The sequence below is a fragment of the Hyaena hyaena genome, unplaced genomic scaffold (genome assembly GCF_003009895.1).
Source record: "Hyaena hyaena isolate Hyena2069 unplaced genomic scaffold, ASM300989v1 scaffold_92, whole genome shotgun sequence".
Classification (NCBI taxonomy): Eukaryota; Metazoa; Chordata; class Mammalia; order Carnivora; family Hyaenidae; genus Hyaena; species Hyaena hyaena.
In genome coordinates, this window is record NW_024080723.1 from 1,241,605 (window position 1) to 1,384,845 (window position 143,241).

Consider the following 143,241-nt stretch of genomic DNA (forward strand, 5'->3'; position numbering starts at 1 on the left):
TTGACTTATTCTGAAATATTTTTCTCTTATTTCTTTTTCTTTTTTAAAGATTTTATTTTTAAGTAATTCTGTATCCAATGTGGGGCTCAAACTCACAACCCCGAGATCAAGAGTCACGTGCTCTTCTGGCTGAGACAGCCAGGCGCCTCTATTCTGAAATCTTAATACTTAATCGTTCTGGAGCCAAAACTGTAAGCAACATGTGAGAAACAAAATCAGAAATGAAACAAATACATATAAAGGAGTCTTTTGTTAATGTTATATTAACACTGGTTTCTTCAAGTGTTTTATCTCGCAAGCTTTGGTTTTTCGCATTCCAATCACAACATTCCCAATTGGTGGTGTCATGCGGTGAGAGGAGAGCTTCACACTTGAACCATTTCCTGGAAACGGGTATATACAAAGCTGAAGAAATAGGATTTGATTGTTGGCAAAGATCAGTCTTTAAGCTTTTTCATTTGTTTCCTTCTTTTGAGTGTCAAGGGTTTATCCTGTCATTCAGCAGAATATGGAGACTTCATCTAAAGTTGGAAAATGGAAATGATTTTTGAGGAAACTATTAGTTTTGCAAATAAGTCATAATTTCTTAGGTAAACATCCTCTTATCTACTATATACATCACATATTTTTACCAATTAACTAGTAAGTATTCACAAATTTCATTTCATGAAGAAATGCATGCAAAATAGAATGAAGAAATGCTTGCAAAGTGTAGCAAAAGTTCTCTTATAACTAAATGATTTAAGACAACTAACATTGAAATAGGCTGTCAATAGGGAATGTGGATTTTCCATCCCTGGAAATCTTCAAGAGAAGAACTAAAACTCACTTGATTTATAATCAAAATTTTCCACTCTAAAATATATATTTTTAGCATGTGAATTATTTTAGGCTGATTATTTTTAAGAAACAAAAGGCTCAGGAAGAAACTTTGACTTTTCCCCCTAACTGTCTGAAAGCATTTAGATAGAGGACCTGCTCCAGGAAGGGCATGATCACCATAGGTAACTGCAGTGTAATATGAACTACGTATGGTAGACAGGGAGGAACCAACAGTCTGTTTGTTTAAATTCTCTCCCATCATTTCCGTATGGCCCAGCAAACATTTGTTTATGAAATGTTTACTCTTTTTCATCTTGCTGTGAATTGTCTTCATTTCCTTTGAAGTCCCATACTCCTAGCCCCTTTTCTGTAGCTCAGAATGGCATATAAGCCTCAGCTGCCTGACTGTGGACCTCATGGGCCTGTGTGCCTGACTAATGGCCTCCCTCTTAGCACTTCATTTGGTTAGTAATTATTTGATTTTCTCCTATTCATCTCATGTCAATTTAATTCTTAGATAAGCCAGAAGAATCTTGAAGGGTAAAGTAAAAATTTTTCTCCCCAACATCAGATAGAAATCCCTTGGGGCTCAGGGTCCTTCCAAGATTCTGTTATTCTAGTATGTTCATCTGTATGTAAATTTGGGGTTTGAACCACCTGACTGTATTGAGGAATGATAATAAAATGCATCCTAAATCACATTTTGCATTTAAGATTGTGACTCACTTCTCAGGAGAGTACTCTTATGCTGTTATTGACTGTAATTCATATATTACTTGAAGAAGCTCCTGGGACAGGACTAATCATACAAGAGACAATTAATCAAGAAAAACTGGAATTTGTGATGCTTGAGCTAAAATAAATATTGACCAATGGCCAATGGTGAAAGTAGAGACAAAGAGAACATGAGTGAGGTACAGAAATACTTTGCCCTTTGATGGCTTTTGATGGAAAGAAAGCAGTTAAAATGAATGAAACTGTCTCCTTTGGATGCCTATAATATCAGTGACCCACAGCAACATATAGACACACCCAGTGTTATGCACATGGATTTGTTCCAACACATGTGTTTTCTCACTTCTCAGGCAGAACTTCTGCCCTTTTGATTAACAGGTACCACATTTGCTTCATTAGGAGTGCCCTTGACCAGCAATGGAAAAGAAAGGAAACATACTGCAGTTTCAATTGTTGTGGGGCTCAGGTTTTCTCTCAGCACTGCATATACACTTGGAGACATGGGAAGAAGATCTGATGGAGAATGTGGCTCAGTTGAATCACTTCGGCTTAAAGAGATAAGAAAGTACATATTGAAAAGGATTAAATGGAACTCATTTCTAGGGCTTCATCTATTTGTGACACTGAGATGCCTAGTTCATTGTTTGAAATCAGAGCACTCAGCCTGTTATGGAATATATAACATATAAAAGGGCAACTTAATAATTCCAGGTATGGTAGACTATGGAGCATTCTGAAGGCTAGCTTTATGTATTAAAGAAAATAGGATATTGAGCATTTAAATACTTTATTGTCATGTGTATGTAGTCTGCTCTATCCTTAAATTTCCTGTAGAAAAGCTTATTTATTTAAAAAATAAATTCAAAATAGATATTTTACATGTGGCTAAGGTTACTTACATTGTTGAAATGGGGATAAAGACAGATGGAACATAACCTTTGTCCCCCCTTTCTGTTGGTCTTGAGACTAGAAAAGAAAGGCAGGATAAAATGTTATCAATATGATTGATAAAATTTTTTAAAAGTCTAGAAAAATATAAGTAATGTTAAAAATAAGAGAGATAATATGACTGTTTAGCAATTCACAAAATCACTAAAAAGTATTGTAGGTGGACCTAAAATGTGCCAGAAGAGAAAAACAAATCTCTTGACAGGCCTAATCTGACTTTGCATATTATTGTCTCCAAAATTCATGGGAAAAATTGAGAGTGAATTATATTAACTATCTTCTATCTTCTATGTTATGTTTAAGTTGGTTATAAAGACTGATTTATTTGTGTTTTGGAGGGATTTAGAGTAACTCTAGGGCAGCAGCACGTCACCATCCATGAGTAAACAATTGTAGGATATTCCAACAGATGGTGCTCATAGATGGAGTGGCTATAGATGAACACTGTAGTGGATTGTATACACTTTTATTAGAGACAAAGAATGGTAAACTTACATTACAATTACATGGCTAATTTTACTTATGTTCTGTCATGTATTTAACAAATATTTACCAAATGTTTCATTTGGTCAGGTATTATTTTAGCCCCTTAGGATACAACCAGGAAAGGCAGGCATGTCAAGAATTGTTATTGGCAGGCTCGCAGTAGCGGGGCATGACATTGCACGGACCCTCTTGTGCCCTCCCTGCCAAATAACCATACAGTCTGAGTTGTGCGATGACAGTAGGTAAAAAGTATAAAGCTTATAAACCCCGGGCTTCTTTTGCAGGAAACAAACTTGCCTAACTTGTGACAGCTTTCTAATCATTACTTCCACTTTATTTTTCTTCTCCCACAGTCATAGAGTTGAAGTCAGTACTACTTCTATTTTAGAAAGGAGAAAACCCAAACTCTACAAGTGGCTGTAAGAGGCCGCCATGGCCATGGTTAAGTCCAGTCACAGCTATTGATTACTAACTACCCTGCTGGAGTTGGACAGCCCCAGCCATCCCTCCTCAGGAACTGTTTGACACACTACTTCATTTCTAAGGCTTTGACCTCATGTACCCCCTAGGTCTTATGATGATCAAAGGATAAAAAGAGGAACTTTGTTTACTCCAATATGAGGTCATTTTCCAAAATCTGGACAAAACAAGCAAACAGAAAGAACCTAACCTTCGCATGGCTGGGAGCTGTAGTGTTTACCGAAGGCTTTGTCTTTGGGAATGTCAGGATAAAGGAACTTCAGAGGGTTTTCAGGAATGTTTTCAGCCATAATAACCTTGTAGTCTCGAAGGATGTCAGCAAATGGCAGAGCAGACAACCGGCCTTTATTGTAGGGTTCTACAGAGTGGAATCTCACTTCTCCTGGAAAAACAGAAAGGATGAGGGGCTGCTGAGTGGCTCAGTTGGTTAAATGTCCGGCTCTTGGTTTGGGGTCAGGTCATGATCTCACAGTTTGTGAGATCAAGCCCTGTGTCAGGCTCTGTGCTGATAGTGTGAAACCTGCTTGGGATTCTCACATGCTCCTTCTCTTTCTGTATCTCCCACATTCTCTCTCTCTCTCTCTCCCTTTCAAAATAAATAAACTTTAAAAAAAGGGGGGGATGAGGGGAGGAATATTCAGGTTCCTGCAGGCATTCTTTGTGGGCATTCTTTCTGCCCACGTTATCTTTATGTCACTGGCTATAGAACAATGCCAGCCCTTTTCTGCATTGTGGACGGTACATATGGCCATGTGACAGAGGACACCCACACAGGCTCTGAGAAATTCATGGTTCTCTCTTCTGGGACAACTGTAACAGCTAATGTTTAAACCCACTGAACACATGAGAAACAGAACACCACACTACACACTTCTGAAAACTGAAACACCAATAGCCAAACTCCATACTAACTTCGCATGAATAAACAAAAGCGAGCATGTACCATTTTCAGAATGGTCTACCCAGGTGAAAGTTATTCCTCCAAGGTGGCTTTCACTGAATCTTAACAAAAAGGTTCCAGGCATTTTATCCTTTAGCAAGAGGCGTTCTTTCTCTTTGCTAACAAAGCCCATGACATACCTAAAAATAGAACAATGCATAATTTAATCTGAACAAACACTAATTTATCACACTTGCATTTATTTCATTCACAAAGAACAGATTTGTACTGAGTGTAATAAAAAGTCAATGAAATAGTCTTCTAAGATTAAAGTAAAAATAAGTGCTCCATTAAGAATGTAGGAAAGCGAACTATTCCCACCCCCTTTGACACTAAACATGTTTAAAAAGAAAAGAAAAAGAAGGGCAAAAAACTGCATAAAAATAAGAACCTAATGAACTCTTATGGAAAATATAGTCTGTAACTCACCCATCAATCCAAAGGGGAAGAATGTGTTTCTTAATTAGATCTAATATTGCTTCAAGCCATGTCCAAAAGGTAAATGATTTACCAGGTAAGTGTTCCTATTGGAATAAACAAACATATTAGGACAATCACTATTTCAATAGTAATAATTGAATATTATTTCAAATACTATTTATAGTAATTGATATAATAATCATCAAGTTCCATTTTTCAATGAAATATTTCCTTTAAGAGAGACAATAGAGTTAAAAAAAATAACTGCATCCAGGAAAACCTTAAAACTCCAGATTATAATATGGAGGCTTAAATAGAAGCACTACTAAAAAAAATGATCTAAATGATATTCTTGTTCCCCTGTTTGTACCTTGCAGAACTTGGCCCAGGTGAGATGACCATCATTGTAGCTAGACTGGACTAAAATGAAAGAAAAGGATGAGATTTTTATTAAACAATAAAACTCTTCAATTTGGTGCTCAATTTTAATTTTCCCCAGCCCCTTTCAAGAATTTCTTAAGCATCTGCTATGGGTTTATGTGTGCTTAATGCTAGGAACAGTAAAGATGTAAGATATGAAATTTATTATCTAAGAAAAATTCTTTTCAGTGGAGGAGCTAAGATAGTTTTAGGAAAAGGGTGAGTGTCTAAGACCAGGTCCCCATGAATGAATAGGATATAAGTTATTAGAGGAGGAGGAATAAACCACTCCCAGTAGTAAGAATAATGCAGGATGAGGCTTAGTGGACATGAACATGGCTTATGTAGGAGGCAGTAAGAGCTGCCTAATGTCGGTAAATAAACACAAAATAAATTTATGTAAGTTAGATATAGCCAGACTACCAGGAGTCCTGATTATTACCATGAAAAGAATGAACTAATAACCCATTAGGTAATAAGGAGGCATTGACTACTTTGATCCAGAGCAATGAAAGGATACAAAAGTTTCTACCTAAATTTTTAAGGAAATTATAACCCATAAGGATAATTTGATAAGGATCTGAAAGGGCATGGCCACTACCTGTACTATGTATTTAAAAACTTTATTCACTCAAACAAATATTTACTGAATGCCTACTATTGCAGTTTATAAACTAAATAAAGTTCAAAAAGTATATTTACATTAATTAAATTTTTTAATATTCCCCAAAGTTCTGATTTATTTAAATACCTATTGATCACACAGTAGGTACAAGTGGCAACCCAGCATCGCTTGTCAAATCACACACGATTTCACTGCTATTGCTCAAGTCCATCTTTGGCCCTACATTAGTTAGAAATGTATACAAGTCCAATCTTAACTCTTTTTTTCATGCTAAATGTGTTCACCTAGACTCGTCAAAACATAGATAATCTTTTGAAATTCTTTTAGAAAAATCTTACACTATAGTCACTGTATGAAGTACCAATGACTATTTTGCAAATTTTAAAATCATTAGTCAAAACTGAAATTTTCTTGATACGGAGGATTCAGAATTGCATGGATGGCTTTGAATTTCTAGTAAATTCCCTGGTCCTGGAATCAGCTATCGTCCGGTTGGTTAGTGACCATTGTGATATTAACACGAAAGATCAAAGCACCATTCAGGCTTCACATTGCACTCAGTGGGAATGGCACAAAAACACCCTGGAGAATGGAGAGTGGAATGGAAAGGAAGGGGCTTTGGAACTGGACAGACCTGGCCTGTGTCTTGGCTCAGCTATGTACTAGCCATGCTGCCATGGCAAGTCACTTAACCTCTGAACCTAAGTATCCGCATCTATAAATTGTAAAAACCAATGAGTTATCCATTCTGAATAAAGAAAACATAACATTTAGTTTTATGCCTGACAATATAGTAGACATTCAATAAGTTGTGACTATCATTATTATTATTGATAGTAGTAATATCACCTTGTTCTTTAAAATACTTGAGTACCCCAAACAGAGGCAAGCCTTCCACATCTAACAGCTCTCACCTGTCAGCTTCTCCGCCAACATATTGAGTTGATCTGAGTTAAGGCCACGGCCTACATATGATGAAAACTGCCAACTCATCACTTCCAGGAGTTGACTCAAAGTGGCAGATGGAGGATTATTAAAGAAAACCAAGTTCTGAAATAGAATTGTTAATGATGATTATATTCATTAATTACACTGAACACATTATAATCTGATATATAAAGTCCCTGTTTTAAACTCTTTATGCCAATCTAAGTTAATAAAGAATATAGACTCATCTCTCTTGTGCTTTTTATTTTTATTTATGTGTTTTTTTAAAAGTTGGGCTGTTTGAACTGCTTTTTATTAAGATTTATTTTATCTTTATATATAGAGAGAACATTAGTAGTGGAGAGAAGCAGAGGGACAGAGAGAGAGAGAGAGATAGAGAGAGAGAGAATTCCAAGCAGACTCCATGCTCAGCATGGAGCCCAACGCAGGACTCAATCCCACAACCCTGAGATCAGGACTTGAACTGACATCAAGAGTCAGGGGCTAAACCAACTGAGCCACCCAGGCATACCTCTGTTGTGCTTTTTAATTGTACTGATTTTGTCTTTTCCTAAAGAGTTCCTTAATCCTTGAGTCCAATAAAATATATGGCCCCATCTTATCCTTGAAAGAATTGTTGGGCATCTTTTAAATTTCCTTAGACTATGAGCTATCAATCAACTCATATAAATACTTAACACTGTCAACAAATCATTGGACAAATACTCTTTTCTTAACTAATAATCGTAAACAAAACCTATATCAAGTTATTTAATTAGTTTATCATGGGTTGGTAACAAGTTATACCTTGAACAAACAAAGCATCCCACAGCACAAAAAAGGTTGTCTCGGGCTAAAGAAAGTGGCCCTACAATATGAATTCATAAATTCACCTGAGTCCTATTTTATGGATAATATAGTAGTCTTCTGTGTGATTAACTGCAAACAAGATTGCTTGTACCAGGAACTGGGTCAACAATAGTGAAAGACAAGACTTTATCTCAGATTACTGGAAAGCAGAAGGTGTGAAAGCCAGGAAAGATGTTCTAAGGAGAGAAGGAGGGGAGGAATTAAGTAATCTAGTGCAGTACAGGGAGAAGGTCTTTGGCGAGCGTGAACTAAGCTGGGCAGTGAGAAAAGGAATGAATCCAAGAGATTTCAGAAAGTGGGACTGAAAGAGGACACAGCATCCAACACCAACAAGGAGTGGGAGATAGGAAGGGGAGGAATGGAGAGAAAGAGTTTCTAGAGAGGCAGTTTCCCCTGAATCAGAATTGTGTCTGGATAAATGACCAAAGAGCATAGAATATAATCAAGGTCTAGGAGCTTAGGTTTTGAAGCAGAATAAAGAAGAAAAACAGAGTTCATTGTTATGCTGAACTCTGTAAGTGGCTGTGCATCTGCGTTTTAGGAACTATATATGATCTGCATCTCCAGATTTCTCATCCAGGAATAGAGTAGAATCTAGGATGGTTCGTATGACAACTTTCATGGCTTTCTTACAGAAGAAGGATGCTGAGGAAATCTTCGTGCAACAGTACTGTACTGAGGACAGAGAAGTGACCCATCTTTCCTCCTACATCCTGGATTTGAATGAAAAGCTCTGAATATGTGTAGCTCCCAACAGGAAATGGCATTTAATTCCAGGGGTGTAGACTCTTCTTGGCTTTAAAGACCAGGTGACTTTTCTAGTGAGTCCTATTCTCACTATTATCCTGAGAGGAAGGGAGGTACCATGTACCCTGTGCAGCCTTCTTCTGTATAGTTAATCTGTTTCAGATGCCAGGGAAGCAGAGGATCAGAAGGAATAGGGCTGAGTCATTTTCCATGTTGTTTCCTTATCAGGCACATTTTTACAAAAGGGAAAGAACACTTAGAGCCAACTCATCATGTCTGTTCTTATTGTTAGAGCCCAAGGTAAAAAAAATTCTTCCCTTAAGAGGGAATCTTTGCTTTGAATTAGGAAGAAATGTTATTTACATTTGACCTATTTTCTCTAGACCTTGGTGGTTTCCAGGACAACACAACTGAGGTTTTGTAAGAGGGAACAAGGGGAAGGGTTGACTCATCTTTTTTGCCACTCCCTTCTCTCCTTGTCTTTTAAGAAGAGCATCTGTTTGGGGCTTGCTTTGTTAACTTGAGGCCAATTTTTAATCTATTTCTCAAATAACCACCAGATGGCAGTAAAACCCAACTTGCACCTAGAATGGATTAAATCTATAATCAACTTGAAAATATGTATAATCAGGGGGCAGTTAGGCATTAGGGCATTAGTCAATGTTCTAGTGACTTATTTGGAAACCAATTTTCTACCTTTGTAGAAAAGTCTGTTTGGAGGTGTGGCCAAAAGTAAGGGGGGTAAACAAAGCAGATATTCAATTCCAGACCAAGAAGCCTCTCCAAGTACAATTAACAGAGCCATAGGATGGAGTTAGAACTCTCTGGGATGCACACAGTTGGAAGCTGACCAGACCCTCAGAAGTAACAAATACTTTTCTGTCAGTTTTGCTAGTCGGAACCCTCCCAGTGTCCAAGCACATCAGAACATATTACTTTAAATATAACATAAGAGAGAGGATTAATACAACTAAATATATGTATCTTATATCTATCTATCTATCCATCTATCTATCAATCATATAGATATATTTTATATCTATGTATAGATATCTTTTGATTCATATGGGTTTTATTAACAATAAAGCAAATCAAATATCAAATAGGCTTAAAGGAGGAGAAATAAGATTAGAGACTCTACCTGGGAATCGTTGGTTGACACATTGTACCAAATGATGGACGCCCAAGCATTAGGTAACTGGCTGACATTGGAAATCATCACCACAGGTAATGAGCTGGTCTGGTTTAAAAAAAAAAAAAAAAAAGCACTGTTATTACAGGTAGTTGTACCTTGCACTGATTTTATATTTGACCCTGTACCCTGAAGGGCTATCTCGAGCCAGCTCCACTACTTTAATCCCAGTTATCTACACTGCCCTACATACTAAAATGACTTGTGAAGGTATGGGAACTTTCTGAGCATGTATGAGTCAAAGTACAGATTTGAAAGGAGCCATAAAAACAGGGATTCTTTCAGACTGCTTGGTCAGTTAGGTTCTCTAGTATCTTCCCTTGACATCATACAAATATTTATACTTTCTCATATCATGTATAGCCTAAAATGCAACTAGAGGTTGTATTAATTTTGCAACTGTCCTCTTAATAAGTTACTTTAAGGAATTTAATTTTAAATTTATCTCTGAAATACATCAATATATTCAAGTTATGATCTGACAGTCTAATTAGTGTCAGTATTAAACATGGGCATTTTAACCACAGAAGATGGAGAGGTGAGCAATTCTGGAGAAACATAGCTGCCCGGTCTGCTGTGGAAGTCACCTGTAGTACTGACACAGTAGTTTTCAACCTCATGGAATAAACAGACTTTCCCAGATAGTGTGCAAAACCAATCAACCTGCATTAGTTCCTTCCCCATAACAGAAGTTAGATTTCTGTAGACAGTAAAATACCCAGCTTAAGAGGTCACAGAAATAGAAGTTTAAGGAAAAGAAATGAGGAAGGCATTTATGGAAAAATTTTACACATTTATATTCAGTAAGACTAAAAAAGAAAGGCAGGACTCTAAAACCATACATCTGACAAATAAGATCATATCTGGGGTGTGTAAAACCATGTTTGTTCATTCATGAACTCTTTCATTCATTTATTCGACTAGTGTTGCACATCTACTACATGCTAGGCATTGAGTGAGTCACTGGTAATGGAATGACAAAGCCATGATGTCCTGCCTTCAAGTAGCTCAAAGTCAGTCATGTTCAATTTAATCCTCAAAATTTCTTTATTCCTTTCTTGAGCAAAATGGTGAGTGTTACAAGAGAATCAAAACAATGCACTGTTAATGTTCCTATCATTTGTCTTTACTCATTACATTAGAAAAGCCTTCATTCTGAGAGATTTTATGTACTGTGTGACATAGTTTAAGGCTTTCCACTGAGTATTCATGACTCAGAAGAGTCTGGAAAAAGAACCAACAAACATGCAACCTGGGTAAGAAAGTATTCCATCTATATTGAATTGATAATGCCCATGAGATTTTATTATGTATATTTAACCAGAATAGTATACATTCTAATAGTAGAATGTTGACTAATTAGTAACTGACATACTGATTTTTCCATAGTAAAACAACAACAACAAAAATAGAGAATGCACTAAAACCTAGAAAAGGCTTAGCTTTCGTCTACAAATGACAGCAAATTACTGAAAATATTATTAGTAAATAGTTGATTGACACCTACCTCCAAATCTATGGTCAGGCCATAGAGGCAGATCTGTGATTCAAAGGTTATAGAATGAAGCTCTTCAGTTACCATGTGACAGCCCTAAGGAAGAAAGAAATAAGTTGTTATCTTACAAATGCATTCCTGCAATTTATTAATAGGTCTGCTTCTATACAAATTAACAAATTCTTAAATTAAATGCCCCAAACATTCCCTATTGTGGAACATTTTCTCTTATTATTTGAAGAAGTTATCTAGAGTATATAGAGTGAGAAATCTTCATTTCCACAAACTGAATGATCTTAAGTCTCCAAAACAACATAATTTCTGCTTAAAATTCCAGCATATTTTCATCAGCTTAAATCCAGACAAATAACTCCTTATTTTTAATTTTTAAAAATTAGTCCTTTTGACTTACAAACTATTAATACAAGTGAGGCATATATGTGTAGATATAACAGAAACAAATCTGTATCATAATGAATTTATTTTAAAAGAAAGCAAGATTTCCTTCTGGTTAAACATGGCAGGTGGAAAACATGTATTTTCCTTTGCTCCCTCCAGAAAATTCAGTAAGTTTTGTCAACTTTTTAGTAAAATAAAACTATAACCTAGATGCCTAGATGCCTAGTGAGAGGTGGGGGAGTATGGAGGGAAGGTGACAATAAGGGACAGTGTGTCTCAGAACAAGGGGGTAGGAAGCATTGAGCCCCTGAGGCCAGAGAGTGAAGAGGGCTGAAGAGGGGAGCAATTTTGAGCCCATGCAATGAGTTCCTCAGCCCTACTCAGCCCTGGAGTGGAACAGAAGGTTTACTCTCTAGAGTGGATGAATCAGAGGAACTGGAGAGGCTGTCTGCATTTTGGATCTAAGGCCAAACTGAGGGAAGGGATGAGAGACAATGCAGAAAACAGAAAGATCCTGTAAAAGTCTATGGAGAAGTCTGTGCCCCTTTCTTTGACATCTCCAGGAAAGACATGTGGAAGTGGACAAGATCAAGGAGACAAATTACAGATATTGCCTTTGGGGGTCCCCCAGTAAGACAACCAGGTCCCAATAATCACCCTTAAGTCTACAATTCCCAATATACACATAGAGCTTCCAGACTTTTAGTGCCTTTCTCTTAAACAGCAAACATTTGACAATCACCAAACATGACAAAACCTGTTACAGGAATACAAATACAAAAATCAACAAGAAAGAGCTCAGAAAAAAAAAAAATACTGCAAAAAAGCAAATGAAGAGTTGAAAAAAGTATCAGGCTCAGTTTTATATATTAACTTAACAAATAAATGACCTAAGAATAGGGGCAAATCAACCAATCATAATGGTTGGACATCACTTGGATAATGATTTGCACATACTAACTATAAAAAGATCTTTTTGAGACAATGGAGAAATTTGAACAAATAAGGAATTTTATTAAGGAAAGATTTTAAGAAATTGCTTTGTGTGTGTGTGTGTGTGGTAAGTGTACTGTGATTAAGTTTTAAAAAACCTTTTATCCAGAAGATTTGCCTACCAAAATATCAATGAGTAAGATGCCATACTATCTGGAATTTTAGTGCTCCAGAAAAAAAAAAGTGTGTTTATAGGGGGAAAACAGATGAAATAAGATAGGCAAATGTTAATCATTGTTGAAGCTGGGTGATGCATAAATGGAAGGTTCATTGTATTTCTCTCTCTACTTTTGTGTGTGTTTGTGTATTCACTAAAAAGCTCTTAAAGATGTTTAAAAATATTTATTAATATTCTTAAAGACATAACAAATATATTACATCAGTGAAACAAGACTAAGATGCTATCAAAAGGAATATTCAGAAAATAATTAATAATTAAAAATATAATAGAAATATACAAGTCAGCACGACTGAAAATAAAGTGAAAGAAATGTTCCAGAAAGTGAAACAAGAAAACTGAAGAAACTTTAAAAAATAGGATAGAAAAGATAGTAAAGAATTAATACACAAACTCCAATAAAAAACTAACAGAAATTCTAGAAAAAGAACAGAGAAACTAGAATAGGAAAAAGATCAAAGGCATAACCAAATGATAACTGTCATATACTGCTGATGGGGGTTGGTACCATTAGTTTACATAATAATTTCTCAACATCTAGTAAAGTAGAAAACGCACCTCCTAGGATGATGGCAAAAGTAATTTAAAAAAATAATTGTGCAATAGAATCAGAGGGAAATCAGCCCAAATTAGAGCAAACTATGGAGGGTTCCCAGAAGATGTTGCCAAGAAAAAAGAAAAAAATAAAAACTCAGATTAACTTGTTTTGCCATATTGTAAAAAGTTTTCACATTTTGAAAAAGGGTTTTGGGTTATATTAGTGACAGGTACATAAAATAAAGTGATCAAATAAAAAAATTGAGGCAACTAATAAATCCAGGGAAGATTAAAAGTAATACAAGAATGGAAATACAATTACACTATGATATATGGTCAGCTGTTAATAATTTTTATATACTCATTGTAATGTAAACATTGAGTATATTGACTAAGCTAAAATATATTATACAATGATACTGTGAAGGTGGGGGGAAATTTACATATATGGAGATCTGGTATACAAAAGCCATAGTTTAACCTTTTATAGAAAGAATTCAGGAGTTAAATATATATATGTACATATATATTTATTATATATATATACACATTTATTATATATATATATACACATCATTTCTTTTTAAATCAAGAAATGCTAGGTGCACCTAGGTGGTTAGTCAGCTAAATGTCCTACTCTTGATTTCCCTCAGGTCATGATCTTGCTGTCATGAGATTGAGTCCCGTGTTGGTTTCTGTGGTGGGTGTGGAGCCTGCTTGAGATTGAGATTCTCTCTCTCTCTCTCTCTCTCTCTTTCTCTCTCTCACCCTCCCTTCTTGTGCTCTCTTTCTCTAAAAAAATGCTAGTATGATATTAGCATAATACCTAAGCTCAAAAAATGATCACCTTTGGAAAGTAGATTTAGAGTGGGAAGGAGTGGGACAGAAATTGCTGTTTTTCCTTGATGAAATCTTACAGCACCTTGCTATGTGGCCAAGACCAGCCACACTGTCATCTAAAAGCTTGTTAGGAAAACAGGGTCTCTGATCTCATCCTAAGCCTGCTGAATCAGATTTTACATTTTAAGAAGAACCTCTGGTAGAATTTGTGAGGCAATGAGTCTCAATGTGCTGCATCCATATTATGTTTAGTCTCAAAAGAGTTGTGGAAAATTTGGAGATGATATAGATGGCTTCAATAATAAAAAAATAAAGCCCATGGGAACCTGTAAACAGAAGTGGAATTACTGAGACCAGAAAGTCAGGGTGGGGTTGGAGGCAGCAGAATCAACTCTGGAAGAAATGGTCTAATATTGAAAATGTATTAATAACAAGTTGGAATCTTCTTGTATTAAGTTTCAAATAGTAAAAATAGTTCTAATATGATGATATGAAGGACAATTACATGAGGAAGACTTTATTGACAATGAGTAATGTTAAACTTAGGATTTGTTCCTGAGAAGGAAGTAGAAAGTTAAAGATGCCTCTCCCTCTTGGGTTAGATCCTTGTGATATCTTACATTGCCTTCAGGTAGTTGGATTCATGGGATTGCTTCTTACTGGGTTAGTAGAAAGTTATGTTAATGGAAATTTTGCTTGAAAATCCCTTAGACCATCCCTAAAATTACTACCAGTACATCCAGCACATGAAACAGCTAGTTTCGCCCCCCCAAACCCCCTCCTGTGTTGAAATAAATAAATTGCTATTTCTTCAGTTGAGCATGAGATGAAGTAGTCAGCTTGTGTTTAGGCATCAAGTTCAACAAAACCCACATTTTTTAAACAACAGAGAATCTCACCGTCCTATATAAGGTGCTTTAACTATGCAAACTCTGACACAAATGAAGAATCCACAATTTCATGTTTGCTAATGGGTGCCTTTCACATCCTCACTAAGTTCAATGGCAGACAGGATGATATGAGCCTGCATAGAACCTTTAAGAGGCTCGGGGCAAGCACAGATGGAGACCTACATACCATATGTCTAAACATTTAACCATTATAAATCAAATTAACAAACTGATATATGATATAGCCTTCTGCCTTGACATCTAAGCTTTCATATTATCTAATTGGCCAGGTTTCACTTCCTCGAAGTTCCGGCCTGGAAAAAGGTGGGCCAATTTGGACCATTGCCCATCTCTCACCTTCCACCTCTGTGAGGAACCTCACCGATTAGTGTGGCTCATTGGCCTCTGCTTGTGCCTAGAAATATTTGCACTGGTGGTGCCATCTGTGCCTGGGACTCTGGGAAAGCACTCTGCCTTGACTCCACAGACATCTTTCTCAGTTGGGGGCGGGGGGAGGGCACAGCTGGAGAACAGCTAAAGGGAGACTTTTTGACTATGATGTCCAATCCTTCCCCATATTAATAGCCTCTATAGTCTATTTTATACAATTAAATGTAAATATGATATAATTATTCATGGTTACAGATGACTTCCTCAGATCTTTGTGTTATGGCACCTGTCTGTTCACAATCCAAAGTGTGAGAAACCAGGACTCCATAGACACAGCAATGACACTCAGAGCTGTCCATTCACGTTGGAAAAAGGCTTCGTGCTTTGGTTATTACTTTACTGAACTGGAATGTAGATGGTGAGAGGTTTCTTCAGTGATTGAAACTAATATCTAATGATTACTTAAAACCTCCAATGCAGTTGTAAGGCACACTGGGAATGAAATCCAAAAACGGAGCAACACACAATCCAATCCACATGACTGAAGAAAAGTGCTCTGACAAAAGGAAGCATTGTTAACTTTCAAAGCTTGCATGGCCATCGGCCACAATCTTTATTACTGTATCAATGCAGCCCAAGCCAGGGGCACTACTCAATTTCACAGTCTCAGGGTCCATTCTTTATAGACTGGGGAAAACATTGTGGAGAAGATGCACCATTAATGGCTGTGTTAAAAGCCATCCTAATGAGCTGAGATGATTATGGATTTAAAATATCCATAATTATGATATTTATATTATATGGCACTGAATAATATAAATGGATTGACTTTATTGTACCTGTAAAGAAAAGCAGACACTGGATAATCTGCTAAGAAACTGGAAAACTGGCAGAACAGCTTGATCAGTCTCCACGTGGGAAAAAACACACTACCCTAGAAAGGTCGGTATAGATGTTGCCATGTTCTTCTTTTCTTTCCTCTGCTCAGTGCCTAATAATACATCCTGGAAGTCTAGACTGTGTTAACAAATAGCTATGGCTTTTGACTTGACAGAAAGCCTCTCTTAAGAAAATGGCTGGGATAAAGGTAATTTTCACCTAAATTCCTTGCTCATCTCTTAACAAGCCATAATCTATGATAATGTTGCACGGGGAAGGCTACGTGGAATAGAAAACAACAATCCATTCACCTAGAGTATATTTGTTGACTACCTATCATGTGCCAGACATTGGCTTTGATGCTCGGAAACAATGATAAAAGGGGAAATGATGGTACAATCACAGGAGATAGAGACCTCAATCACAGAATCAGAGGAAATGGATGGAAAATGACAACTAATTCTCAGCCTGTAAAATAAGGGGACTGTGTGCAGGGTGTCACATCAAAAGTTTACCTTTTAATGTTATCCTTGTATGGACGTCTCTTTTCAAAGTGTTGCAACTTCTTAAATTGTTCAGAAGGAAATCAACTTCCTGTGACAATGTGTGGGCTAGTTCGCGTGTGAGTAGTGGATCTGTGTCTGAAAACACTGAACCTTGAAAGAACATCTGTTTGACTGTTCTGTTCAATGAAACTCAAGTCACCCAGGCTTTACTAATAGCTTCTTTGTGCTTCATGACTTTCCATCACATAAACAAAATTACCCAACACCTCAGTCTGAGGCTAAAACTGTCATTTATCAGTTAAAGCCTACCGACAAAGAGCAAACTCGAGAGACTACAATTCCAGCTTTCCTGTTCGAACAGTTTCCACATTTCAACAATCACTCTCTAGTCAGTTTTTTGCCAGATAAGGACCTATGGGAAAGGCTGCTTCCTGGGAATGTTTATTTTATAGGGACGAACTGATTTCTTCCGAGTTTGGCCACTGGTAGGTGATGAAATTGTTTCTTCACAATGGTTCTTCCAAGGAAAAGAACAAAGGTGAGAGAAAGGAGGAGTAATTGTTAACCTTGATTTTGTGACAGCATGTCTACAAATTTTCCAAAAGATGTTGTGAAATTCCAAAGCAAATTATTAAAATTAAATTCATTTTTTCAAAAAAGTAAAGCTTGTACCCTATGTTGCACTTTTGCAGATTATAGAACCTTAGTCAAAAAAAGCTTCAGAAATTGTCTAAATCCAATGGTTTTCAAATGTTTTTTAACCTTGAAACACATTCTTGAAAAGAAATTTCCCATCTGGGTTCCAATCTGTAAAATATATAAAACAGAGCTATCTTGACTGAAGCTGGGGTGGGGGACCCAGAGCTCCACCTTTCATCACCCCACCCCCAAATCCAGAGGTGACTTCTAAAGCACCTCTTTGGTCCTTCTGGGGCAGTATGGGTCTAATGCAACTTCCTCCCTTCATCCAATCCTATAGCCAGAACCCCTGAACATCCTGACTGCCTCTTTTTGGATATGAGTCAAACAGCCATGGGGTGCTAGGGAGGTTTGGAGTGGCGCCCCTGGGGAAACTACCATTCATGACATCTTGGTTTGTTCTCAATCAATAAGTATACAGCCGAAGTTCTGACAACCACAAAAACAAAACTGAGGGGCTCTGTGTGTGTGTGTGTGTGTGTGTGCACGCACGCCTATCAGACAGGCGGTGGGGACATTTGGGGTGGTAGTAGGAACCTGAGACATGTGATCCTATAAAGATGGCACACATATGTGGTCCTTTGAGGTTTCAGGGACCTGGAGCCAGAGAGGGATGTGCTCAGGGGCCCTAGAAAGGGAACATCTCCAGCCAAGCACTTTGGCAGATGGGCAGAGAAGAATAAGGATCGGTGGTTTGTCCTAAGTCAGGTGTCATCTTTCACTTGTGTAAATGCCTGTTCTTTACAAAGGGAGAGCCTGGAGGGCTGGTCAGGAAAAGCCCCATAGCGGACGTCTATGCGCACAGCACATCACATTGGACCATGCCATTTGTTCCTCTTAACAACCCTATAAGTGCAGATCAACATGATGCCCATTTTACAGATTAGGAATTGGTAATTAGTGAGGATCAGTGGCTTGTGCCAGATCAGTTGCCTCTAAGAGGCAGACCCCAGCATGGTGCTATTTCCCATTCCCTCACTGATGCACGTTAAACATAAAGGGGGATCAAAAACAACATTTTCTGAGAAAGCATTCTTTTAAATTTCTTCTAAACTTTATGAGGATTCTGGTGTGAGGTAGCTATGTGATTTCTGCCTGGGTGGGTACAGTGAGAACGGTAACGGCAGCGGCTGGAGTAGAGGCGAATGGATGAGACGCTCCTCACATACCTGCCAAGATCTCCCGTATTGGAATCCCAGCAAACGGAGGGAGCATGGTGAGATTAGTGGCAGGAGGAAGGCAAAGTTCAGTGCCAACCAACAGCGCTTCTCCTGGGGCGGGTCTTCTGATCCCAGAGGCAGCATGGCCTAGTGGCCAAGAGCATGGAGAGCTGTGTTTTGAATCTTGGCCTGACATTCTGTGCCTCAGTTTCCCTAACTAAAATAAGTACACTAATAGAATCTACTTCATGGTCCTCTGCAAGAATTACATAAATCAATGTCAGTGAAGCTCTCAGCGCCCAGTATATAGTAAATGCCACAGGGAGATTTATCAAATAAATTCTTATCAGGCTGCGAACTGCTGCAGGTGTTCACAGATAAGGAACAACTACTATTTGAAATTTGAAAATGAGGTATAATATCCTACCTTCCTGTTTTCCTGATATTTTGATTACTACAATCTTTGGCACTATGACTTTATGGACTCCATTTTATCATTAGATATTCCCTAGGCCCTTTCCTGACTTTTTTTGATCAGTCCTACTGCCTGGCCAACCCCTTGATTTTTTTTTTTTTTTTTTGCTTATCTTTCTGAGCCCACTTCATATATTTTGTGACTTCTCAGTTATTCCTGTAGTACATAAAACAACTTTCAGGTCTATGATTTATTTTAAATATACCTAGGAGTCATATTACAATTCTATCAACAGGGGGAGCTCAAGGAATAGCATAAAATAAAATGTTTTTTGATCTAGCAAACTTGAGGGGGAAAAAAGGAAGAATAAAATCATTCTGACATGACTGTATGATTAATCAGAAAACAAGAGGAAATAAATACATTCAAAGTAATATAAGTAGACAGTGTTAATAAGACATTGCTTGGCTATTATATAGTAGAAGATGATTTACTTAGACTTCTCTAGGGAAAGCTGAGTAAAGATTTTGATTTTACATTTATAAAGATGACAATGTATTGGAGAGTTGACTATTTAGATTATTTCCATTTGATTTGTTTTACTTTAGAAAGGTTAAGAAGCATTGTGTTTTGTCTATTCAGACTTAGCAAGTAGTATTCAGAGATGTTATGCTGCTTGAAATGTTTGCAACCCTGTCCAGAATTCCAGTGAGATGTGTGAAATGGCTTTTTATTTATAATGTGCTAATGTGTCAATTAGGAAGTTTAGAAAATGCTTATGGATTTCTACAAGGTGGGAACAATAACTCTGCTTATCTGTTTACTAGAATATTCTTAAACTCAAAAGCTCTGCTCCTGTGATATCTGGGCAGTAGACATCCGTTTGTAGCTCTGTCCTGAGACCAGACTCTACCCTGGGAGGAAGGTTTAGTTCATCTTTGGCGTGGCTGTAGTACTGGACAAATGCTCTCTAAGACACAATTAAGAGAATGAAAAATTTTTGGAAGAGAAAAATGTAGAGTATTAAACCTGCTGTGGTCAGTCACTGTGGTTTTGTGGGGAGGGCTAGACTGATTGCAGTTGAAAGTTGGATTTTATAAAGTGCCTTTATCCTTACAAATAATTCAAAGAGATTTCTCATAGAAGCTGTGACTGTAAAGCCAGGAGATTGAATCCATATCAACCACACCAGAGATAAGCCTCACTACTTTATAACTGCATTGTATAGATGATCTTGCATATGCAGCATCTCTGAACAGAGAACGTTGGGCATTATTCCCTGATCTGTAAGAGGAAAACATTTTCTCTATCAGATCATTTGCCAAGGATCACATTTTCAGTCATGGCCAGAAGACACTCAAACCCAGATTTTCTACTTACAAATATGTAAGGCACAGATGTGTGTCCTAGCACCTAGTCCAACGAAACAGATGATCCCCAAGGCTATTTCCAACCCAGGATTTGCCCACTCTATTATTTACTGACTCAGAGGCAAACACTGGGACCGCATTAGTTTGTTCTGTTAATTAATTTCATCCAGTGGAACACCTTAAATATAAGGCAAGGTAACTGATACCATAAAGTAACAGGACCGTTTTCCATGTCTGATTATCATATACTATGTCACGAAGGTTTGAGACTTACCTCTCATCTGTGGAAAAGAAGTGATTTTAGGATGTTTTATAATAATGGAAGATGACTAAAGAAATTATGGCACACCTGTGAAATACAATTCAGTGCGGGCACTTTAAGTGATGTTCTCTAAGAGTATTTAAGGTTATGGAAAGCTGTTCACCTTACACTGTCACGTGGGAAAAAAGCGGGTTATGAAACAATGTGTATATATTTTGTAAAGTGATATACACATAGATAAAGGTCTGGAATGATGTGAACTAAAATGTTAAGTTTTTCTTTTAAAAGGGTGTTATTATATGCAATTTCTATTTTCTCCTCTTTAAGACAAAAATTTTTAGACTGTCTGCACTTACCAAGTTTTACATTTGTAACCGGAGAAACATGAATTTGATTTTACATAAAACTATAAAGGGCAGCTTAAGAGCTTTGTAAAAATAAGATAGAGTTATTTCCTAAAAATAATTATCTTGTAGAAATCATTTTATACCTCATTTCCTTTGCTTCCAGCACTGGACTTCATTTCCTTTGGTTGCTTTGTAAAAAAAGAATAACAGCATTATCAGTTAAATATCAAGTCGGTCATACCTATCAGAGTGATTTTCTGGACCGCAATTTTGCCTTCTAGAACGGTAACCCAGATGTCTTCTAATTGTGGAAACCTGACACAGGTGCCCAGATTCAACAGAAAGAACCTTCCGGTTTCATCTCATGGAATGTCATTTTAGAAACTTTCACTGAGGGAAGTGAGGAAGTTGGCATACTGTGAAGACTATGATTTTCAGTCCACATTTCAGAAAGAAGAAATCACGCTGGGATGTTTTAAAATCTACTCAGCACTCCTTTGTACCTGGAAGGTATCCCCTGAGCTAAGCTGCGATGGTTCTCAATCCCTGAGAAACCAGGTCCAAGACAGAGGAAAAGAAACAAACGTGGGGGTAGGGGGGTTGTGTGCCACGGGCACAGTAAGCTACTACATGGCGTTAGAGACTCAGGGACACAAAAATGTTCACGATCTAGATGACTTCATTTTTAAAAAGGCAGACAATGATTTACATAGTGTATATAGTCTGATCTCACTTAAAAAGCACATACACAAAAATTATAAAAGAATGAAAACAAAAGTAAAGATGTTAATAGTGTTATAAGGTAGTGAGATTATAGGTGATTTTTAATTAAAAAATTTTTGCCTCTGGTTTCCTACATTTAATTTTGTATTAAAAAGCAATTCAAATTATTATGCAGGGTGCCTGAGTGGCTCAGTTGGTTGAGTGTCCGACTTAGGCTCAGGTCATGATCTCACAGTTTGTGAATTCAAGTCCCTCATTGGGTTCGCTGCTGTGGACACAGAGCCCTTTTCAGATCCTCTGTACCCCTCTCTCTGCCCCTCCCCCCCACTCTCAAAAATAATTTTTAAAAATGTTATTATGCAAAAGATAATATGTGTGTGTGTGTGTGTGTGTGTGTGTGTAATGGGTATATATAAATGCTTTGTAGCCAGAAGAGCACTGTAAAAACTAAGATTTTCTTATTTTATATATTACAACTGCTGGAATAAAGACTTAACCTCTTTTTGGTATATTCCTTATCCTTTCCACATGACTTTTTTTGAGAGATAGACATCTCTAAGGTTTTTTTTTTAATGTTTATTTTTTTGAGAGAGAGACAGAGCATGAGCAGGTGAGGGGCAGAGAGAGAGAGAGACAGAATTTGAAGCAGGCTCCAGACTCTGAGCTGTTAGCACAGAGCTTGCTGAGGGGCTGGAACTCACTGACTGAAAGATCATAACCTGAGCTGAAGTTGGACACTTAACCAACTGAGGCACCCAGGTGCCCCTAGACATTTCTAAGTTAATGGTCTTTTACAGCTTTATTTATTAGCAAAGTTGTCCATTACTGAAAATTTCTTAAGGATAGGAATTGAACCTACATGAAAAGAGTGTTAGTTATAAAGATGTAAAATACATGACTCTTTATTACATTTTATTTATTGATCAGTCTCACACTGGAGGGATTCAGTGAAAAAGAAATGTACTCTTTAATACTATAGACCAAAAAAAAAAAAACCAGCATAAATTTGTATATGCAGATATCTATTAATCTAAATTTTATCTTTTATCTTTTAGAAACTAGACCCTTTGAGGCTGACTCAGTGGTGCCCCAACATTTGGGTGAGGTCCTTTCTGAGTGCTAATAAACCACGAGCAGCATGCATCTGGCAGGAAAAGCAGTAGAGTCTTTGGGAATCTAAGAACTATACAAAGAATTAGAAAGAAAGCAGGAAGAGAACTATAGGTTAAGAGGAAGTGGTATGAACAAAAAGCAGCAGGGTGAGGCTGGGTCAGAAGCTTTCTAGACATGCCAAGGCAAACCTTGTGCAACCGTCAGACCCAGGAACATCCTACCTCCCCCCAGGCTACTCCGAAAATGAAAGCACTTTTAGCCAGACATGTTGCTGGATATCATTTATTGGGGAGAGTCAAAAAATGAAACCAGAAATGCCTATCCATTACAAGACCAATTATCTCTGTTATCATGTCCAAACTATATTGACCGATTGCTGTATATACATAGGTACTATCTCACCATTTTTGAGAACTTGGACTTCTGAGTTAAAGTTCCAGTTTCTTTCTAATTTTTAATTCTTCAATAATGGCATGTTTTATTTCTCAGTATGGCCCTTAATCTCACATAAGAAATGCCAGAAACCAAAATACATTGAATTATACGGCCTATTCTTAAGGATATGTCTGATTTGGGGAGGGTGAGAAGCTTGTGTAACTTTACTGTTGAACTCACCAAATGTCGAAATTCTACTGAGAGACTTCCGTTAGAAGATTCTTCAATAGACATGGCTTTGACATGAGTTCCACAAAGGACAAATCTTCGATTGCTAGAGAGAAAATCTTAGCTATTTACATGGTTTCAGGTAAAATACATTTATGGAAACAGCAAAAACGGGATAAAATAAATTTCATACCTTAGAGTTGAAACATTCCTGTAAAATCAAGAAGATTCCTTAAAATGAGCTATTTTATAGATCTAGTATGAACTTTCTTTGATACTTTAGAGGATAGTATAATATAGTCATAAATTTTCATTTCAAGACTTTATAGTAAAATTTTTTAAAGTAAGTGTTCATTGGAGTTCTATTAACTGTTTGAACTTCAAAGTCAAATATTTGAAGTACACTGATAAGTAATGTTAGAGAAATACATTTAAAAGTTTGAAATTATTCTAATGAGGAGAGTTCTTTTTACAAAGTCTCACAATTTCATGTTTCAAAGTGAAATTAGAAACTTACTTGTCAATAGATGCTTTCACCTTTACTTGATAGTTTAGTTCTGGCAATTTTATTAGCAGTCTGGAAAGACAAATAAGAATCAGAGCCAAAAATTAAAAGTGCTAAAAGCCTTTTTATATTTATTTATTTATTTTTAATTTTTAAAATGTTTTTTATTTATTTCTGAGAGAGAGAGAGAGACAGCATGAACAGGAGAGGGTCAGAGAGAGAAGGAGACACAGAATCTGAAACAGGCTCCAAGCTCTGAGCTAGCTGTCAGCACAGAGCCCGATGTGGGGCTCGAACCCACAAACTGTGAGATCATGACCTGAGCTGAAGTTGGCTGCCCAACTGACTGAGCCACCCAGGTGCCTCAGCCTTTTAATATTTAAATATTTAAATATATTTATGTTCTATACATATAAATTGAATTTAGGTTATCTTGAGTTATGTTAGCATGATTCATTGTTGAATCACTATATTGTACATATGAAACTAATATAACATTGTAGGTTAATGATATTATAATTAAAACAAAGTAAAAATAAATAAAAATAAAAATGTCCAATTCCTCTTTAGTTTGTCATGTTACTAATATTGACACCAGCCACTTCATATGTATTAACAAACATTTGGAATGTATTTCCATATTGCTTCAGTTGATGTATGTTGGATAATACATTGGCTAAGTCAGAAAAACAGTCATATATTTTGGCTAAAGCCCAAATTTGGGTTAAGTGTCTAAACATAAGAAAAACTTCTTTTCAAGTGTATCAGTATGGCTCCATTTTATTCCCATATCATAAAAAAAATTATAAGCTTAGTAAAAACCAAATGTTTCAATGATTACTGTTTTATGGTAAAACGTCTGAAAAAAACCAGGTCTCTGGTGGAATCTGAAAAATTCCAATTCAAATGTATTTGCAATATTTAAATACACTATGTAAGTAACAGTAAAAATGTTCATAACTTAAAAAGCTTGAATTCCAAACAAACAAGTGATTAAAGATCAGAGTAAGAATTCCTTTAATTTCCTGTTCTGGTGTCAGATCCTTCTTATTCTTTTGCTTTTCTCAACTCTTTTGAGTCGTGACCTCTAATATACCCTTTCTGTGGGTTCAGTCCAGTTTCAGAGATATTAATTCAATCACCACTCACTCATCCCAATCATGCATTCATCCCAAAACTCATTCATTTACTCAGCATGTTTTGAGCTCCTCCTGTATACCCAGGACAGCCCTAGAAATGTGGACGTGGCTACGTATAAAAGGAAGAAGTCCAGCTAAATATAAAAGATGGAAATATGGAGAACGGAGATGAGCAGTGATTGGCATTAGAGAAATATAATCATAGATGATAGACAGCCCAAACAAAAGTGTGGGTAGAATATGACAAAGGCTCCTTAAAAATCCTGTATGAAACACAGGTTTGGTGTTAGGGTTTGGAATATGATAAGTATGTAGTTGTTAGTAGTGAAGGGTGAGGAGGTCATATGAATTAGGGCAGCAAGTTTTCCCTCTCTACCTTCCTCTCTATCATACCTCAGGAAGGACCTGATCCACTGTTAAGATGCTGATGACTAAAGGGAATCACACGTCATGGCTCATCTTGAAATAAGAGGCTGGAATGCTATGGGAGGGAGGGGTTTTAGGGAAAGTCTTGAATACTAAGTAAAGGATCATCTATCAAGACAGTGGAGAACAGGGTACAGGGAAGGATAGGAACCAACAGTCAGGTGGAAGAGGAAAGCAGGAACACTCCAATCAGGGGCTAATGGTCTGAGTTCCTGGCAATCAGTTCAAACAACATGCAAGGTGATGCCCATTCAGGGGCCTCTTCTACTCTGAACTCTTGGCTGAAAGCATTTCCTACTCATCTCCCTTTTTGTCCCGGAGAGCATTTTAGACTTATGCTATCTCTGGAGGTGTCTCAGGGAAAAGTAGGATGTCCACCACCCCTATTTCCTTTTAGTGTATCCTATTTCCCTTTAGTGTTACTATCTTCTGGGTTATAAAGAAATGTAGGGATGAAGAATGAATGGATAACTTTTGAAAATCATGAAAATTTGAAAGGGAACCTGGCCTCTGCCTTTTGTTCTTGGTTCTTAAGTCTTACTGCAAAATTCACACAAAGGAAATGACTAAGAATTTCAAGTCAGGTTTTTAAAATGCAAACTGAAGAAAAATGCCTTCCCTTTAAAAATAGAGTTCTGGGGTGATAGATGTTAACTAAACTTATTGTAGTATCATTTTGCAGCTTATGTAAGACAAGTTGTTACACTGTACACCTTAAACTTCCATAACATTACATGCCAATTACATCTCAATAAATCTGAAATGAATAAAATGAAACAAAACAAAATAAAATAAAAATAAAGTTCCAATAGTGATGTGTGATCAGGGACCCTATGGTGGGGCCCTAAATCACCATCTACCATGGCATCATCACCTCTCATATACTAGTCAGGGGTGCTTAGCGATTAGGAATAAAAAGCTTGGGGGACCTGGAGATTAATGCATGATGAAAATCTTTTGGCACTTTGAGCTCAAATTCATTATTTTAACTGTCATTTGGGAAACTGATACGTCTTAGTTTCTCATGCTAATGGAAAGGATCAAATGTACAGACAAAGCAACAACAATAACACAAAAGTCATACGTCTTTAGATCAGGTACATAGTAAGGATATACTGAAAATTACAGCATTGAGAGTTTTCGTGGAAAATCCTATAAACTAGTTGCTGGGCAATCACAGAGGAAGAAGGTGCCATCATATTTCATGGGTAAATATTCAAAGCCTTCCATATTCTGTCCTCAATCTGCTCAATTCTACCTCTCCCTGCGTCACATGCTTGCAAAACAGACCCAGAAAGTCAATATTTCTGTCATCTGGCTCTTGTATAATCCCACTCTCCTTCCCGTCCCTGCTCTTCCTGCAAGGTCCTTCCTCAGAGGGACCACAAGTCTTTGCTAGCCTCTCCCAAGTCAACCCTTTTCAGCCATTAATCCCATGATTCCATGCTGTCGTGCTAATATCCCTCATGCCTTCATCTTTATTGTCATCTTCTTTACAAGCTGAATATTAACATCTCTGAGGGTGTCTACCAAAGCTCAGTGCTGGGCATGCTGGAGGTGTTTAATAAAGAAGAGTGAATGAAAGGCACTATGAGAGAAACTGGTAGTAATTAATGCAGTGGCTGTGGCTCCACAAACAAATGAAATGATAGGGCACATTCTGCCTACCTTAGCTTTACAGTGAACTGAATGAGAGTTTTAAGTACCATCGGTCTCTGAGGGTGGGTTGGCATGCATGGCTGTCGTTCAACCACAAATGAGCTAGATTAAAAGGAAATAAAGCACATCTTGAAAACATTGAAAATACTGACAGGCTGAAAACCACAGAGAAACAGGATGCTGTCCTCTTAAAAGATCCAAATTTTCTACACTTAGAAGACATTCAAATGTCCATTAAGTTCAAATCTTTCCAAAGATTTCTCATAAATAATTACCAGGAGATGGAAAAAATGCCTAAAGATGGTCCCTAAATCACCATGGTAAATAATTCTTCATTGTTATACCTGAGTCAAGAACAAAAGTCTATTTTTATCATACTAAACATGAAGTAAAAAGTTAATTTCATGACATCTCTGAAGTGGATATTAGAATTTCTGGATATTAGAATTTTTTTCTTTAGATGAGCTAATAATGCACATAAATGTGGTCTCTATCCTTCATTTCTTGGATATGTACTTAAGAAGAAATCATTTAAATCTTCTTTTCTAAAATGTAAAAAATAAACTTCAGCTGGATGATGTGTTTGGCTCATGGAAAACTGAGTCAGTTCTTGAGAGAAGTGTTGAATAGTGAAGAGCAGAAATCCTTCTGGAATATTCTGGAGCTTTATTACCTTTCTGTAATAGTGTCTGAGGCTCACTGTTTAACACTTGCCTATCCTCCCTCACCTTAACACTAAAACTCCAGCCAGGGTGTCCTTACAACCCCACAACTCGGAGGCTGCCATGAGGCATTTAGATGAATAATACTTTACTTACTTCTTAAAAAGGTTGTAGATCAAGAAGGTGACTCTTTCTAGCAGATGTGCTCTTTGCATGGGGATGGGATCCCCTTCATATGTCATTTTAGTAGACTGCTCCTCTAATTTCTCCAATTGCCTTCTGAGTTGGAATAGACTTTCTGCTAATAGTGTAAAACTATTGAACAACAAATGAAAATCAGCAGATAGTTTACCCACTTAACAATCTACCATTTTAACTCTTAACCACATTAGCAAATAACAAATTATTAAATAATTACTCAATTAGTACAATCATTTACTTAATTGCATTAAAAGTTAGTGACAGTTCTTTATGTTTATTTCCTGAGTCGGTTTTTCCTCTAAGGTGTATCATGCATGGGAAATGTTTTTAACGTTTTCTCATTTATACCTGTAGTTATAGACATCATTTACAAAATTTTGTCAACATCTGGAGCCAAATCTCTTTTAATTTTTCTTTGTTTACAAATCTGTTAAACATACATATGCTAAGGCTATGGTACTCACTAATGGGTAGAGACAGAACAAATTTAAAACTTTAAAAATACATGATATGAAGAGTGTTATGTGTAAGAATACTAAAGAAAAACGACAGTATGAATTGAACTGCCTTCCCTACCGCAATATGTATTACAAATCCCAAGTATTAGCCAAAAATTATCAGCGTATCTATCTGGAGAAAGGTATGCATTTAGAGTTATTCACTATGTGGTGACCTCACCTCAGAAATGGAGGTGGGTGCTTGGGCCTGAAGTTTAGGGAAGAGAGGCTGAAGGCGACACTGAAGGGACTGTCAACTCCCGAGTAGTCAGGACGTCTGGACAGACTTGCTAAATCCTTCTGGCCCTGACAGCAGTTCTTTCTACTTAGAAGTTTATTCCCCACAGAGAGCTGTGAAAAGATCCGGTCAATCCCCCACAGAATTTGGTATAAGCATGGTTATCTGCTAAGTTCTTGATCGCTTCCTTTGTTGTTTATCTTGTTTTCAAAACAAGGGATGACAGTGAGGAAAATCAGTCTGTTTTAAAAAGAGCCCAATTCCTTACTCTTCTTGAGAAGTGGGCCTGGCGGGGTGGAGCTTTTAGTGCAAGTGGCCCCAGTTATGCCATATTTCTGTTGTATTGCACTGTACCCTTTGAAAGCAATTTTAGATCTCAGCTGAACATTTTCCTTCTTTTTAATTATTTTTTCTAAGTGCTCATTTGAACAGATAATTTTATGTGGCACTGATGGAGAAGAAAGCCCTATCAACATTTTTCTTCGAATGCAAAGGATATCTGCATATGATTGCCTATGCATATGGTAGGGGATGGCCTGTTGTATTAGCCATTTGAGATTTTTCATTTAAATACAAAAATAAATCACTATGGAAAACACAAAACTAATGTGGAACTTTGCGTTCTTAAGATGCCCCTTTAAAAACTAGGATATCGTTTTTCAAGCTTTTGAAGTTAGTGCTTCTTTTGTCCTTAGAGAAAGCTGTATTTTTTGCAGGTTTCAAAAATTCACTTGAGTCTTTTAAGATTAATATATTAGATGAGAAAAGTAAGCAATTCTTATGCATTCTATAGACTTCTATTGATGCTTTATTTTTCATTCCAAAGGAATAAAATTAAAAGCACGTAGGGGTGCTTGGGTGACTCAGTCAGTTAAGTGTCCAACTTTGGCTCAGGTCATGATCTCATGGTCTGTGAGTCTGAGCCCTGCATCAGGCTCTGTGATGACAGCTCAGAGCCTGAAGCCTGCTTCACATTCTGTGTCTCCATCTCTCTCTTTCTGCCCCTTCCCCGCTCCCACACTGCCTCTTTCTCAAAAATAAATAAACATTAAAAAAAAAAAAACAAAAAAAAAAGAAAAAAACACATATACACCTCTGGCTCAGCTACACTGAAGCTTTGTACTTCCTGTGGTTTTCACTAGAAACTAAAGTCAATTTGTTTTACCAGTTTTGAAGCTGGTCGAGCCCATTGTGGAGCGGCCCTCCAATGCAGGCAATCTGCTGGCGCCTCTTCCAGTCCTGCAGCTCTTCCATCAGCATGCTGTTCATTAACAAGTCCGTTTCATTGACTATTTGTGTCATTTTACTGAGGACTTCCTAAAAGCAAAGGTGGCTACTGAAACGATTTTGAGGAGACACAACCAAAGTCACTCAATTCAACCTGGAAAACAATTTCTCTGACCTGGAAGATACAGGCTTGGTTACAATTCTCACTAAATACTTTATCAAATACTACCTTCTCGTTATCATAGCACTGCCTTTCAACACTTAAATTATCACAATTAAATAACATCATGAAGAAAGAAGCACGACCACAGTTAACAATCTCATAATGTAAAGTCATTTAGTATAAATATATTGAGTTTGTACTTCCTGTGACAATATTGAATCTTCTAGTCACACAGCCGTATCCCTGTTATTTAAAAAGACGTAGATTAAATTTATATTCTTATAAATATGTTTATGCATTTATTTTTAAGTGTAATGACTAAAATTGGAGATTTTCTGTGTTAGTTTTCACTAGGACTTTATCTGGGTTTAGGGAGAAGTATACCTTTCAAAGGCCTGGGAATTAGAAATTGCAAATTCCTATCCTGGTTCTGTGACAAGCTATGTGAATTTGGATAAGTCACTTAATTTGTTGGAACTTTATATTTTGATCTATACAATCAGGTGAATGGATGGAATTATTTCCAAGGTTCCTTCTGTCCTAAAATTTTATTTTTAAAGTAGAATAAGATGGCATGCATAAAACATACAACATAGATTTATTATTCATGAAAGCATTAAGCTTATCTTGGATTAAATGTTTGATGTTTAAAATCTGATATCTAACTGTTAAAGTTAGATATATTATAAGTTTATAATATAGGGTGAAACTAAATTTTACATTTATTTGTGCTCACACAAATTCCTGTACAAAAAAATGAAACCTAACTTTTAGAAATAAACTCTTGATTTATCAGTAACTGCTCAGGTTTAAACGCACTTATTTTCAAGGAGAGATAGAAAGTTGTAATAGAAATGTTTCCCCTCTTTTTAAAATAATTCACTGAGCCAGAAAAAAGTTCTTCCTCTCCTTGAAAGGAGGTTAGATTGAATATGTTCAGTTGTCAATGAACTATCCTGAAATCTAAGAAATTACTTAGCATGAGGTCATTTTTCAGAGTAGAAACTGGAGCATTGATTTTTCTATTGAAATTTTAGTAGTCATCAAGTAATATTTTAATTATACGTGTGTAGCAGAACCCATAGCAGCATATTAAGTACAGAAACTGAAACAGTCATGTCTGAAATAGCGGCAAATAAAAATTGGGTGAAACATTCACCTTGAAATTAATGGTGGCTAGAGTAAATGTGCAGCATAAGCAAGACAAATAAACTCAAGAGAGGTCCAGCTTTGTACACTTAGCAAGAGAAGCACTCTCCCTAGAAACGCTGCCATTTACTATTCAGCCTAAATAGGACTGAAGGAATTCAAGAGCGTGATTCTTTTCAGTAGGACCAGATATGGGAAAGGGAGAAAAACAGGCAAAAGGCCAAATTAAAGTTTGCTAACCTTTCTCTTGAAGTCGAGACTGTTAAGCATTTCTTGCAGCGTCAAAACTTCCTGATTCATTAGGGCATTGTTCTTGTCCCCCTGATCTGTGAAGGAAAAGAGATGAGATGTGGAGTCCACTCCAAGGCAAAGCCCTCTGTCCTGAAAGCCAAGTCTGCTGCAATTTCCATCCTCAAGTCTCAAGATATAGGAGCCTAGTGTGACCGTTAGAGATGAGCATGAAAGTAAGTCCCTATTTGCCAGGAAGGGTCACCACCAAGCAAGCCAGTGAGGAACTCTCTATCTTACAGACCTTGACTGAAGACGATTCTTCACACCATGTTCCTTTTTGGGACAGAGAGAGAGGTAGAAAAGTTTTTGAAATGTATTTCTTTTTAAGATACCTCTACATTGATAATAGCCCTACCTGGTTGGCGTAGTAAAGAAAGGGGACTGTCTTTGTGCCCATTAATCATATCTGACTCCTCCTGATGCCTTTACCCATTTGCCCCACCCTACTTGATACCCAGGAATTATAGAAAACTGCCTGAAGAGTTGCAGTTTTATCCACTTAGCCTCATGAACTAATAAAGATGAAATCTTTTGCTTTCTTTTGTTTTTCCTTTGCAGAATGGACTTGCCTCACAGTAAAACTAGAAGTAGGAAAGAGTTACAAAAAGTAAGAAAAATCTCAGACTGAAAAAACTCAGGATGGTTTATCCTTTTAAATGGGAGATGTAATAAACATTGTATTATTTAACTCGAACATTAAACTATGGGTATATAGCAAGTGATTATTTATACCCACCACTCTTATTTATAAAAAGTGAAGGGTGGAAATGCCAATCTGACCTGTGTGATTGTAAAAAAAAAAAAGGGGCCCCCACACAACATAGGCCCAATTTCTCTACAAAATAGTACTGACTCCCAGGAAATAATTTTTTGGTTGTATTCACAAATTCACTAACTCTTAGATCCCAAATGTAGAAAAAGTTTGCTTCCACAGCATTTTATTAACTCAAAACTTCATTAGCTAATACTTTTCAGTCTTGACCAGCAAGATGTAACTTGTCTCCCATGTGTCTTTCATTTCATTTTCACAGGGTTCATGGGTGGCTCAATCGGTTAAGGGTCTGACTTCAGCTCAGTCATGATCTTGTGCTTTGTGAGTTCAAATCCCATGTGGGGCTCTGTGCTGACAGCTTGGAGCCTGGAGCCTGCTTTGGATTCTGTGTCTCCCTCTCTGCCCTTCCCCTGCCTGTACTCTGTCTCTCTCTCTCTCTTTCTCTCTCTTTCTCTGTCTCTCTCTCAAAAATAAACATTAAAAAAAACATTTTATTTCACTATAGTCAACAAAATTGTTGATTTAAGTGATAGAATGATCAATTTTATTCTTCGTAATGCTCATGAAACACCTATAATATCAATGTAACTCTAATTGTAATATGTTAAATTCAAAACAATTCTATCATTTAATGTATTTTGTTACATTCTACTTCTTTTTTTAACAAATTTTTTATAAAATTAAGTAGGCTCCATGCCCAGCATGGGGCTTGAACTCATGATCCTGACATCAACAGTTACATGCTCTACTGATTGAGCCACCCAGATGTCCCTACATTCTACTTCTTAAATTGGTGGTTCCCATATGAGATTTGGGATGAGACTGCATTCAATGGACTGTAATGCTTAATTAAATTTACAGTTTTAAACTTTTTTAGGTTCGTGGACCCCTTTAATAATCTGATGAAACCCATGTTTGTGCCATATTTTCTGAAGGGAAAAATTATACATATAAGTAACTATAACTATTTTAAATATCATCTCATAGGCGCCAACACATTCTGAAGATGCCAGGAGAACACGTCACGCCTCACCTATGCCAAACATGATTCCTATCTGAATATCTTTGCTTTTAAATCTTAGATGAAAGTTAAGGTCACAGTCATCCATAAATTCCAGTGACTGCTTTTGGTCACAGTCATCCATAGTTCTTTCCAGATAAATTTTAAGCTAACATCTCAGTAGTTAAAAATGCTTCCGTAAAGAAGAGATTTTTATCTGATTTGTTTTTAAAAATTATTTGAAAACAACTTCAGAATTACAAAAGAGTTGCAACAATAGCACAGAGTTTCCATTCGTTCTTTATCCAGATCCCTCTAATATCTTACGTAAGTGTAGTACAATTACCAGAGCCAGCAAATTGATTGGTACATCCTATTAACTCATCTAGACCTAAATGGAATTTCTCCCATTGTCCCACTAAGAGCAGCATACTTCAAATGATCAATCCATTGTTACTTGTAAATTTTAGACCTTATAAAGATTCTCATTCTTTCATTGCTTTTTTCCCTTTCCACTTTTTAAACAACATCTAATTGCAAACAAACTCAATGTTTAATCACAAAGAGATAATCAAATAATTGCAGTGTCCTTATATTTTGACATTCATACAAGTACTGAAATTATGTCTTCAAAGATTTTTTATGATTTGGGAAGATATTTAAATTAAATCTTTAGTTTAAAATGCAATACACAAAACTATGTAAAGGATTATCTCAAGTCTTTTTCAGATAAATAGATACGTATTTTAATATATAGGGAAGAGGCTGGAAGGAAATGTACTAAAATTTTGACATTGTTTATCTATAGATAGTGGAATTTTGTATGATTTTTAATTTTTTAATGCTTTTGTCTACCTCCCAACTTTCCTACAGTGAATCACATTTATACTTTCAATTAAAAACTATTTTTTTAAAGGAGGCCATATGCGGAGCTTGGATCCACGACCCGGAGGTCAAGAGTCTCACACTGTATTGACTAAGCCACCCTACATTTCTATGTACAACTTAAGAAATTCTATTTAAAAAACCCACCTAGGGATGACATTAACAATTTCCTGATCATGCTAGGGAATTTATTATTTTTCTTAGTTGTGATAATGATATTTTGATTCTGACTTCTCATGAGCTGTATAATTTACTTTGCATTGGTTGATAAAAAATAAAATAAAATAAAATAAAATAAAAAATATATATATATAGAAAGAGAGAGAGAAGAGGAAGCAAAATACTTTCCTGCACTCTCTTTTCAAACACCAAAGCACTTAACTTAGGGAAGTAGATCAATTTATCAATTTTGTCACTAAAGAGGAAATCCTAGTCATGTTGTATTTATGTCCCTGGGTAGAATTATAGACAAAATAAAAACTTACCCATTGTCTGAATTGTTTTATACCTGTAGTCAAATTCATCTTGCAGGTCTTCTAAATACTTGGTGTCTTGTTCTGTCATCTTTTTACAAAAGAAAACATACCCTGTTGTTACATTTAAGCATGCCAGGGAAACATCATCATCAGTATTTCAAAATACACTATTTGGTGCTTTAGTCATGTCCTAGATCAAATTTGTTCAACTACATTTCTAAAGAGCTAATTCCCATGAAGTTTGAACAGCACTGGAAGAAGCAGACAAAATTTTCTCTTCTTTTTTTCTTCCTGATTGGAAATCTCTCAGCAGCCTGCCTCTTATTTCTCAGTTAGCTCCAAATGATGCTGCTAATAACTTTTTTTATTGGAGAATATGGATACCTTTTCCCTTTTAGTTCCATATAGCCTGCATTAATGTACCGATTATCTTTTCACTTAAAGGCTCTATTCTAATCTGCTGTACTTTATGACAATTCAGCCTACATTCCCTCTCTACTTCTTAGAAAAATATCTATGCTTCTATGTCTCCTGTTTATTTCTGCTTCGAGATTTCACTTTGCTTTTCTCCAAACCTGGTGATGTCTTTCTGCTCAGACATAATAGGTAATAAGTGCCAAGATCTGGGCTAAAGGCTTTTCTTATATTATAGTCCTCACAACAATCCCATGGTGGTGGTTATCCTCACTTATACAGATGAAGATGCAGAGATTTACACATGTGAAGGTTTAGAGGCTTAGAGTTTGGTGGGGGGAGCTACGGTCTCCAGTAAACTGAAGTTGAAAAACTTCCCCCAAAGAAATCTTTTCTACTATGAACATAGTGTGTGAGAGATATGTATCTTATTGACAAATTACCCTATGACTTCTGTATGTATTAGCTTTGGGCACATACGAAAAATATGCAGTTAGATGTATGAGGCAACCTGGCTAAGTTTCTATGAGATCACTCACCTGCACACTATTTTTAATGGCAGTTACTTTGTGCTCCACATTCCTCTGCCTTTCTGAAACTGAAGAACTTTGTAAGGATTTCTCCAGAGGTCCCTGTGAAAAGAATGTCTTGAAATTTTAGTGATGGTGATAAAACAAGCTTATGATAAATGTAGCATATGTAACATACTTCGAACTGAGGTTTGGATCAATATGATATGGACCATTCTACAACTATTAAGAACCATGCTTTAGAAAAATATTTAATGACATTTAAAGTAGCATTAAGTTGTTAAGAAACAGAGCAATTTATAAAAACACCGTATGTTTGTGATCTCTATTTCTTATATATATACATATGTAGAAATATATGGGTATATGTATAGACATGTGAACTCAAGTACATATGATTGGAAGAACGTTTTGGTAACCAAAATGTTATCAGAATGTATATAACTGAAGTTACAGATGATTTTATGGCTTAAACTTTTCCCCCTAATGTTCTATAACAGACCTATTGTTACTTTTGAAATTCTATAAAATGAATACATATAATTTAAAATGAGTATAGTGACTACGTTAAGTTGGACTTAAATCCAGAATTAGAGATGTTGAATCCGTTGGGATGAGATTTGCTTTCACACCAGAGCAAAAGGGAGTTCACTAAAGACTACCCGAAAATGTTAGCCTAGTTAAATAGAAAGGTGCTAACCAACTTTTCCAAGCACCATTTCTTGGCTATTCAAATAATCTAACATTGAGTGTTCCTCAGATACAAAGAAATTGAGTGTGTTCCTTAGATATCAAATGAAATAGATAACCAGAGATGAGAATTAGAATATGAACAACCCCTTTACCTTATAGCTGGGTGAGGAACTACGGTTAGAAAGGCTGATGACTTGACCAAGCAAGTCAGGGGTGGAACTTCAAGTAGAACCCATGTAGTTGGCTGTAGGTCAAGTGTTCTTTCAACTACACCACGTTCTTCAGATTGGAAAATATTTATAAAATTCCCTCTGATTTTGTCTTCCATCATTTCTCTCTCTCTCTCCCTCTCTCCACACACACACACACACGTACCCACACACACACATATATCCATCCATATATTTGTATATTGGTTTGAAGATCTGAAATTTACAACAGTGCTTCTTTTATGGTAGTATGTGGTACTGGCAGATTATTTGTAGCTTCTAATTTGACTGATATCTGACATTTGAAGAGACAAACACGCATACACATGCACACACACACACACACACACACACACACTACAATGACTGGAGATAAGAGGGATATAGAAAAGGAGAGTTGAGAATATATGAGAATATCATATAATAGTAGTCATAGAATCTTAATTTGTACCCAATTGTGAATCAAGCTATATTTACTTTAGCAGAACTATACTTTAGATTTTCAATTAAATAAAAATGATACTGCCCTTCTTCATCTAAGAAAGAAGAAATTGTTAAAATTTCATACTTCTCCCCAAACAACCATAACCTGACCATAACTAAATCTAAAAATTCTTAATGGTTCCAAGAAAGATACTTTTCTTGGACCTTTAAAAATAATTATAGTGCTTTGACTTACTAAATTATGGAGCACGTTATTTGGAAAACTGCTTACTTATTCTTTCTTTTGTATAAAGATTAACTGAAAAAGTATTCCCAAGGGCTTCATTGTTTCCTCTATTAGTCTTTGTTGAGGGCTCTGAATTCATTCAGGATAGTGTGATAAAATAGAATTTAAAAAATGGCAGGGCAAAATACATTGAAACAATCAACAAGCAAGTATTTGTGGAGTTTCTATAAGATAAAGTTTTTGCTTGTGGAGTAGTTGTAGACTTGTGAGGTAGGAAATCAGGAGACACAGAAGATTCTGAGCCATATCAATCTCTAAGGATAAATATGCTGAGGGAAGCAAAATCCAAATGGTAATTAGGAATTAAAGTAGGAGGTACTTAACTATAGTCCTCAACTGGTATTTGAAGATCATGAACCAGAGTGTGAACAATGGAAACAGAAAAGAATGTATAAATAGGATTCCAGAAACAAACTCTAGAAAGACCAGGTAATTATCTCAGTATGAAGGCAGGGACAAGGAACTAGTCAAAAATGATCCCAAGACTTTGATTCCAAGTGATTGGAAGGATGGTTGGCACCGTTATCATAGGTAGAAGGAGCTGGATGGGGAAGAAGATAAGAATTTCTGTTTCAGAAAAATTGAGTTTAACAAGATCACAAGTTTGGTAAACATTACCTGAACGGGCATGTTGGCTGCAGCCAATATTCTCCTCTCTTCCCTTAAGCAGTTTGAAATGACCACGGCTACATGCATTGGATTTCCATGAAATTTTCCCTGAAAAAAAGTGAGCAAAAACAACATAAAAGCTTAAATGTATATATCATAAGGAAACATCACTTCTTGCAAATCAAAAATAACCTCTCGTTAAATATATGAAATCATTTGGGTTTTATTTCAACAATCTGCTCTAAAACCACAGAAACTTATATTGTGAATAAAACTCCTTTGTAGCATATTGCTCTGTCTTAAAAAATCATTTTTAATAATTAAAGAGTTCTTGAGCACTTCTGTAGGAAAGGCTCTGAACACACTCAGGGGGTTCGGTTTATTTTACGTTTGGGATAGGTTTTACGTAAAAGAGTTACTTCTTTGTAAATTGTTGTGAACCAGATGGTCCCAGCTGGTCACTTGTTAACTCTGTACTTCGTGGTATGCTTCAAGCATTCTCTGGGTCCCTGGTTTGGTGTTATTCATGTCTACGAGCTTCTAACTATGTGAGTTTACTAGAGTGGAACTATCATGCATTTCAGCAATAATATATATTCTTTTAATATTTATTTGATTTGAGAAAAAGGGAGTACGAGCAGAGGAGGGGCAGAGAGAGAGAGAGAGGGAGAGAGAGCGAGAATCCCAAGCATTGTCATGCTGTCAGAGCAGAGCCCAGTAGGGCTCTGGATCTCAGGAGCTGTAAGATCATCACCTGAGCTGAAACCAAGAGTTGGATGCTTAACCAACTGAGCCACCCAGGCGCCCCTTAGCAATAATATTTTTATAATACATAAGCATTTTTTTAAATCACACCTAATACCTTTTTTATTACCTGTGCAGACATTGGTGCAAACACTGGAAACTGGCAGCCTGTGGGTTTAATTCAGCCACTGGGTATGTTGTGTAAGTTCAAATATTGTAATCCCTTCAGGAGGAGCGTGTGTCACCCACAGTTTCCAGAAGGTCCACCACTGAGAAACCCACACACTAATTTACCTCACCAGCCAGGGCCCTGCAGGTGTCTGAGATGTCTTGGTTTATAGAATGATTTCCAACAACACCATTATTTTAGTAGTGTTAAACTTCTTTCTTATTAGGTCTTTTCCAAGACAGGGTTAACAGGATGCTTAATAAATGTAGGAAATTATTTAGTTTCCCTTCACCCTCCTCTCTGAAGAAGGTGATAATTATCTATGAAACAGTCAAAAGGTCAATAACAGAAAAAAAAAAAAACCCCAGAATAACAAACCATAAAGTGGAAAATTAACAATTAATCAAAAGTAAGATTATACAGATTGATAAGCCAAAGGATCTTTCAAGGAAAGAAATGAGGTTGTAAATATTTTTATGACCTTCACTGCTGCCATAATTTTATGAGGTGATGCACATTAATTGGGACGTCTATTTGTAAAACTAGGGTAAACAGCAAGTTTCTGCGTTCCTGCTCTTCCATATTCTACAGACTGCAAAAACCTTTCTTCTCTTTTAAATTAGAAAGCTCCAAAAGGAAAAAAAAAAAAACAGAAATACACTGACAGCAGCCCATAAGGTAAAGAAATGAAAATAATCCTATTTATTAAGCAGATATACCAAAATTCCCATTTCTGCATGCTGACAATTTCAGATGGTCTCTAGTTAGAATTTGTTCCTGTTGTTAATTTTTCTATTGATTTTCTCCAAATACCTTCTGTTCAACTTCCCAAGAAAGATAATGCTTTCTTATTTTGCCTTTTTATTTTTTAATATTCTGCTTTTAAAAGTAAAGGGCTTCCTCTAGGGCTCATTTGGAGGCTCTGTTATTTACATAAACTTGAAAACTCTTCCCATCCAAAATCGAGTTCCGCTAAGACCCTGAGAATCACCATTATTTGCCTTTGTTTTTCTCACCCTATGGGAGCTTTCCCATGATCATTCAGATACTATCTTTCAACATTTCTCAGCCTTATTGTGTACATTTTCATTTTCCTTTCCTACTTGAATTGTTTACCTTCCCTTTCAGATTCAGCTTCCTCTCACGTCTTATAAGGTTAAACCGTTTATTTTTCTCCCTTACTTAAAGAGAGCACAGCATCACCATTGTTTTCATCTAGCCTATCTTTTCACTTTTCCTTTTGGATTTTTCCTAACTTAGTCCCTCACTTAAATGTATGAGACAAAACATCTTATGGAAAATTGATCACTATAGGTTCAAAACCAAATGAGTGCTTTTTATTTTTGTAAATATCAAAGATATACTCCTGTTCATCTTTCAGTTGCCACGTATATGAACCTTAAAAAAAGTAAAGCAACCAAAACCAAAACCAAACCCAACCAAACCAAAACAAAACAATACCCCTGACTGTGTGTTGTGGGAGGAAGGAAGGAAGATAACGCCAGAGAGAGAAAACTGCCCATTTTCTCTTGGGTGTGTGTCTGTCTTATGTATGGATAGTGCATTATCTTCTGCTCTATGGCTGTGTTTTCACACGTGTCAATGAGTAGAAGCGTTTATTTTAGTGAAATCAAACTTATTAATTCTTTCCTTTATGATTAGTGCGTTTTATGACTTAGGAAATCTTTCCCTAACCTGAAGTCATGGAGGGTTTTCCCCCTATGTTATCTTTTTATCCTGCTGTTTTTCACTGTAATTCCCTTGGAGCTTGTTAATAATGAGGGGTCCGTTTTACATTTTCCTATGTGGATACCCAGTTCTGACAATACTTACTGAAGTTTCCCTCCACCCCCACTGTGCCCTGCTGGGCTGAGTCTGTCATAAATCAAGTGTCCACATGCAGGTGGGTTTGTTTCTGGACTTGATTCCATCTAAGATTCTATCTCTGTTTTATCCACCGACTATTTTAGTTACTAGAGCTTTATAATAAGTTTTGACATCAAGTAAAATAGGTTTCTTTGCACTTCCATATAAAATTTAGAACCAGCTTGCCAGCCTGCACACATGCACATAATCATGTTGAGAATTTGAATGTCACTAAATCTTTTAGATACATTTGGGAGACTTGGCATCTTTATAATTGTGTTCTAATCCATTTATTTAGGTCTTCTTTTATGTCTTTCTATTAAGCATTATAATTATCTATGGAGATCTTACACATTTTTTGTTAGGTTTATTTCCATATAATTGATATTTTTGATAATAGAATAAATGATATCTTTCTTTCCTAATTATTTGTGCTCCTCTGTAGAAATAGATTTGACTTTGTATATTGATTTTGAATCTAGCAACTTTGCAAAACTCTTATTGATTCTAATATGTGGGGTTTTTTTTTAACTTTTAATGTTTACTTTTGAGAGAGAGACAGGCAGGGTGCAAGCAAGGGAGGGGCAGAGAGACAGGGAGACACAGAATCCAAAGCAGGCTCCAGGCTCTGAGCTGTCAGCACAGAGCCAGATGCGGGGCTCAAACTCACAAATCGTGAGATCATGACCTGAACCAAAGTCAGGTACTCAATTGACTTGGTCACCCAGATACCACTCTAATAATATGTTTTGAATATCTCTTAACAATTGCTAGCAATTGATATGTAGACTCTCTTGGATTTTCTACATACACAAATCATATCTTGAGTGAATATTGATAACATTTTTCTCCCTTTTCTATCATCTAACTTCCATCAGAATTTCACCTTCACCCTGTGTCTTATTTAGAAATAAATGTATTGGTTAATTTCCAAACATAGGGGTTTTCTACTTCTATGGGGCTTTTTTCACTGATTTTTTTTACAGGTTGAAAAAATCTAATTAGAGTAGATATTCTGAATGACTTCAACCACCTAAAATTTGCTGAGACTTGCTTTGTGGCCCCCTCCCCCCTGATGGACCGTCTGTAAATGTCCAATATGAGCTTGTGGGGAATGTGAAGTCTGCATTCAGTGCAAATGTCTTTTTTTTTTCTTTAATGTTTTAATGTCTTTATTTATTTGAGAAAAAGAGAGAGAAAGAGACAGCGTGAACAGGGGAGGGGCAGAGAGAGAGGGAGATATAGAATCTGAAGCAGGTGCCAGGTTCTGAGCTAGCTGTCAGCACAGAGCCTGATGTGGGGCTCGAACCCACGAACTGTGAGATCATGACCTGAGCCGGTCAGATGCTTAGCCCACTGAGCCACCCAGGGGCCCCAGTATGTTAATTGTTTTGTTCAAATTTCTGAACCTCCGTTGATTTTTTTTTCCCCCCTGGTTAATTTGATCAGTTACTGAAAGAGCCATGTTAAAATCTATCCTGTGGATTGTATTCCCTAGGATTCTCTCACAGACATTCAGACATTATATTCTAGCGGGTCAATCCTACCATTTCTATGAACTGAACTTTAATGATGCTTTTGGCCTTGAAGCAAAAATATAACCTATGACATGCCTTTTATCTCTTGGAGTTTTTATTTTATCCTTATTGAAAGAACCCTGGATTTATTTCTATAGAGATATAAATATTTAAAATCGCATATCAATACTGTGTGTGTATAAAAAAGGTAAATACATGTGAAGTAATGGTTAATGTATTCTTAAAACTTCTTCACATACTTAGAATTCAAATTTTCTGAATCTCTTTTCAACTTAGACTCATTGGCATTCATAGTATTCCATAGAATACTGTCCTCTGGGACATCAAGAATTTTGGTGATGCAGCATTTCTTTAAAGGGTGCACAGCTACTGACTCCATTCTGTAAGTCTTGATGCTGACACTTTCTTGATCTTACCGGAAGGTCTTAATAGAAAAATTTCAGACAAGAACCAAGACTCACATTCCTTCTGCAAATGGTCCTTAAATGGTTGGTTGACTGAAACACTGAAGGGTTATAGTGGCCTGGTCATGCCATCTTGATTAACAACCATATCACAATGTTTTCAGGTGAAATTATTCTTTCACTGTTCAGAAACATGTCCATAAAATCACTGAAGACAAGAATATATAGTAGGTTCCTGGATGTCTATTCCAGAAGCCCTCTAACCAGCCCTCGATCAGCTCAACTATCATCCATATTCTTTTGGCCCACTCAATAATATCTTATCTTTTTTCTGGCTTATTCCAAGATTTTATTTAAATTCAAGTTAGCTACATATACAGCATATTGGTTTCAGGGGTAAAATTTACAGATTTATCACTAACCTATAACACCCAAGGCTCATCACAAGTGCCCTCCTTAATGCCCATCCCAATAATATCTTTGAAGAAGTTCTTATTCTTAGACATCATTTAAGTTAAATTAAATATGGCGGTAACTTCAGCAATTGGCAGGTATAAGGGTACAGTGACACACTGCTTGTCGTAACCCAAACTCATATGCTTTAAAGATCTTTTTGCACTGACAGTATAATTTTAGGTCTCATCAAAGGAAACAAATTCTCCATCCCAGGCATTACCTATTTGATTAAGCACATATTTAACTTTTTCCTCAATAGCATCATCCTGAAAGTTAAGACTATTCTGTTCCAAATCAGCAGGAAGGTTCTGATAAATAGATACTATACATCTTAAAGGTAGTTCTATGCAATACATGATTTGTTTACTCGAGCTTGCCATTGCACTGATATTTCATTCACCTATTGTGAGGGATTGGCAATTTCTCTTGCCACTGTTGCTTTGTGTATGATAGGCAATCCTTTTGCAGGAATTGCAAAAATAAAATACAACACAACTTCTTCTACCTGTGTGCATCTTCCTTTCTTACATCCTATAAAGCACTTCACTGTTACTTTCCATGAAAATATGGACTTTAGGATCATTCATCTAGTGACACATAATTTGCTTAACAAATATCAAATTTGTACCCTGCTGATTTCTTCCATCCCATTTTGCATAAATGATAGCTATTTGTTTCAATCCTAAATAAGTATTATACTGATGACGCTTTAAACAGCAATTAAACTCAACATATGCTATGCCAACAGTGCACATAATTCAACTGAAGTGACAGCAACACGAATAGCTATGACCAAGTTTCATATCACAGGCAATGACGATGACATTGTGTTTGCCACCTGACAACAGTAATCAAGAGATGCTATTGATTATAAGATGCATTTTTATTTCAGAGATTAAAATGCTGAAAAAAGGTGTTTTAGGATTAATGAATATGCTGTTTTATTCGTTTTGTTACTTTATGCCAAATTCTTTGGCTTTCCTTCAAATTGCTCTTTTCCAGCCCTTCTATTTAATTTCTAATTTTGACTTGTCACATGCTCACTTTGGCAGCACATATACTAATTTTGATTTGTCACTAAAGAGTGACTAGCTCATCTGCTTTTTTTTTCCTCCCAAATGGTCTAAGGAGTACCAGAATCAGAGGCAAAGGATATGAGAAGTCTTGCTTAAAATAATCTCCTCCATTCAGGTGGCACAGAATCTGAGATTTCACAACTAGACATTCATTCACTCCTTTGAGTTCTTTCTCCAAGGATCCCCTTTAAAATGCAAACACATGAGGAAGAGTTAACACTACATTTAATTAATTGCCTCTGCATCGTGAAAGAATTTCAGATGTTGTTTTCTGGCTGCAGTCAATGACTTGGCAACTACACGATGGAAATAATGAGTTTCGGGTCAGATAAAGGGGGAAACTTCGGGTGAGCCTGGAAAGAGGGAGACAGTGGGAACCAAAGGGGATGTGGGATTCTGAGAAAACATGTAATCAACAGCTGTCTGGGCCTGCCTTCCTCCAAAAGCTAACCCTGGATATAAGAATTTTGAGTGCAAAACGTATCATTGGGAGTTGATCCTAAAAAACAGTTATGGGAGAGGGGATAAGCGAGACAAAGAAAAGACATCCAGTAAACCATCAAGCCACTGGCTAAGATGGGTTAGGAGCCAGTGGAGAGCATGTGACAAAGCTCTTTACCCAAGGCCTTTGGGAACTGGAGCTTTTTTATACCAACTCTTATCTTCGTTAGCTCTGAAGACAAAAAAATCTCTATCTCTATCTATACATTTCTATCTCTATCTATCTATCTATCTATCTATCTAAATAATCTCTAGCTAGCACTTATAACTCCACTAGATTGAACTTAAATGATGAGGCCCAAGGGGATATGGCCAAGGCACTCCTTGGTTCTGCTATAGCAGCTCTTCTCTTAACTTCAGTTAGAGAAATTTTGACTTCTCATTGTTTTTAACTACCTATAACCAAACTGCACTCAAATGTGGATATTTCTTCTTTTATGGTATCTCTGGGATGTGAAGCAGTTGTCTCTAATTACGGAGTCAAATATTTTCATGCACATTTTTATTGGCAATCTGCAATCTACTGCACACTTCTGGTTGCCAATGAGCTCTTTCCCCTTTTATCATCCCAAATACTGCTAAGTCTTTTTTTTTTTGCCTCTTACCAGTGCCAAACACAATGGCCTGTTTCTACTTGACAGCATGTTCTCAGCATCAGCTTTTTCCTATTTGCTTCTCTTTGTTCTGGGCACATCATTTTTCTTAATGGCTTCTACCCAGTATTTTCTCACTAGAATCATAAGAACATGTCTACGGTGGAAAAAACACAACCAGTTTCAAGAAGAGTTGACCTAGTTGTCTTAAGGCTGATTTAGATGTAGAAGGATCCATCTAATAGATTTAAAAAGCAACTATCTTTCATGATAATTAAAACAACCATGAGGTATTATTACACAGCTATTGGAAAGGTTAAATCCAAAACACAGAATACACCAAATATTGAAGAGGATGTGGCACAACAGGAACTTTCAAATGGCACAGCTACTGTGGAAGATAGTTTGGCAGTTTCTCACAAAGTCAAACATTCTCCATGTACCCCAATGTTCATAGCAGCACTCTCCACAATAGCTAAAACATGGAAAGAGCCTAAGTGTCCATCAACGGACGAATGGATCAAGAAGATGTGGTTTATCTATACCATGGAATACTACATGGCAATGAGAAACAATGAAATCTGGCCATGTGTAGCAACATGGATGGACCTTGAGGGTGTTATGCTGAGCGAAATAAGTCAGAAGGACAAATATCATGTTTGCACGTATAGGAGGATTAGGAGGAACTTAACTGAGGAACAAGGGGGAGAAGAAGGGGGGAGATGGTGGGGGAAAGGGAGAGAGGCAAACCATGAGGGACTCTTGAATGCTGACAAAAACTGAGGTCTGATGGGCATGGAGGAGGGCACTTGTGGGGATGAGCACTGGGTGTTATGTGGAAACTAATTTGACAATAAATTATTTGTAAAAAAAACAAAAAATGTCAAACATTCTCCATATGATCCAGGAATCATACTCCTATTTACCCAAATGAATTAAAAACTTAGGCTCACACAAAAGCCAGGATACAATGTGGCGCCTTAGTGGCTCAGTTGGTTAAGCCTCCCACTTCAGCTCAGGTCATGATCTCACAGCTCATTGACCAGAGCCCTGTGTCCGGGTCTGTGCAGACAGCTCAAGAGCCTGGAGACTGCCACGGATTCTGTCTCTCTTTCTCTCTCTCTGTCTGTCTCTCTCTCTTCTCCTCCCCCATTTACACTTTGTCTCTGTCTCTCTCTCAAAAATAACCATTAAGAAAATAATTTAAAAAAATTTTTTTAAAAAGCCGGAATACAAATGTTTATAGCAACCTTATTCAAATTATCAAAACTTGGAAACAACTGAGATGTCTTTTAAGAGGTGAATGGATAAACAAAAATGTGGTGTGTCTATACCATAGAATATTATTCAGTGATAAAATGAAATGAGCTATCAAGTTACACAAAGAGAAAACGTAAAGTTGTTGCTGAATGAAATAAGCCAGTATAAAAAGGCTAGGTATTATAGGGGAAAACTACGGAGACAGTAAAAGGATCAGTGTTTACTAGGAGTTGCGGGGGGAGGGAGGGAGGAATGAACAGGTGGAGCACAGGGGATTTTTCAGGGCAGTGAAACTTTTCTGTATGAGATTGTAATGGTGGCTACATGACATTATGTGTTTGTTAAAACCCACAGAACTGTGGAACACAAAGAATGAACCCTAAAGGAAACTACAGACTTTCTTTAATAGGAATGCATTACTGATTCATCAGTTGTAGCAAATGTGCCACACTGAATGCAAGATGCTAATGATAGGGAAACGCACTGGCAGGGGGAGGCAAGGCTAAGGGAGCAGATGGGAACTTTTTGTACTTTCCACTCCGTTTTTCTGTAAACTTAAGACTGCTCTGAAGAATCAAGTCTATTTTTTAAATTGTCTTATTGAAGTCACAGGTCTCACATATCCTTATGCTATTTCTCTTACTGGGAATGAACAAGGTAAAGGAATAGAGTGGCCTGCCTCTCTTGTTCAGTTAGCTTTATTTTTATTTATTTATTTATTCGTTTATTTATTCGTTTATTTATTTTTTGGGTTTACTTATTTATTTTGAGAAATGGGGAGGTACAGAGAGAAAATCCCAAGCAGACTCCCTGCTGTCAGTGCAGAGCCTGACTCTGGGCTTGATCCCACGAACCCCACTGTAAGATCATGACCTGAGCCGAAATCAAGAGTCAAAATCAAGAAATCAAGCCAAAACCAAGATGCTTACCAACTGAGTCACCTAGGCACTCCCTGTTTAGTCAGCTTTAAATCCTCTCATCACCACAAAGAATTTCTTGATAAAAGAAAAGTGAGGTACAGATTCTCCATGGGTGGAAATGATTAATGCCTTAATTCTATTTATGCTGATAATAATGCATCCATTTTAGAACACAGTAGCTTAAAATTAGCTGCAGGTATATATAGCTTGTCTTAGTTTTTTTTATATAAATGAAAAGAAAATATTTCTTAAAGGAATAAAATATGGCTTCTATAAATTCTGAGTATATTTCCTTCATGATGTTCTGTGTCGGTGAAGGGTCAACTTATCCTGGACAACGGGGCTCTGCGAAGCTGCTTGACAGCTCTCTAATAAACTGGGGGAAACTGGGTTTGTGACTGCTTGTGGCTGTGTGACCTTAGGCAAGTCACCTTTTAACCTTTATTACTTTGTCTTATTAGTCAGTTGCCACTCATCATAGTCATGGAGGAACAAGGCAGACATTTGAGAAAGAGTTTTGTAATTTGTAAAACACTCTATAAATATAGGGAGTTTTCTTTATTACCTCATGGGGGTGTTAGTGGAGTTGAAAGCTAACAAATGGTAAGTTACAGAAGATAAAAATCTTCCTATTAATAGGTTTCACAGAAATGAACAAAAAACTATTATAAAGGTAACGAAGACCGAGTTATGTTCTAGGAAATATATTTACATGAATATAAAACTCCAGAAAAAGGAAGACTGTATTTGGGGCTTTCAAAACATCAGACAGTAGGGACTTTCTTGCCGTTTCTTTAGGACTAACTTGTGCATGCATATAAACACTAAAAGCTGCTTTGAATTAAGAAAAAAATTAACCCACAAGCTAGTAATTAGAAATAATAATAATATAGTGCTTTCACCTGAGCATAATTCATATAATCTTTGGAAGAAAATAACTAATATTACACTTTCTATGCATAGAAAAAGCCCCGGAATGAACACCTCAAACTCTCATTAATGATTCTCCTTGGGGAAATGGGATTGGGGGCAATGATGGAAATTTAACTTTTACTCTAATTCTTTGGTATTAAAATTTTTTAAATAATTAAGCATGTGTTACTTTTATGGTTAAAATGAAACATGAAGTGATAAATTACACGTATATACTTCATATCAGATCCTTCTCTTTGCTTGATTTTGGAAAAGGTTTTTGTAAAAGATGAATGTTGGCTTTGAAACTTTGTCATTCCGGTGAAAAGAGGAAGAAAGAATTGGAGTCTAGTTAGATCATTTGGATGACTAAAAATTCACAGCCCTGTAATTAAGAGATAAATGAACTGCTTAATTCAGAATGACAGGAAGAACACAAGGTAAATGTTAACAAACTCTACTTACTATTTATATGTTTGAACATAACAGTAATAGAGCCTGCCACTTACTGAATACCTATTACATGCACGGTGCTTTATATGACTTGTTTTTTAATGTTGACAATAGCCTACGAGGTACATATTAGGAAGCCCAGGGCTTATATTATTTGTGAAAAGTCATGGAATGAGGAAGTTAGAGAGAAGAAACTCTTCAAATCTGAGTGTATTTTATTCTATAAACGATGACCTTTCTAAATCATTACTGTCTTTTAAAAAATGCACTCCTTCTTTAGTTAACCAAACCCTTTGAGCCACAGCTGCATTTAATTTTATTTTCCTTGGAAATAAGAATCGTTTCTTTGATAGATCTGTTTAAGGACTAACCATTCTTCATGGAACGTCAAGATAGCTACCGTGATGAAAACCAACCAACCAACAGAAAATGACCCTGTGTTTGGTTACAAGATTATTGAATCACTTCCTGAGACAACTGAGGTCTTACTAGCTGCAGCAGTTATACTTACTTTTGGTAGAGGCGAACTGCCGTGGACCCTGGGTGTCCCTGCATGATCTGGCTGGATATGACAAGAGTGCAATGTCCTGACCACTCTGCTATTCACCTCATTTTTCAAAGTTGTATTTGCAGCAGGCAACCTTACTGAGGGAAAGGCTCCCCTGCCACCCCCCAACCAAAGAGCAGGTTTGCTTTCTCTACCTATAAAAACAGTGAATTCCTCAAGTTCAATGTTCTTCTCCTGTAACACAATCCACTGAGCATGCAGACAACTATGATGGGTCTGCTGCATCACCCTGGCACCTGGGGCACATGGGAAACCAATGCAAATGGGCATGAAGCTCCGACTACTGCTTCTGTTGTGAGTAATAAAGTTATCTCTGATCCAGAGGCATGGCTTTTTCTAGAACCCATGAAACAATAACAAGCTCATTTGTTAGCTTGGAAGGAAGACAAAATTCCAGATCCTGCACATGTCTTGTGTTATAGAACTTAACACACAGCATTTCCTTTATTTATTTCTATCTCTGATTCCCCATTTAGACGGCATCTTTCAAAAGCAGACTTGGTCATCTTCCTGGCTAATCTTGAAATAGCTGTCACCTTATAGGTACTTCATAAATGCATGTTGAAGGCTCAAATGACAAGGTGGGTAAATTGCAGTAATTTCCTCCTGAGATACTAATAGGAAAGGCATATTATTCAATTTCTGTGTTGATAGAGGCTTCTGTCTTTAAATCCTTCTGGAGTTTTTATAAGTCACATGTCCCTAGTAGCCAGGAAGATGAAGCTAGAGTCTTGAGATTACTTGGGAGAGGACAGTAAAGTACTAAATACTCATGGAGATAGCAACTTTGTTTCTCAAAGGCCTGGGTCCTCACCTGGGTTGAACAGTATCATTGGTAGTGACGCTGCCTTGGGGAGACTTGAACCATGAAAGCAGTCCCCTGAGTGGGTTCGTTCGTACCCAAGCTGAGTCTCCAGCTTTCTGTATGGTGGGACATATCTTTTATTGATGGTAAAGGAATTGGATCCTTTGGTCACCCTTTTACCTCTATTCTTGTGATAACATAACAAGGAGACATCATTATCATAATAAAGAGTATTTAGACAAAAGTATAGATACAGGAAAATGGAGTATTAAATGTAAATCTTGGTAAAGAAGGTATACATATACCTGTCTTACTGATGATATAATTATATGTATAGTAAACAAACAAACAAACAAACAAGGGACTCTAATAAAAAATACTAGAAGGAATAAACAAGATGATATTTTTCCCCCCCACTGGGAATAACCATCTAGAACTGGACATGGGGAAAATGTTACAATCAGAATAATAAGAAAAATATTTTTTAAAGTAGGAATACATTTAACAAGAAAGGTGCAAGTAATATGCAAGTCATTGAACTAAGGCCATATTGAAGACTTTAAACAAGACCTGAGAAGGCATAAACTAAAAACATAACACAGAACAAATGTAACAGAGTTCTAGGATGTGACACACAGTATCATAAAAATTTCAATTGGCCCAAAATGAATACATATATTTAATGCAGTTGAAGTTAGACTCCTAAGAGTTGCTTCCAGAGGGTTTAGGTTGAAGGGAAGAGTCAATGATGTGCATATGAAAGAAATCCTGTACAACAGTTAAGAAATGACAAAGGTTAATTTTTCAGTGCTTAACATATGCCAGGGAATTTTCCAAGTGTTTCATGTTTTGCTTCATTTAATCTTCACAACAACTGTTCATGATAAGTACTATCATCCCAATTTGCAGATAGGTAAACTAAGATAAAGAGATGTTAAGTGACTTGAATCCAGAATTCAATTTGACACAAAAGTGTATGTTTCCAATCAGTTAACCACTAGGTCATTGTCTCCAAGTTGGGGGAGGAGGACTTGTCATACTAGATATCGACATACACTGTGACATGTTGTCTATTCCTAATTTATAAGTTTACATTATAATTGATAATATTGATATATAACTACTCAGCAGAGCATATGAAAGAGAATTATCATATGAGAAAGTTAACATAGAAAGCTGGTATTTCAGTTCAGTAGGATTAGTTAAAAAAAATCTTGCTGGTATACTTGTCCATCAATCCAGAATTTAAAATTAGATCTTCCTAAGAATTCTCTGCAGATGAAAGGCTTAATCTTTTTAAAATGTTCAAATAAAATTTAGGAAAACTTGTATAACTTAAGAGTTGGAAGACTTTTAGCCAATGGCAAGGTCCCCAGAAACTATATGAAAAGGGTGGATTTTTCACTATATTTAAATATTTTCTGTGTGGAAAAAGATATCATAAATCCAAAAGACATATTAGACTAAGGAAAATATCAATAACTCATGTGAAAGAGTTATGCACTATGAAAGATATTTTTAAAAATATTTAAAAATTTTTATTGAGGTATTATTAACAGTGTTACTTTCAGGTATACAGTACAGTGATTCATCAATTCTTTACATTACTCAGCGGTCATCATGATAGGGGTACTCTAATCCCCTTTATTTTAACTCCCCCATGCCTCCTCTTTGTCCACTACCAGTTTATTCTTTGTATTTAAGAATATGTTCTTTTTCTTTGCTTGTTTCTATTTTTCTTTGTTCATTTGTTTTGTTTCTTAAAGTCACATATGAGTAAAATCATACGGTAGTTGTCTTTCTTTGTCTGACTTAGTTCACTTAACATTACACCCTCTAGGTCCATCCATGTTCTTGCAAATGGCAAGAGCTCATTCATTTTTATGGATGAGTAATATTCCATTGTATGTATATATATATATATATATATAACACATCTTTATCCATCCATCTATGGATGGGCACTTGGGTTGTTTCCATATCTTGGTTATTATAAATAATGCTGCAATAAACATAGGGGTGCCTACATCTTTTAGAATTAGTATTTTCATTTTCTTTGGGTAAATGTCCAGTAGTGAAATTACTGGATTATATCACACTTATAGTTTTAATTTTTTGAGGAACCTCCTCACTGCTTTCCATCGTGGCTGCACCAAATAACATTCTCACCAACAGTGCACGAGGGTTCCTTTTTCTACACATCCTCACCAACAGTATGAGGTGATATCTCATTGTGGTTTTGATTTGTATTTCCCTGACAACTAGTTATGTTGAGCATCTTTTCTTGTGTTTATCGGCCATATGCATATTTTCTTTGGAAAAATGTCTATTCAGGTCCTCTGCCCACTTTTAAATTGGATTGTTTGTTTGTTTGGTGTTGAGTTCTGTAAGCTCTTCATCTATTTTGAATATTAATCCCTTATCAGGTTTATCATTTGCAAGTATCTTCTTCCATTCAGTAGGTTGCTTCCTTGGTGTTGAGTTCTGTAAGCTCTTCATCTATTTTGAATATTAATCCCTTATCAGATTTATCATTTGCAAGTATCTTCTTCCATTCAGTAGGTTGCTTCGTTGATGGTTTCCTTTGCTGTGCAAAAGATTTTTATTTTGATGTAATCTTAATAGTTCAGTTTTGCTTTTGTTTTCCCTGCCTCAGGAGACCTATCTAAAAAAATATTTCTACAGCTGATGTCAAAGGAATTACTGCCTATGTTCTCTTCTTGGAATTTTATTGTTTCAGGTCTCACATTTAGGTCTTTATTTTTATTTTTGTGTGTGGTGTAAGAAAGTGGTCCAGTTTCATTCTTTTGCGTGTAGCCATCCAGTTTTCCCAGCACCATTCATTGAAGAGACTATCTTTCCTGTACTCTGTGTTTTTGCCTCTTTTGTCATAGATCAATTGACCATACAAGCATGGGTTTATTTCTAATATATAAAGAATCCTTTTATATTGAAGAGAAATCCCAATAGGAGAAAGTAAATAGGAGATTGACAAAAGAGCACATTCTAATAACCAATAAATGTGAGAAAGGGTCCCAGCCTCAGTCAGAGAAAAGCAAATTTAAGATATAAAGAGAGAGATTGTTCCTCAACAATCAGGTAAGGAAGAATGAAAAGGAATGAAAATACATAGTGCTAATGGAGATATGAGGGAGAGAGTCCTCAGACACTTTAGTGATGAAGATGTACATTCTACAACTTATTTGGAAAGCAACCTGACACTATCTCCTAAAATTTAAAGTACTTATGCCTTTGACTAGTGAGCCCATTTCTAGGAATCGATCCCATAAAAATAAGAGCACTAACCCATAAGAATGTATGTACAAAGTTGTTTGTTACAACACTGTTTATGACAGAGAAAAGTTGGCAGGGTGAAGTGCTTGCCCACCTAGCAGGAATGGCATAATAAAGTGTGCCACATCCACTCCGTGGGCCATTTGCTACCATTAAATTTTAGAGATTTCTGCAATTGAAATTTGGAAAGCCGAAAAACGAGTAATAAAGCTTCATTTTTGTAAAAGACAAAATCTTGACTTCCCCATTTACAAAATTCCACAAGCACAGGTAATACATTGAAGGATAAATGGTACATTTTCCCATTTTATTTAAGTAGTCAGGTATAGGTACGGAAGAGTACACATCGGCTAACAATGATATCTTTGGGGTGATGGCATGGATAGAGATAAGCAGAAAAAGAAAAAGTTTACAATAAAAAAGCAGCATGTATAATACCTAATTTATGGTAAATTATATGAGTGTGTATGCAGTAAAAGCATGAAAAGACAGTGACCAGAATGTTCACGGTGGTTTTGTTATTTTGGTGGAATTTCAGGGGATTTTTAGTTTCTTTTTAGACTTTTCATGATTTGATTTTTACAAAGATTTGTATTATTAAGTAATTGGAAAAACATTTAAAAACCATTTTCATAACAAAGATTCCACTAGTAAAAACTTTTCTTTCATTAATTTACATATTGTGCAAAAATCAGAGAAGTAGAACTCCTAAAGCAAGAAATGGAAAAATTATTCCAATCTGAAGAAACAAAATCATTCTCTGAAGATTGTTGACATTTACAAAGCAACTGTCAAAGTGTCCCTGTACGTTTTCCATTGAACAAAAGTCTGAAATCTATTTTGAAGTGCAACAGAGGTATTAAATAAACTATCAAGCAACTGAGAGAAACAGAAACTGAAAAACTGATAATAGTTCATAAATAGTGGAAAGTGAGTGCCCAAAGGGCCCATCCCTCAACTGCAGCATGAAGCCCGGTCGTAGATTCAGTACTAAAACCATGATTCCTAATGTTGGTTTACAGATACCCAGGGTGACATTTTAGGCTGGCCTAAAGTGCAAATCACACAAACATACTTAAAGGATGTTTTTTTTTTCTCTCTAGGGTACCTCTAGAAAAGATGCTAACTAGGTAAAATTTGTCCCTCGGGTGATAGAGCCTTTGAAACTGACCAACTCTGGCTTCCCATGATTATTTCCACTTTCAGCTTCCCCCAACATGTATTATCTCATTCCCTAAGCTCCTTGCTCATTTAAAGCTAATTATATATTGTCCCCTCTTTCTCCTACTGTCTATCAAGCTGTATGGGTTTATATATTTTATTACCTCAGAGGCTGGATCACTTGACATGCTGAACCAGCAGCATTGAACATGGCCTTTGTGGAGACATGGTTTACCGAGAAGAATGCCCTGGAAAGTCCTCAGGATTTGGAGTCAGAAGTCAGGGTTTTACCCCAGCCCTGCCATTAACTATGACATTAAAAAAAAAAAAAAAAAAAAAAAAAAAAAAAAAAAAAAAAAAAAAAAAAAAAAAAAAAAAAAAAAAAAAAAAGCCATGTTACCTCTCTGAGCTTTGATTTCCTCCCGTATAAAATCTGTACCCTTTCTCTTCTACGTTGTGAGAATCAAGTGGGATATTTGTAAGATCATGGCCAATCATTAAACAAAGGTCAGTTATGTTTTTCTCTAATTGAAGAGGCGAAAATACCCTTTGAAGAAAATTTTAAAGGAAAAATAAGAAAATAAAATCACCCATAATCACAAGATCTGGAGATGACTGATGTTAATATTTTGATGTACCCATTTAGTTTCCTTTCTTTGTATATATATTTACATATGTTTACACACACCTTAAAAAATAAAATTCAGAGCACATGCTGTATATCATTATGTAACTGCTCTTCCATTTAACTGATAATTAAATTATAATGTTATTAAAACATTTACATCATTTTATAGCTGTTCGATGGTTACTCTAGCCCTGGCCTGATTTGTTTAATAAATTCTCCACTGTTGGCATTTAGAATATTTACAATTTTCACCATTAAAATGCTGTGATATATTGTTAAGCCAACTTCATTAAATTATAGTATTTAGATCCTGTTCATTTGTTTTTGCCTCCTTGATAGGTCAGAAACTAAGAAAGGTACGATAAAGTGTCCCACCACTACTCGATTTTTCTCATCCCTTCTTGTGTTTATTACAATTTTTACTTTATATGTTGATTCAGAATGATCTGTTGCATACTGCTCTGTGAATGGTATATGTCCATTTGAAATTGTTTCTTACAGTCATCATATTTATCCTGGTTATTGCTTTTGCGCTGGAATGTGACATTGTCTAACAACCTCATAACCATCATGAGGATTAAATGAGATGTTACATGTCCTTAGTGCTAAATGAATGTCAGCTATTGAAACTCATTTCTATTTTATGATGTAGTGACCGTGCCTTCGTTTTGTCTGCATTCGCCTAATATATCTTTGCCTTGCCTTTTACTTTTAACTTTTCTAGTACTTCATTTTAGGGGTTGCTTGTTAACAGCATGTTGCTGAATTTTGTTTTGATTCTAGGTGAGAATCTTTTTATTTTTATTTATTTTAAAATTTTTAATGTTTATTTTTGAGAGAGACAGAGACAGAACGTGAGTGGGGGAGGCGCAGAGAGCAAGGAAGACACAGAATCTGAAGCAGGCTCTAGGCTCTGAGGTGTCTGCATAGAGACGGACGTGGAGTTAGAACTAACAGACCATGAGGTCATGACCTGAGCTGAAGTTGGACGCTTAACCCCCTGAGCCACCCAGGGGCCTCGAAAATCCTTTTATCTTTAAAGACCGCTTAATCCACTTGCATTCGTGGCCACATTTAAATGCTTTTGTTTTACTTTGTCACCTGATTTTCTACTTCCTTTGCCTGTCTTTTCCTATACAGCCCATCGTTCTTTTCTTTCATCTTCTCCATTACTTGGAAGGTATCCATATAGTTTCATATGCTTCTAGCAATTACCTTTGAGTTTATCAAAAGTATTTTTGCATCTAGTGGTTCTCAGCTGTGTTTTCACCACAGCCACTCGGTGGATGACTTCACGCTAATCCACGCCGCTCTCCCTGCGGACTGCTGCACTGATGGCACGGCTGGGTGATGCACAGTCCCAGTTGTTCCATCTCTCTGTCATTTTCATTTGCACCAATCACAAGACACCGTGGTTGCATGGCATTGTGATTGAAACTTCACTGATAGTGTCTGGAGTGACAGGTAAGCTTTTGAAATTCCATTAAAGAGTAAGGAATGGGGGCGCCTGGGTGGCTTAGTCGGTTAAGGATCCGACTTTCGCTTAGGTCATGATCTCGCGGTTCGTGGGTTCGAGCCCCGCGTCGGGCTCTGTGCTGACTGCCAGCTCAGAGCCTGGAGCCTGTTTCAGTCTGTGACTCCCTCTCTCTCTGACCCTCCCCTCCTCACGCTGTCTCTCTCTCCCTCTCTCCTAGAAATAAATAAAAATATTTAAAAACAAAACAAAACAAAACAAAAGAGTAAGGAATGTAGTATACTTTCACTAACTCTCTCAACTCTACTCCAAATGGGTTTTTTTGACAACCCAGAAAAGGATTCTTTGAGAATACATTTTTGATTGTTATTTTTGTTCCATTTGTTTTGGTCTCTTCAATTCTATGTGTGTTGGCCCTTCTGCCTCTGATTTCCGTATACCATTTTCTTCCACTTCCCTACAGTGTGTGCTCAAGTGTGCCTGACACATCACCCATTTATTATATGTGGTATCAATTCTATCCTTTCCTGTGTCCAAGACAAATTTAATTCTACCCCAGTTTCTCTTTTTCCCTCCTCAGAAATCCTCCCTATCTTAGGTACCATCTCCTTCTTTTCATATAATGCTTTTGAATTTTTAATTTCAATCTTCTTGCCTCTATGAGTCTTTGAGATTCATAGTCTTAAAGCTTGGTTGCTCTCCAAAGAGACAGAGCAACTGTTAGTTAGTATAGTAGGAGGTGTCTGAAAAGGAAAGGTAAAAGCAGACCTGGTATTATTTTCAGGAAAAAGACCTGCTATACTCAGTGTTTTTTTTGTTTTTGTTTTTGTTTTTTTAAGGTCCATCGCAAGTTACATTGATAAAATAAAGATAAAAGACATATTTAAATCCCCATATAATAAATAAATTAATTAATAAAATTTATATAAAATATATATTTAAATCCCATCTAATAAATAGGGAGTTTTTTGGGCTTCATCACAAGTTCCATTGATAAAATATAATGACATATTCAAATCTGCATATAATAGATTTTAAAATGATTTTTAAAATCTAACACCATGATGTATAAGTAACTGAAATCCAGTTCTTCTCACTACCTCTTCTACCGCTACCATCCTTGTTTAGCTTGGCTAAACATGGAAGCCAGAGTAATCTCGTTAAAATCAAGCCATTCCTCTACCAAAGCCATCCAGTGGTTCTCATTTCAAAATCAAAGCTAAAGTCTTTATACCTTCCTAGCCAAGCCAAAGTCATGAGTGGATGGTACATACATCATATTCAAACTGACATGTTCTTTAAAAGAAAAAAGGATAGTTTGTATAGCTATGACTCCTTCTTCTAGTTGACCACAAATACATTGGATTATGTGAAACAACATTCTTTGTCCTCCAAATTATAACTCTAATCCACAGCCACAGAATAAAATATGTAAAAGTATATATAGGAAAAGTGTACATAGAAATACAAAAATCATCCCCAATTTTACCTACCAAAGTGAAGCATCATTAATATTTTCATGTCTTTCCTTCCAAATTTTTAAAATTATTTTTTAAATATATACAGTATGATATAAAATTGATATGGAAATTTGTAGTTCACTGTTTTCACTTAGTAAATAACACACCAGGATTATTTTTCCATGTCATTAAATAGTCTTCAAAAACACGGTGTTAAATAAATGTCCGCGACTCCATTACCTGCCTAGGCTCAATCTGTGGAAACAGTTCCCTCTTAGGGACATTGGGCTGTTCCTGATTTTTAAGTATAGTATTTAATGATCCTTGGTAGTAGACATGAACTGACAATAGACAATCCTAACTTCTGGAGTGGGATTGTGTTGGCATCAGCAGCGGGGGCTTGTGAGGGTCTGAGATAGGGGGTGGTATCCCTGGGCTTTCTGTGAAATGTGCATAAGAAAGAGCAGGAGAAACACCCTCAATCGGCTTTCTGTTACTAAGGAATTTGAAAAAAAATTTTTTTAATGTTTCATTTTTATTTTTGAGAGAGATAGAGAGAGACAGGGTGAGCAGGGGAGGGTCAGAGAGAGAGGGAGACACAGCACCTGAAGCAGTCTCCAGGCTGTAAGCTAGCTGTCAGCACAGAGCCCAATGCGGGGCTCAAAGCCACGAACCGTGAGATCATGACCTGAGCCAAAGCCGGACGTTCAACCGACTGAGCCCCCCATGCACCCTCTAAGGAATTTTGGTTGGGTCATTATAGCCTCAACAACTCATCAGTAACATTAGGAGTTGGAGTAAAAGGTGTTAGAATTCTAGCTCTCTTAATTTTTGTTTTGCTATCAATCTGTCTTAAGCCAAACATAATTAGCCATCCATCAGAACACAGATATTACAAAAGAACTTGTAACCCTTAGGGCCTCATTTGTGCTTTTGAGGTTTTGTTGGCAAATAAATCACTTGGTACTGGGAACTTTTCCAACTTGGCAGAGCAAAAGACAAATCAAAACACATGCCTAATTCTGTTTAAGTTTCACGGTTTAGTGGCTGCTTGGGAAAAAAACATTAAAATGTGTCCAATTCAAGAAACTTCCTGAAAAAAATGTGTATGAATCAACAAATCATTTTAGGCAAAGCAAATATACATCCTTTGGATCCAGAGCAAGATTGCCTTGCTGTGACACTCGTGCCTGTGGCCCGCATTTGTCTTGGGCTGGATTTCGTTAAGAATTGCATGGTATGTGGAAAATCTCATTCTCGTGTGGGAGCATTCCTGGAGTCCTTCAGGTGAAGAAGACAGAGAAAAGCCGCACAAGGATGCTGCTGTCTGCGAAAGTGACATGTTCAGGGGATGGTGACACACCTAGAGCATCAGTCAGGTGATACTCAAGTTGACATTCATAACTGTATTTATTGAATTCAAATATTTCTATACATTTAACCTCCGCAGTAGAAACCTATGATTTTGCAAAATAAATACAGGGTTTTGCTTTGTTTTGTTTTGTTTTGATATAGTGTCCAGGGAGGTCAGTAAGATAAAAAAATGTTTAAAAGCTTCAGAGATTCACCTACTTGTTCTTTGAGCTCTTTGGTGTGATAGTTGTCCGTTTATCCCCAGGGTTAAACCTGGTGAGTTGACCTCAGTATGTGCCGGAAACCTGTTAAGGGGCCAAAACCCACCAAATCATCCTTATTTCTTCTTTATAAGTGTCCTGACCGTTAGTAATCTTCTTTATTTCCTAATTTTCAAAAAATATTTATTTTTGAGAGAGGGACAGAGTGTCAGCAGGGGAGGGGCAGAGAGAGAGGAAGACACAGAATCTGAAGCAGGCTCCAGGCTCCCAGCTGTCAGCACAGAGCCTGATGTGAGGCTCGAACCCACAAATCGTAAAATCATGTCCTGAGCCGAAGTCGAACACAACGCTTAACTGACTGAGCCTCCCAGATGCCCCTGCCTGTTACTAATCTTAAAGAAACATGTCATTTATGCTCAGTTCTAGAACTGTTTGTTTATTATACCATAATGTTTATTAAATAATACTTACTGAGGGCTTCCTCAGTGCCAGGCACCATGCTTTTATGAATTTTGTTGTCTAGCTCTCTAACAGCTCAGTGGTAAGGGCACAGCACTATCGCTCTCTCCATTTGATGGCGAAGATAAGGAAGCAAAGAGCAGAGGGAGTAAGTCACTTGTCAAAAGCCACTTAGCTAGTAAACCAGAGCCAGGATGCAACCTAGATACATTGATTCATGCACACATGTGCACTTAAACATTAGGTATTATTATTATTATTATTTTTAGAGAGAAAGTGAGGGGGGATGAGGGGCAGAGGGAGACAGAGAGAATCATGCAGGTTCCACACTCAGTGCGCAGCCTGACACAGGACTCAATCCCACTCCCTGGGATCATGACCTGAGCTGAAATCAAGAGTTGGACACTCAACCAACTGAGCCACCCAAGAGCCCCTTATGTTATTACTTTTAAATTCAAGGGGCGCCTGGGTGGTTCAGTCAGTTAAGCCTCCGACTTCAGCCCAGGTCATGATCTCACGGTTCATGGGTTCAAGCCCCGCATCGGGGCTAGCTCAGTGCTAGCTCAGAGCCTGGAGCCTGCTTCAGATTCTGTCTCTCTCTCTCTCTCTCAGAAATAAATAAAACATTAAAAATTTTTTAAAAATAAATTCTGTTCCCACATTTTGGTTTTGATGTGATATTTTTCCTTAAGGTCATTGTGTGTGGCTTCAGTTTACCCAGCCTCAGTGGAACTATTCAAGACATGATTTACTTTTCTTTCTTCCTTTCTTTTTCTTTCTTTCTTTCTTTCTTTCTTTCTTTCTTTCTTTCTTTCTTTTCTTTCTTTCTTTCTTTCTTTCTTTCTTTCTTTCTTTGGTTTGTTTTTTGTTTTTAAGTGGTTCTCATCCAGATTATTACCACCCTTCCTGATGTTCTAATGTAGGGTCACAGGAAGAGAATCACAATGACATCTCTGGTTTTTCAGCAAGTATTTATTATGTGGGGAAGTCCCCCAAATTTCTGCAGGCTGAAGAGCCCCAATTTCTATAGAATGTTTCTTTGTTAATGATCATATTTTACAAAAATTGGTAATTTCCATGTTCTCTGAAGACTGTGTTTATAATTTATGAAGCGTGCCAAAGATGAAATAAAGAGATTACTCATTGTTTAACTTATATAAACATAAAAAATCAAGGACCTTATTTAGAAAGAAGTAGAACACATGACTGTCAAGTAATAATACAGTATTGTTCTAGATGAATATCCTTTTGGAAACATACTTTTTCACCTACACACAGTGATACTTTGAAAACAGGTTCAGAAACTCATTTTGGAGCGTTAGGACAGGTAAGTCAAATATGAAATGAGGAGGAGGGGGTTGTGGAGGTGGTAGAGGGACAGGCAAAATATTGCTTATTTCACTTCAATTCATGCATGCATGTTATATAAAGTTAAGCAGATAAATTTTTTTCTTACTTAAAAAAGGAAATCTTCTGGTCAGCATCAGCAAAATAGGGGTGATGAATAGATTAGAGGGAGAGAAAACAAGTCTGTGCCCTGGGACCTTGATTCTGTGGTCAGACCGACAGGTTTAAACCAGCAGAAAGGTCACAGCCAAAGCAAGCGCTGTTCACTGATGGAACTCCCCTAAAATTCTAAAAACACTGGGTAGCTGCCCTTAAAAAATTTGATAGAGATTCACTAACAAAATCATTTTTCTTAATTGAATTTTCCATGTATACTAAACTATGTGGAAAAATAAAACTGCATGCATGACAAATCTCTTTCCATTTGGCAAAAACAGAAACCTCTTGGTTTCAAATGGAAAATTACCAAATATTAGCTTTGTTTACTTTCCTGTTTATCAAAGCCACTCTACTTATCTGAATTATTCACACACTGACAAGTATTAGCAACGGGATAGGGTGTTTCTGTTGTTGAGAGAGGAGCGGTTTTAGATGCTTGCTGAGCAGCAGTGGACCTGGTGTGCACCGAGTACTTTCGCCGATTTCCTGTGGTTCTCACGGGGTCCCAGGGAGGCAGGTGCAATTGTCCCCATTTTACACATAAAGAATCAAGGCTAAAGGGAAATTCGAGTCGTTTTGACAAAAATTCTTCGAGACACATAAAATATGAAAATTCCTTCAAAGACACATAAAATACGAAAATTCCTTCATAGACACATAAAATACGACCAAATATTGTTTAAAGAGAAGGAGGGAAGCCAGATTCTTTCTATTTGGATAACTAAGAGGAAGAGGCCTCCTTTAGGCTTCCACACGACAAAGATCCACTGAATGCCTCCTGTGTGTGAAGGAGTTCTGTGTGTGGTTTGTCTGTCCACACTCTGATCCCATTTAGTTCTCTTCCAGATACTTCGGCAGGACAGGTACTATGAATCCCTAGCTCACAGATGGGAGAACTGTGCATTCTGGAAGTGAGGTGGTCTCCCTGGGCCGTTTATCTCCTTAGAGGCTGACTCGGAACTCAAGCCAGGTTTGACCACCCCTCCAGAAGTCTTCTGTGATAGTGGAGGGAGCAGTTTAAACGCATTAACTGTTCTTTAAGTTTTAAATCACTTTGGACTCCTCTTATTCCATTGCTTCTTAAAATGTTTTCACCCCGTTATTTCCCATGCCTCATTCCATCTTTCGAAAGCAACCCCACTGTTGGCTTTACGGGGTCACTTGGAGTTCTGTCTCTGGCTTTTGTTGTTGACCTCCACGTCTGTGAGGGGAAGGCAGCGGGGCAGGGCACAGATGACAGATGCCCAGGACACACAGCACACGGACACTTCTCACAGAACAAACAATCGCTGGACAATGGCCTGACTACAGACCCAGAAATCAGGCCTGAATGAACCTGCTGCTGTTGGAAACGATTTTGCCATTTTCTCTCACTCAATACAGTCAAGTTTCTATGCTTTTAAAGTCTCACAAGGGTGTCTTGATGGACTCCCTGGACACCTACTTGGGCTTCTCACAATAGCACGGTATTTGGTTTACTAACCGAGAGTGTACCAACCCTCTAGCTACACTAAATGGTCCTTAATAAGATGTTACACTTCCCAGTGGGTGCCATTCCCAGAGAAAGGCCACAATAATCAAACCCTTGGTTCCCAATCTGCTCTGTCACCTCCCACAAAGGATCTAACCAGTGCACCATCTAACAAAGCTGTGTGCAACATCAGTCCCACCACTGCCTCAAGCCCCAGGAGAAACTCCTTTGTGCTTCTCATGGGCACAAGGCCATGAAACGATCCCTCTCAGGCCTCGGTCTGCACAGCCATGGATTTGTTTGGATGCCACTTCTAGGAAGAACAGGTCTCCTTTGGGCGTTTATTCAACAAATATCCCGGTGCCAGCTTCATGCCTAGCTCTGTGATAGAGGCTGGTAAGAAAGGGTTTACAAAGTGCTGGAAAGGAATGGATATCAAAGCCCTTCTACTTCCTGGGGGGCCTAAAAAGTCTTAAGGAAAAAGGCCTTGGGAGGGGCAGGGGGAGGAAAATACCATTTATAAATATCTTCTATGTACCATGTGCTCTCAAGTGCCTTCTTACTTAAAAGCCCAACACAGCCTTCCTCCTTATTCTGGTTTTAAAAACAGGGCAACTGAGGCTCAGGGGAACCAGATCCCAGTCCATCTGACTGACATCCGCGGGCTTTCTGCCGTACCATCTGGAGCTGGGTGTCATATGGATTGCAATCTGCAAATCCGAAAAGAGAGTCATCTGTCTTTCTTTAAAGTATTCTTTCATGGTGTAAATGTACCTCACATGGAAGAATTTACTGACCCAACTGTGTGGCCAGAGAAAAGATGTAGGAATTTCCGTGGAGGCACCGGAAGCACTGTATCACGGAGAGAGTTTTTATGGTTTATAGCACCACATCAGATTACTTTGATTTGAAGTAATATTTACATTTTAGAAACTTACATGTAGAATGCAAAAAGATAGATTTTATATGCATGCATATAAGGAGAAACTTTCAAACCTAACTTATGGCTTTAAAAAATTGGAGTGATATGACACCTGGGATACAATTCTTATCCATTCTCTCCTGTCTCCTATCTTAATTCCCTCTGTCATTCCTTTTCAATTTAGATACCTACTTCACATTTCAGGAAAACGTGTACAATTAAGTATTAAAATAAATATAAATTAAGTAACAGAATACTGCCGGATTTACAAATGTGATTGGTGTTTTTACTTCTTCCATATTCTAGAATATAGAGAATTAATAAAAGTTGTCATAAATAAACAAGTTTCGGTACACCCATACAATGGAATGCTACTCAGTAACACAAAGGAATGAACCGTCGATGCCTGCAGAAATATGGGTATATCTCAAAATAATTATGCCGAGTGAAGAACCCAGTTTAAAAAGGAGTGCAAAATGTAGGATTCTACCCATGCTGAAATTCTAGAGAATGCAAACTAATCTTTAATGAGCAAAAGCAGATCAGTGGTTGTTTGGCGGTGAGACCCAGGGCAGGGAGGGATGGGAGGGACAGATTACAAAGCGGCCCAAAGAAACTTTTAGGGGTGACGGACATGTTTATTTTCTTAATTGTGGTAATGGTTTCATGGGTGGATACTTATGCCAAAACTTGTCAAGTTGTACACTTTAAATAGGTGCTTATTGGATATCATTATACCTTGATACAGTTGTTAAAATTATCCTAAACTATTTTTTTCAGAGAAATACAACGACAAAAGTTGGAGAAATTATCCACATGTGTATAATATTTGGGAGGCAGTCTCTAGATTCAGAAAAACTAAGATTGTGTCTTCGTTCTCTTACCTCTTAGCTATGTAACCTTGGTAAACCTCAGTTTTCTCATCTGTAAACTGGAGGAACAGCAACAATGACCTCACAGAGTTGTTCTGAGGGTTAAATGACCTAATGAAGGCAGTTAGCACACCACAGCCAGCATACACTGAGTGTTCACCATTATTCTAAGGAGTACACACACGTATGTATGGATATATGTATGTGCATATATTTTTTACATAAACAGATAAGGTGGCACAATCTACGTGCAGTGGAGGATAAGGATGAATTCCAAAGAAGCAATGAATCAATCTGTGAAAAATGAAACTTTTGCTATCACTGTTACCTCTTTTCCATTTTATTATTCACAAGTAGGTGAGGTGAATCTTATTATTACCCAACTTCTCCAGCTAAGAGAACTGAAGCAGAGGGAAAGTAAGGTCAACCGGAAGTGGAGTACAAGATCCTTGGCTTCAGGGCTACGGCTCTTCACACAAACCATGGGAGGCAAAGTTAAGGTCATTTCTCAGGGAGGTTAATAATTATTCCGTGTCTCAGCTTAAACACACATTTTCTAGTCCCATAGTAGAGCAAACAGTAAGGAAAAGAATCTTTCTGCCCTACACCCCTATGCCAGTTCCCTGGGCTCCGTCCCACGAAGGCCATTGACATGGTTCTCCATTCCTCTGGCCCATCTTCCTACAGCTCAAGTGTGTGGGCCAAGGAGGCCCACGGCTTCCCCGACCTGGGCTTTTATGTCCTCCCGGACTGCTTTCCTGCCCCTGTGCCTTTGCATACACAGCTTTGCCCACCTGTAACACCTGCCCACACCTCTGTTTTTGAATCCTACCCACACACTCACAGCCGGTGACATTACTGATGCCACCCACTCATTTGTTGTTTAGTCCACAAATTTGTACTGAATGAACAATAGTTATCTCCAGATACTGATTTGGGTGCTGAGAAACAAACAAGCTCAACCCTCCATCTTTCCCTTTCTTTGAATCTGAGCTCTTTTAGTATCTACATTGTAGTTGTTCCTTTACCCTTGAAGGCTATGGTAAGGGCACAGAGCAGGGCCTGAGGCATGGGAGACAAAAACTTTATTAAGATGTATTGAAGTTAAGAGAAAGGAAAGTGTTGAATGTGTACAGTAAAGAAGGTTGTTTTTGTACTCAGAAACTTAAACGCGGTAGCCAAATCTGAATAAAGCTGCATGGGTTTAAGAACATCTAGGACATTTTTGGCATCACAGGGAGGTATGGGAAGGCAAAAGGTGCCACCAGAGCCAACTTTTGCCTTTGGTTGTCATTTGGGAAATGACAGTGGTAATTTGTCCATGGGCAAACAGAGGAAGTTTACCCAAGGGCAGCAGATAATGTTACATGCTTTTAAAATAGAGAAAGTGATTTATATAGAGAAAATGTTTCCATACATATCATTTTGATATGCTTCTTCCTTCTGCTCAAAACTACCATAGACAGGAGGAGGTTCCCCTTGAGTTTCTAGCTATCAAATCTGATGTTTAAAATACGTCATTTCTTAAGAAAGCTGTGGTCTGAGCAAAGGTGTGACATACAGGAAGCTGTTATTATAACTTATTCTGGGACACAATTGTTTAATAACTTAAGCACCTCTTCAGACTTAGTTTACCTAATTGAATTATGATAGAGATGGAGGAATAATTATCAGTGAAAGTAATGAAAACCTCAAGCCTTAATTTTTGTTGTACTCAATGTTAAGCCACTAATATAATTTTTAAAGCCAAATAAAATGTAAAACTTAGAAAAATTTATAGCCTGAAGTTAGTCATGGCAGGTGGGACCATATACCAAGAGAATGTTCTTTTCCCTAAGAAAAAAAACCACCACATTTTGCTGATTATTTGTTGTACATATATGTGTTATGTCTAAGGTCTTTTCCATGACCAAAATGTTCTTTCTGTAAGACACATAAACATAGTGTAATAAACAAATCATGTAGTAGACTCTATAGACAGTATAGAGAGTGGGGAAACCAAAAGAAGAAACAATTCATCAAAAAGAAGCATTTAAGAATAGTTTCTCTCTTACTGTTCTATTCTCACCTCCTCCATAATATTGAACAGGAAATCACAACTCTCAGTTGCATAATTCGTGTTTTCCATTCTCTGTGTATTTTTCAGCTGAACATTTATTAGAAATATGAAGTCAGTTCTAGTGAGAATGCCATCGCAAAGACGTCATCACATGTGACATCACTTCCATTTGCAATCAAAGCCCAGGGGCTCTGCTGCCACAGTATTTCACCTGCCATAGGGTCACTGTGGTTGATCACGGCCCTTAAGAGGCACAGATATTAGAGGATTCCTTTGGAGTTTGGCGACAGTAAATATGAAAATGGAAGGGGATGACATTCTGCTTCCAATTCAGTTTGCAGCCGTATAGTGTTTTGTGGGCCCGCGAAAGGGTAGATTCCCACCCTCATTGGCAAAATTTCATGTGTCTTTGTTTCTGTGTTGTCATCTTTGCGACTGTTATTTTTTTGCTCTCAGAACTGATGTGCTGATGTACATTGGTCTATGTGCTTGAAAACGTAAATTTGTTGATTTCTCCCCTCTATATTCCATACTTTGATTTTACTTTTTGACAGCAAGCATGAAAATGCATTATTTTTATAAGCAGAGAAAATATTTGTCTGTTTTTCAGGTCCACCAACACTTATGCCACCACCACTCTGCTGCATGGCAGAGATTATACTAGGTATTAGAGATCCAAATTGAATGAAATAGAATTCCACCTGCAGGTGAATTCATCAAAAATCAGTTCACAAAGAGCCCATTTGTCAAAGTGATCCCTGGCTGTTTCGCTCTCAAAAACTCACAATCTCATACAAAACGTAGATCTGTAAGCAGCCGTGAGATGTCTGCTCTCTTAGCAGTATGAACAAAGCTATTGTTCAAAGCTCGAAGAAAATTATTCCTCTTTGGGGTTAGGAACTGATTCAATGAGAAAGTGTGATTTGATCTGTGTTCTGAAGGAGGATCAGGATTTAATCTGTGTTGTGTCCTTTAGTTTTCGATTTTGTTTTTTTGTCCCCCTCTCCCCCCCATGGCTTCAAGCAGGGAGACAGGATATTTTTTTTAAAGACCAGCTTGAACTCTAGATTTCCTTCCAGGCTAAGCACAAAGGTCTTCCTTTTACTTCTGTGCTTTCACCTAGTGCTTATAAGAATTCTTAAGAGTATTTGAACACAGCCTTCTTCTCCACACAAGACTCACTGATGCAAAAAAGAGCATCTCCGTTCTTCCAGCTTCTGGTCTGTTGGTCAGGCCATTTCCGAGATACGTATATACGGGCCTGAAGTTGGATGGGCTTACGAGTTCTGACCTCAGCAATGCACTCCAACTGCCTCTGCTGTTTGTACCCTTCTACTAAGTAGTGTCCTAGCTGGTGGCCATATTGTACCTCATGATATCAATGAGGTTTATAAACAATACAGACCCAAGTGGTCAACAAACTGGATGTGTCCCAGCTGAGGAAAGGCTGGGGCTCACGGGCAGATAAGAAATAAAAGCAACTATCAGTCTATATGATGACCTAATGTGACCTACAAGAAAGCAACATAGGCAGGCTAGCAGCAGGATGCACAGCTTTCTAAGGGCAGTCCCCCGCTTGTGCCTCTGCTTGGTGCATGGATGCAGTCTACACCCTGTCAATCATGCTTCAACACCTTCGAAAGTTCTACTCTTTGAAAACATCTGCTTTGGTTTTGTGCTTGATGCTGCTTTATCCGGCTTTCCCAACGCCTTTTCTATTGTGTCTCATTTGGCCCCTTTTCATCTGTGGACAGAAAGCTGCTCCCAGTCGACCAAACGTTCAGTAGCTCACAGCTTCATGTTACCCATAAGGGTCTTAGGCTGTATTTAGTATTTTGGACTCTGGGCTAGTACATGCATGACCTCAGGCCTCAGAAATAACATTTCCTCCCAATGCCCAGATAATGAAGGAGCTCTCAATTAAGTTAGGGATCTCTTATGTATATGACACCAGAAATACAGTAATCAACATACACCAGCTCTTGGGGGTCTAAAAATGTGCTCTGGTTTCCATGCTAGGCTCTTTGTTGCCTTGCCGAGCAGGGCTACGTGGAAAGGTCAGGTAAGACTGTGTCTCTTATACAGGACTGCTCAGTACTTGCAGGAATAAGGGATTAGTCAACTGGGACTGATGAACTTGGGCTCATGAAACCTATGGTTCAATGAACTTTATGGTCACAGAAAAAGCTTTGAATGCTGCTGGATCATCAGTAAAACTTTCATTTACATTGGATGTACTCTGCTCATAACATGAAATCCTTTGTAAATAAACATTAAAAAAAATGGGGCGTCTAGGTGGCTCAGTTCGTTAAGGGTCCAACTTCGGCTCACGTCATGATCTTTAGCTTGAGCCCCGTGTAGAGACCTCTGCGCTGACAGCTCAGAGCCTGGAGCCTGCTTCCGATTGTGTGTCTCCCTCTCTCTCTGCCCCTCCCCCACTCATGCTTTGTCTCAAAAATAAATAAACATTAAAAAAAAAAAAAGAATCCTTTTGGTAACAGCCATCACTGACACAAGGGAAATCTTTATGGTTCCCTTTTATTGTTTCCCTTCCCAAAGAGAAGTAAAGATCACATGTGCTCTTTGTCCACTGGTGCTGACAACAGGGAACCCATTTGACGACACACCACCTTTAGATCCATGATCCAGTACCAGCCTTCTGTACAGGATCGTAGAGCACCCATTATCTTCTAAGCTGGACTCACATGCCCTCATGAGCTGGCCTTGTTGCTATACAACTACTCTACAGTCTAAAGTTTAGATAAAGAAGAATTAGCTTGGTCATAATATAAACTAGCCTAATAAAAGTTGAGAAATGTTCCTTCAGGTTAGAAAGAAATACCCAGGAGTAACCTGCAAAATTATCTTCTGATAAAATACTTGTAGATTTACAGTCAGTTAGAAGGAGTAACCTCATAGGAAAGTTTTTTTTAAGCACATTGTATTCAATTTGGACAAAGGCGGCGTGTTTTGAAAATGGTTCATGCTAGTTAACTTTCATAGTCAAAGCAGGACATCACTGGAGCCTACGCACAAACTCAGCTTTAGTGCAATTACTTATTTAACTTCCATACATCATGGAGGTGCAGTATCCCCAACATCAGCAGAGCTCCCGGCAGAGAAACTCCTCAATGCATACTTGCTAAGGACTGAATGATTGAACAAATGAAAATAATTCACTCATATGCCTCACAAATGACAAGAGATTTGAGGAAAATAGCCAATAAATCTCTGAGAGTCCACTACTTCCTCTAGAAAAGAAACTCATATAGCCCCTCCTCTTAGAGTAGCAAAGAATAATGAAATATATGTGAGATCTACACAAGGTGCTTTTTTTTGGGTATTACTTTGGACAATGAGTCTCAGCCCTAGCTGTACATTAGAATCATCTAAGAAGCTTTAAAAAAAATCTCAATTGAAACAGAATCTCTGGGGTGGGGCTGAACATGGCTCATTTTTAAATGTGTGTCTGATGATTCTAATAAGCAGACAATGTTGAGAACACCAGCAGAGAGATGCTCTTTTCCAAACTTGTCTGATCATAAGAACCACCTGGGTTGCTCAGTCCACAATCATCCCTGAGTGGTATCAAGGATTTTTAATCTTTGCCATTTTGGAAGAATAAAAGAGACCTTTGCTTTGTTTGACAGAGAAGCACTCATTTCTAATTCTTTAAGGCTGTGTGACTTCAAATTTCACCTTCTATAGAGATGCCTTTGTCTCTAATTTAGTGTCAACACAAAAGTAATTTATTGCAAGATTATTTTCCAGGCTATCCTGGGGCATTTCTTTTTGTCCTGAAATAATACTTCTCCAGCTTTCATTAGACTATATCTTTATTACTGTAAGTCGATTCTCATCTATCTAAAGTAATTGCAGTGCGTGATTAAGTGTCAGGATGAGCTGTTTGGACACCGAGGGCCGCAGGAGTGCAGAGGGAAAGAAATCGATGTGAATTTTAATGACAAGTAGACAGGACTAGGGCTGGAGCCTGGTGGATGCTGGGAGGCCAGGGGAGCTGAGTCCTGGGCAGAGGGCAGGGCAAGTCATGAGCGAAAGGTCTATTCTAGGGATATGACATACCCATATTCTAAATCCACCATTGTTCCCTTTTCTTCTGATGCTCCTGCCTGGGATGCACCTGTCCTTTGTAAAGTGTCTGACCCTGTCTTTCCTGTCCATATTTCTAAACCCTATCTTGACCTGATCAGTTAGAATTGGAAGTGGAGAGGGGGCGCTCAAAACCTACATTTTTAACAAGTTCCCAAAGTGATTTTTATAATGAAACATTAACTTAGGCAGATGAATCTACCCAGTTCACAGAAAGACAGATGGGGCAGAATGTCCCCCAAAGAGAACTAAATGCAACAAACTGGTGCTTATGTCTAAATAAATCAGATATACTATTTTTCATTTATCAAACTGGCAAAGATTAAAACACTTTGCACCACTCAGTGCTGATGATGGAATGAGCTTTTACACACTGCTGGTGGGAATGTGAATTGGTACGTTACGAAAGGACAATTTGGCAATTCTTATTGAAGCCTTAACATTTTTCATATCCTTTGACATAGTAATTCTACTTTTAGAAATTTATCCTAAGGCTGTAGTCTCAACTTTGGCAATTTATCAAAATCTATGAAGCTCTTATGAACTGTGAAGCTCTTATGAACTACAAATTTCTGGGTCCCACCTCTTGGAGATTCTGATTACGTAGATTTGGGGTGAGGTCTGGGAATCTGGGTTTTGAAAATGCTGATGTAATCTGGGCTTATTTTTTAAATTTCGAGTAATAAAAAAGTTTAAAAAATTGGTGAAGGGGCACTTGGGTAGCTCAGTTGGTCGAGCGTGGGACTTCAGCCCAGGTCACGATCTCACGGTTTGTGAATTTGAGCTCCCCATCTGGCTCTCTGCTGTCAGTGAGGAGCCCACTTCAGATCTTCTGTTCCCTCCCTCTCTGCACTTTTCCACTTGCTCTCTCTCAAAAATAAATAAAACATTTAAAAAAAATTGGTGAGGGCCCCATCTTCCACTTTCTCCCTTCACTCCCTGTATATAATCAGACTGAACATATTTTTCTATGTCTTTCCACTCAATAACATATATTATAGCCATCCTTACATTTCAGGATATACAGATCTAATATTTTAATAGTTATTGCATACATTGAAATAATTCAATGTATTTAGCCATTGCGGACATTTCAAGATGGACATTTAAAATTATTTTCCCATTTTTGTTGTTATAAGTAACAGAAACAATGAACATTCTTTATGGATATCCTTCTCTTTACCTGTGTGACAATTTCTGTAGGATTAATATTCAGAAATGAAACTGTTGAGTCACATTAAACTTTGATACTGACAAATTGCTTTCCACGTTTGGTTTTGCCAAAGTAGCAAACATATCTAACTGTCCACTAAAACTCCTTCTTCCTCTCTGGCAAGAGGCAGTAAGTCCTTGGCAGTGAGAAGTGGCAACCCATTCACAGACTACATTTCTTAGCGTTCCTTGCATGGTGCAGGAGGCACATGACTAGTTTTTCCTAACAGAAAGCAGAGACAGTGTGTCATGTCTAGACTGAGGAATCCCAGATATGGCAGTGGCTTCGTGCTCTTTCTCTTTATCTCCTGTCTATCTTTAAAACATTTTTTTAAATGTTTATGTTTACTTTTGAGACACAAAGAGACAGAGCATGAGCGGGGGAGGGGCAGAGATAGGGAGAGAGACACACAGAATCCAAAGCAGGCTCCAGGCTCTGAACTGTCAGCACAGAGCCCAATGCAGGGCTCGAACTCATCAACTGTGAGATTAGGACCTGAGCCAAAGTCAGACGCTCAACCGACTGAGTTACCCAGGCTCCCGTATCTCCTGTTTATCTATGAAGATATCTAGTCCTCTTTCGAACAGCCGAGCCCTACACTATAGAAGGAATATGGGTCCTTGAATCACAATGAAAAAGTAAAGAATAAGGTCTTCTTATCCACAGAATAGCCAAACATTAGACTATTATGTCCAAGATAAATAAAATCCTATTGTCTGTTGTTTAATAGAGTAACTAGTGTTATCCTCATTAACGTGTCAGTTTATACTCATGTCAACAGTTGGTATGCGTATTAAAAAGAACTCTACAAGTGATTTTATGCATGGAGTTAAGACCCACTGTCCTAAAAGAATAATCATAAATATGAATGAGCTTTTAACAATAGATATGTGTACTTCACTTGTTTATATTGGTGAAGAACAGGACAAATTAATAAATGTCCAATTAATAGGTGAATACAAATGATGCTGAAAAAGAATGTTAATGGCGTAGAATGCCATTCCATGCTTGGTTGATCATGTATGTAAATGCATTAAGCTTAGGAAAGAGGCTAGTAAAACAGTAATAATTTTTAAAGTTAAAATATAGATGTAAGTAGGGGCATGTGGGTGGCTCAGTAGGCTAAGGGTCCAGCTCTTTTTTTTTTAAGTTTATTTATTTATTTGAGAGATACAGAAACAGTGTGAGTAGGGAAGGGGCAGGGAGAAGGGAGAGAGAGAAAATCCCAAGCATCCTCCCTGCTGCCAGCATGGAGCCCAATGCAGGGTTCTAACTTAAGAAATCGTAAGGTCATGACCTGAGCTAAAACCAAGAGTCAATGCTTAACCAACTGAGTTACCAGGTGCCCTAAGGGTCCAACTCTATTCAGGTCATGATCTGAGGGACATGAAATCAAGTCCCGTGATGGGCTCTGTGCTAACAGTGTGGAGCCTGCTTGGGATTCTCTCTTTCTCTCTCTCATTCTCCCCCCACCCATTCCATGCTTGTGCTCCATCTCTCTCAAAATAAATAAACATTAAAAAATATACATATATGTAGAAATATTCAAAAATGTTAACAGGGGGATGTGATTGCAAATCAATTTTTTCCTTCCTACTTATCTTTGATTTTCTAAATTTTCTTTATTGAATACATACCATCTTCATAATAAGAAATAAAATTCTTTAAAGATCAACTGGTATGATAGTAACTGCATTAGCAAAAAGATAGAACCTAAGGAACTCAGAGAGAAACCATCTAAATGGATTTGTGTGGTTTGAGGCTCAATGACATATGAAAGTTGGCTACCTCTGGGAGGAGACCTGAAACCAATGTGGTTCACATGCTTATTAAAAGGACTTATGTAGAGCAGTTTACCAACAAGCACATGCTTACTAATTCATGGGCAAGATTGGAAATGGGGACATGTATGTAGAGCTAAAAAGAGTTATAGACAGCTATCGACATGGGAAGTTAATAGACCCCCAAATACAGTTTCTGTTTTTGAATGCATGAAGAACTAGTTTTTAAAAATGAGAACCAGATGTTCTTCCATTCACTGATAAATTCTTTCATTCACTGATAAGCGAGCAATGGGAAAATGGGTATAATTAACAGCAGAGTGACAAAAGGAGACCTTTCCTGATGACCATGTTGGTAAGGCTTTGGAAAGGCTCTGAAGACTGTTCATGCAATACCCTTCCCTAGAGATTTTAAATAACAGGAAACAGATTGAGGTGGTTCAGCTGTGGTTTTAAAACCCAAAAGATTGGACACTCTGGGGGCCCTTCTTTGCTCTTTGACTTCTTGCTTGTAGATGAGAATGTAGGAGGGGAGAATGAGAATGAGTGGTGTTAGATACCAATTATAGTGCTTAAACATGACAAACAAAAGTTAGATGTGAGGTTTTAAGTTTCATTGTGCTTATGAAGGTGAAATAGAGCAAGAACTAGAAGCTAAAGACCCATTTCTGCAGGTCTGATTAAATGATGGTACATCCATGAGATGTGAAAGACCTATATAAGACTGCTGTCAAACATTTTTTGCTGAGAGAAATTAAAAACCTAAAAAAATGGATGTTTCCTGTGTTTACCAGAGACAGGCGGGGGTAATGTGGAACGGGAGATGTCGGTCAAAGGGTACAAAGTTGCAGTTTTATAGGATGATTAAGTCTGGAGATCAAATGGGCAGCATGATGACTATAATTAATAATACTGTATTGAATATTGGAAATATGCTGAGAGAGTAGATTTCAGGTGCCCTTATCACACACAAAAAATGGTAACTATGTAAGGATATGATATGTTAATTACCTTGACTGTAGTATCGCACTTCATTATGTGCAACTAAATCAAATCACCATGTTGTATACTTTTAATACACACAATTTAAAAAATACATATATAATATATAAAAGAAAAAAACTAGATTGTGTTTTTGTATTCCATCTGGTAACTCGGCTTCGGAGAACAAAAGAAGAGGTAACATTTCCAGCTCATTGTAAAAGGTTAGTATAACTTTGAAATCAGAACCAGACAAGGACCATAAAAGAAAAGGATATATTTTGCAAGTAGATGCAAATCCTATATAGAATATTAGCAAATCATTCAGCAGTACGAAAGAACCCGAAGAGTTTATCTGAGGAACATAACAATGGTTCAAGATAGGAAAAAATCTGTGTCACACACCTTAAGTGTGGATTAAAGGAGATAAGTATAGAATTATCTTAATAGGTGCAGAAAAATCATTGGATAAAATGTGGTAGTCATCAAGATTTCTAAAAACCTCTGTAAACCAGGATTATAAGGGAATTTCCTTATAACATCATAAACCTCCAGGAAGCATTATCTTAATAAGACATTTCATCTGTTAGGGCCGCTTCACTTCGAGATAGTAATGAAATTCTTAACTGATGACAGAAGAAAAACAAATAAGCATAAAACTTAGAAGAGAACTAAGTCTATCCTTATTTGCAGATATGATCCTCTGGAGAAAATAAAAGAGAATCTGCATAAAGTTGGAATCATTAAGAGAGTTCAGAAAGATTTATATTCAAACATCAGTAGTATTCCTATGGACTAGTAGTAATAATATAAAAAAATGTCATAGAAAAAATACCACTTAAAATACCAATAATATGCAAAAAAAACCCCTAGGGATATTTTTTATGTTACCATGATTTATTTATTTTATAATAATTCATATTTATTAATTTATTTTATAGGACGTTTCTACCTTTTGACCCCAATTACTAATTTTTTTAAAATTCAAGTGTAGTTAACATACCGTGATATATTAGTTTCAGGTGTATAATATAGTGAGACAATAGTTCCATGCATTGCTCAGCGCTCATCAAGACAAGTCAGTTCATCAGACAAATCAAGACGCTCAGTTGGTTAAGCGTCCAACTTTGGCTCAGGTCATGATCTCACGGCTTGTGAGTTTGAGTCCCCCATGGGGGTCTGTGCTGACGGCTCAGAGCCTGGAGCATGCTTCGGATTCTGTCTCTCTCTCTCTCTCTCTCTCTCTCTCTGCCCTTCCCCTTCTCATGCTCTGTCTCTCTCTGTCTCTCAAAAATAAATAAACATTAAAAAAAAAAAAGACAAGGGGCACCTGGGTGGCTTAGTCGGTTAAGCGTCCGACTTTCGCTTAGGTCATGATCTCGCGGTTCGTGGGTTCGAGCCCCGTGTCAGGCTCTGTGCTGACTGCCAGCTCGGAGCCTGGAGCCTGTTTCAGAGTCTGTATCTCCCTCTCTCTCTGACCCTCCCCTGTTCACTCTCTCTCTCTCTCTCTCTCTCTCCCAGAAATAAATAAAAAATAAATAAATAAAAATAAATAAATAAATAAAAAGACAAGTGCACTCTTAATCCCTTTCACCTATTTCACACCTCCCCCCTCACCTCTTCACTGGTAACCATCTGTTTGTTCTCCATTGTTAAGAGTCTGTTTTTTTTTTTTGGTTTCTCTCTCTCCCCCCACCCCTTGGTTTATTTTGTTGCTTAAATTTCACTTAAGAGTGAAATCATATGGTATTTGTCTTTCTCTGGTTTATTTCACTTAGCATCATACTCTCTAGCTCCATCTATGTTGTTACAAATGGCAAGATTTCATTCTTTTTTATGGCTGAATAATATTCCATTGTGTGCATATTGTATGGCATATATATATACACATCACACATACACACACACACATACCACATATACCACATCTTCTTTATCCATACTTCTATCAATAGACCCTTTGGTTGCTTCTATTCAACCCTTCTATTGGGTTGTTACAAATAGTTTGGCTATTTGTAAATAATTCTGCAATAAACATAGGGGTTTATTTATCTCTAGGGATAAATTTAAAGAAAGATATGTCACATTTCATGGGGAAGTTTTAAAAACAGCACTGAAGAACATGGAAGACCTGAATAAATGTATAGTTGACCTTTGAACACATGGGTTTGAACTGCCTGGAAGCACTTGTATGCAGTTTTTTTCCCCAATAAATACACTGGAAAACTTTTTGGAAATCTGCAACAATTTTACAAAGCTTGCAGATGAACCATATAGCCTAAAAGTATCTAAAAAAAATAAGAAAAACATTTTTAGGCAGTTCTGATTTCAACAAGAAAACCTTACATCTAAATTTCACTTACGGGCTCTAAATTGCAATAATGACATGGCATTTGCTCCATTTACTTAGGGATATTCGTTGAAAAAAGGCAATAATCACATTTGCAATGTCAGCTCAACTCTTCATTTATTAAACAAGACACTGAGCCTTACTTTGTGCTTGGCTCTGTGTTAAGCACTGGAGATGCAAAGATGAATGTGTTCAAGGAGCTCTCACTCTCATGGAAAAGACAGTTAACTATGGAGACATATTAGTTCCAGTTTACCTCTCTCTCATTTACTTCCTGCCGCATTCCACTTAAAACTGATCAAACTTATCTTGCTATCCCACTTGTTCTCAAAACCTAATCCTCATTATGCATCAACATCTACATAGTAACCCAAATGAAAACCCTCAGTCATCCCTAATTTTTTGCTCTTGGACATTTCATACCTATTTACTCATCGCATGCTAAAACTTTTACCAAATCACCTCACAATTGCAGCACATTTTTTCCCCATTCCCATTGTCACTGCCCAGCATCCAATTCCCTTTCCCTTTAACTATTGCAAAAATGTCCAAACAGGTCTCCATGCCCCTGTTTTCACCGAATCCTCACTATTTTCCATATTGTTCCTGTCAAGTCTCTATCTCTTTCTCTACCTTTTTTCTCTAGGAAGACTTGTTATTGTTCAGGGAAAGAAATACAAGAATCTAAAGGAGAAGATGTGGTGGGCTGCTGATGTGCAGAGCTGCAGAAAACCAATAAGATATTAAGTTTTTACAAAATAAATCATGACAGATATGAGGTAAGTTATGAGAACCTGGTGAGTATGAAAGGCAGCTAGCCACCTCTGTTTCTCACCCCCATATCTTTCTACTGAGGTAGAGATCACAGATTAGAGGATAGAAAAGAGGAACCTTCTTGAAAACAGATAGACAAAACAGATAGGTCTTCTCATTTTTTAGTCACCAACATACTTGTTGGCTATTTGTACCACATTAGCTATTTGTAATGTGCTATTTGTAGCACATTAGCACACTGTACACTTAGGAACCCACTCAGCAGTGGCAGTGAGATCTATGTTCTACACCAAAGTAGCCAATCAGAGAATTATGGTAATAGAGTGTTGAAGATCAACCAGGGGCCAAGTACTGAGCTCTGGATCCTCATTTTTGGGAAGAAGTAGAGGGGAGAGATAGGTTTCAATTGGGCAAATCTTTTGTTGTCTGGTCATCTCTGGAGAAAGTAAGTAATACAAGCGTGGGGGGTGCCTGGTGGCTTGGTGAGAAAGCCATCTTCTTTTCCAATCCTGAACATCTCATTGATAAATTAAAATGGATGCCTGTAAAGTGATTTGGATCAGCTAAAGGCAGTCACTCAATGCCTATGTACCAAAATGAGTTATCTACCAAGTTCAGATATCTACTTGATCATGACTCAGTCAAACCACAATTTCAAATATAAACAGGAATTAGTTTCAAGATGACAATTGGTTTCTAACTTGTTGACAGGTGGATTTGGTTTTGCTCCAATTTTTATGCTTTTGTTTATTAAACCAACTTCTACAAAATGTACATAAAAGTGTTTCGAAAAGCAAATGTTTAAGGTAACAAGTCTTATAAACTGTCTTGGTTTTGGTTAAGTATCTTTTTGGAAAGCTTCCAGATCACAATGGATTTGGATTGGTATAGTTTTCTATAGGTCTTCATCTTCATATGATAGGGACAACTAAAATAGAAAACCATTAAAAAAAGAACTATTGGCAGAATAACACAATTTTCCTACTTTTAAGGTGAATATTTGCTCAGTTTTTTTCTATATGACCACCATAACACTCCTAGAAAATGAAACCAATGGATAGTAAAAGTCAACATGTGACTCTAAACATCTTCATATCCTTTTTTTTCAACTAACATCTGTGTCTCTACTCACTTTCCTAATGGTGTGGTTAGTCCTCACACTAGGAACTATAGAAATCCAATTTTCTTCTTGGTTATGGCTTCTCACTCTGGAGTCAGTAGCCCCTCTGTAAGCTTCTGCTATAGTCTGTCAGGCCAGTAGATTCAGAGGCCACATCAGTGTATGTGAAGTTTTCATGTCGGCTCCTGGGCAGATTATGTGGGCTTCCTGTTTCCCAAATCAAGAGCTGAAATGGACTTTTCATCATATGAATAGTTTAGGCCCCCCCACCCCCTACTTTGGTGTCTTATAGCTAGTTTTTGTGTTATGAAAATTAAAACTTATTCAATCTCTGGCTCAGTTCTCTAAATTCAAATGATTTGAGGAAAGGAAATATAGGGGCTGAAATGAGGAAAGAAAAAAATGTTCAGCCTTCGGATAATTTCCTAATATTCCTTTGCCTATAGCAGATAAGGGGCAGGTCATCCTACAGAGGAAACTAGTTCTGGATAAGTTTTCAACAAAAACATATATTCATGCCACACTTTAGCTTAAAAACCATTGATTGCTCCCCGTTGCCAAAGTACAAACTGCCCAGCATGGCATTCAAGATCCTCCTCAAACCCCATTTTAATGCTTTAGGTGCCTAGCTTGTTTGAGAGATAGGCATTCTCTTACTATGTTCCCCCTCTTGCTTTTTTCTTACTTCCCTTCTTCTCTTCACAGTCCTGAATCATCCTTTCAAAATCAGCTCAGGGGCACCTGGGTGGCTCAGTCGGTTAAGCGTCCAAGTTCGGCTCAGGTCATGATCTCACAGTTTGTGGGTTTGAGCCCCGTGTCGGGCTCTGTGCTGACAGCTAGCTCAGAGCCTGGAATCTGTCTTCAGATTCTGTGACTCCCTCTCTCTCTGACCCTCCCCTGGTCACGCTGTCTCTCTCTCTCAAAAATAAATAAAACATTAAAAAACAAATTTAAAAAAATCAGTTCAAGTGTTCCCAATTCTGACAGTTATGATTGTAGATACTTCTACCATGGTGCTCACTCCACTGCATCATAAATATTTGTACTTTTGTCTTCATTTTAAATTGCAAGCTTTTTGAACATCAGGGTTCTATCTATGTCCTTTTTACCTTGTATTGTCAATAGAGCCTGATGTTAAAATCCATATGATGAAACCTTCAGTCAACAAGTATCTAAGGATATAGATCCATATACTTGTATCCCAGTATAGCCCAAAGCAAATTATATGAGCCCTACTTTAAGAAATCCAAATTGGGGCACCTGGGTAGCTCAGTCGGTTGAGCATCAGACTTTGGCTCAGGTGGTGATCTCATAGTTTGTGGGTTCAGGCCCTGCGTCGGGCTCTGTGCTCACAGCTTGGAGCCTCCCCTCCCCTGCTCATGCTCTGTCTTCATCTCTCAAAAAATAAATAAACATTAAAAATTAAAAAGAAAAAGAAAAAATCCAAGTCATCATTTGAACACAAAGTAATTCTTCCATAAAGAAGCTCTGGACTCTGGTATAAACTTCAAAGAGAATCAGAATTCAGAGAAAGGACAAATCACTGTGGAATCACACAATGGACTGTTAGAAAAGACAATAAGGGGACACCTGGTTGGCTCATTTGGTTAAGCATCCGACTTCGGCTCAGGTCATGATCTCATGGTTACTGAGTTTGAGCCCCGCTTCAGGCTCTGTGCCGACAGCTCAGAGCATTGAGCCCGCTTTGGATTCTGTGTTTCCCTCACTCTGTGCCCCTCCTCTGCTCTTACTCTGTCTCTCTTTCTCAAAAATAAACATTAAAAATAATTTAAAAAACACAAAAGAAAAGATAATAAGGAGGGAGAACAATCCAGGCAGACTTGGAAAATATCAGAGAAAGGTTTGGAGGAATATAGACAAAATGATTCATGAATGAAACTTCAGGTAAGTAGGATCTTGAGTTGATCATGCTGGATTCCAGGTTGGTGGTGATGTGCATAGGACAAGGAATGGCAAAACACATCTTCTGTTGACTATCCCAAATTATGCAGCAAACAAAATCTTGACAAGTAATTCATGTGTCATCATAAATAGCACAATAGGCAGGGGCACCTGGGTGGCTCTGTCAATTAAGTGTCCAACTTCATCTCAAGTCATGATCTCACAGCTCGTAACTTTGAGCCCCTGCATTGGTGTCTCTGCTCTCACTGCAGAGCCCACTTCCGATTCTCTGTCTCTCTCTCTCTGCCTCTCCCCTGCCAACATTCTCTCTCAAAAATAAAATAAACATTAAAAAAATTTTTAAACAGCACCATAAGCAGGTCTCTGAGTCTATGAAATAGAAGCATTGTGATACCGGCATCCAGCAACTGTCTCAGATGACAGAGACTTAAGGTGTGTGTGTTGTGTATGTGCAGGGGTGGTACTTGGGGAAATAACTATGGAGTGAATGACCAACTGGCTGCAGCTCATGAGCAGCGAGGTGATGTGAAGGACTGAACCCTCCACTCAGCTTTCTCAGAGTTAACACAAAGTGGCGAGACCGGGTGGTTTTCAGGTCATAGGCTGAGGTCAGCCCTTCCCTTCTCTTTCTGTGTGGTCTACAGACGGGAAGGAAGAGGAGTGAACTAAGAAAGCGTGAGTTAAAGGGGAAGATCTGGCAAATTCAGAGTGGACCCATAGTTAAAGCGGCTTTTTTTTCTCCCTTTATACTGCAAAAAATGTTTTGAATCCTCCACCTTGTCATGTTAAAAATCTCACTGCACCTGATCCTCAGGTCCAGCAATAGGACTTCTGCAGACTAGGCAAGAAGGACCCACCATCTGCTCGACTTTCGAGGAGCTTTTAGTTCCAGCACATATTTTTGTTGGGGCAAACCCGCATGAGAAACCCTGTGAGAAAGAGGCCACCGTGATGCAAAGAATAGAACTTGTGGGGTGTAGGTTACACTTTTAAGTGCCCCCTCACCCACAGGGCTTTAAACTCTCACTAACAGAATCGTAGCCTTGGTGAGTGAAAAATGCTCTGTGGGTGGTGGGATTACTAACCACAGAGTTAACGCCAAAACCCTGAACACAGCCTTCTAATTGATGAAGAATTTTTTCTATCATCAGACAAGATTACTGATGCCTGCTTGCCCTTACTTCCCTAACACTCATTTTTGAGGAATGCCCATAGAAGTTCCTATTAAGTTAAAAACCAAACCATAGAACGTATGAATTGTTTGGACTGTAAGCTTCTTGACTTCCTCCAATAGTATCCCTAGTGCTTGAAATGTGATTGGTAACACAGTAAGAACTCATTCAATATATGCTGATCAAATAACAAGATTTTTATACAATATTTATAAAAGGCATAGCCCAGTACAAACTGATGTAGGAAGGATGAAGATGAAGAGATGAATTCATTTACTGATTACCAAAAGGCAACAAAAAGAAAACCACACCATAAAATTTCAAGATGAAAAATGCAAAGTGGATCAAAGAAAGGTATTTTAAATTGTTTTCTTAAAGTTCAATCCACCATTATTATCTTATATTTAGGCTCTCACAACATATTAACAAATAAATAAAGCCAAAGTTTCTGAAGTTTAGAAGTGGTGATAAATCCACCATAATTGAAAAAGACTTCCATATGTTGATTTCAAAAATCAATAAAAATTTCTAATAGGTCTCTCCAATTTCCTCTTGACTCAACAGCAGTTCATTTAACAGCCAGAGTGAGCTTTTTTTAAAAATGTTTTATTTATTTCTGAGAGAGAGAGAAAGGCAAGGTGAGCAGGGGAGGGACAGAGAGAGAGGGAGATACAGAATCTGTAGCAGGCTCCAGGCTCTGAGTTGTCAGCACGTGAGATCATGACCCGAGCTGATGTTGGACGGTTAACTGACTGAGCCACCCAGTTGCCCCCAGAGTGAGCTTTTTAAAAGAGAGATTAGTTCATGCTACACCCCTGCTCAAACCTGCCAATGGCTTCCCATTCCACTCAGTATAAGACTAAGGCTCCTCCATGCCCATTATGGAGGAGGGCACTTGTGGGGATGAGCACTGGGTGTTATATGGAAACCAACTTGACAATAAACTATTAAAAAAAAAAAAAAAGACTAAGACTCCTGGGCAAGGCCCCCAAACTTCTCTGCAAGACAGTCTCAGCACACCTATTTGATCTCATCATCTTTTGTTATTTCACATTTTTTGATGCATCCTGTAAAAGCCACAATTTCTCTAATAACTGTTGAGTTTTGTACATTTAATAGACATTACTTAGATTTTTTTGATATTTCATTTTGTGCTTTCAATTTTATTTTATAGATTCTAAATATTTTTTGTTCTTCCAATTTTTTCTGCACTTTGTTTTCATTTGTTGTAGTGGTACTTTTGAAATTTTACCATGCACACTTAACATCAGTGTTTAATTTCCACTAGTAGTATCTGTGTGGTGAACTTTCAAATTTGTATAATAATTTAGCTGGGTATAGAATTTTAAGTTGATGGATATTGTATTCTAGCTCTGTGAAGAAATTATTCTACTTTTCTTTCATTTCTGTTTTAAATTTGGCTTTTAGGTTGTCTCTCATTTCTGTGTAGGTAATATATTTGTCCTCTTTTGCTTCTTTTGGGAACTTCGCTTTCTGATGTCCTGCATGTTTGGGAATCTGAATTTCAAGAATCCAAGAATGTATTATAGTACCCAGTGTAGTTCCTATTTACTTTTATGTTTTACAGTTAAAAAATTTTTTTTTATTCCATTATTTCTCTTAATGTGATAAGCTTACCTATGCAATTAAAAGTCTGTTGTATTTGGGGCACCTGGGTGGCTCAGTCGGTTATGCATCAGACTTCAGCTCAGGTCATGATCTCATGGTTCATGGGTTCAAGCCCTGTGTTGGGCTCTGTACTGATAGCTCAGAGCTTGGAGCCTGCTTCAGATTCTGTGTCTCCCTCTCTCTCTGTCCCTCCCCACTTGTACTCTGTCTCTGTCTCTCAAAAATGAATAAATGTTAAAAAAATTTTTTAAGTCAGTTATATTTTATCTAGTGTTTCTATGTATTTTTAGTGGGATGGTTTTTCAAGTTTATCTAGAAATTATAAGTCAATACTGAAATTATGAACTATTTCAGTATGAACAGTAAGAGCACTACCTATTAAAGTATGTAAAAAGTACCTCTCAAAAATGTATAGAGTTAAATGTATTTATAAGGAAAAAAATAAAATCTCAACATGAATAAATCATCTGGATAAAGAAGTTAGAAAAGAACAAAAAACTAAGCTGATGAAATACGATAGATACACTGCCAGATTGATATGTGATATATGACTGCTACAAATATGTACAGGGATATGGAGCCAGAACTCTTACTCTATTGGGAGAGTGTAAACTGGTATCACCATTTTGTAAAAACAATTTTGACATTATCTAGTGCAATTAAAGATGTGCACACTTCGTGATTCAGCAATTCCACTACTAGGTATTTATCCTTGAGAGTTTCATGCACATCTCAAGCACCAAGGAGCACACCCAAGAATGTTCAGACCAACATTGTTTGAAATAGTGAAGAAATACTAGGAAAAAACCCAATGCACATCAATAGTAAAATGGATAAACTGTGATATATTTGCACAAAGGAATACTGCATAGCAATGACAATCACTAAACTAGTGTGACACACATTAACTTGAGTAGATCTTAGGAACTATGTTAAGTGAAGAAAGAAAATTGTGAAGAATAGATATACTTTGATCCCACTAGAGTGGAGTTAGAGACGGAGCATAGGAGACTTCTAAGGTTCTGGGAACCACTAGGTATAAAGGGTCAAGAGCCAGCCTGTTATCCATATATGTATGTGTAGACATCTGGAATGATATTCATCAAATATTAATATAGATAAATATAGGCAGTAGATTTTGGATTGTTTCCTATTTTCTTTGCATTTTTTTCTGTACTACTTCAATTTTTTATCACGAATATGCACCATTTAATAAAGTTTTTAAAAATGTCATTCTGAAGGAGACAAAGAGGAAGGCTGTTATAGCTATGTGCCAGGCACTGTTGTAAGCACATTGCATTTTTTAAAATGTTTATTTATTTTTGACAGAGCAGAGTGCAAGCAGGGGAAGGCAAGGGAGACTGGGAGACACAGAATTTGAAGTAGGCCCCAGGCCCTGAACTGGCAGCACAGAGCCCCATGCAGGACTCGAACTCACAAACTATGAGATCATGACCTGAGCCGAAGTCAGATGCTTAAACTACTGAGCCACCCAGGCGCCCCAGAAGGTTGTTATACAATGAGTATTTGTGTCTCCCCAAATTCATACGTTGAAGTCCTAATCCCTAATGTGAGGAGGTTAAAGAGTGGAGCCTCTGGGGGGTGACTAGGTCATAAAGGCAGAGCCCTCAGGAGTAGGATTAGCACCTTTATAAAAGAAAACCTAGGGGTGTCTGGGTGGCTCAGTTGGTTAAGCGTCAGCCTCAGCGCTGACAACATGGAGCCTGCTTGAGATTCTCTCTTTCCCTCTTTCTGCTTCTCCCCCTACTTACATGCTCTCTCTTTAAAAAAAATGAATAAACATTATAAAAAGAAAGAAGGAAAGAAGTAAAGAAAACCTAGAGAGTTCCCTCATCACTTGTACTGTGTGAGGCCCAGGGAAAAGACAGCTGTCTCTGAACCAGGCAGCTGAATCAGACACTGAATCTGCTGACCCTAAATTATAGTAGGTTCATCAAATGGAATAAATGTACTACACCAATGCAAGATGTTATAATAGAGGAAATGGGAGAGGCAGGTAGAGAGGGAATATGTACTTTCTGCTCAACTTTTCTGTAAACCCAAAACTGCTCTAAAAAATAGCCAAAAAAATTAAAAAGGCCTAAGAACAGGGTGAAGCATTTTTGAAATATCTAGGGCAGGTATTTGTTTTAGCAAATCCTAACCTTACCACATTCTTTAATATTTTTTTTAATGCTTCTAACACCCTGGGGTATATTACAGTGTGATTCTGCTCACACTGCTGAGGAAACTGAGGCCAGAGAGTGTAAACATCTTGCCCTGGGCCATGCAGCAAGTAAGTCAGAGCCAAGATGCCTCCTGGGGCAGTCCTTGCTCCTGACCTTGACCTGAAACTGCCTTCCTGCTAAAGGGGCTAAGGTGAGCTAAGGTTCAACTGCTTCCCATCTCAGAGGAAAGTAAGAAATTGAAACTGGAGACCTCAGCTGCTCTATAAAGAACCAAAATAAATCTGCCTTATACCTGCTTATTTCCCCCCTAATTCCCCTGGAACTGTATTGTCTGTGCAATTGTTAAAGTGGATTGTATTGTTAAAATGGATTGTATTTGAAATCTCAGAGGATGAAAATGTTCAAACCAGATAAGCACGGTGTCAATAGTCTTTTGATAAGAGGCTTTTTTTCACTTTTAATTTTTGGGGAAGGAGGGGATATTGTGTTATCGAAATGACTTGTCAAAAAAAAAAAAAAGACCCAAAGACAAAACAGAAACCATAGTGGGAATATGATACATTAGAAAGAAATATAAAATGCAGGTTTGTTTAAATCTACGACCATAGTTGACAATGTTCTTTATTGCTGCTTTTTACTATATTGTGAATTAATGCAAATACCCAATAAGTATAAGTTATAAAATGAAGGAAAGAGCAAGTATTGTGTCAGTTCAAAACATTTAACCGGCCCAATTGTTTTTTGAGTCCCTAAGTTTGTAGCAGAACCACAGTGGGTACCAGAGGGAGTAGAGAGGTCAAAAAAGGAGGTCAGGCTTTTACTTCAAAGAGCTTGTGACCTGCTTAGACACATCCAGCACAGACGAGATGCTGGTTATTTTGCCACCTGAGCCCATGAAGGATGAGAATAAGGGCTGACGTGGTGAAGATTTCCTTGGCGCCGGGACCTCCACAGCTCCTCTAGGAATCACGGGAAACTGGGCTGGAGTAAGAGGGATGGCTTTGCATTCCTGGCCATGGTAGTGACCTGGGCGAAGGCTCAGGGTCTTTCAAGAGTGAGTTTGGTGTGTTTCAGAAAAAGGAGAACATGTATTTTTCTGAGGCAGGAATGTTGAGTAGCTTGGAGCAGTTCTCTCTACAGAGAGAAGGCGTTCAAGGGCCAATGACAGATGTGGAAGAGTTTGTGCTTGAGTCAAAAAGTGAATGGGAGTTACTGCAGGTTCTTGAACTCCTTTGAAATCTTATCTCCAGCCCCCAAAAAAGATGGGCTTTAAATTTACTCTTCATGTATACTAAGAAAACCTTGTTCTCTTTCCTAACAACAACAAAAATCCTTTATTGGAAGCCTATTTATTTTGGCAGAATAAAAACTCCCATATTCTCTACAATCCCAAAAAGTAAATAAAGATCATACTCATTTACATGAAAAGATGTGAGAATTCAGAAAGATTAAGTGATTGCCCAAAGCCACATTTTAAGAATTTCAAATTTCAGAATTTCCAAAGGCCAGGCCTCAACCATTTTATCCATCTACATGCCTCTAGCAAAGTGACCCGTTGGACCTTTGCTCTAGACCAGATAAATATGATACACACACACACACACACACACACACACACACACACACTACACATACACACATTTTGATTTTAGGCTTTAGGGGCCACTCTCTGTCACTACTACTCAACAGTGCCACTGCAGTGCAAACATAGCCATAGTCAATATGTAAATGAATGAGCGTGGCTATTTCCACTAAAATATAAAAATTAGAATTTCACAGAATTTCCATGTCACAAACTTATTAACTTTTTAAAAATTCTTTTTCAACCACTTAGAAATGTAACAACCATTCTTAGTCATGGGTTCTCCAAAGAGGTCGTGACCACATTTGACTTGTGGATAACAGCATGCCCACCCCTGTTTTAGGCTTAATGATTACAGCACTAAGCTAATGAAGCCAAGGTTAAATGTCTTATCTCTGTATGAGATTGCTTGCTTTACACTGGAAAATCCCGTTTTGTTGGCAACAAGGTATTTTCTACCTGAGCGTCTTGCAAATTTGTAGCAGATTACAAGGGCAAAAATGGCTCAATGCAATCCAAACAAACACTAGGAAAAACAATATATATGTCCTTCCCACAAATGTTAGTAACTTCCAGCACATTTTTATTATAGCCTAGGTGAAATTTTCTAAAAACGTGTTTATCATAACTTTGGGATTTTATGAATGCCTCACTGAGAAATGGCAATGCAGTTTTCATGTTGTCTAATACATCGTATAGACACTCAGGAAATATTGCAGCAGTTCACGTTCAGAGTTTGTTATGTATGTTAGCACATCTGGGTTTAATTCAGTATTAGCCTGCCCTTAATTCTTTAGATCCCTGTTTCACTCCATTCGTTCATTCATCCGTTTAATCAATGAATAGTACACACCTACTATATATCCAGTCTTTGATGGGCACTGGGAATTCAAGCTGAATACTAAAATCCACAGTTTTGGGAAGAAGACAAACACATTTTGCCTGGGTGAACCTTTGGAGAGCTAGAGGCTAGAGAGCCAGAGATAGGGACTAGAGAGTGCTTTTGGAGGAGATGGGACTTGAATCAAATCTGAAAAGATACATACAACCATGATACCTATCTAGAAATGAGGACAATACTATCTAAACTGTTAAATAAGAGAGAAAGGCAAGGGAGGACTGGGGGATGGCCATGAACCTATTGTCTTTCAAATCCTTGTTCCTGGAGTGTCAAATTTGAACATCACTAGTAAATAGTCACATGTGAATCACACACACCCTCCCACTTATAGTGTGTTTCAGATTCAGAATTTCATGAAAAACACACATTAGTAAAAATAAAAGAGAGTAAAAAATGTAAAACGGTAAGAGAACTCAAATTTTCCCTCTTAAATCTGAAGTGAAAATAGTATTATAAGGACACATATTTGGTTTTTTTAGCTGAATTTAAGACACATAAATCCAAATATTTTTGAAAAAGTAGAATGCATTCTCACCTGGAGGACTTTCCTAATTCTTTTTAGATTGTGTATCAAGAGCAGATTTTTCTCTTTGGAAACGCGGCCTAACTGTTCATCCAGTTGTATTAACAAGTTTTGAAGAAGAATTGTTGCCATGGTTTCATTGTTGGAAGCCGCCTCCCTAAAAACCAAAAGTGTTATTACACAGCAGGAAACAATTTCCAGTAAAAGGTCTACTTTTTCACCATACTAGTTTTAAAAAGAGATAAGTGTATTCCACAGTGATAAGCAGTTAAAAACTTTTTAAACTTAAGTTGTACACATCAAAGTATACTCAGCATCACTAATCACTGGGAGATGCCAATCAAAATATGAGCTACCACTTCGTACAGCTATTACTGAAAATCCAAAATAACAAGTATTGGTGGGGATGTGGAGAAACTGGGGCCCTTGTGCATTGCTGATGGGCATGGAAAATGGTGCAGCCGCTGTGGAAAACAGAATGGAGAGTCTTCAAAATATAAGCATAAATTATATGCAAAAGAATAGAAAGTAGGAACTTGAATGGATATTTGTACATCAGCATTTGTATTAGTTTTATCCGCAATAGCCAAAAGGTAGAAACAACTCAAATGTTGATTGACAGATGAATAAAACAACAGAATGTGGCTTACATATACAATAGAATATTACTCAGCCTTAAAAAGAAAAGGAAATTCTGACGTAGGCTACATGAATGAACCTTAAAAAAATATGTTACATGACATACATCAGCCACAAAAGGACAAATATTGTGCAATTCCATTTGCATGAAGTACCTAGAGTAGTACTATTCAGAGAGACAGAAAATAGAATGGTGGTTGACAGGTCGGGGCTACAGAGAATGAAGGGTAGTTGTTTAATGAGGACAGAGTTTCAGTTTGGGAAGATGAAAACCGTCTGGAGATGGGATGGTGGTGACGGTTGTACGGAAATGTAAGTGTACCTACTGTCACTAAACTGGATACCTACAAATGGTTAAAATGATAAATATCATGTCATGTGTATTTTCTCACAATAAAAAAGAACTATTCATTCAAGGCAAAAATTAATTGTACAAGATCAACAGAGCTTTAAAGAATGGTTGTAAAACATAATAAAAAATAGTTATTTAAAAAAAACTTTTAATGTTTCATTTATTTCTGAGAGAGAGAGGCAGTGTGAGCAGGGGAGGGTCAGAGAGAGAGGGAGACACAGAATCCAAAGCAGGCTCCACAGAGCCTAGCTGTCAGCACAGAGCCCGATGCGGGGCTCGAACCCACAACCTGTGAGATTGTGACCTGAGCTGAAGTCGGAGGCTTAACCGACAGAGCCACCCAGGTACCCTGGCTTTTTAACGGTTAGGAATCACTGGGATTTGGACTTACAAAAAAACCAAAAGCACTAGAAGCATTAAGTCTTCATCTACAACAGATGAAACTGGAAAGGATGATGATTGTCCTTCCTTAAAGGAAGCTTTCCAAATCCTTGATGAAAAATATGCATCTACTCCGTCAAAAACAGATCATAGAATAAATCCACATGGCTAGAGCATAAGGCATTTGTATATCAACCTCTAGGGAAAATACAGTAATGTTTGGCCCTACCAGTCTTGATTTTCAATCCACTGAGCCAACAGATGTCGAATTTCCATAGGAAAGTTGTCATCGTAGAATTGATCTACTTGCTCCAAAAATTTGATTTCTAATTGTTGGACTTGATTCCACTGAGACATGCTATAAGTGAAGAGGTAAAATCAGAGTTTACAAACGTTAATTACTGTGGCACATGGGTTTTCCCCCTTAGATTTCAAAGATAACGTTGTCCATGAGTTAATTGGTGAAAAATTTTTGTTTTATAACTCACCTTATTTAAGAAAACAGTAAAGAGAAAATGTTTTCAATCCAAAGCTAAAAGCAATTCTCAGCTTCTTCCTAAGTCATCCCTAATGCAGAGAACATGATTCTTTCTCTTTTCCCAAACCATGTCCTGCTTTGCTTTCACAGGAGCTCCAGAACTTTCTCCAGGAAGATTTCACTCTCCCTCAACACCCCTCACCCTACCCTCCATCTGTCAAGCAATTTTGTGTTCTCAACAAGCTCCCTTCCTATCCCTTCCTCCCTCTGCACTTTTGACTTTGAGCAGCCTGAGGCAAATAACATATGCAACTGTTACCTTCAAAGACCCTCTTAAGGCTTTCTGTGTGAGGAGCACCCAATAAAAGTTTCTTGTGTGTCAAACTGCCCATTCCTTCTTCTTTTATTTCAGATTTGTCTGGCTTCCACAGTCAGCCTTATATTCCCAGTCTTCTAATTGAATCTAGTCTTAGCTTTTATGAAGAGCTTCATGTATGCTTTCTCATGGGATCTAAATCTTTCAGTTCAAAATATTGTGAACCAATACATATTTATATTTCTCTGTATGATGATACACTATGAATGGGCAGAGCTTTTAAGGTCTACTTTTAATTAGTCTCTGATGTGCCCCTGACAGTGGTTAAACCCTCAGGTTACTTTTAGAAGAAACCACACTTGATACCTATTTGGCAGCCTGTCACAAAACAAACGTACGTGTTTCCCTCGTGTTATTCTACGTTGGCCAATGTAGAAGCTTTCGACATTTCCTACCTCAGGGAGATTAATATGACATCTTGAAGTTATAGTATTTTACTTTTTCCAAAGTCAAAAGTTCTGGTTGTTTTATCAGCAATTTTAGATCAAAGAGCAACACTTTTACATGATTAATCACCATAATATTTCGGCCTATCTTGTAAGTTTTCCTTTTGCCTACACAAGGTCATGATAATAAATTTCATGTATTTCAAACACATATCCCTCAGGCTTCAAATGGAACCATTCTGGGGCAGTTTTCCCAGCTCTAAATGCATAGAAACATGTTTTTCTAAAAGAAAGAAACTGGAAAAAGAAATAATGTTTTATTTTCATATAACTTTGTATCTTGAAGACTTTTACACGCACGATTATAGGCATATTGTGGGTGCTCAGTAAGTGCTTGTTAAGTGAAGAATGAGTGGCAATTCCGATTTTGTCGTGAATAGGGCAGGTGGATAGTTAAGTTTTGCCCCAACTTTAAAAATGACAAACATCCGAGGAACTAGTAGGTGAAATGACTCCTGCCCAAGATGCATGGCTGCTAAAGATGGATCTGAGGTTGTCTTTGCAGATGCTGGCCATATATACACACACCATACAAAACTGGAACATTTTATTCCTATGCCACATTGCCATTGTCCTGCTACATCCCTATTTTATTCTTGTTAGTGGTGAGAGCACATGAGCTGAAAATGCCATTACAATTGTAATTGTTACTTTTCTTAAATCCTTGCTATTATTTGGATCAAAGTCTGTTTTCTAACTAAGAATTAACTGGTCTGAACCGATCCCAAAGTTAGAAAAATTATTCCTAGGACCTGGGTCCACCTTCCTGAAAGCTGAACTCAAGGCTGAAGAAGGGAAGGATAAGGTGTATGGTCCGAGGACCCTGTTGTCTGTTGCAGCCTCTAGAAATGCCTTTACTCATCTTCCTTCCCTCCTTTGCTTTCACTCTCTAAGGGCTAATTCTCCCATCACAAGAAAACTATAGAACATTTCTTTTGAAAACTGAGTGCCTCTCCATTCTCTTTGAACGTCTGGCCCTAGATAAACAGGCAGTTTGTCGTGCTGTCTGGGAGCTAATAGTGCCACGCTGGCTCTGTGACACATAGCTTGCCAAGGAGATGACTTGCCCAAAATGTTCCCTCTCATCAAAGCCACAGCCACTGGCTACCTTAGCTCCAGACTTTTCTCTGAAACTCATGTCCTCAATCTAATGTCAGACATTAGAGCTCAGAGAAGCTGGTTAAGAAAGAGAAGAGGGGCTCACTTTCAGCACACTGCGAGGACACACCTCCGCACCAGCCACAACTGTCCCTCCCACCGTACAGATTTGCGGGCTGAGCTCCGGAGTCTCAGGCACAGACCAGCGCGGGAGCGCATCTTTTGCATCATGGAGTCGGACGCCGTGCAGAGGAACCCATCCTCACTCACACCAGTTAAGGTGAAGTTAACTGTCACACCACCAACTGCACAGCCTCGGCGGCATCGGGCACAAGCATTTCCTGACCCGCGCTCCTCCGGAGAGGCACCTCGAAGGTGTGGTCTGCCTACTTACCTGGCTCTCTCAGCCCAGGTCCCAGGCGGTGTCAAGTCCAAAGTCAGAATCGCCCCTCACAGTCCCCAGGACAAAGCCGCTGACGCCATTGTCAGTAGGGGATTTGCATTTCTCCTCCCACTTGAGGCTTTCCTGTGCGTCAGTGATAGAGTCTCTGGGACTTTACTTGAGTCGGTTCCCACCCACTCTCTATTCTAGAAATGCTAAAGAACAGGAACAATCAGGCTGAAGCCCCTTTGCAGGGCGCCCTCTCCTTCTCTACCCCCCCCAACTCCATCCCCCCCCCCAATCACTCCTGCAACTGCAGGTGGTCCAAGGGTGTCCGGAGGTGGGTGGGTAGGTGGGGCTGCACATTCGTTTTCCTCAGGGGGTTCCCATACTGTCTGAGGGCCCTGCAGACTTACTTGTCTGGAGCTAAATTCCTGGCTTCCTGGTTTCCTCCTCTGAGGCTCCACTCACCCTGGTGAGCCGGCCCCAGGGATAGAAAGGGTGCCAGGACCGAAATATCAAACTCCCAGACCTCACTGTGCCCCACTTGCAGGGGTCTCCTCACTAGGGAGAAGACAACTTACCCAAAGGTTTGGGCCAGCTCCTGTGCAGCTGCTCACGCCCGCCTTCCTCCTTCCCACTCGCCAGGTGGCCCTGTTCCTGGTCACTGTGGTATGCTCGTCTCCCTTTGTGACATGGGCCTATTCTAGAATCACAGAGCTGGAGGGAGCCTTGGTCTCATCTGATTCTAACACCTCTTTCATCTCTGGAGAGACTGACGCCCAGAGAGGTGACAGGAGTTACTCAAGGAGTCAGCTTCTGAGCCTGGATAAGAGGCCAGGTGTTTCACTCCCTCCTTGGTGGTCTTTTTATTTCATCTTCTCCAGGCCAGATGTTAACCCTCGGCACACACGGGTTCTATGAATGTTCAGGCAAACAAAGACAGAAATAAAGGAAGATAGACGGAACAAGGCAGAAAGAATGACTTGGTTTGCTTAAACGTGAGTCTACAGCAATACAACAGAGTAAAAGGCTTGCTTCCTGGCTCTTGGACCGGCCATCCATCGTGCTTGTGGCTTGTGTACTGCCTGGATTCTCCTCTCCCAGGTGAGGTTATCAGGTGCTGAAATTCGCCGCCCCTCTCCCTCCCTCACACACACAAATACGTCAGTCAACTCCAAAGTCATACTGTCTGCATCACTCTACTCTGATGAGGCAGGCCTTGGTCTTGGCTGCTGCTTCCTGGGCAGTTTCTGGGAGCTTCTGCTGCTCTGTCCCCTCCTGAAGAAAGTGCCTGAGGGTATCCCAATAAGCTAAGGGTCAAAGTCTGGTTTTCTCTGGGGAAGTGTCACTGCCTTTAGGAAAAGTCCAAATTCTTAGCACTCAAAATGCTGTACAATTTGGTCCCAGCCTATCTGGAATCTCCCCTCCCTCTCCCCCTCCCTCTACTCCTACCCAGAAGCCTGAGATCTGAGGCAGACTAGTCCCTTCTGCTCCCTAGATTAAAGTCTCCTATTTCAGTATTGATTCAGTGTTGACTCTCCCTTCATTGGCAGCTTCCTCCCCCAATTTGTGTCAATTTTTAAAAATTTATTTTGATTTTACTTCCACTGTAGTTAACATACAGTGTTATGTTAGTTTCAGGTGTTCCATTAAAAAATTCAGTAAGTCCATATATTTCTATAGTTGAGAGTCTGTGTTTTGGTTTGTCCTTTTTTTTTTTTTTTTTAAATCCTGTCCTTGGAAAAGATTTCACTGATGACTCCAATCCAAAGTAACTTTTCCCTGCTCTGAATTTCCCTTTCTCCTCACCCTTTTCATCTGAACTAGTGCTGTCCAAGAAAAAAATGAAATGCAAGCCACATGTTTAAATTTTCTAGTAGCCGCATTAAAAAAGGTAAAAGGAACAGGCAGAATTAATTTCAATCATGTGAATAATCCAATAATACAGAATATTAACATTTCAGCATATAATCAATATAAAAATATTAATAAGATACCTTGCATTCCTTATTTCATACTAAATCTCCAGTCTGGTGTGTAATTGACATTTTCAGGAATCAGGAAATCTCCATTTGGACTATTCACACGTCAAGTGCTAGTCTCCAATTGGATAGCCTCACGTGGCTAGTGGCTACCCTATTGGACAGAGCGGATCTAGACCACTCATTTAACACTTTTCACTTCCTGCTTTCTCATGTTAGTCATACTGGTTTTGTATGTCTTTGTGATCATTATATTCAACTGTTGAGTGTCTGCTATACAAAGTGGACTTTGTTCTTTCTTTTAAGGACCTCTCTTCAGGACTCCCTCAGCAGCTTTCAAACTGATCTTATGACACCTTTATCCTTTTAAAATTGTTGACAACTCCAAAGAATTTTGGTGTTATTATTCTGTACTAAAATCATATTTACTGTACTAAGATTAAATCTGAGAATAAAATTAAAATGTTCATTCATTGAAAATTATAATCATAAACCCATTATGTATTAAATATTTTAAATGTTTGTTTATTTATTTATTCATTGAGAGAGAGAGAGAGAGAGAGTGAAAGAAGGGCAGAGAGAGGGAAAGAGAGAATCCCAAACAGGCTCTGTGCTGTCAGTGCAGAGCCAGATGTGGTCTCTATCCCACAAAACATGAGATCATGACCTGAGCCAAAATCAAGAATCAGACAGACTCTTAACTGACTGAGCCACCCAGGCCCCTGTGTTAAACATTTTTTAAATGAAAAACAAATATATTTCCAATATAAAAAACATTAGTGAGGGGGTGCCTGGCTGGCTCAGTTGCTGGAGCATGCAATTTCTTGATCTCGGGGTTGTTTGAGCCCCATGTTGGGTATAGAGATTAGTTAAAATTAAATATTTAAGGGACGCCTGGGTGGTTTAGTCATTTTGCATCCGACTTCAACTCAGGTCATGATCTCATGGTTCATGAGTTCGAGTCCTACATCTGGCTCACTGCTGTCAGTTTGGAGCCTGCTTTGGATCCTCTGTCTCCCTCTGTCAGCCCCTCCCCTGCTAGTTCTGTCTCTCGCTCACAAAATAAAATAAAAAATTTTAAATGTTTTAAAAAATATAATCTTTAAAAAATTAGTGAGAATGAGTGGTATAGTGAGTTACATTTTGAAAATCTGTAATGCATGGCTTGAGAAAAGCTGGATTCTTATATCTGCTTTTGCATTTTATCTTTTGCAAAATATTGTTTAGGTTGATGTATCTGAAGAAAAACTGGACTCGCACAGATACGTAATTGGAAAAGGAAGAGCATTTTAATAGCCTTTTCAGATAAGGTGGATATCCTTCTTTGATGCCACCAAACTCAACAAGTGGTAATTTTTTAAGCATTAGTTGCACTGTGGGATGCGAAACTCTATCAACCTGCTTTATATACACTGTTAAGTGAAAATCTGTTAATACATCTTCTAGTTTAAATAGAAATTTTACCCATACATGATTTTGTAATACCACACATTGGTTATTTGGAAAACATGTGTCCACTAAATTACACAGCCCTTCTAAATGCTGACACACTTCATCATACAAATCAAAATCATATTAGCTAAAATCACCACTGATCTCATTAGAAAAGTATTTTTTATTTATTTTTGAGGGAGAGAGAGCAAGCAAACATGCGTGTGTGTGCTTAAGTAGGGGAGGGGCAGAGAGAAAGAGGGAGACACATAATCCAAACCTCAGACACATAATCCGAGAGCCCGATGTGGGGCTTGAAGCCACGAACTGTGGGATCATGACCTGAGCCAAAGTTGGATGCTCAACCAGCTGAGCCACCCAGGTGCCCTTGGAAAGGTACTTTTAAGTATTGGGAAGTTGTAACGCTCATAGCAAGGATACAAGTTTTCCAAATTCTAGTTTTTGCTTGAGAACTCTGATTTCATTATTGGAAACAAACACTGCCAATTGTTTTCCCTGAAGTGACAGTCACACTTTGTTCATTTTCAGGGAAATGTCTTCCAAATTCCCTAATTTGAATAATCACAGTTTGTGAAGTCATTATTCCAAGTAGAAATGATGTTCTATGACACTCAAGTGCTTTTGCCTGAGACAATCATCATACCTTAATGTGTGTGCTTATCATTCTATGACAGAATATTAAGGAGAGATTAATTTAAAACTTAATAAAATTAATTTTCTTGCTTCATTGAGAATGTTATTAAGTCAAACTGGTATTTGAACATTTTTAAGTATTTGGTGGTAAGGAGTACAATAACTTTTAGGATAATATGGCATCACTGCCTTGGTTCATCCTAAAGCACCAGCATTACCCACCATTGCTTTTGTACCATCAGTGCCAATGTCAACAGAATTAAAAAGCCAAATATTGCTATTATAAAAAGTCTTATTTTCACAGACTTCCTTAAAAAAAGGAAGTCCACAAGATGACATTCTTGAAACCTCTGCTCTGTCCATCATAATCAGTTTACCCTGTGGTATATTATGAGGGAATCTTTGCCCAAATGAACACTTTATTTTTTGCTTAAAGCATCTGCCTTAAACCTCTGTCTACCTTCCTGTTCCATGAATTGAGCCAGGCTTCTAAGGACAGGTGTCTTGATGTCTACTTTTCTTCTTTCTGAGAATCAAGTCTAAAGAGGCAGGTCCCAGTTTTTTGGCCCTACATTGACCTTGGCTTCATTTCCACAGAGCTGGAGAAGAGGAAGAAAACCAAACAAAAGCACCCTAGAGTGAAATCCCCAGCTTACCAAACTCAAAGACCACAACAGATTCTTTTCCCCCCTATAACTGATGCCCCAATTGCCCTAGTTAGAAGGCCCACTTCTAAGTTTTTCTTGCCTCATCTTAACAGGGAAAAATCAGATTCTGCACTTGCAGAAAAATAGATTCTAGTTCTGATTGTGCCACTTTCTAGCTGTACAAAATCAGATCAGCTGCCTAACCTCTCTGAGCTCCAAACTCTCTGTAAAAATGGGGATATTATATCTCACCTGAAATTGCTGGGAAGATTCAAAGATCTAATATAAGGAATGAGATAAGAGAAAGCACTCAATAATAGCTGCTATTAATAGAATAATACTAATCAAGTTGTGAGGAACCTTGAAAGTGATTAGGATAACCCTCCTCCTCCCCTTCTCTCCTTCTGTATAAATGGGGTTTCAAATGAACATGAAGACAGAGCAAGTGAGGTAGGCAGGTTCACATGTGTGTATCAGAGTCAGAGAGAATTCAGCCAGTTTTTCTTGACTGCTTCTTCTACCATGTCTTGTTTAGGAGTTAGCAAGAGACGAGAAGGGGATATCACTCTCCCTGGTGCATGTTATAACCCAGATCCACCTTCTCCCAGTTTTTGTACAGAGAATAAAACATTTTCTGGTTTTCATTTTTGTGGGAGCACCTTCCCTGTCGCATTCAAGCTTCCTCTCTAATGTGTCCTAGGGAAACTAGGGTGAGTTAGAGTTTGATGCTGGAGAGAGGGAACGTGTACATACAGAAAGATATACGGAGTTTTCATATGAGTGGTACATCAAAGATAATTGGGACAAGGCAGTCTGGTGTGTATCTTGTTAGCTCATCTGTATGCAGGTCCCTCAAGCTCTACCAGAATAGGGACAACATCTCTTATACAAAAGCCTTTAAATGCTTATCTTGTTCGGTTCCTCAAGTCCAGTTTCCAATGACTGTGCTCCCTCTATTGACACCTCGGGAGCATTGCAATTTATAAATGACAACATTCTTTCCAATAATAATGGGACTTTTTCAGCTATAACTCCATGAGAGACAAAGTATTAGATTTACATGCATAATTTACCTAATTGTCAATTGCTCCATAGCATTAAGTATCATTCTTATTTCCAACTGACCTAGAAATTAGGCTTAATGAGGCTCCAGGACCTGGTCAACGGTAATCAGATGGTAAGGTGCAGTTTCTGGAATCAAACTTAGGACCATCTGGCTTCAGAAACATTTGTGACCATTTGGCTTTATCAAAAATCTTATCTGCTCATACAAGAAAAGTAATAAATTTCTCAGAGACCTATGGAAGAGGTTAGTTTAAGGATCTAAACACAAGTTCCAAAAATAGAGAGGCTCATTGTAAAGTCTATTCATTAAAGATGATGCATATTCTCTGATTCTCCAGCTTTCTCTCAGAACATATGGACAGTTAGCCATGCATTTAAAAGTCCTGGGTGTGTCATGATGGTGACCACATTGCCAACAGAGTTCCAAACTGTTTCTCAAATTATGTGATTCCGTAGCATCTTGTTTTATACAGTACCTAAGGTGACTGTTTCTGCTGAGTCACAAATTAGAAAGTGAGATTCAACAGCAGCCTAGGATATCTGAGTTATAGACTCTTCCAAAAAATTTCTCCATGTTTCTGGTCAGTTAAATAACCCTTAACTGCCCTATTCCATTTAATGTATTCTTTGTATGTTGGTCTCTCTCAGATTTGAATACTTAGAGGATCAGAACTAAGTGTTACTTTTCTTTGTATTACACTGCCTGGCAAAGAGCAGCTATTCAAGAAATATTTACTGAATTGACAGAGGGCTGAAGGAGTGCCCCATTATCTTTGTTGGTCCTGAGAAGGGCTTTTTTTGGAAGACTTGCCTTGTCCAGGCACTTCATTCTCACTAAGGTTGTCACTGCCCTTGGTAGTTATAACAATATCTCACATTTATAGGTTTATAAATGGTTATTTAAAGTTTATACAATGATTTAATGTACATCGATTCTGTCTAAACACCAAGTTGAAGAGGGTAGAGGTTATCCCTCCATCTCTGTCTCTCAAATATTTTAGGGAGATAACTATCTTTGCTTATGAAAATAATTTGGTTAAGCTGTTTGGGATAGTAATAAAAAGTGAAAAAGACAGCTAAATAAGCTCTATTTAAAGACATAAATAGAAATTGGGAATGTGGAGCAGATAGCAGAAAAAGGAAGAAAAGAAGAGAAAGAGAAAGATACAAAGGGAATTAAAGAGGAGAAGGGAATGGGAGAGAGGAGAAAACATGGCACAAAACATGCAAAGAATGAAGAGGCTCAGTATAAAATTTCTACCAGTGAAATCTAATGACCACGTCTCATGACTTATATCAAATTATGTTTTGTCTTTGTTGTATACCTCCTCCTCCTTCCTCAGTCTTCAAGGATGACCGATAGGGTTTTTATTGTGGCCATATTGAAGGAAATGAAAGAAAGAAAAGAGTATCAAAAAGAGGTGTGGTATATCTTTCCATTTACATAAGTCTTATTTGGTTTCTTTAATGTTTTGTATATAAATCCTAAACATTTTTGTTAGATTTATATCAAAATACTTTTTATGACTTTTAATATTTCAAATTCCAGTTGTTTATTGCAATTAATTTTTGTATGTTGATAGTGTATCCTGTGTCCTTGCTAAACTCCTCTGTTAGTTATAGAATGTTTTTGTAGATTCTTTGGAATTGTCAGCATACGCAATCACATTATCTGTGAATAGAGACTGTTTTATTTTTTCCTTTCCAATCTGTATATCCTTTCTTTTTCTTGTCTTATTTCTTTTTCTTGTCTTATTACATTAGCTAGGTCTTCCAGTGCGATGTCGAGTAGGAGTGTTGAGAGAAGACATCCTTGCCTTGGTCTTGATCTTTGGATGAAGGCATGCAGTCTCTCACCATTAATTATATTAACTAAGTTTTTCAAACATACCCTTTATTAAGAGAGTTCACTTCTATTTCTTTTTTGGGTTTGTTTTTTTTGAGAATTTTTATCATGAATAAGTGTAGAAATATAGGGTATTTTTGCATCTGTTGATATGACCATATATTTTTTTTCTTGTTTAGTCTGGTAATCTGATAAATTACATTGATTTTCAAATGTTAAACTAGTCTCAGATTCTTGGAATAAACCCCAGTTTGTTGTGATGTATATTCCTTTGTATATATTGCCAGATTTAATTTGCTATTCTTTTACAAGGATTTTCAGCTCTATTTTTATGAGATATTGGTCTGTAGCTTTCTTTTCTTGTAATGTCTTGCTTTATTTTGTTATTAAAGTAATACTGGTCTCAGAATAGGCTGAGAAGCGTTTCTTCCTCTTCAGTTTTCTAGAAGAGATTGTGTAGAGTTTGTATTATTTCTTCTTTAAATTTGAAAGAATTCACCAATAAAGCTATGTCTCCCTGGAATTTTCTTAGTGGAAAATTATTACCTCACAAATTCAATTTCTTTTTTTCTCATTGAGGTATAATTAGCATATAGCATTATTTTAGTTTCAGGTGTGCAACATAATGACTTGACATCTGTATGTATTCCTAAGTGATCATCACAATAAGTCTAGTTAACATTCAATCCCCTGCATAGTTACAATTTTTTTTTTCTTGCAATGAAGACTTTTGGGATCTACTCTCTCAATTTCTTTGTTAGACATAAAACTATTCTGGATATTTAGTTTGTATTATTCAAAGAATTTGTTCATCTGAGTTGTTATATTTGTAGGCATAAAGTTGTTAATAATATTCTCTAAATTATAATCTATAAATATCACCTCTCTCAGTTCTGATTTTGGTAATTTGTATCTTTCTTTTTTCCAGGGCAATCTGACTAGAAGTTTATCAATTTTATTGATCTTCTGAAAAAACAAGCTTTTGGTTTCATTGATCTTCTATATTGCTTTTCTGTCTTCTACTTCATTGATTTCTGTCCTTGCCTTTATTATTTCCTTCTGCTAACTTTGGTACCAATTTGCTTTTCTTTTTCATGTGTGTTAAGGTAGAAGCTAGGGTCATTTATTTTTCTAGTAGAATCATATATATATTTCCCCTTTACCATTGCTTTAGCTGTATCCCACAAATTTTGATATATTATAGTTTAATTCTCTTTCATTTTGTTCAAAATACTTTCTAATTTCCCTGTGATTCCTTCTATGATGTATGAATTTGGTTTGGTTTGGTTTTAGACATATGTCATTTAGTTTCCAAATATTTGGAGATTTTTCTAGATTTCTTTTATTATTTATTTTAACTTAATTCCATTGTTGTTAGAGAATATACTTCTTATTATTTTAATTATTTTAACTCTATTGATTCTTGCTGTAGTCACAAAATATGGGCTGTCTTGGTCAATGTTTAGGATGCACTTAAAAGAACGTGTTCTCGGGGCGCCTGGGTGGCTTAGTCGGTTAAGCCTCCGACTTTCGCTTAGGTCATGATCTCGCGGTTCGTGGGTTCGAGCCCCGCGTCGGGCTCTGTGCTGACTGCCAGCTCAGAGCCTGGAGCCTGTTTCAGAGTCTGTGACTCCCCTGCTCACGCTGTCTCTCTCTCTCTCTCTCTCCTAGAAATAAATAAAACATTAAAAAAAAAAAAAAAAAGAACGTGTTCTCTGTGGCTATTGGGTAGAGTGTTCTGTCAATATTAACTAGGTGAAGTTAGTTGATGGTGGTATTCAAGTCTTGTGTTTCACTCCAGATTCTCAGCCTATTTATTCAATTATTATTATCAGAAGAGTGTCAGAATCTTCAGCTATAAGTCTGCATTTTTCTCCAGTTCTGTCACATTTTGTTTAAGGTATTTTGAGGCATAAATGCTTAGGTGCATAAACATTTAGGATTCTTTTGCCCAATTGATGACTTTTCCTTTCATGATATGAAATGACCCTTTTTATCTGTGATAATATTTTTTTTTGCTCTGAAGTCAACTTTCTTTTATATTTCTATATCCACTTCAGCTTTCTTAGATTCATTTTAGAATGGCGTATTATTTTCCAGATATTTTAACGTATTTGTTTTATATTTGAAGTGGGCTTCCCATGGGTAGCATATAATTGGGTCTTACTTTTTTACCCAATTTGACAATTGCCCCACTCCGCCTGTTGAGAGCATGTACTATACTCAGCTCTGCGTGAGCTCTGCAAGATGTTCCACCCACGCCTCTCGAGTGGTTTTCTTCCCCTAACCTTGGGTAGTTCCCTCACACATATGGACTGATCAACAGTCAGCTTAAGAACCAAGGGCAGCGTTCTGCAGTCCCTGCTCTGGTGCTCTGCCCTGTGAATTTTGGCCATCTTAGCCTCCCCAAACTCTCAACTCTGTCTTCGCATCTTGGGAGACTGCCAGGCTCTGTTTGAGTGCTCTCTTCCTGTGCTGCATCCTGGAAATTTTCTCCAGAAAATAAGATGGAGCAAAAAGATGGTCTCATTTCTTCATTTCTCTCAGGGATCATTCTCTTGCACTGCTTCTGTTTATCAATGCCTGAAAACCATTGTTTCATATATATATATATACATATATATATATATGTATATATATATACATATATATATGTATATATATATATATACACATACATATTCTTCTTCTGTTCTTTAAAGGAGAAGGGTAAATCCACCCCTGGAAGGGGTGCCAGATTAATAAAACAAGACTCTCAGTTAAGCCCGAATGTCAAATCAACAGCAAGTACTTGTTTAGTATATGTATGACCCATAGTTATAGTATAAGTATGCCTGAAATTCAAATTTAATGGGTCTTCTTGGATTTTATCTGGCAACTCTAATCCCTGTTAAACCCATCATGTTCAAAGTAGAGGTCTCCAGATGCTCTTTTAAGTGCCGGAGCTATATACCTGTTGAGAAATCCATTCAATTCAATATGAAATATTTAGTGAGCTCCTATGGTGTGCTTATCATAATAAGAATGATTTAGGTCAGAATCTTCTTGAAGATATATCAATTGGCAGAGGAGACAAAATAGGCATATGAAATTGTAAGTGCTCAGTTGACCTACAATACTAAGCATAAATGTCACAGGAATTCAGAAGAGTTAAGGGCCAAAATGAACTGAATAAGTCAGAAAATACAGGAGATCTGGTTAACAGAAAGAGTAAAGGATGAAAGAATTGTATTCAGTCAAGGGGAAGAGCACGATGTTCTGCCTGCCTAAAGAAGCTAAGACACTGATACAGAAAAAAAACTAAGACTGGCATCCTTCCAGACAGTGAGGAAAATAACCTGAACAAAAGATGCTTTGGGAAAGTCACGATAAACGAGGTTAATTGGTACCAAGACATCTGGAAATAGTTGTTCAGTTTGTTCACTGAACAAGGGAGCCTGGTTGGGAGGATGGATGAGTGAGGACTCAAGTCTAAACTGCTCCAGTTCCGAGGACAAAAGCCTCTATGCAGAGTCTCATCCAATGAAGGGAAGGGGTGCTTTTTTTCTAATGCCAAGCTGCTTTGTGGGACATTTAAGGTCCTAGGTGGGAACTTCAGGGTCTCCCTTCTGAGTAGTCACAGTACAATTACGTCTATACCTCTGACCCAGATTCTTCCATGTTGGAATCACTATGGGGAAAAGTGGGTGGATATTTTACAAGGTGCAGCATCTCTGAGCTGCAAACATTGTTCTACTAGGCTACTGTGGAAAAAAAGTGAGAAGGGACAAAATGAAATTTAATTTCATGGCCTGAAGGAGCAAAGTAAGTGAACAAGATGCAACTGATAGGGTTTTGGATAGAACGCCTCTGAAGTTCAACATCAGCACTGTGCAGTCTGTCTATTAGCAGAAGGCCATCCAGTGAAGAATGGCCCTAAATCCAGTGCTGTGAATTCAAAGGCCTCCTGGAACAGACAGTTAATGGACTTGTGGAGAACCTTTCTAACAGGCACCTGACAATCTTTTTCTCTGTGGAAAATCTTTCAGGAGAATCTGCAAATTAGCATTTTTAGCGAAAAACTGAATCTCAATTTTGGCATAATTTAAAAAATTTACTGCCCCTCTACATACATCCCACAAAGCACAGTGTAGATTTACACTGTTCTAAGCAGATAATACAGATCTGTAGACGTGAATGCTACTGGTGTGGTTCTAAAGCAATATTTTCAGGGAGTCTGGGTGACTCAGACCATTGATTCCCAAGGTCATGATCTCAGGGTCACGGGATCGAGCTCTGCGTCTGGCTCCACACTGAGCCTAGAGCTTGCCTAAGAGTCTCTTTCTCTCTGTCTCTCCCTCCTTCTCTGTTTCAAATAAAAAATATATATCAATAAAAAATAAAAAATAAGTAAGTTGTATTCCCGACCTCTAACCATGGTATGCACTAGCTACAAGACCTCTCGGGGGTTCCCCCAAAAAGAAGAGAAAGACAAGGGGGAGACAGAGGAGAGCCAAGGCAGGCTTTAGTCTGTATAGCAAGACAGGATGAACACAAGTATTTCGGAAGACGTAAATGAAAACAACCACTTTCTCTTCTCATTTCATCAGTTTGATCTTCTTGAAAGGATGAAGCAACCAGATGCAGACTTCACTGATTGGAACAATAGCCTCATGCTCAGTTTTATCACCCACATTTCATACTAGTATCCCTGTCTGGAAACTATGAGGGTTGTTATTACTCATCTTTACAGAAAAAGCCTCTATAAGATCTTCACCAGCTTGGAAATCCTTGCTACAAGAAAAAAAAAAAATCCCCAGAGCAAATAACTGCCTGTAACAAATAAATGATTTGTGAAAAAACTGTCATTGGAAAGGTGAATCATTCTTTCTTCCATATATAGAGATTATCAAGGACTGTGCAGTCAAAAAACTGACTAAAGTAAACTAAATGAGATGCCTCTTCGGCTCAGGTCATGTGGGTTTGAGCCCCCGCCCCATCGGGTTCTGTGGTGACAGCTCAGAGCCTGGAGCTGCTTCAGAGTCTGTCTCTCTCTCTGTCCCTCCCCACTCATGCTCTGTCTTTCTCTGTCTCAAAAAAATAAACATTTAAAAAAATTTTTTAAAAGTGAAGAATTGCTGTCTTCTTTCTCAGAAGAATTGTTTGACTTCTCAAATTGTTGCTGATGAAGGGCAATAAATGCATGTCGTGCCTGTTGGGCTACTGCCTGCATTGATCCTTCTGTGTGGACTACCGAGTTCCTGCTTAGTTTTATGCTATATTAGAGCAGAGGGGGAAAGTCTAACACAAAAGTAACCACAGTTTTTAATGGATAAGTGCTATTTTAAGGACAGCCTGTCCTACTACATAAATCTTTCTATATTGGTCAAGTTGCAGTGGTTTTCTTTTCCTTAGTTTGAAGGCTAGACCTTAACTGAGCACCAGAGGGTACTCTTCTCACAGGGAAGCCAACTGGCAGGGAGACGAAAAATGGAGGCTTCTGAGTTCCTTCACATGTAAAACAGATAAATGTTATTCTCTAGGCTTTTCTCATTCGGGATTGTGTAATGGCCTTGACCCTGAGATATCATGGTGTTTATAGAATTAATAAACCAGGCCCCACTAACTTGCTCCATGGCTCTGGCAAGGGTATTGGATAATACTTTACACCAGGATGGATGTAGGGGGAAGGAGAGGGGAATGTGAATAATAATACTCAGGTCAAACAATTGCAGGGATTTATTCCCAGTTTTGCTTAACCTGAATACCTGAATGGTGACATTGTTAGATTCCTATCTAGGTGAGATCTGAGCCAAGAATTTGGTCAATTGAGATTAAACACCTTTCTTTGCACTGTATTTATTTAGGCTTGTCAAGTTTACACAGAGTGGTAATGCCAAAGTATCAGGGGTCTCTTGTCTCTCCATAACATTCTCCATTGCAACCCCCAAAATAGATCATCAAAGTAAAGGTGGTATACTTGTTATACAAATGCACCTTCAAGACAAGCCTTCTGGGCATCCCCTTCAAATAAGTTGCCACTTTTAAATCCTCTCTTTTTGGAAATTCTAGAGCCACTACTGTTTATTGGCTGGTGGACTGGCTGGTTTTTCCAGAGAATGTTCTCTAATAATCTAATTCATTTCTTACATAAAGGCAAGGTCTCTGCATTCACCTCCTTATTTGCTTCAAGGGGTAGAAAAATGCACAAGGAAATCACAAGAGAAGTATTAATCTTTAACAAATGTTGTTATGATAGAAATGATTAATAATCATTCGTCACACAAGATAACATGCATTCTCATAAATCCTGAGATACATGGTAATGTACTGAAAAGCTATCCATTCAAATTCCCTTCTCAACCGCATTCACTCTGCAGATTTTCTCGGGTGGAGAAGCTGGTCATGTGTGGCCGTATCTGATGTAACATGAAACTTTGACATGATTGCATAGTGGTAACTTAGACCATAAGCATATTGTCCTCTTGCCCACACTCTGCAATACTGCCCCATTATAAACAAGATGTCTGGCTTCATTGGGAAATCCTCTCAAAATGTTTAAACTAAAATAAGAGCTGACATAGGGGAAGTCTATATTCCCGTGTATTTCTAGCTTCCTATGCCATTCCCAGAGAAAGCCACTGGGTGTTGCTTTGTTAACAATGATAACAATGGGTCACATACAGTGGTTGGCAAAGGGGAAAAAAAACCAGTTAGTCATCCAGTCAACTTATCTTTCCAGCAAAGGGCAGAATAGCCAGATAGGGAATCTAACACTCTGTTTAAGGCAAATGGCCAAGTATTAAGAGCTACACTGACATCGTTGTCTCCTCTGGCAATACTGACCGAGAACCGAATCTGTGTTAGTTGGCTGCACCCATGCCCTACCTAATTCCTTAAATGGAAGCTTCCAATACAGTGCCGCTCTTTTCTTTGGAGATAACCAATAGCATAAATGTTGTCTGGTGGAAGGTAATTAACTCTTGTGATGCCTGCACAAAACTCAAGGTCAGGTTACTACAGAGAACACCTTGACAAGCCAAGGCCAACACAGAGGAAAAGTCCTAGAGAGTCCTCCTCACTGGAGAATTTGTCACCTTTGCTGCGAACTGTATTGTGTAAACTCTGGCTCAGAAAGGGCTATTGTTTCAGCCCGCTTATTCACCTGATAGAGTTTATTCAATAGCACAGCTGAAATGCTTGGTTTCTCACCCTGAGACTTTGGTCTTTATACTAACTGGAGAGTCTACCTGGTCCTAGGTGTATTTTGTCTTAAGTTTCACTGTATAGATAATTCAAATTCTCACAGTAGATTTTATCATACTTGAGGGTGGGAGACTAGAATTATCCAGAATGGCTGCCAGATTCCCATTTCACTTTGGGCTTTGTGGTGAAGAACATAGAAGTCTCCATCCGGCAATGTTTTATTCCTCATAGCAACCCAGGCTCTTGGGTCCATAGTGGGACTCCAGTCAGGGTACTCAATCTCTCTGGCTCTATTTTTGGGATGCTGAGTGGTAAGGACCATGTCAGCCTGGAACTTTCTATGGAAGATGTTACTGAATAAAGACAACATGTGTCTCTGGATCTAGTTGTATCCATAGCCCTGTGCCCCTGGACCTCCTAGTTAACCTAGGAAACCTAGTTCCTCTCTTTTTCTTAAGCAACTTGGAGTTGAATTTCTATCAGAAGAAAACAGTTATTGCCTGATTGGTAGACTAACAATATAGTTCCACACTATGGACTAGAAATAAGAACCCAGAAAGAGAAAGGGAAACAAACAGTAGACTGTTTATAAAGAAGCTGTATTCAAAGTTACAATGAGTGTGACTTACTTCACAGTGAACTTGCAGAATTGGTTGAAGTTTTGCAGGGTTACATCTGTTATTCTTTAACATCTCATGGAGGACTGAGGAAGTGCCAGCACACTGGGAAAAGAGCCAACATAAAATGGTTGTATAATAAAAGGGAAAAAGGTTGAGTTCTGAAAATTAAAGACCTGTAAGCTCAAGTTCTATAGCAAGGGAAAGAAATGCCACAGTGAGTAATGTGAATAGAACGAGATATTGACTTTACATGAACTACATTTTCTCCCAGACCAATCTAATATTTTAATCTATTGACAAACGGGAGGCAAATTATAGCTGTGTATCAGAGCTGGAGCGGCGGTGCAAATCCCACCGCCCAGCCAAAGAAGCCATGAGAAGACTGAAGATCCCAGGTCAGAGAAATCCAGGTAGAGACCAGAACTGGGGACATACTTGTGCCAGGGGTCTAAAACCAAGGGAATCAAGACAATCTAAGATGACATGCCGTTTTCTGTCCCTTAAAAAATTGCATTTTCAAGCATGGGCCTATGAAGTTTGTTTAGCTCCTTTGAGAACAAAGAGCTGTCACCAGGTGACTGCTTTGCATGGTATTAAGTATCATTTGTCACTCATTCACCAAACACTTATTAAATGCCTTGTTTTTGCAAGGTACCTTAGTAAGTGTAAAGAAAATAAAAATGACGAACAGTTGGTAAGGTTTCTCCCCAGCTGCATCAGGAAGCATTTGGATTATGATCTCATCAGTACTGACTATTCTATTTCAAAAATTATCGAACTTCATCTATTACTTTTTCCATTACTTTGAAAATTTGATACAAGCCAGGAGAAATTCAAAGAAAAATTAATGTCTTAAACAGCTCTTTTAATTACAACTTGGCTCCTTTTTAACTTAAAATTTTTTTTAACATTTATTCATTTTTGAGAGACAGACAGAGCACAAGTGGGGGAGGGACAGAGAGAGGAGGAGACACCGAATCCCAAGCAGGCTCTAGGCTCTGAGCTGTCAGCACAGAGCCCGACATACGACTCGAACCCATGAACCGTGAGATCATGACCTGAGCCCAGGTAAGACGCTTAACCAACTGAGCCACCCAGGGGCCCCTACTTTTTAAGTCCCTCTTTTTTTAACTCGTTTTTTTTTTTTTTTTTTACAAATAGTTTATTGTCAAATTAGTTTCCACGTAACACTCAGTGCTCATCCCCACAAGTGCCCTCCTCCATGCCCATCCCTCTAACTCGTTTTTAAATTTACAGTTTAAAGTACCACTCCACCTTTGTCTGTAGATCCCAGATTTCTAATTTTTTTTAACTTACTGCTTTATACAGTTTCAATATGTTGCTCACCAGCGCCCTGCTCCTACCAACTAAAAGTGCTTTTACCTGCAACTTTTTTTTTTTTCACAGTCAGAAGCAAAACAAACATGAAACAAAACATATGGGGAAAAGCTTATTTCAGACTTTTCACTGTTCACGTCTATTTTTACTTTTCTCATAAATCAGTAAACTGTTATTCTTCCAAGCGTGTTTCCGCATCACTCATTTTCTGGGGATTTTCATTCCTGTATATATTCTTTTGCACAATAACTCATTAAATAAACCTCATTTACAGATCTCCGACAAGTTTCTATATCTTGAACTCTGACGTTTCATTATGAACTTGATGTAAAACATCCGATTTGAATACATGTTAAGCAGTTGTAAATAATTTTCTTATACCTGTATATAGGTGTCTGTAAGATAAGTCAGTGGGTGGTTTATTTATTCATCTATTAATTCAGTAAATTACTGAACAGCAGAAACAATGAGCTGTATTAAGTTAAAACTAGGGGAGATGTCAGCTTGGGCAAGACATGTCCCTGCCATCAAATTTGATCCCAATTGCTAGAAGAGACAAATGTTAATATCGAACAAAAATACCTCAAAACAAGTAATTTGGTATTTGTATCAGGTAATTTGAACAAATCAAGGAAAACTGGGTGGAGAAGATGAACCCTGAATGGTGGTTGGGTTTTTGTTTTTGTTTTTTGTTTGTTTTTGTTTTTGTTTTTTTAAGTAGGCTTCATACCTAGCATAGAGCCCAATGCAGAGCTTGAACTCACAACCTTGAGGTCAAGATTTGAGTTGAGATCCAGAGTCAGATGCTTAAGCGACTGAGCCACCCATGTGCCCCTGGATTTTTAAGAATGACTCAGAAAAGTCATCATAAGTGAAGAGAAAGATGTCAGTATAAGCTGAATAGACAGGAAAACACTGTGTTCAGGCAAGGTAAACTGAGGCATATCGGCAGCAGCAAAAGCTCCATACTGGCAAATAGAAGATAAAGCCAACAAGCAGGGAGTGCTGTGATATTCTGAATGTCAAGCTCATGAGTTTAGAGGATTTCTATGGCCCAGTTGTTTTCCCCTAACTTCGTTCTCAGCCACTCCAAACCATCCTCCAAACTTCTGTCGAAGTGAATCTCCTAAAAGATAAAGCTAACAGATAGCCCCTCTGTTGAAAACTTCTCAGTGGGCTCCTTAAGCCCACTCAAGAATGGGTATCTATGAGACTACTCACAGCTGAGCACCAGGATGAAGTTTCCCTCTGGCTGAACTTGGTCTTTTAGGGTCTCCAGTGGCCCTGTCTGGGATTGGTAGGTATCTGGGTAAGTAAGACCATGCTGTAGCCCAAGCAATCATCTCAGACAAGGATGGAGAAGGGCCCTGCAACCCATCATGTCATGGCAAACAGGCCAAGAGAGCTCTCCGGGAACTAACTGAGTTCCTGGGACACTTACGCCACTGAACTTGATGTTATAGTTGCTGAACCCAAACAGATCTTTGCATGACTGTATCAAATTCACATTGGCAATGCATTTAATTTCAGTGAAACATCCATTATATTCAATTTATGTTGTTTATTTGAATTTTACAGATTATATTTTTATTTTCATTTGTCTTTAAAAATCTGTGTTACACCGGGGCACCTGGGTGTCTCAATCGGTTGGGCATCCAACTTCGGATCAGGTCAGGATCTCACGGTTCATGGGTTTGAGCCCCACTTCGGGCTCTGTGCTGACAGCTAGCTGAGAGACTGGAGTCTGCTTCAGATTCTGTGTCTCCCGCTGTCTCTGACCCTCCCCTGCTCACGCTGTCCCTCTCTCTCTCAGAAATCAATAAAAAATATTTTAAAAACTTAAAAAAAATCTGTGTTATACATGTTGGAAAGTAGGGGTGGCTGTATATCTTAAGGAATTTTTATCTGGTTTTATATGTGCACACTTAAGTAACATTATGATAAAAATAATGTAAGCAAACAGTGAATTTTACATAATCGTTTTACTTTATTTTTTTTAAATTTTTTTAAATGTTTTATTTATTTCTAGGAGAGAGAGACAGCGTGAGCAGGGGAGGGTCAGAGAGAGAGGGAGTCACAGACTGAAACAGGCTCCAGGCTCAGAGCTGGCAGTCAGCACAGAGCCCGACGCGGGGCTCGAACCCACGAACCGCGAGATCGTGACCTAAGCGAAAGTCAGACGCTTAACCGACTAAGCCACCCAGGCGCCCTATAATCGTTTTACTTTAAAGGAGTTGTGTATATTATCCAGATAGGGAACATAGCATTATCTCATTTGGTCTTAGAATAATTTCTGCAAGATAGTTATTACTATCTGCATATTATAGATGAGGAGATGGAGGGGTAGAGGGTCCAAGTAACTTAGGCAAAGTCAAAGAGCAGTTGAGGGGCAAAGTTGTGATTTTAACCCATATCTGTTTGATGTCATCTCCCCAGCACATACAGATTCAAAAGTCACCTTCAGAGACATGAGAGTAGAATCTGGGAATGAGGGTTTCTAAGACATAGAAGCAGAGAAGTACAAGAACTTAGGCTCATCCACAATATTTAGTTCCAGACTGCATCGCTTCAAAAGAAACCTATGGATTATGGTCTTACTAAAACAAGGAATTCTATTTGATGACTTCATTTCTTCTCTTACCCACTTAAATCTATGATTGCTTAATAGATTTCTATCCCCAAACATTTCAGTTTTGAGAGCTAAGCTGAAACAGTGAAGAATTCTTTGACACTTTGAAGGAAATGTCTTTTATAGTGATAGGTGCCTATTTCTCCAAACACCAAAGCAAACTTCAAATATAATCCCCACAGTGGCTCTTTTCTGTCCACGCCTCTTTCAAAAACAAGTAATAGCAGCAACCAAAACCCAACAAAATTGGCTGTAGCCTGCTTGGAGTTGAAGCCAGATCTGCTCTTGGTTTCCCAAGCCAAAGTGGGAGATGTAGTTAGCTGAGTTCTAAGCCTTCACAGTGCTGAAGGACAATGGAGTGAGGGCTTCAAAATTAAAACCATGCGTTCAGTAGTAAACAGCTCCAACTGGTGCTTGATTACTAACTAGATGTTCTATTTCTGACATGATTTGAGCAAACACAGGAAACCTCATAGGCGTGGATGGAGAGATGTTTTCCTTTGCAGGACAAAAAAGAGCAGCACTAGATGGTGTTACTATCATTGTGATTCTTTTTTTTTTTAATTTTAAATATTTATTATTTATTTTTGAGAGAGAAAGACAGACAGAGAGAGACAGAGAGAGAGAGAGAGAGAGAAGCAGAGAGAGAGGAAAACACAGAATCTGAAGCAGGCTCCAGGCTCTGAGCTGTCAGTGCAGAGCCAGAGGCAGGGCTCAAATTCACAAACTGGGGAAATCATGACCTGAACCGACTGAGCCACCCAGGCACCCCTGATCATTTTGATTCCAGACACCATCAAAAGCCAAAATGGAGGGGAGAGGGAGGGAGGCAAACCATGAGAGACTCTTGAATGCTGAGAACAAACTGAGGACTGATGGGTATGGGGGGAGAGGGGAAGGGGAGTGATGGGCATGGAGGAGGGCACTTGCCGGGATGAGCACTGGGTGTTATATGGAAACCAACTTGACAATAAACTATTTTAAAAAAATAAATAATTAAAAAAAAAAAGTCAGTGGCTTTGAAAGGGTTCTCATTGTTATGGCTTCAGAGGGAGCTCTTTTCTTTCCCAGGAGTCCTCTCCAGAGGGAGAGGCTGTGTAGAGTTTTCTTGAATGTAATGAATGTCAGTCAGCACATTCCCAGCTAGGCCACGTGTTCCTTTCTTATCAAATGAAACTGACCTCTCTGCCCCAGCTTGTTCTCCTTGCTCATCACTATGATTAATTTCAAGTTCACGGTGATGCAGGTTTCTAGATGAATTGTGTGGTTCACTCCAGATGGCAAATATGTACCTCTGGCATCTCCTCACCCTTCTAGAGAGGTCATGTGCTAGCTTACAAGAACGAAGCATTTTAAAATAGTTGGCTTGTGCTCAGATCTGCACCCTACAAAGCATTCTGCCCAGACTAGCCTCGGTCCTTACAGCTAGCAGAGATCTGCCCCTTCCTACTCATTTTCCATTAAATGCCAAGTGATTCAGGGAGTTATGAGCAAAATGAAAACGTTTAGCACATAATTCAAGATTTTAAAGTATTTTTTTTCAGCCGGTGGAAGAACTAGGATTCATGAGAGTTCTCGAATTGACATTCACTAGGCCCCAGAATCATGCTTATCCACTAAAAATTTCCAAGTTAATTTTCCTGATGCATGCTACTGAGTTTCCTCTAGTGAACAAAAATCTTGTTCCATTTGTCATCACTGTCAACAGGGACAAACTATGCAAAATAAATTTTATATATTTATGCAAAATTTGCTGGTCAGAATCGCCCTATGTATATTCATTTCTGCATCAAGAGGATTGTTTCAGCATCGATTGTACTCAGAAATTCTCCCCTAAGCTTTGTTGGAGACTATAAGTGGTTCAGGTCATGGAGAATAAGTTAATTTACATTTGTGTCTTCTCCCTTTTCAAAATTAAGTTTTCATATAAAGGCATCTGCTTAGGATTCCAAGTAAGAAGGAAGGGAATTGGTCTTATGTGCAGTTGGGCCGTCCAAATACCTATATGGACCAATGGCCGCTTCAGCTTTTCTGTCTTCTTTGCACCCCAGTACCGTCATCTTCAGAAGCCTCTGCTGAGTGGGAAAGAGTCCTTCTCTTCAAAGACTTTCTGGTCTAGTGGGGAAGGTGGGAGCTTTGTAATAAGCTAACAGTGTCTGAAGGGGGTGGAAAGGCATCAGTGAGGTGATTTTTGAGCTGGGTTTTGAAGGCCGAGTGTGAGATTGCTACACACACGAGAGGGGACCGTATGTGCAAAGGCAAGGGGGGTGATTTGCTCAGAAGAGGTGTGAGATCTGAGGGAGGGGGTTCCTTGTAGACACAGCAAGGCAGGCTGATCAGATCAGGAAGGCCTGTGGTTTCATACAGAGAGGAGGAGGAGGGCGAATAGCCATAGTGTTGAGAATAGACCCAGGTGGGTTTTAGAGGGAGAGAGGCCAGGTCGAGGGTTCTGCTGTGGTCTCAGCAAGCGCTGATGAAGGCTGGGAATAGGCAGTGGCAACGGGATGAGAGGGGAAAAGCCACCTGTCCACTTTTGAGGTGAAATTCATGAGATTGGATGACAACAAGTGAGAAGTCCACAGAGGTTTGTGCTTTGGGGGAGTAAACTGATGACGGCCATTCTGAAAGAGGTTTCTCTCTCACTCACGCATGCTCTCTCTCTGCCTGTTTGTCTCTCAGTCCTCTTTCTCTACCTCTGTTCCATCTCTTGGTCTACTCCTATTCTCTGTGATATTCCATCTCTGTCTTTGTCTCTCATTTGTGGTGCCAGCTTCTCTCTGCATTTCAGCTCTGTTCTCCTCTTTAACGACCAACTTCTTCACGATCCACATGTGCTCTGCTCCTTGGTAACTTCAGATGACAAGTCCCTTTGACATTGCATAACCCTGTTCAAGCCACTGAAATTCTGTCACTTTCCAATGCACTGCTCATTATAAAGTTCATTCCATTTTTCTTCATTCAAATTTGCAATAGAATCTAATTAGACCAGCTCTTCTTTCTATGCCAGCTCAGAGAGTCATTTCGCCTGGACACTTATCAGAATCACCTGAAAGGCTTACAAACAAGTACCAGTGCCCACCCTAGACCCACTGAATCAGAATCTTTGGGGATATAATGCATAGCATGCTCATTTGCTTTAAAGTTCCACTGGTGATGCTGATGCACAAATAGGACTGAATCTGCTGTTGTAGGTGACAAATCATGAATTATAACTCCTAGCAGAGACCTTGGGTCAGGGGCTCATAACTATTACAGTTTCAACTGGAGAGATCAATGGAGTGGACTGAGGGGAGGGGGTCACACCATATAAACGTGGCCATCCACGGGGCACCTGGGTGGCTCAATCAGTTAAGTGTTCAGTTAAATGTCCAACTTCGGCTCAGGTCATGATCTCACAGTTCGTGGGTTCAAGCCCTGCATCAGGCTCGATGCTGATAGCTAGCTCAGAGCCTGGAGCCTGCTTCAGATTCTGTGTCTCCCTCTCTCTCTGACCCTCCCCTGCTCATGCTGCCTCTCACTCTCTCTCAGAAATAAATAAAACATTTTTTTAAAAAGGCCATCCTTTTTAAAAGTAGGGAAAGCCTCTTAGAATAGCCTGTGGTCATACAGAAGCCATGAAATATGTTTGCTAAAATGGCCTCACGAGGGGTAAAATGTTAAAGCATGCATTTGCAGTGACTTCCCATGGGTTCTGTGGTAGGATGCAGAGGAGGGGCCCCTAACCTAGAGGAGTAAGGGGTGCGGAGGTGACTCCTAAGTTGAACCTTGGGGGAACACTAGCAATTAGTCTGCTGAAGATGAGAAATGGGATCACAGGCAGATGAGAGTAGTGTATTCTAAGCAAAGGAGATTTTTGTGCAGAATGGCATTATAAATTCATACTTTGATTATCCTTGGCCACCCTTCCCAAACACATAGCAAAAACCTCAGAAAACTCCTAATTTCTTTGTCCTGGAAGTCTGTTAAGTTCCTGGCAGAACGTGTAGAGATATTCAATCAACAATGGGGTACACTATAAGGGGGCCGTGAGAGAGTAGACTGGAGAGGTATACAAGGGCTCAATTGTGAAGCTTCATGGTCAGTTTAGTAGAACACCAGCTACCATTTATCAAGCAACTACGTGCCAGGTGCTTTACGTATATTTCTTCCTTTCATCCTCATAGAACTCAGAATGTCAGGATTATTACACTCATGTTATACACCTGGAAACAGAGGCTCAAGTAGCTTAAATCTACTGGTCACAGTCACAAAGCTAGAAAACAGCAGAGCTAGAGATGTGACCGTTTAAGTTCTCAGCCTTAAAATGTAAAAAAGGGGGTGGAGGAATGCTATACTTAGAAAGAAGAAGACACAAATATTTATGTGTACAAGATATTGCACAATGGAGTCATTTCAGCCCTCAAATGTTTGTGCAGGGTACTGGAGGAGGGAGATCAATGGAGGAAGGGGTCAATGAGGGGCCAGCATCCTCCCATCTCCCCTATTTTCAACTATTTTCCCCAAATCCAGGAACTCCATGACTCTAGCCTAGAGCCCACAATAATTTCTGCAATCTTGAACATTGTTCTACATACCACTTAAACCCATGGATCCAGGAAGCAATCAAATGTCATACGTGGGTGACAGAGTGTATCTTTGCCAAGGTGGAGTGGTGTGGCTGTGTAGGAAGGCTCTGGCCACCTGGTGGACCCACTCCTTGTTGTCACGGGTGCTCTTATGACCTAGAGGAGGGCAGAACCAATCCTGGACCTGATTTGGTGCCCACTAGCAAGGCAGCCACCTCCTTGGAGAGCTCCTGACTTTTTTCCCCCCGCAGTGTCACAGAAACAAACCGTGAGCTTAAATCTTGTTTTGGATGAGAACTAGCCAAGACTGTCCTTGGTGAAGTACCCAGTTAGCCACAGCAAATGATAAAGTCACCTAGAGGCAGCATCCCAGTGTGGGGCCTCTTTGCTTGTTTTAGGATTCTTCTCAAGGAGGAAGCATGCTAAAGTAATTCACAGGTGTTTAAATATAAATTATTTTACATAGCCAGCACAAGTCACCCCTAAATTCTTGTTCCTTTTGGGAAGTAAAGAGGTTTTAAGCATAGCACGCTATGATGATTGGTCTCTTGAAGAGTCTCTGAAGAAGTGGAATTTTAGCACCAAAACTGAGAGAGTCCTAGGAAAACCAACACGAACTGACTACCTTCTAAACCCAACATACCATAAAACTTTGAGTGTTAACTGACCACACTTAGGGCCAGATACTATTGCTTTGGAGTTCACAGAGAACAAATTCCTTTTATGTGTATTAAATGGACTCTTTAACAACCAAGTCAAAGTATTTGTATTATAAACTCAATAAATACATTCACTGTCTCAATGAAAAGAAATAATTTTATAATCCAATTAAATATGCTTGAATATTCACTGACTATTTGTGATGGTTAATTTCATGTGTTCACTTGTCTAGGTCACAGTATCGACATATTTGATCAAACATTCTAGATGTTTTCATGAAAGTATTTTAGATGAGATTAACATTTAAACTAGTAGGCTTTGAGTAAAGCATACTACCCTCCCTAGTTGGGGGGGGGGGCCTCATCCAATCAGTTGAAGCCCTTAAAAATAAAAAGGGCATATAGTCTCTGATAAAAAAGGAATTTTGCCAACAGACTGCCTTTGGACTCAAATTGCAATTCTCCCTTGGGTCTCTACCCTGCCAGCCTACCCTTCAGATTTTGAACTTATATCTCCATAGTTGTGTGTTCCTTAAAAGAATTATTTCCTCTCTCTCTGTCTGTGTCACACACACACACACACACACACACACACACCCTATTGGTTTTGCTTCTCTGGAGACCCCTAACAATGTACCGCTAACACACCATTTAAGTCATCTTTTCCAAATAACTAGTTTTACGATTACCAGAAACTCATAATCTGATAAAGTTGTTTGTTTGAACCTTTATAAATTCAGAGGTATTTTCTAGCATTGCCCTAGAATCTTGTAGCAGCCACTCTTCATTCCATAAATATGTATTTATGGAATACACACCTCTGTATTTTGAATACAAAACTAACTTACTACCTAAGCGAAAACTGTGAGGGTGCAGTGTAAGGAGATCCTTTACGGACATCCACCTTAGGTCACTGACTTTTGACCTGTCATACAGACAGAATTAATCTGGACTCTGGGTTTATTGTCTTTCCTTTCTGAGTCCCAAGTATAGCCCTTTCCATGGTCATCTGAATCTCAATCCAGTGGTTTATCAGTGGGAACATTCCGGAGCTGAACAAAGCTCTAGTCTGTCCTTCTTTCTCTTCTTCAATTCAGACTTCAACAGCCTGTTATATACTACTTATTATATATGTGTATTTACACTCTTCTTGAAGTCCATGGGTGAGGGAGATGTGTGTGCATACCCACACAAAACACCTGAGTTCTTATTTAACACAAACAAAATGTGCAAAGTTCTTCTCATTTTCTTTACTCCACATCCTGGTTCTAAGGTGGCTAATCTAGTTAACAGGAGGTCTGTTCTTTCTTCAGTGACTGTGTTTCTTGGAGGAAACTTGGTGTGCAAGCATCAGCCCCGCTGCACATCAAGAACACTTCAGATTTTGAGCCAATTTATACCCTCAGGGCAGCATGTGCAGGGTCTTCTTGCCATTCTTAGAACCAAAGTTGGAATCAAGAAGTGGCTCTTGAATTACTCCCCACTGTTCATATCCACCCTCCCCTGATCAGTGCTTCCCTAGCTACGCTTTACCATGAAATACCGTTTGGACTGGTTTCACAGAAACACCTTGACTCTTCCCTTGATGATGGTAAGCACTGTGACAGAGTCTGAGAGTGTGAGTGATGCCAGCAGCATGGTAGCTGTCATTTCACTCACAACCAAAGAAGGAGGAAGGGAAGGTTGTCATGATCCTTTTCTTGGGCTGCTCAGATCTGATATCTTGACTTTATTATCCATATGCCAATAAAAAGTTCTTACTTTTCCCCTAAGCAGAAAAATACAAGTCCAGTTCTTTAAGGTAATGGCCCATTGCAATCCCTTAAAAGGCTTAATGAAGGTTAGCAAATCAAGTTACAGCCTTTGCTGCTGCAGCTAAACCCAGGGCAGCACAGATACTGGTGAGTCACTATTTCCTTAACACTCATTCTAGATTTTCCTTACCCTTGACAAATATTTTGATTTGGTTCAGTTGCGTGCCCCGTGTGGTGACAGACTTTCATCCCTGAGGGGTTTTAGCCCTGAGTTGTTGGTCTTATCTGACTTTCTCGGTGCAATTGCCTTTGATAGAGATTGTTAGACTCAGCGGAACCAGAGAAGCCCCAGGGAATGCCTGGGTTCTAGACACACCCCTGTTTGTAGCAGCAATCCTCATTCTTCAAGGAAATCATCATCAGTCATGCCTTCCAAGCATAGTAATTCCTTTTGTTGCCAGTAGGTTCACTGACATATGGAGCCCAAAGTGGCCAGGTGGCAGATATAGCCCACAGCTCAGTGAACCGTGTGGCAGAAGAGTTCCTTCCCTGAGACCTAAGACCTGTAAACTAGCAGAGACTAAGTTTGTGGGGATGAAGCTCAAATTCTGCAATTCTATTTGCAGGTCACTTGGATTTATGGTGGAACAGGATTAATCCTATTTCATGTGGGTTGTCTATCTATCTATCTATCTATCTATCTATCTATCTATCTATCTATCTAATCAATTATACCAGGAAGGACAATACCCCAAGCCCATAAGGTGTCCTTTTGCTGGCACCTTAGCTGAGACTTCTATAGGCCATTCCACTATCCTTCTGAGTGATAGAATACACTCAAAAACTAGTGAACTATATAGCCACGAGCCTGGTATTACACTTCCTTTGCTGTAATATAAGTCCTTTACTCTGAGGAAATGTCATTTATACATGAGTACATCAGACATTTTATTTTGTAGGTCCTTAGATGGTAGTGTTGGCAGAGCTACTACGGGCAGGAAGGCAAACCTGTCTCCAGAGTATCATTTAGGGTAAGTATGAATCACTAATCTATGGTAGAAGGGATCTGATGTAATTGAGCTGCTACCAGCTGACTGGCAGGTTATTCCAAGACTGAGGCCATATTACAGGCTCAACATCATTTTCTGACCATGGAGGTAGAGAATTCAGTAGCAGCAGGAATTAGATCTGCCTTAGTGAGAGGGAACCCATGGGTTTTGATCCATGCTTAGTTTCCATTCTCTACCCATGGCTTCATGGATCTGATAACACTTAGCTCACGATGAGCAGCTCTTTTTCCACAATCATCTGGTATTCCATGATGATGACTAAATTTTTATTTGTGAAAACCATCATGTTATCTTTCTAAGTAAGAAATTGTTCTCTCCCACAAAAGATATGGCTTTTACTCCAGAATCCTAAGGGTCTGTTTTATGATTCTTCTAATGAGAATTTTAAGAAGTTATACTCAGGGGCACCTGGGTGGCTCATTCAATTAGGCATCCGACTTTGGCTCAGCTCATGATCTCGGTCCATGGGTTTGAGCCCCACATCAGGCTCTGTGCTGACAAGTTCAGAGCCTGGAGTCTGCTTTGGATTCTGTGTCTCCCTCACTCTCTGCCCCTCTCCTACTTGCACTCTGTCTCTCTCTCTCTCAAAAATAAATAAACATTAAAATTAAAAAAAGTAGTTATATGCAATATTCTTGCCCACAGACACCTGCAGAGCTTTCTTTCTTTTTTTCTTTCTTTCTTTCTTTTTTTTTTTTTACAAATAGTTTATTGTCAAGTTGGTTTCCATATAACACCCAGTGCTCATCCCCACAAGTGCCCCCCTCCGTGCCCATCTCCCCCTTTCCCCCGCACACCCATCAGTCCTTAGTTTGTTCTCAGCATTCAAGAGTCTCTCATGGTTTACCTCTCTCCCTTTCCCCCACCATTTCCCCCCCTTCTTCTCCCCCTTGTTCCTCTGTTAAGTTCCTCCTAATCCTCCTATATGTGCAAGCATATGGTAGCTGTCCTTCTCTGCCTGACTTATTTCTCTCAGCATAACACCCTCAAGGTCAATCCATGTTGCTACACATGGCCAGATTTCATTCTTTCTCATTGCCATGTAGTATTCCATCGTATAGATAAACCACATTTTCTTTTTTTTTTTTTAATGTTTTATTTATTTCTAGGAGAGAGAAAGAGAGACAGTGTGAGTAGGGGAGGGTCAGAGAGAGAGGGAGATACAGACTCCGAAACAGGCTCTAGGCTCTGAGCTGGCAGTCAGCACAGAGCCCGACGCAGGGCTCGAACCCACGAACCATGAGATCATGACCAAAGTGAAAGTCGGACACTTAACCAACTAAGCCACCCAGGCGCCCCATAAACCACATTTTCTTGATCCATTCATCCGTTGATGGACACTTAGGCCCTTTCCATGTTTTAGCTATTGCTGAGAGTGCTACCTGCAGAGCTTTCAAACCAGATGAGTCACATGGCTTGTGTGGCAGGACAGCTTTCACTGAAGCCTGGACTTGCTACAGGTCCCTTCTTCCTCTGGGCAACATGGAAATTGGCCCTTCCTTCTGTACCTAAATATAGTTGGATAAAGCGAGAGAGAATCTGACATTCTAGCTGGCTGTCTATTCATCTCGTCCTAGTTCATGATCATCCATCATCAATGGTTCCTGTGGATGAAGGCATTCCCCTGGCTAGATTGTCTTGAGATGTTACCACGATTAACAGCCTGGAGGAAATAGGCAGACCTTGAGCAGAACCAGTGTCATCATATAAGACTTCAGATGAGATTACTGAAATGTCTCAGGACAAGTAGAAGTCTTTCTCTTCTAGGGAAGAAGAAAGGACTCTTTCTGCTAGCGGGGAGAGGCCGGGGCTTTTGGACATTCACAATGATTAGGCTTATCCTCTCAAATGCCCTCATTCCCGGTCTCAGGTTCCTGCTTCTTCCCTATTAGGGCTTTCACTTTGACACGGGGACATTCGGAGGCTATGCATTTCATCTCCTTTGTAGGTTTGCCACCCAGAACATGTGATCCTGGACATGATTTTCTTTCTTGTCTATCTTGCATCTGTAGGAGACAAGCTGTGTAGAAGCCCTCTGGCTTTCACAGCATGCTTTACGTGGGCAATTAGCTTCTCTGAGCCTGTTAATTCCTTTTTGCAAATCTTCCAGCACTCTCAAAAGCAGCCATCCCACAAGACAATCCTTATAATTATTGTTTCTCCTTTACTGATGAACTACAGCAGCCATGTGACATACCAATAGCTTGCCAATTAAACCCAGGTGAACATTTTAGCAATTGTGACATCAGTGCATGCCAGGGGTGAGTGACACCCAGTTGACCACCATAAATGAGGACCCAGAGTTCTATCCTGAAGGTCTGCTTTCTAAGGGCACCCTGTCTACCACTGTCTTAGCCTGGATTCCTTAGAAAACAGGACCTGAGGCAAAATGTTATGTGTTAACACTAGGCTGAAATCCCAGGGGAAAAAGAGAAATAATGCAGGGAATGAGGAGGAGCCATCACGGGGAAGTTCATGACTGAGCTAGCCAGAGCTTCACCACAAACACATTACTTGCTCAGTCTTGAGCAGACGTCTCCAGAAGGGATATATGAAAGTAATTGCATTTGAAACAGTCTATGGGGGCCAGGGGGAGGGCAAACAATTTCAGCGCAGATGGTCTCTCGCTTCTTATCTCCCATTGGTCAGAGTTCATCCATTGTGTCAATTTCCTCCCAAGCCAGGTGGTATCAATACGGCCTCCAGGAAGCCACTGGGGCTTCTGTAGGCCCAGTCTAGGCAGTGTGTGGCCACACTGTCTGTCCTCCTTAGTTAGCTGTGTCTGTTAAAGCTTCTCCATTTGTGGTGATAACGCCAGTAGCAGCTACCAGGCCTTCAGACTGCAAGAACGATGGGCTGCTGCTAGGCCCTTCCCGGTTGGCCTTCCAAAGCCAGGCTTTGGAAAATAGGTGAGAATGAGGGGATCTTGGTGGCACATAAACTGAGCCTAGTATATTCATTTTCCCTTCAAGGAAATAAAGCTTGATTTTAAAGTTAAACCCACTTTTTTTTTTTTAAGTGAATTTATTTTGAGAGAGAGAGCACGTGTGCACATGCATGGAGGGGCAGAAAGAGAGGGAGAGAATCTTAAGCAGGATCCATGCTGTTAGCACAGAGCCCAATGCAGGGCTTGAACTCATGAACTGTGAGATCATGACCTGAGCTGAAATCGAGTCAGATGCTTAGCTGACTGAGCCCCCCAGGCTCCCCAGTTACACCCACTTCTTAATGGGGTAGTAAGTCGATGTTCTACTCTTCATGAGCACCTTTCCTCATTTCAAAATTGTATAGACTCGCAGGACTGGAAAGTTCTGTGCTAATCGTTTGGCTCAGCCTCCGTATTTTTCAGATGAGAAGCATGAGCCTTAGAATGCCTAAGTGACACTCTCAAATCACACGGAAAATGGAAAAGAGAGACTGTCCACCTCTGCCTCAGGCTTCAGTCCACAATGTTATGAGGCAGGTGAAAGGGGAGAGTCATTGGTACCCCCCACTTTTGCCTTTATCAATGATTTTTGATGGTGTCGGTTTCATGAGGTAATGTCTAGAAGCTATTTTAAGAACATTCAAGAAAAGATGTCATGTAATTTTGAAGCAATATTGTTGGTTTTGGAACACAAACTTTTAAAATAACACTAACTTGCACTGCTGTTCAATCAAAATGAACTTTATGAGAATCTACATTTCCAGAAGCAAGACCTGGTCTTTGGAAATGAAAAGGAATATGATACAGAGGGGAAGTGCAATAAACAAAGGTGAGTGTGTCAGACTGAGTTATTGCCTTTCTTTAATTCTATAGATGTTCTTCGGCTCACAATGGGGTTACATCTCAATCAACCTGTCGTAAGTTGAAAATATCGTTAAGTTGAAAATGCATTTAATACACCTAACCTACTCAATGTCATGCCTTAGTCTAGCCCACCTTAACTGTGTTTAGAACACTTACATTAGCCTACAGCTGGGCAAAATCACCTAACACAAAGCCTATTGTATAATAAAGTGTGGAATATGCCATGTAATGGTTGAATATTATACTGAGAGTGAATAACAGAATGGTTGTCTGGGCACAGAAAGGCCTTAAGCATATGGGCTGTTACCCTTGTGATCGTGGGGCTGACCTGGAGCTGCAGCTCACGGCGGTGCCCAAGGTCATGAGTATCATACCACATATTGTTAGTTGAGGAGAAGATCAAATTCAAAATTCGAAGTACAGTTTCTACTGAATGTGCTTTGCTTTTGCGCCAGAAAAATCTAAGTCAAACCATCTCAAACCATCATAAGTCAGGGACCGTCTGTAAAACGTTTCTGTTAAACAACACAGAAGGATTGGCGCAGAGGTCTTCTTCCTGTGGTCCTGTGTTCACACCCGAATGGAAACATAGCACACTGCCCTTTCTGTCCTCTTTAGCACAGCGACGGAGGCAGCAGTCACAGCTGTCACAAAGGAAAAATATGCTCCTTGAGCAGAAACCCCTTGTTCCTTGAAAATAACACCATTCTTAGCAGATCTCCTTGCTTTCCCCTTGGTGGGTACACTGACTTCGGTCCCCTCCTGACATGTGCACTGACGTATGAACCTGAACTCTGCCTTCTGACAGCCTCTATTTCTAGGGTTTCCAAGGCTGCCCTAGATGTACTGCTCTCCTCTCATTGTGTGTGCTCCCAGTACCATCCTAACTTCTTGTTTTTATTTCTTGTCTGAGAAAATTAAAAAAAAAAATTCTGGCTTGCTAAAATCTGTTTCCTATCATGTCTTAAATTAGCCTGGCACCAATCTGTTTGAATATTGGCCCCGGCTCTGTGGGAGGAAACTGATGAGCTGGCCTTGAATTTCCACCAGTGGATGCCAACCACGGTGTGTCCTGGCGTGAGTTTCTGCAACTTTCTGCCAAGGACAGAGTTTCACTTCTGACTTCATAGCGAATCAACCCCTGAATGAGAAGACAGCTATGGGCAGAAGAGAAAACATCATCTCTTCAATCTGTCAGCTTTTCTCCTTCTATCCCTTCCCATCACAGAAGAATCCATTGATATGCAGCAGGAAAAATACAGATGAAATGCAATTCAGTGAAGTGTGAAAAAAAATAAAAAACCTAGGTAGTTTCCAGACAAGGCTGTCACATTAGCGGTGCAAGAAAAGCATTTCAACTGGTGTTTCCACCGAAAGGATTCTTGCTTCCAGAGCCTGCCAGGTGCTACGCGAGATGCTAAAAACCTCTCCTGCAACGGAAGGAATAGCACACTTGCTTTTGTGCGTGCAGAGTTTCCTATTTTACCTCATTTAGATTGAGAAAGACTATTGCCCTTCTGTGGCACCATCATGCCGAAGACTGAGAAATATATAATCACGCATTCCTTTTGTTGTTTCTTGAATTATGCAGGGTGTTCTTTCTAGTGAATTCTCCTTTGGAGGCTTTCTGAAATGTCAGGTTGATTACCTCCTGCCCAGGAAAATCCATTACGGACTTGCACAAGTGCAGCCAAAAAATAAGACTTTCCCCACTAACGGAAACTGAGCAGGGGCTGCAGAAATGGACGCTCTGCAAGTGTGCTTTTTTGGCTTTCTCTCCCCTTCCTTTTATAATAAGGAAGTTTGTTGAATGCACATGTTTCTCAGCGCTGAGAGGTGTGGGAAAGCCCATAGCAGTGTGGGAAGGACAGTCTCTAAGTCTTAAATAGATATTGAAAGATCTCTGCCTCTCTTTGAATATACACCCCTAGTGGAGCGATCTGAGTAACAGCAATAGAGATATTTCTCAGTGCCTATGGGATTAGAATAGATATTGGGGGGCCCGACCTCCTACATGACCACGGATGCAGAGTGATAGCCAAAATGAGGAGCAGAAGTGCTCATGAGTGCTCTGCATTAGAATAAATGAACTGTCTTGTACATGTAGGCATAAACACAGAGCTGTAGTATAATATCATAACTGGGGTACTGGCCTTGGTACAGTCTCCCGATCTTATTTACATGTATAGTAATGGTGTTACTTATATATAAAATATAATATTATAAAATATATAATGGTGTTAGTTATATAAAAAATATAATATATAATGTCACTTACATTATAAAATAGAAATTATATTATAAAATATAATATAAAATATATAATAGTATTATATATAAAATATAATATATAATGTTACTTATAAAATACAAATTCTTTTAAAAAGGGTATATGTAGGGCACCTGGGTGGCTCGTGACTTTGGCTCAGGTCACGATCTCACGGTTCGTAGGTTCAGGCCCCGCATCGGCCTCTGTGTTGACAGCTACCTCAGAGCCTGGAACCTGTTTCAGATTCTGTATCTCCCATTCTCTCTGACCCTCCCCTGCTCATGGTGTCTCTCTCTCTCTCTCAGAAATAAATAAAACATTAAAAAAAATCTTTTAAAGGAAATTTGTGAAAGTATATGCCTGGAAGAATTAATTATGATACGAAAATGGCAAAAACCAAAAGTAAATGATATTACAGCATAGCTCTTAAAGGCATACTATTCAAGTTACTATCGGTGGTGGGAATAGAACTGATTTTTGTTTTTTATTTTCCTTGCTTTTATGTCTATATTTTTTCATGTTTTCTATAATTTAAAACTATTTAAAAATGATAATATAATATAAACCATTTAAAAAAATAAAAGAACACTTTCCTTTGGGTGTGATAGGAACACAGGCTGAGAGCGAACATACAAATATCTTCAATGGTCAGAATTACCTTTTTTTTCCCTTTTTTCCTTTTTCTTTTCTTTTTTTAGAGAGGAAGGGGGAGAGAGAGAGAGAGAGAGAGCAGGGTAACAGAGAGAGAGGGACAGAGAGAATCTTAAGCAGGTTCCACACTTAGCATGGAGCCAAATGCATGCTGAGATCATGACTTGAGCCAAAATCAAGAGTTGGACACCTAGCCGACTGAGCCACTCAGGCGCCCCTCAGAATTACCTTTAAAATGGCCTGGGTTAGGATGCTGGCAGGTATTGTTAGCTTGGTTGTTACCCCATCAATCGTGTATATGAATACATATAAATATATTTTTTTAATTGAGGTAATTATAAGTTCACATACCATTTTAAGAAACCAGGCAGAAAGATCCCTTGTACACTTCACCCAGTTTCCCCCAATAGTAACCTTTTGCTAAACTATAAGCTATACTATAAAATAATATAATATCACAACCAGAATATTGACATTGATACAAAACACCAATCTTATTCAGATTTTCCCAGTTTTACTTGTACTTGTGTGTGTGTGTGTGTGTGTGTGTGTGTGAAGTTCTATATGATCCGATTGCCTGTGTGATCTGTGGCTACCACAGCTAAGATACTGAACCCCAAAACGATCTCATTTGTTATTCCTCTTTTTCACCACACTCACCTCTTGTGGTCTCTCATCTCTGGCAACCACTAATCTGTTCCCATTTCTAAAGTTTTGTCATTTCAAAAAATGTTCTATAAATGGACACTATGTAACTTTTGGGGATCGGCTGTTTTCACTCAGCATGAATCCCTAGAGAGCCCAGCCCCCGTTGGTGTTGTCATCATGTAGTCTGCTTCTTTTTATTGCTGAGTGGCGCTCCATGTTACTTATGGACCACAGTTTAAGCATTCACCTGTTGAGGGACATCTGAGTTCATTTGTAGTTTGGGCTGTTACAAGTAAAGCTATGAATATTTTGTGTACAGTTTTTTTGCGTGACATTGTTTTCATTTTTCTGAAATAAATACTTCAGGAGCACAATTACTGGATCAAAAGACAGTTGCATATTTCGTTTCATAAGAAACCTCCAAACTGTTGCAAAGTGGCTGTATCATTTTACATTCCCAACAGCAATGTATGAGTTGCCCAGTTTCCCCACATTCTCCCCAGCATTTGGTATTATCACATTAAAATTTTTTTTAATGTTTTTTTATTTTTGAGAGCGAGCAAGAGAGAATGAGTGGGGGAGGAGTAGAGAGAGGGGGAGACACAGAATCTGAAGCAGGCTCCAGGCTCTGAGCTGTCAGCACAGAGCCCAACACGGGGCTTGAACTCACGCACTGTGAGATCATGACCTGAGCCGAAGTCAGATGCTTAACCAAGAGTCATCCAGGCATCTCTGGTATTATTACTTTGTTATATTAGTCATTCTGGTAGGGGCGTGATATCTCACTTGTACTTCCTGAATGTGCAATGATCTCGAACATCTTCATGTACTTATTTGCTTTCTATATATCTTCTTTGGTGAAATATCTATTAACGTCTTCTTGACCCTTTTCTAATTGGATTTCTTTTAACTCTTGAGTTTTTGAGAATTCTTGACACATGATAGGTATTAGTCCTTTGCTATGTATGTGATTTGCAAATATTTTCTCTCAGTCTGTATCTTTTCTTTCTATCCTTTTCACATGGGCTTTCAGAGAGCAAAAGTTTTAAGTTTAATCATGCCCAATTTATTGATATTTCCTTTTATGGATTGTGTTTTTGGTGCAGAATCTAAGAACTCTTTACCTAGTCTCAGGTCTCAAACACTCTGCTATGTTCTTTTCTAAATGTTTTATAGTTTTACATTTTGCATTTAAGTCCATAATCCATTTTGAGTTAATTTTTGTATAGTGTATGAGGTTTAGGTCAAGACTCATTTCTTTTTTTCTTCTTTTTTTTTCCGGGGGTGGCTTTCATTGAATTGCTTTTGCACCTTTGTCAAAAATCAGTTGGGTATATTTGTGCGGGTCTATTCATGGGTGTCAAGAGCATTTTGACACTGCATCCAACTTCACCTGGAGACATGGGGAATGAGAAGTCCCCGCTTCACTGTGCATGAAAGGGGAGGGTTCTCGGTGGGGTTGTTAGTGTAATAGAGCCAAATGGAGAGTCTGGGAGGGAGCACACAACCTTGCCTACAGAGGGAACATCTGCCTGGCAATTGTTGAGACATCAGGTCTGAGCTTTAAAAAAAAAACAACAACCCTCTTGCTTAAGGCACACAGCGGAAGATTACTGTGAGTTCTCTGCCCGCCTATTGTTTCTCACTGCTTTATCACTTAAAGGAAATGGGGCTCTTTTGATTCCTCACTATTTTCTGTTACAGATGATCAAGGACTAATTTTTAGGATATCTCTTTGAGCTCTCAGTGTCCACCAGAGGCTACAATTATCACCTTCAAAGTGGTGTTTTTTTCCCCCTCAGCCCTCTGCTGGTCACGTGTTTGCAAATGTCCAGACTTGTGGCTGAGTGGGGTGCCTCTCAGATTTTCCCTGCTAAGAGGTCCCCATGAATCTGGGGGACCCCATGAATCATTTTCAAAAATCCTAGTTATGACTGACGGACCTCATACAGGTGTCTCACTATATTTACTCTGAATCAGTATGATTAACATGACTTTGTCTTAAACTTATTCACATTCTTTGACATTTGGAGAGGTCTTGAGGGATCTGTAACCTTGTATTTGCCCCTACCATAGTTACTATCACCTTTGCTCTCTCTACCTTTCTTTCAGGCATTTAATGCCTTATACTCAGAAAAACTTACAGCATGGATGTGTGCACACAACAAATACTTAGAAATTTCCTTAATCAACATAAAGGGAATAAATCACTCTCTCTCCTCCTTCTCCGTAAGATATTTATACCATCCTGTCCTTTGACATTTTCCCCTGAGAGTCTCTTGCTTCCTTGTTCACGTGCCTCATAACACAAATGAGAAAATAAATCTCATCTCTCTCTCTCTCCCTTTATGTCTTGCTCTTCCTCATTATATTTTCTTCATATTTCTTCTTGTCTTTCTTTCAGCAAGGGTAATGAATTAGAACTTTTGTGGTCTGAAATATTTATGAGGACTGAAGTCGGGGTTTCCATCAGATATCCTTAAAATTCTAGCCACTTAGAATACAGGGGAATAGTTTGCACATGCAGGTCAAATTAATTCTCAAACTTCGAGCAGTGGTAAACAGCACTTGGTATTCAATCCGTCCATTAACAACTATTTACTATCAGTCTACTGTGTGGAAGGTAGAGTTGAGCACTGGAAGCTATCAACAATGTGATCTTCTAGGTACCTTTGGTTCATTTCAATCCAGGTCAGTCTCATTGTCCTGAGAAACCCATGTGGAGGTGGTAAAGATGCACAAAGACACAGGGGACACTTCATGTGAACTATATGGCAAAAGCTTCTCATAGAAAAGCAGCCTTGTAATCCTGGAACTTTTCTGCTTAGATCACATGGCATTTGGCTTTGCTGAGTCATGACCTATGATCCCTGCAGTTCCTTTGACCTCTATCAACATATCCACCAAATAGTCAAATGAACAATTATTTCTCAAGAGATAATTTCCAGTCCATAAGAATTAACATGCTAACGGCTTTGATTCATAATTTAATTTGATCTTCACCTTGAAGTCAGTATTATTATTATCTCCATTTTATAAATATATATATATTTAACATTTTTTAACGTTTAATCATTTTTGAGAGAGACAGAGCACAAGTGAGGGAGGGGCAGAGTCCAAAGCAGGCTCTAAGCTCTGAGCTGTCAGCACAGAGCCCAACGTATGACTTGAACTCATGAACCACAAGAACATGACCTGAGCTGAAGTTGGATGTCTAACTGACTGAACCACTCAGGCACCCTTATCATCCCCACTTTACAGGTGAAGAAACTGAAGCATAGAGAGTATGGAAACAAATGAAGGTAACCCAAATGAGAACAAGCACAGGCTATTTATTCAGAGCTTGCTATAGCAAAGGAGTCAGCCCTCATCACTTGTGTTTGGCAGAAACTCAAAAGCAAGTACAAGGGTGGGAAAACTTTTCAGTGGAGAAAAAGGAAGGTTTCAGGTCTGCCCTGCTTTGAGGCTGTTGGCATGGAGAAGCTGTGGACAGGCTAACTAGAAGCAGCAATCCTATGTGACTGGTTCGGGGAGCATATTTGACTTTCTCTGGTTAGTCCTAAGTTGGAAGTGGGGGCAAAAATTATGAAAGTTATCAGATAGCAACCAAGTCCTGACCATTTGAGGCCGATTGTTACAGAGGTATTATTTCTTTCATGAGCTGCTTGCTAGAGATAATGATCTGACCTCCTGGACTGGTTACTATAGGTAATAGGTTGGCTTTATTGGCTGGTTGCTGCAGACTGTTGGTCAGACTTCTACTTTTATATATTGTCTGGCCATTGTTCATCTATACAATCAGCCTTTCAAGAGTTTAAGCAACTTCTCCATCAACAGGTAAGAGGATTAAGGTTCAAACTCATGAAGCAATGAGAGTATGAATTTTATCACCTCAATATAGTGTCTCTGTGGAAGAATCCCCAGGGAAAGGGTGGCAGAGATAGGCAAGTTGGCAAATATGGTTGCACTTCAGCTGATACCTGCTAGTGGACACAGTTGGTTGTTCACCCCTCCAATCCCCAACTTCCTTACTAACCAAACCCTGATTTTATTCAGGTATTAAGTCCTTTTGCCATGAAGCCAGATTGCCTCAGGATAATTGACCCCTTCTCTCACTCCAAGAACTCTGATTTTTCTAAGCCGCACAGTGGGTAGCATTGCCCCGGTCACTTTTCCTCTCCGCCCCCAGGCAGACATGTGACCTAATTTGGCCCAGAAAGAATGGAAGAGGCTGGGTGGATTTGTTTCTATCTGGGTGGCAACGAAGGAGCACCTACCTTCCTTTTGCTACTGGTTGCCATCACTGACTATAACAGCAACCAACCTTAAGTAAAGTCAACTCTGTGGGGAACAGAATCAGAAGGCAAGAGACATCAATGAACCAGTGGCTTGAGCAGTTCTGCAGCTGCCTCTCCTCTTGACTTCTATTACATGACATAATAAATTTTTTCTTTGTGTAAGCCAGTTTGAATTGGGCATTCTGATACAGAGAGCCAAAAGTATCCGAGCAAAGAGTCTTTGCCTTCATACTCTCTCCCAAGTCCAGTGGCAAAGCCTTTGGACATTCAGCAAGGTGGTTAAGAGCCATTGCACTGGGCACAGAACATCTGTATTGCAATTCAGCGTCACCTCTTTCTAATAGCCGACCTCAGGCAAGCTACTTAATTTCCCTGTACTTCACCATTTTATCAGTAAACCAAAGATAATGATAACATCCAACTTACAGGACTGTGATAATTACAAGAGCTAAAACATGTCAGGTGCTCAGAACAGTGCCTGGAGTATTGTAAGAGCTAGAACAGTGTTCAGTGTTGGTGTTATGAGAGACTCAGCAAATATTCTCTTACCTTCCTTTCTCCCAGAATTAAAAAAAAATAAACTTTCTTTTTACCATTCAAAACTTTAAAATCATTTTCATCACTGAAACCAATGAGTCCAGTTCAATGTTTTTACCTCTGCTTCAAATGTATAGCCAGACTCCAGCAGCGTACATCAAAAGAGACCACACTGCCTCTTTCTGTATGTGCCTCATGTTCTGACAGCTCATGGCTCACCTTTGCTTTCACTTGGCCTCTTCTAATGGTTTTTTAAACCATCTTAATAACAGCCATGTCAACATCTTTCCTTTAAAAACTGTTGAAAAGCCACTACTTTTAGACAGTGTGTTCTGAGAGAGCTGACGTGTAGTCCATCTGTGATTACATCAGTGTTCTATCTCTCTTTTCAATGGGGAATGTTCAATAAAGGAACGAGAACCTACTACCCAAGTGCTCACACTGTGTCAGGTACTTTGCTTAGCCAATACATTTCTATTAATGACATACGCATAAACTGAGTGATTTTCTCTTATGAGGGTTTTGTATCAGTCAGAATAACCTGGGTTATATATGAGTAACAAGCTCCCAATTTTTGTTCTTTTAAAATAACAGAGGCCTGTCTCTCCCGTCAACCTACATGTCCTCCTCAAATAAATGCGGGTGGAGGTACAGTGCTCTGTATCAAGGGTTGGCATAGTTTTGCTCAGAAGACCATTTGGTAAACATTCTAGGTTTTCAGGCTGTAGAGTCTCTGTCCCAACAACTCAGTTCTGCCATTGTCACTTGAAAGCATATGTAGATAAATTAGTATGGCTGTATTCCAATAAAACTTTATTTATAAAAGCAGGCAGCCAACCTGGGGGCTACAGTTTGCTAATCTGTACTCTAAATAATCTTTATTCTGGCCCACAGGCTGGTGGAGACTCTGTCACTCGGAGTGCCACTCATCAAGCTGGTACAAGGAGAAAAGACCATGGAGAATCACGCACCAGGTCTTAACATGCCTTACCCAGGAGTGATCTGTATCACTGGCACGCACATTTCATTGACTATAGAAGATCATGTGGCCGCGTGTAAGTTCAGCAGAGAGAAATGGTGAGGCCGTCCTCTGTGGATCTAGGACAGGAGGACCGGAGGCAGTGATCGGTGGCAGTGATGTCTATCACATATTACATCATTATTCCATTCATTTCTTTCTGTGGCTCCATTTTTGCTAAGATGCATGTTCCTAGTTAAGGAAATGAGTTATAAAGCGATGGTTTTGTCTACGTTCTTACAGGTGTATTAGTCAATTTCTGGATAAACTGGGCCTCTTCCTTTTTTTCCTGCTTTTCTTGTCCAGCCTCTAGGCTTGTTATTACTCAGCAACCAGAGCCAGATGGAAAATGACGAATAAAATGCAAATTCACCCACCTCAAAGGTGGTTCTCGGGCCTTGGACTGCCACTTAGGAAAGTTTCTTCTGGGGCTCACTGCCAGGTTCAGGTTGGGGTGTGCAGAAATTTGCATATTATTGATTGTTATCTAACTTACACAATTTATTCAAAGTAACCATTCTTTGTGGCAATGTCTGCCTTGTCGTTGGACAGCTACGGGTATTAGAAGTGTGTGTGTGTGTGTGTGTGTGTGTGTGTGTGTCTAGGATGAATATTAAAGAACCAGTTTGGTCAACTTTTTCCATATCTTAACTTACATCTCATTACCATCTTGTTTTCCTCTATGTCCTCTCTACATTTTCTCTCCCCTTTCTCTGAATGTGCCCATACTTTTTTGTAGAGTCAAAGTTAGGTTGGAGGGAGTGGGTGTTAAGGATAACTTTTTAGTTATATCCCCTTTGCCTATGTGCCTGATCACACCATTCTCCAAATTTCTTTCTCTCATCCATTCATCTACCCATCCAACATCTGAATGAGTGCCTACTATTCTCCAGGCCTTATGCTAGGCATGTAATGGGGCTATAATTGTGGCTAACAGACCCAGTCCTTGCCCTCACGCAGCTGAAAACTTGAGTGAAAAAGAAATTGTGATAATCGATGAAAGACCCAAGGAATCCTGGAAGTTGCGATGGTAACGGAGCATATGGTGGGGACATTGATCTCCTGGAAGGTGAAGCATCGGAGGAGAGAGTTCTGATTACTTTGCGTGAGTGGAGGCACTATTAAGGGCTTTTATTCAAATATTTTTGTTCTTTAACCTTTTGCTTGCATTGTTTATACCACTGCTATCTTTTGCTCTGTTTGGAGAATGGCAAATAGCCAGCAAGTTCTCAGAAGATTTCCCATTTGGAATAGGTTTCTCATTTATCTGGGTTTGGCTTAAAGATCAAATTGCCTGAAGGCTTGCTTTTGCTCCTTGCCAGACAGAGCTGGTTCTCTTCCCGCCCATCTGTGCACAGAGCTGCTCAGGTGAGATTTCACACAATTTGAATAGAAGCCCTAAAACTTTCCAGGAAATAAAGAGAGGAATAAAGGTGTAACTTCTTTATTTTGTTACCTCTAAGGATCAAGATCGAGATTTTATGTTCTCTATCATATTGTAGTTTTCTTTTGTTTTAATTTTTTATTTTGTGGGGAATATGTATAACTAGTTGGAATGCTGACCAAATAAAATGAATACAATACTTACATGTAATGGTATTTTAAGAAAGTAATTCTTTTTTAAGTTTATTTTTATTTTTGAGAGAGAGGGAAACAGAGTATAAGCAGGGGAGGGGCAGAGAGAGAGGGAGACACAGAATCTGAAGCAGGCTCAAAACTTTGAGCTGTTAGCACACAGCCCGACACAGGGTTCAACCCGAGATCAAAACCTGAGCTGAGGTCAGACACTTGACCGACTGAGCCACCCACGTGCCCCAAGAAAATAATCCTAACACAAAATCAGCACAGTGTTCAAACCAACAGAACCCTATACGGTGACAACTCATTTATTTTGCAACCTGGAAAAATGTGCTATTTCATATTGCAGAATTTCCAGAAAACGTACTACTTTTCCATCCTCTTTAGTGAACAAAATTAAAAACAAAAAACACTAAGCTATTTTTAATTAAAATATTTCTATGGCATTTTCTATTTCTTTTTTCTTTTTTTTTTTTAACATTTATTTGTTTATTTTGAGAGACAGAGAGACTACAAGCAGAGAAGGGACAGAGAGAGAGAGAGAGAGAGAGAGAGAGAGAGAGAGAGAGAATCTCAGGCAGGCTCGGCGCTAATAGCAGTCAAACCCATAAACCATGAGACCATGACCCGAGTGGAAATCAAGAGTCAGAAACTTAACCAACTGAGCCAGGTGGCCCAAGGTATTTCCTATTTCTTATGTCAAATATAATTTATTCTTTTCTTGATGACTCCAGGCATTATTAATTCAGATGATTCTAATTTTCTGTAGCATATTGATGTCCTTGGAGCCTACCTAGGAGGTCTAGAACAATTTATTTCAATAGGTATGGCTAGAATGCTATGCTTTAAAACTATTTACATGAAAACCCATTATAGATTTTATTGATCTTTTGTTTGTTTTCTGTTTTGTTTTTTTTTTTTTTTTTTTGGTGTATCCTTCATTTTTAGGAGACACCAAATGTTCAGATGTTCCTTCTCCCAGGTAAAATGTATCTGCTTTTAGCAACCACAAAACTAAAACTTTATTATTTTTTAAGTTATTCTGAGCATAGTTATTAGGATAAACTTGGATGCATTTAACATTTAGAACAAAACTAATAGAGGCTAAAACAAGATAGATTCTCATGCATAAGGATTCCAGAGGTAGGCTGTCCAAGATGAGTATAGCACATCTTGAATTTCTTAGGGATTCAGCCTCCTTCAAGCTCTCCACTGCAACATCCTCAGGGCATAGCTCTTACTGTCACAGCTCTAGATGATTCCTACCGCCATCATATCAGGGTTCCAGCCAGCAGACTGGAGGCAGGAAGGCAGAGAGCTGGGTCTCACCTTCATGGCATACTTCCTGGATGTCTTACAAAACAACATTTCTGCTTGTATTTCATTGGTCAAAGACTTGGCACACTTACAGTTGTAAGAAGACTGGGAAATATTGTTTTCATCTGGGTGCATGACTTTCCTGAACAAACTTGAGGTTCACCTAACTTGAAATGGAAGAAAGGATGTTGGGGTCAACCGCTAGCAATCTCTGCCATGTTCTAATACCAAATATCCACACCTATTAGAAATTGTGTAGAGATTTTGAGAAATGTGGGTTTCTCCTAGGAAGTAAACTGAATGGCACTTAATGCATGGACTTACCTATGTTAATCATCACAGGCCGTTGATAATTTTCCAGATTCTCAGCTGGGTTCTGAATACTACATTTGCTACATAAATGGTGTTTTCTCCACCACTGAGGAACTGTGGTGGCTGAAGTCATACTTATATATAAAACCCATTTGTGGAATTCAAAAAGTTTTAGTTTGCCCTACCGCATAGATGCATTCCAAATATGGGAGTTTCTTCTTAAAGTATGTGCTTCAAGCACATGGCAGAATTGTATGTTGCCTGAACAATTTGGATGGGAAACTTTTACATTCTGTTATATCTACTCCCCTTATCACTGTTCCTCAATTTACAGAATTTGTGCTAGGACTTACTAGAAATAATTTTTTCACATTACATAATTTTTAGAGTATAAACAAAATCTCATATTTGGGTTATTCCCTGCATTTTGTCTCTCTAAATTTATTCCTTGGGATATTTGAAACTCTGGGTGAAGAAGGTAAAGTACACGTGAAAATAGGATGCCAGTTTGTTTGTATAACATACTCGTGTTTGGCAGAATATCTGCGGACATTATTTCCTTGGGTCCCTAACATTTAGTTTAAAATCAAAACAACCCTTGGGTTGCCTGGGTGGCTCTGTCGGTTACATGTCCTACTTCAGCACAAATCATGATCTCATAGGTCATGGGTTCAAGCCCCATATTGGCCTCTGTGCCGACAGCTCAGAGCCTGGATTCTGCTTCGGATTCTCCCTCTCTCTCTGCAACACCCCCCCTCCAAAAAAAATAAATAAAAACATTAAAAAATCCAAACAACAGTTGCATGAACTGGACATGTATCTGATTCAGACCTGGTTCTCATGTCCTCAAGCCCCTGAATGACTAGTTCTCTGAGTAGCTCTTACGGCAGCACACATATCCTTCTGATGAATTGTACAGTCCCTGATTTAGCTGTGCCCGCAAATGTGACTTTTGCCTGTGAAGCAAATGTGGAAAGTGGAAACAGCAGTTAGCTCACTCCCAGGCTGATGAGTAACTGCTATGCACTCATTGAGTACCACAGGTTGTTTACAACTGTTCTACCTGGTGTTAGATATTTTGAATATGTCCCCTAGTAAGGATTACATAGATCTTTCCAGTCCTATACCAAGGACTCACCAAGGTAAGATTTCTAGCCCTTCTAGGAGGAAGTTTACCCCACACACTGTCTTCTGCACCTCAAGCTGTCCACCGGACAGGAGCCTGGCAAGTGTCAGCCAAGCCTGAGGAGACAGGTGCATGAGCTGGGGAATGATGCAGAATTCTTGTCCTCCACATTTGACATGGCCATTGTTCACTGTATTTTCACTCCGGCAGCTCCACCATTCCTGGCCTCAATACATTCACACGAAGTTTTAGCAGTGGGAGTAAATGCTTCCTTGATTTACCATTAAAAGTAAAAGGTAAAACAACAAGCTGGCATAGGCATGTGCCTTCTGCACCCTCTGCAGGAATCTACCCCCACTGTGTGTTCTGCCGGGCCCTTCACACATTACTGCAGGAGAAGAATCTGCTTAATGCTAAATGCAGACAGCTGCCTTCTTGCTTGCTTCACAAGGCATTTGCTCCCTCTGTGCCTGAGGGGGTGAGGGTGGGGGAGCATCCTGGCAAGCTGTCTGGTGTCTTGTGTAAGGATACTAATCCTATCAGGCCCTAATGAAGGGATCTAACCTCCATTACATTCTTACTCCAAATACAATCACACTTGGGGGTTAGGGCTTCAACATATAAATTTTGGGAAGACACATTCAGTCTATAACATCTGGATTTCATCTCAAACACCTGGGAGGGGCAATGGATCTCTCAAATTTCATTCTTGTTGTCAGGAAGATTTACTTGGAAACCAGTGACTTCTTTCCTTGAATTATTCCCATGGGCATGACCCTCACCTCCTAGCTTAGATCCTCAGCCTCAGAAGCTACTTCCATTTGGGTGGATGAATGATGGTAGAAGTCCCAGAAGAGACTCAGCTAAGTGCCTGAATGGAGTTGAAGTGGTGACATCCTGACAGTCCTTTGGGCTGAAGTTAAGAATGACCACGTTTCCAGGGCTAAAAGCAAGGCAGATAGATGTCCAGGCTCAGATACAAGTATTTGAAGTTGGAATTTCTCCAGGTAATACATAGGTTATGGTTGCTCTTGGGTGGGTGCAGGAGACAGCAGAGGAAATAGAAGATTATGTAAAGGTAAAGAAGTAAGACAAAAAGGAACTTGGCTGAGGAGCGAGATCTAGCTTTCATCTACAGCTCCAAAAAGGACCTGAGGTTTACATGTATGTACTTAGGCCCTGTATGTTCAAGATCTACACCTCACCCCAAATACTTGGTTCGGTGCCTTCCTGGCTCTTAAAACTCCTCTCGGGCTCTTAAAACTCGCTCACGTGCTCTCAGTATATGCATGTGAGCAAATACTGTAGGAGTTTCTTGTGCTCCCCATCCATTCCCTAGGAGGTTACCAGAGAGCACAGGTGTAGTCAGGGCAAACCAGTGGACTGAACTTGGATCTCTGGGGCACGCACTGCAAAGCTTTCTAGGTCCCCGTTCTTGGGGAGATTGCTCAGGCTTCTGTAACTCCAGAAAAGATATAGACCTCTTCCAGTTCTCCAAATACAATCACACTTGGGGGTTAGGGTAATACAACCCCAGAGGGTACAATTTGCACCCAAGTCTACATGAAAGGTGTCCTGGTGTTCTGGTGTGCATAGGCTGCAAGTTCATTTGAAGTGACCCCACCTCTACGCAGGGATTCCCTAGACCCGAAGGAATCAGTTACTGTACCCATCATCTCTGACAGTAGCAGAACTGAAAACAGCCAATGATGACAAGGCCAAGGTTTATTTGTGTGCTTGTGCAAAAAGTTTGATTTCCCTGCCATTTTATTGCTCTAGTACCTACCTTGATATTGGAAGTGACCTGTACTTTCATGGGTCTCCACTCATCAGATATCTTCTAGCTTTGCAAGAGGTGGTTAACTTAAGAAACATATATATTTATTCCAGCTAAATGCTGCGTTCATTCCCTTGAATATCTAAATCTCCTGTGGGGAAAATAGGTTAATAATTCTTCTATTTACAAGCCTGGCTTTGTGGTGGACCTAAAGTATGCAAAATTATTTAAATTAGGACTGGAAAGTACATGTGTCTCTGAAGCTTTCAAAGTGGCAAGAAAGACTTTTCCTTAATTATTTAAAATCTAGCAGTGATGCATGCTAATATTCAAGAATCTCTAATCCAGTGGTTCTCAAAATGTGGTCTCTGGAACAGCATCACAGGGAACTTGTTAGATATGCAAAGTATCAGCTCCTATTCCAGACCTACTGAATCAGAAAAACTCAGTGTGTGGGGGGAGGAGCAGGCAGTAATCCATGGCTTTTTTTGTTCATTTGTTTATTTTTGAGACAGAGAGAGACAGAGCACAAGCGGGGGAGGGGCAGAGGGAGAGGGAGACACAGAATCTGAAACAGGCTCTAGGCTCTGAGCTGTCAGCACAGAACCCGATGCGGGGCTGGAACCCACGAACCGCAAGATCATGACCTGAGACGAAGTCAGACACTTAACTGACTGAGTCACCCAGGTGCCCCTAGTAATCCATGTTTTAACAAGCCCTCCATGTAAGTCTGATTCATGCCTATGTTTGAGAAGCTGTGTTCCAGGTCTAGGAAAGTGATCCTCTGTCCTGGGTAGATATCAGAATTCCCTGGGGAGCTCTTAAAAAGTCTGATGCCCTGGCCATACCCCAGACAAATCAGAATCTCCTTGGGGGGAACTCAGGCATGAGTTCTCCTGATGATTATGATGTCTATTCGAGGCTTAATATTGTTTATTGTTTACCACTGCTCTAAGAGCAGTACTTCTCAAATTTCAGCATGTATAAAAACAACCTGGAGGACTCATTAAATATGTAGATTCACCCCCAGCGATTTTGAATTAGCGGACCAATGGAGAGGCCCGGGAATTTGTCATTTTAGCCAACAGCCCAGGTGACATGGTTGCAGAAGGTCCGTGGGCCACTCTCCTTAAGGAGCACTACCGTAGAGCCAGGACTACTTACAGAATCTTGAGGAAGGGCTGCACTTGTGGGTGGGAATGAAGAAGCCAGAGCTCTGAACCCTTAAAGTGCAGCCTAGAAGAATTCAGCAGATGACTGCATGGAGAAGATGGGAAATGAAACCACAGAAAGGTGCTAAGGCTGCTTCATTATGATGTCCCTGTTGACCATTGCTTTTACTGACCTGGTGGGCTAATGAGCTCTCATTGTGACCAAAATAATGATATCAGGAGACTGACCCCAATAACCCGTTAAATTGCACAGACCTGCGGGATGGGCGGGGGGAACTAGTGCATCCTAACAAAGTGAATACCCAAACCAGGAGCTGGGCAGCATGGAAACAACAGACTTTGGAGTCAGGCAGACCTAGATTTGAATGTGGAGGTTGACACTTGCTAGCTATGTGACCTTGGTCAACTTCCTCATCTCTCTGACTCTGTGTTCTGATCTATCAAATGAGGATGTGCATATCTCCTTCATAGGGTCATTATGAAGATGAACATGAAAAGCACTTGGCACCCACTAGCCTCATAACAGAGGGTAGCTATTGTTACTCTGCTAACCGTTTGCCTACCAGAGTCTATTTTCTAATGTATTTGTACTAGATGCCGTCCAGTAGCTTTGACGTCTTGAGAAATTCCTCCAGGTCCTCTGCATAGACTCGCAGAATCCACAACGAGCAGAGACATGAAAACCTGCTATTATCTTTAAAACCAAATAAAAGCAACTAAGAATAGATAGTCTGGGGAATACTTTCTCTGAGACTTGCACTTGGTTAAGTCCTCTCAGCTATTCCCCTCGAGTCTGTGAGCAAAGTATCCCCATAGCGATTCAACTGGTAAAAAGTAAACTTGGAAAAAGAATCTTAAATATTCTCCCATCTGTGTCCTAACTGTATGTTTAGGAAGAGTGTGTACAGTATATGCATTTTTTTTTTTACTGTGTTAACGTCAAGGCTAAATGCCGCTAAAGAGAATTTTACAGTGATTCAGACTGTGTTTCCTTATTCAAGAAAGCTCTTCTGAACTTTCTTCTGATAAGCCCGTGGAAATAAAAGAGGATAAGGTAGAGGAAAACATTAAGAATGAAAGTTGGGGGGCGCCTGGGTGGCTTAGTTGGTTAAGCGTCCAACTTTGGCTCAGGTCATGATCTCGCGGTTCGTGGGTTCAAGCCCCGCATCGGGCTCTGTGCTGACTGCCAGCTCAGAGCCTGGAGGCTGTTTCAGAGTCTGTATCTCCCTCTCTCTCTCTGACCCTCCCCTGCTCACGCTGTCTCTCTCTCTCTCTCTCTCCTAGAAATAAATAAAAATATTAAAAAAAAAAAAGAATGAAAGTTGGGATAGAAGTCAAGGAGCCACCCAGCTTTTTTGTTTGTTTGTTTCTTTGTGTTTTTTTTTTTTTTTTTTTTTTTTGTCTTTTCTTCAGACAGAAAAGTTAGGCTGACCTGAAGCAGATGGAGGCTTCTGTCAGCCTGAAGGAAAAAGTCAAAAGCTCTTTATTGCTCAGAGGCGTTCCTCCTAATCGGAGGGTGCGGTGGCTTCGGAGGGAGAGTCGCTGGGTTTCACTCCCTTGGTAATTACCGCTCAGACCCTTGAAGATGACAGTTGAGTCATCCTCTGCCCTCTCTTTTCCAGGGAAAAAAAATCCAGTTCCTTAAAACTTGCCTCATAGGCCCTGTCTTCCAACCTTTTAATCATGCTGGCCTCTGTGCACCCTGGCCACGCTCCCTGCCCGTCTTCTCCGCCGTGGCTCTCCCACCTGGCCCTGGTCCACGGATGACAGCCCCGCCACGCTGGCGGGAACAGGAAAGCCCCTCTGTTTCCACACGCGCTTGGAAGCCAAGAAAGGAGTTACCGGTGGTGGCCTAGCACCTCCCAGGCA

General features: G+C 38.8%; 1 protein-coding gene and 1 long non-coding RNA gene across 11 annotated transcripts; one reads left to right on the plus strand and one right to left on the minus strand.

Moving 5' to 3' along the window:
• Positions 1-231: 231 nt before the first annotated feature.
• On the minus strand, positions 232-117,503 carry STAT4 (signal transducer and activator of transcription 4). Of its 9 annotated transcripts, XM_039234706.1 has the most exons (26): positions 117,406-117,503; positions 108,874-108,966; positions 97,962-98,100; positions 90,881-91,009; positions 89,292-89,436; positions 37,896-37,994; positions 35,655-35,747; positions 34,711-34,789; positions 31,518-31,603; positions 29,904-30,055; positions 27,959-28,117; positions 27,150-27,242; positions 23,929-23,988; positions 23,605-23,622; positions 23,424-23,517; positions 21,116-21,160; positions 11,120-11,203; positions 9,562-9,660; positions 6,791-6,926; positions 5,202-5,251; positions 4,841-4,935; positions 4,415-4,551; positions 3,662-3,853; positions 2,457-2,523; positions 1,855-2,105; positions 232-521 (listed from the first exon to the last, which is right to left on the minus strand). In XM_039234706.1, the coding sequence occupies exons 4-25, from the start codon at positions 91,006-91,008 to the stop codon at positions 1,904-1,906; spliced, it is 2,313 nt and encodes a 770-aa protein (XP_039090637.1). In that variant the 5' UTR covers position 91,009; positions 97,962-98,100; positions 108,874-108,966; positions 117,406-117,503; the 3' UTR covers positions 232-521; positions 1,855-1,903. The 9 variants fall into 9 exon arrangements, with proteins under 9 accessions (XP_039090637.1, XP_039090643.1, XP_039090636.1 ...); XM_039234712.1 differs by lacking the exon at positions 97,962-98,100 and having other exon boundaries at positions 1,997-2,105; XM_039234705.1 differs by lacking the exon at positions 97,962-98,100.
• Positions 94,161-106,013, plus strand: LOC120233462. 2 transcript variants are annotated; one of them, XR_005528831.1, is made up of 3 exons: positions 94,161-94,538; positions 96,644-96,765; positions 105,649-106,013. It is a non-coding gene; the product is annotated as an uncharacterized LOC120233462 (long non-coding RNA). The 2 variants fall into 2 exon arrangements; XR_005528830.1 differs by having other exon boundaries at positions 96,644-96,726; positions 105,649-106,011.
• Positions 117,504-143,241: the final 25,738 nt, after the last annotated feature.

Excerpts from the sequence above, each read along its gene's own strand:
- STAT4 (XM_039234710.1), bottom strand. The coding sequence starts at position 91,008 with ATGTCTCAGTGGAATCAAGTCCAACAATTAGAAATCAAATTTTTGGAG. Across the intron at positions 31,604-34,710 it reads TAAAACAATTCAGACAATGG|ATCAGGGGGACAAGAACAAT; the intron begins GTAAGTTTTTAT and ends TTTCCTTCACAG. Across the intron at positions 3,854-4,414 it reads GGTAGACCATTCTGAAAATG|GAGAAGTGAGATTCCACTCT; the intron begins GTACATGCTCGC and ends CTGTTTTTCCAG.